At 33.2% G+C, this 111530-nt stretch overlaps 5 protein-coding genes across 7 annotated transcripts; 2 read left to right on the plus strand and 3 right to left on the minus strand.

Moving 5' to 3' along the window:
- Positions 1-20288: 20288 nt before the first annotated feature.
- On the minus strand, positions 20289-34621 carry LOC133172555 (uncharacterized). 2 transcript variants are annotated; one of them, XM_061307469.1, is made up of 8 exons: positions 34586-34621; positions 29463-29589; positions 29211-29339; positions 27050-27124; positions 22220-24069; positions 21925-22100; positions 21077-21255; positions 20289-20820 (listed from the first exon to the last, which is right to left on the minus strand). In XM_061307469.1, the coding sequence occupies exons 2-8, from the start codon at positions 29581-29583 to the stop codon at positions 20573-20575; spliced, it is 2778 nt and encodes a 925-aa protein (XP_061163453.1). In that variant the 5' UTR covers positions 29584-29589; positions 34586-34621; the 3' UTR covers positions 20289-20572. The 2 variants fall into 2 exon arrangements, with proteins under 2 accessions (XP_061163453.1, XP_061163452.1); XM_061307468.1 differs by having other exon boundaries at positions 27050-27127; positions 34586-34620.
- A 255-nt stretch (positions 34622-34876) lies between these two features.
- On the plus strand, positions 34877-55719 carry LOC133172244 (phosphatidylinositol 4,5-bisphosphate 3-kinase catalytic subunit alpha isoform-like). Of its 2 annotated transcripts, none has more exons than XM_061307095.1 (22): positions 34877-34988; positions 44796-44892; positions 45806-46058; positions 46331-46543; positions 46755-47005; positions 47273-47390; positions 48238-48356; positions 48450-48635; positions 48848-48983; positions 49209-49351; positions 49663-49772; positions 49911-49992; positions 50470-50634; positions 50885-50988; positions 51083-51242; positions 51421-51536; positions 51657-51778; positions 51909-51987; positions 52280-52453; positions 52959-53076; positions 53453-53604; positions 53798-55719. In XM_061307095.1, the coding sequence occupies exons 2-22, from the start codon at positions 44800-44802 to the stop codon at positions 54063-54065; spliced, it is 3162 nt and encodes a 1053-aa protein (XP_061163079.1). In that variant the 5' UTR covers positions 34877-34988; positions 44796-44799; the 3' UTR covers positions 54066-55719. The 2 variants fall into 2 exon arrangements, with proteins under 2 accessions (XP_061163079.1, XP_061163078.1); XM_061307094.1 differs by lacking the exon at positions 34877-34988 and adding an exon at positions 42746-42767.
- An 859-nt stretch (positions 55720-56578) lies between these two features.
- On the minus strand, positions 56579-64714 carry LOC133205855 (45 kDa calcium-binding protein-like). Its single transcript, XM_061341740.1, has 6 exons — positions 64358-64714; positions 61621-61757; positions 61370-61483; positions 61098-61256; positions 60002-60177; positions 56579-58872 (listed from the first exon to the last, which is right to left on the minus strand). Exons 1-6 carry the CDS (start codon positions 64630-64632, stop codon positions 58696-58698), a joined length of 1038 nt encoding a protein of 345 aa, XP_061197724.1. The 5' UTR covers positions 64633-64714; the 3' UTR covers positions 56579-58695.
- Positions 64715-64946: 232 nt separating this feature from the next.
- Positions 64947-75519, plus strand: LOC133172176 (cyclin-L1-like). The gene is made up of 11 exons (XM_061307015.1): positions 64947-65150; positions 68333-68407; positions 69378-69487; positions 70328-70448; positions 70683-70747; positions 72279-72378; positions 72550-72654; positions 72999-73119; positions 73225-73309; positions 74506-74547; positions 74654-75519. Exons 1-11 carry the CDS (start codon positions 64947-64949, stop codon positions 75000-75002), a joined length of 1377 nt encoding a protein of 458 aa, XP_061162999.1. The 3' UTR covers positions 75003-75519.
- A 16033-nt stretch (positions 75520-91552) lies between these two features.
- LOC133204888 (serine protease inhibitor dipetalogastin-like) lies at positions 91553-95498 on the minus strand. The gene is made up of 9 exons (XM_061340630.1): positions 95350-95498; positions 95037-95156; positions 94771-94890; positions 94480-94593; positions 94021-94140; positions 93794-93907; positions 93547-93666; positions 93341-93454; positions 91553-91630 (listed from the first exon to the last, which is right to left on the minus strand). Exons 1-9 carry the CDS (start codon positions 95496-95498, stop codon positions 91597-91599), a joined length of 1005 nt encoding a protein of 334 aa, XP_061196614.1. The 3' UTR covers positions 91553-91596.
- Between the last annotated feature and the right edge of the window lie 16032 nt (positions 95499-111530).

Below are 111530 nucleotides of genomic sequence, written 5' to 3' on the forward strand. Positions count from 1 at the left end.
TAAAAATCTTCTCCTCTGCTCCTAGGTATTTATCTGATGAACTAAGTACATAGTTATGATGAGCAAGAGTGCCTTTTCCTAAATTGTGAATTTCATGGTCACTGGGTGAGGGGTTCTGGAGTTAGGGCGGGGCTCTAATGATTATATACAGTGTAAATGCATTAATTCTTTGAAAACCTGGGTATTAAGCCGATGAATTAAGTACATAGTTATGATGAGTAAGAGTGCCTCTTGCTAAATTGTGAATTTCATGGCCACTGGGTGAGGGGTTCTGGTGTTAGGGCGGGGCTCTAATGATTATATGTAGTGTAAATGCACTAATTCTTTGAAAATCTTGGTATTAATTAAACAAACTAAATACATAGTTATGATGAGAAAGGGTGCCTCTTCCAAAATTAAGAATTTCATGGCCCCTGGGTCAGGTGTTCTTGCGCTTGGGTGGGGCTCTATTGATTAATTAGCAAAAAAGCATTAATGGTTTGAAAATCTTCTCCTCTGCCCCTGAGTACTAAGCAAGCAAACTAAATGCAATAATATCAATGTAAATGTATTAAATATGATTATATAAGTAAATGTGCCTATTCTTTGCTTTTGGGTATCTAGGAGGCAAACAGAGTACAGAATTGTGATAAGTGAAGCAAATCAGAGTTACTCACCTTTCCTAAATGTTGTTAATCAAGAAATCCTTGTATATACTTTGATTAACAGGTTATTTGATTGAATGAGAATACAAGAAAAAAAATGTTATATATATTGATTTAAAATAAAAATGAATGTTTAGTTTAAATGAGCAAACATGCTCAAAGTCAGATTCTTGCCTGTAAAGAAGTATAAAAGATAAACATAAAGATTATTTATATATTTAGCAAAAGGTGTAATTGTACATGGTATGTTTACGCTGTGGTGATCTAAGTTACTGTCACTGGGAGAAGATTCATGGTTGACAAGAAACTGGATTTTGTTTTATACTTTATCAAAGTCAACAAAGAATCACAGAGAGCCAGGGTGACTTATTGTAATTAGTGACAAGTGGCAAATAGCCACCTTGTATACCCAAGTCTGTGTGTACTGAATTGTAGCACTTGGCAAGTGACAAAAACATATCTGTATATATTGAATACCTTACAAAATAGGCAAGTGTATATTGTATTGGTATATTTTGCATTCATTATCATATTCTATGGATCCTTTACAGTGTTGTATAATACTCAGGTGACCGTTAAAGTCCTGGGCCTTTTGTTCCTATACATTTCAATAAAAAACATTGACTCCATATTGTGGCCCCACCCTACCCCCAGAGGCCACGATTTAAAAAAATTAGAATCTACACTACCCGAGAAAACTTCCACGTAAGTTTCAGCATTTCTGGCCCAGTGGTTCTTGTGAAAAAGATTTTTTAAAGATTTTTCCTGTAAATTTCGATGTAAAACTTTGATTCCTTTTGTGGCCCCACCCTAACCCGGGGAGGGTTGAGGGGAGGGGGGCATGATTTGAACAATTTAGAATATCTCAGGAGGCCTCCACATAAGTTTCACCCTTTCTGACCTAGTGGGTCTTGAGAAGAAGATTTTTAGGGTGAATTCAAAAATAATGACAATCAAATTATAATGTTTTGAGAAAATTCAGCTACCCATAAAATATTTTTCATTTATATCATTATATTGTACATACATTCTAGTTATATTTCCTGAAGTTGCAATAGAATAGACAATTGCATAAAAAAGTTCCAGGATTTTTATTTGTAAAACTTTATTTGAAAAAAAAGCAAATATCACTACATCCTAAAAGACTTTATAAAATACATAATCAAAAGAAATTATAGTTTTTTTGGCTTCAAAATGTTATCAGGGATATAAATGATTAGATCTAAACCTTGATTGAGTTTCATCTCTTGTATATGTGAAAAAAAAATTTGATTGTTATTTCATATTATTTTTTCAATTCTGGTTTGAAAAGTTTTTATATGAAAGAAATATGTAACAATAAAGTTCCCCCAAATCACTTTTTGGTACATTTAAGTCAATTCTTTAAATCTAAGCCAAAAAGGAATTTTGACATACAAGTATTTTTACAAAAAATATACGATTTTAAAGTGACCCTAAATTGACTGTAAAATGTCTGTAATCAGTTGATAGACATAATGTTATGAACATCAAATAGTATAAAACATTTTTTTCAATTTATTTTTCAGTAAAGATAGCTGAAGATCATCGATAATTATAAAACAGTTTTGTTGCACTCCTGACTGCAGTAAATTATAAATTAAAAACCGTAGAACAAAAAAAAAAAAATCCATAAAGTGTTGACAACATCAAGCGTTAACGATATTGTGCAATATTAATTGTCCAATACTTCATAATTAAGACACATGAAAGTATTTAAACTTGGCTTTATATCTTGAATTATTCCCTATTTATGTCAAAAAACTAGCTAAAATATATATATTTAGAAGATAAAATATATCTTATAGTATATTTTTTTTTATCACAGGACAAACACTGTAAGCAACTGAGGTCAACCAAAAACATTCTAATCATCAGTTTTTTCTTTATATTATTCATATTTGATCAGCAATAATTCTAACATATTTGTTGCACTCCTGACCAAAAGCATGGGAGTCTTTAAAGTAGAATTGTGAAGCGAAAATTACATCATAGCGTGTTATGTTGTTTCAGTGAAATTGAGGGTGAATTACTTGAATTTTATAACAATTTTTCAGTGTGTTTATTTTTACATTCATAAAAACCAAAGAAAAGATAAAAACACACCTGAATTGGTAAAATTGAAAAAGAGAAGGATTTTAATGACAAAAATTTCAACAATTTTGTACTAAATTCTTCATATAGATGATTAAAAATCAAAGAATACATCTTAGCATGAATAGAAGTCTTTTCATCATGTAACTTGAATCTTTGAAAAATTGACCATAGAAATGTAGATCTGAAACACAGACTTTTTAATTGAGAAATATTTTTGAATTGAAAAAAATTTCTTTATGCCTTTATTTTCCAAAATCAGAGAATCATATACTGATAAAAGTTTTTCCATGCTGGGGAGCAAAACATCAAATGTTGCACTCCTGACATTATCGGGTATGCACAGATACTTGACTCTCATTAATGCTGCTTGTGATTTATACAACATTTTTTAAGTTTCAAATTGTATATCAGTTATTGTTTTATACTTTGAAAATTATTTTTGGACTTAATTGTCTTTCAGATTTTTAAAATAGCTGATTTTTTGGCAATACTACACTTTTTCTGTTGCACTCCTGACATGGTATGACATTTTTTTCAACATCAGCCATGACCACAACTTGGTCACACAAAAGTTGCTACAGTTACAACATAAACCATTATTATTTATTTCACAGATCTTCAAAAAATACTGAATTTTCAAAACGTCACAAAAAGGTGTTTCACTCCTGACATTTTTAGCATCTTTTTTGGGCATAACTTTTTTGCGAATTGAGATATCAGTGGGATATTTGGCAGATGTTTAGTCACTATCCAAAGACATATGCTAATACCTAGAAATTTATTCCAATTGCCTGCATTTTTAGTGCAGGTTGATAAATATGAATATGGTCATTTTTTTCATTCACCCTTTCAAGAATTTTCCTATATATTTCAATATAAAACTTCGATTCCCTATTGTGGTCCCACCGTAGCACCGGGGGCCATGATTTGAACAATTTAGGATCTACACTACCTCAGGAGGCCTCGACATAAGTTTAAGCTTTACTGACCCAGTGGTTATTTAGAAGATTGTTAAAGATTTTTCCTATATATTTTAATGTTAAACTGATTCCCCATTAAGGTCCCACCCTACCCTGGGGGCTATGATTTGCACAATTTTGAATCTATACTACCTTCCACGTAGCTTCCACAAGTTTCAGATTTTTAAGAAGATTTTAAAGATTTCTTCTTTTTATTTTAATGTGAAACGTTGATTCCCTATCACCGGGGCCATGATTTGAACAGTTAGAATCTACACTACCTCAGGAGGCCTCCATAGAAGTTTCAGCTTTACTGACCCAGTGGTTATTGAGAAGATTTTTAAAGATTTTTCCTATATATTTTAAAGTTAAACTTTGATTCCCCATTATGGTCCTACCCTACCCAGGGGGCTATGATTTAAACAGTTTAGTATATTCCTTACCTTAGCAAGCTTCCTCTTAAGTTTCAGCTTATCTGGCCTAGTTGTTCTTGAGAAGAAGATTTTTTAATGACTCCACCTTATTTTTGTCTTTTATTGATTATCTCCCCTTGGAATGAGGCTTGGCCCTTCATTTTAACAATTTAAACGCCCCTTGACCCAAGGATGCTTTGTACCAACTTTGGTTAAAATTGGCCCAGTGTTCTTGAAAAGAAGTTAAAAATGTGAAAAGTTTACAGGCGGATGGACAGACGGACGGACAGCGGGTGATCAGAAAAGCTCACTTGAGTTTTCAGCTCAGATGAGCTAAAAATGTTATATTAAAATATACCACATGCCTTCTCGGGTGGCTATACCAAAATGTTTGCCCCTCGGTGACAGGAAAACCCTGAAGTGTTGTGTCACCCTCTGCCTTCGGCATCGGGTGACATTACACTCCAGGACTTTCCTGTCGCCTTGGGGCAAAAATTCTGGTATGTTTCCCTCGAATCCGATATATGTATAATATATATCGTTATTTCCTTTATAATAAGAATGGAAATGTTTGTTCAGGCAGTTGATAGATAATTAATACACGTGTCTGTTTTGGCATCTAGTATCTTAAGAAAAGGACAAGATAGGCTAAGATCCCTTTTTGGTCCCTGGTTTGAGGTGTCTTTTAGAATGATGCAACAGTTATCAATAAAAACCTGTTGTTACCCCTTCCACAGAATGAGTATTGGTTCTAAGTTATGGAAGGTCAGAAAATATGTCAATTTCCGAATTTTCCCATTTTCATGCCAATTTTCATCGATTTTACAGCACAATTTGTTTCAGAAAACATAGATCACAAGCTTGCCTATATATTCTACGAAATTTATATATTTCATACACTAGTATCAGATGCATCTTATGTATAAAAATCTCAGATAGACAAGCTTGTGCTCTATGTTTCCCGAAGTGAAAAGTATCTCAAATTGGACGAAATTCCACCAGAATTGAGGAAATTCGGGAAAATGTTCTACTTCTGCGCCCTCCTGTGGCCTCCGTGTAAGCTTTGAATCAAAATTAGTGCTGGCTTTAAAACAAGCATCATTTTAAGTTCTTAACAACAAACTATCACAATTTTAACTGTATTCTGATTTTTACATCAAATAAGGGGCCAGATTCGGCAGTTACCATACCTTGTCCTTTGTCCATTGACTCAAAAAGGACCGGTACTTTACAGCGTATGTACCTGCCTTTTTATTTTGGTATATTTCTGTTAAAAGAAAAGGTACTAGCTTCTCTCATATATTATATTCAAAATATCTGCATTTGCTAGGTATATATATACTAAACTTCTGTGAGAATTAATTTTACAGAATCAGTCGTAGAGTCTATTCAAACGAAAATAGGACAAGCTAGTCGTTTCCTCTCATTTTATGCGTTTAATTTACCAGAACAGTTTGTGTTCTCAAGGGAGAATCAAGTTCTTTCAAACACGGTAGTGTATGAATATTACTGAATTTCCAGTGCATCTTGTAGTTTGGTAGAGTTAGGGGAGCACAGAAAGGAACCTCATCACGCATACATATAAAGGCAGAAACAATGAAAATGAAAACAACATTAGACGATCGTTTGCTTTTCTGCACTGTGATTCGTGAGTCATTAGACTATGACATTATCAGTCAGTAAACTCTCTGCATAGCCGGATTTATTTTAGCAAATAAACTTTGCAGTATGACTACTTTAAGAAGTCGCAGATTTTATTTGTAAAACAATCAGCTAGAAAGCACATGACAAGATGTACCTATTTCACTTACAAATGAGATTATTTGTTCTTTGTTTGGCTTAGATATATTTGCCATTTGGGTATTAGAGTTCCTTTCTGTAGCTTATATATCCTTGTTTTTTGCAGTCAAACCTTTTGAATCAATCTAGCTCCATTTCACTAAACGTCCATAAACTTTGGCAAATGTGATGTAAAAATGATTGTGTCGGTCTCATCCTTTCTAGAGATTCTGGCAATAAAATCCAATCCCTTGATTAAATGTCCTGTCTCGCGACTAATCAAAACCTTTAGATGAAGATGAAGTTTCCGTGCAATGTGCCAAGAAACTGCCATTAACTAGCTGGGCTTCATGTCCATACTGAATCTAAAGTGTTGTATTGGTATGGTTACGCATGTGCAGTTTTCCTAGATATTGCACGAACCAGTCTGTCATATATGTACCATTTTATATATATATATATATATATATATATATATATATATATATATATATATATATATATATATATATATATATATATATATATATATATATATATATATATATATATGAAAAAATTATAATTTATTTATTAATAGGCGAGTAAATTCTTATTCTTGTTATTCTTACATCGTAAGTCATAAACATAGGGGAAAGGATAATTAATTTAATCAGGGATTTCTTGCTATAGAAGGAATTTAAAAGTAATACTATCTTGCCCAACTGGCTTTTCCAATTCACATTTATGTTTTCCTTAGTAAAATACATGTAACACATAAATGATCAAGTTTGTAATGGAAAAATCATGATTTTATATTTCAATGGTATGAAAATCAATGAATTTAGGAATGTTAAAGTTCGGATTTCTCATCATTCGAAGTATTGTGACATTGCTAACCATTCAAAAAGAGTCTCGTGTCTATATATAATAGACAAGCTTTTGGGAAGTTGAATGTAATATATATCACCCATTGGGAGAAAATGCCAAAACCAATCGGTACAATGTTATAAATGATAATGATATGGATCTTGGATCCGTATCTGTTGGTGTGTGAGTCGTAGAGTTTGTTTAATGTCGTGCATTATATATATGTAAAATATCATTTTTTAATTTTCCTCCAATGAAACATTAAACAGTAATAGCATTGTTATAATTCTTTACATATAAAAGAAATATTTATATTTGGCATACAAATTTTTCCTCCATACCAAAATAATTGATGAGAATGAGCAGAACACCCACCAAAGGCAAGAACAATAATCCCCTTTGATTTATTCCCCTTAACTGCCATCTTTGGGGCCAACCTACATGTAGTCAATTTTCCTCTTTCATTAACAAAATTTACATATATGTGGAAGGAATATATTGGTGGAAAATAGCTTTACAACAGGAAAATTATGAATCAATAGAGGTTTTCATAAACATAATGTACATTCTTCAGAAAAACAGCATTATGTTTTTACACTCAATTTGTTAAAAATGGAAGCCCGCAATTATATGGCGCCAACGGGAAATAAATCTTGCTAAATTCACGTCTATCAAAATATATCGAAACAATTTTAAAAATGGTTTATGCGACAAAAAAAAAGGTGGTTCTCAAGCAAGTTGAAGAGGTGCCATGTGCAATTATTTGCCTGAGGTCTTGTATTGATAAATATTATCAAACATTTGTTTTCTACGAAGCCTGTATGACCCTTCCAAAGATCTTTTGGAGGAAATATTTTTTTTTTCATTTTTTTTTGAGATATGACTGTCACAGAAAAGGTGAAAACTAAATAAATTTATTGGTAGTGTTGAGGATGCTGACTTTAGCATGCTCAGTCATCCTCGTTTATTTCAATTCATATATAACCTTAAATTGGGAAAATACTTGCCATATCAGACCAAAACTGAAAATAAAATGGAATTCAACATCTGTTAAATTAAATTTTCCACCTTAAATGTGTTTATTTTATTTTAATCACTAGTATCGAAAGAATAATTGATTGATTGATTGATTGGTTATTGTTTAATGCTGAGTCGGCAGTACTAGAATATCAGCCATATTTCGGCGGGTGAATTCAGTTTATAAAATCAGTTTGTGAAAAGTTTAAGTTTCTTTGGTGACCCCCTAGTGAGCCTGCTCTTTTTCAAAAAACCAGATATACGATCTGTAATCCTTGACGGGGGAACCATTTCACGTCCAATCCGACGGACTAAAAACTTTAATAGAATTCGTTCATCTATTGGTAAAGATGTTTGGAAGTTGTCATTAAAGCATTTATCAGATAAAGGTTAAAAAGTGTATATATATATATATATATATATATATATATATATATATATATATATATATATATATATATATATATATATATATCCTTTTAAAATAGGGATAGGGATCCCCTATTGTGGCTCCACCCTACACTGGGGTCATAATTTAAACAAACATGGACCAACATTACCTGAAGATGTTTGCACATTAATATCAATCACGACCCTGTTGTTTTTAAAGAGGAGATTTCAAACATTTTCCCTACATATTTCCATGTCAAACTCTGATCCCTTATTATTGGTCCAGCCTACCACTGGGGATCATGATTTGAACAAATCTGCTCTACCTGGGGATGTTTGCATCTTAATATCACTAATCATGACTTTGCTTTTCTTCAGAAGAATTTTTAAAAACATTTTTGCTATATATTCCTATGTCTTTTAACTGGCGACAAAATGTCATACATACTAAGAATTCTGTCGAAGATTATGCCAGGCGATGTGTCAAATATGAAAGAGAAAACCTTGACACATTGTCAGAATGGATTAAAAGTATAAGGTAGACGTTGAAATCTACCTGTGAAATCTTCCTTACAAATCTAGCTATGTTAAACAGCTGAGGGCCAGTATGAAAACTATGTATCCTTCTTTATTCAATAATTCAGAAGCGACTATAAATCATCTAATAGAATTCCATGATCAATATGTACTGGTCCCAGCTGACAAAGCAGTTAGCAACATAGTCTTTGTAAGGCGCATTTTTACAATTGTATTTTAGAACTTGAATTTAATTCTACAAGCAGTTATCCAACTTATAGTTCCCTTTCTAAACATGAAATTTTTCAAAAATATATGCCAGGTTAAATATTCACAACAATCAAATTGAGTTTGGATTACCATACCTATACTGGATTCCAGAACTTCATAAAAATCCTTTTTACAGATACATGTACATAGTGGATTCTAGTAAATCTTCTACAGTGCTCTTTCTTTACTCCTCGCGAAAATATTAACAACATTGAAAGAGAAATTTCAGGAGTACTGTACAAAAAACTTATTCGAAAAGTAGTGTTAATCAGATGTGGATACTTAAAACTCCAAGGAACTTTTAAAAAAAATTGGAATCACAAAATTTTACCGTAATTAATAGCATTAAAAAGTTTTTTTTTCAACACTTTATACAACAAGTCTTCACAATAAATTAAAGATCAACCTTTTTGACATCATAAACATCTGTTTCTGAATAAAAATGGAACATGTAAATTTACATACCTTGCTATGGTCATCTGCAAACTTATTTTGTTAAATAACATGCTATGCTGATTCTACACAAAAATACTCCTATGTTGATATTAAAAAGATACTTGAATTTCTCATTGACAATATTTATGTAACCATTGGAGACCAGGTGTTCCAACAATCTGTTGGAATTCCCATGGGTACTAATTGTGCCCCGTTATAAGCAGACCTGTTTTTTTTAAAAAATTTATTTGCATGTTGCAGTTGTTTATTCAAAACTTACATGAAAAAGAGGAAGTCTCTTGCTATGGCCTTCAATTCGATATTTACATAAATCAACGACGTTTTATCAATCAGCAATATTCATTTTCATTCCTACGTTGATTCAATACATCCCACTGAACTTGAGATAAAAGACATCACGAAGTCTGAAACATATAAGTTTCATATTTGGATGTTTAACTATAAAAAGACGGCGCTTTAACTACTAAACTTTATGAAAAACATGATTACTTAAACTTTTCTGAGGTAAACTTCCCTTATTTATGTAGCAATATACTTATAACCTGCATATGGGGTTTATGACTCCCATTTGATTCGATACACAAGAGCATGTTACACTTACGATCAATTTCTAAAACGATGCGGGCTAATGAGAAATAAGTTGATGATACAAGAATTTCAACAATTTGGTTTAAAGTCAACATTTTGCAAATTCTATGGTCGATACAATGGCATTCTGGGTTCTCCATGAGCTTCTTTACCGTGTACATTCAGCAAAGTAAACTATTTCGCCCCATAGTAAAATATTTAGCGCCAACGGTAAAATTTCTCCGCCCCCAGTTACATCTATGCCAACCAGAAACGTGAATTCTTCTTACCAGGGTGAATGAACTATTTTTCATTTTCTAATGCTGAACACTTATTTATTTATTACTTTTAATTAGGTCACTGCATGTTCTGCTTGCATTATCATTTATCTCCAAAACCCTTGCTGAATGAACAAGGACAAGCCGTTTGTTTTCATATTTCCATACAGCTGTATAATTGCCTTTTTTTTTTTTAAAATACCAATTAATTTTTAACTTTATTTGCACTGTGATTCAAGCATCGTATCGTATTCGTGTTCATTGATTGTATGTTGCAAAAAAAAAAAAAAAAAAAAAAAAAAAAAAAAAAAAATTCAAGGCAAACCCCCCACCTCCAAGAAAGTATTTTATGACTAGCTCTTGGGTGTTTTAAAATTCACTATTTACAGGTGCTTCGATCGACTGACAACAATCATTATAAATGTACAAAAAAACTGATTGTGTGACTAAACAGAAATTCCTCTGCCCTTTTTAAAAAGAAAGGAGGGGGGTATAAGTCTTTGTTTTCACAGTATACAAAGACATATGGGGAACATTTAAATTGTTTTCAATATCCATTGAGTTCGTTTTTTTATTATTGAGGCTTATCATACTAACCGTATTTGCTTATCAAATTACTAGTAGTGAATTAGAAATCTTTGTGTGTGTATGTGTTTCAGAAATTTATATACATGTTGATAGTGATCGCGAATTTCATCTCCAAAACAGCGCCTCGCATAATGTCGGTGCCACAGTAAAATTTCAAATGATGGAGAACTTCGACCTTGTTTGCAAATACAACTCTATTGTTTGGTAAAATGTTGTTTGAAGTCTTTCATACAAATTGTTAGGACATTACTTTCACACTGAATTTGTCTACGGTTTTTTCCGTTTACCCGACCACGAAATGGACACACAACGAATGTGACCGGTCGACAGAGATACTCACTCCTCCACGGCACCTGATCCCATCTCTGTTTTCAGAGGTGTTTGTTTGCTCTGCTCACAGTTTGTATTGTTCAATTGAATTTTTGAGAATATTTACTGTCAATTATTTTCACATTTCATGTCAATCTCTGATCCCCTATTGTGACCCTCTCTACCATTGTGGCCAAATAATATTTAAATGCATGCACTAAATGAGAATGCTCGCATTTTAAAATTACTAATCATGTCCCTGCTTCTTGAAAAGGAAATTTTTAAAGATTTTTTCCTAAATATTCCCATGTTAAACTTTGATCCAAAATTGTGGCCCCATACAAGCCGCGAGGGCCATGGTTTGAACAAACTTTTGTTGTGCACTACCTGATTGATTGATTGATTGTATGCTGATTTACATTTTGCTCAGAAAGAGGCGTCACCATATACCGGTGAAGGGCTTCAACTCGACATTAGGGCCATTGAGCAGTGAGTGAACTTTATCGTACCAACGCTTATCCTGACACGAAGACTCGGTTTTTAAGGTCCCGTCCAAAAGACTCACAACTTTCACTTTGAAATGCCGAGAGTTTAGCAAAGGTACTGTTGCTATGTTTTTTTAATCGACTCAGGTCTTTCGCGACCGAGGTTTGATCCAACGACCTTCCGATCACGGAGCGAGCGCTCTACCGACTGCGCTACCTTGACGGTCGTGCACTACCTGAAGATGCTTGCATATCAATGACACTAAATCATCGCCTTGCTGTTCTTGAAAAGAAGTTTTAAAAACATTATTGAGAATATATTTCCATGTAAAACCTTCACTCCCCATTTGGCCCTACACTACCCCGGTGGACATGATTTTTCACAAAATATATTCAACACTATCAGTCAGAAATTTGTCATATAAGTTTTATTGATTTTTGGCCAAGTGGTTCTTGAGAGGATTTTTAGATGACCATACTAAATTTATTAGAATTTATTCAAAAACATGAGAAGAAAACACTTGCTGTTGCCTTCAACTCGCCATCCGGATACTAGTATATCAATTAAGAATAGTTACTTTCTTTTATGTGTCGACTCTTGATAAGCTCGAAATTAAAGACACCTCAGAGTCTGTCACATCTGTTTAATATTTGAATGTTTTACCGACTGTAGACGATAAGGGCCAACTCGCAACTAAATTGTAAAAGAAACAAGATGACTTCAGCTTTCCTGTCGTCATTTTTCCATATTTATGTAGTAATATTCCGGTATCAGTTCCATATGGTGTTAATATAATGTTCCCCAACTTATTCGATACTCAGGAGCATGCTCTGAATACAGACAATTCTTTAACCAAGGTAGGCTACTGACAGGTAAGTTGTGTTACAGAGATTTCAATAACCTTGTTTAAATTGTTAAGCCTTTGTTTTTACACTGTATTTGACTACGGAATATTCCGTTTACCTAATCAATACATAGGTTTCACGGCGGGTGTGATCAGTTGAATACAGGGGATGCTTACTCCACACTGCAACCTGATCCCATCCCACCTCTGAAATTTCGGTGGCCCGTGTTTTATGCTCTGTTCACAGATTTGTAGTGTTTATAGGTTTTTTGAGATCGATCACTGTTCGATATCTTCACCCCTTTTCAATCTTCATCTTTGTGCTAGGTGAATATTTCTATTAGAAAGAACTTCTGCAGAGTTTAACATAGTTAGAGAATATAGAAAAGCCAGGAACCATTATGCAAATTAACGAGAAAATCAACTGATGACATATTAAAACAAAGCCACTGTCGAAACGTTTTCTCTGAAAATTTTAAACAAAATAAATTAATTAACTAATTAAATTAAAATAAAATAATAATAATAATAAACACACAAAAAAACCCAACCAAAACAAACAAACAATACAAAAAAAAAATTAATAAAAATAAAGAAATAAACAAAAAAATACGCCAATGAAGTTCAAATATTCTTGTTTTTTAAAAATGAGATAACTGCCAAACTACATAATAAGATACAAGATAATAAAGGCTATATGTTTTCTTTAATATAGCTGCAGATAATGACACTCATCAGCAATAACGATGAATTTGAAATCACTGGAAATACCTGTGATACCATGGTATGCATAGATAATTAAACGTCTAAAAAATCAGAAATAATAAAACAATTGAAAAATGTCATTTCCATAACTCTCTAATAAAATGTGTAATTGGTCCTTCTAATAAAATGTGTAATTGTTTTACATTGCATGTGTTCATTTATTTTTGAAATTTATCTGTTCCTTTATCTGATGCAGAGAAGTGCATGGAAATATGTCTATGGAGATGAAGACTGCATTGCAAAAGTAGGAATATTTACAGTGTACCTGAAATATGCTTTGTAATTTTTGTAGTAGATGAAAAAAATTCCCAGTGTCAATGCAGTTACCATCGGCACATGATGTAAGTGTAAATTCAAGCAACTCTCTGAAAACATTCCTATCAGGAATTCTGAATTATAAGAATTCTTATGAATGGAATATTTTGGGTTTTTTTTTTCAGGCTCATCAGAATATATATGCAGAAGAAGCAAGAGACAAATTTGCTGGAGAGTTTAATGTCCCAGTCTGCAAGACTATCATCTTGCTGTTATTCATGCTGGGATAAGCTCGTCTCTTGTAAATGAGCTCCAGCTGCAAATTCCATCAGCAACTGGGATAATCTATAAAGAATACACAACTGACACTGAGGTAGAGCTCATTGATGGGAATCGCACCCATCATGTGATAATGCAGTTGTCTGAGCTCTACCCAGAAAGACAAGAACTAAAATCAAGGTCACAGCAAAATTTAATAATGAAAAAAGAAGAATGGCAGTTGCAAGATTGTTCCATAAAACTGGAAGTGTGGTGGACAGGGTATGGACACCAAAGCACTGGGAGACTACTAGGTGATATGATAGGCAAACCGTTACAGCTCAAATATCATTTGATTTTTGTCTGGGATACTGCTTCTGTTGCAATATCACTGACCACCATTAGTAAACATCACTGACCACCATAAGTAATCACCAACTTCAGTGCAATCATTGCAAAAACGGAGTGCAGTGGACTATGGGAAATTGGTTTTCAGAAATGAAGGTCAATTAAGAAGGGATTCTTGTCTGGTTTCTGACTAGATGAACTGTTCAAAGTATAATTGCTTAATTGCTTATATATGTCTTATATATTTAGATGTAAGGATTTATAAAATCATATTTTTCTTTCCTCATCATAGTTGTACAACTTTAAATAGAAATGGTAAACTGAGTTAAAAATATAGCAGGGACTATATTTTTGGCGGAACGACAGCGTATGAAAATATCTCTTCTGCTTCTCAAAATTACTATAGAACAATGAATTTAGTTAAAAATTTTAAACAATCAAAGACTTAAAAAAATTCAAAAAAATAATAATAATGGACTGACGTTTTCGAATATATCGAATAAATATAATTTTCCAAATAAACTACAATTTTATTAGCTTTTAAAAGCTTCCAATCTAAGTACAGATTTGAGGGGGGAAAACCCTGTAAAAAGTGGGGTTTTTTTCGCTTAGTAAACGGTCAATTTTTTTTTGTTTTCGTATCAATATGTATCTTTATATGACTACTTTATCATATGTGAAAATAAGAAAAATTTAAACATACAAAGCATATAAAAATAACTAAAATATATCCTAAAAATTTAAGGAAAAAAGAGGAAATTTGGATTAGCCAATATGTATTTTAGTTAAATTATTCCTGTCAATTTGGTAGTATCATCTGAAAGGTCTTTTATGATAATATCCTTTTAAGCAAAAAGAAAAATATTCTTACTTTTGAAATAGAAGTAGGCATCGCATGACTGGCAACAGTAATTTTTTATTTTTATTGTAAAGGAAAAGGACAATGACCTTGACCCGACCTTGCTTCTAAAATAAAACGGTCATATCTAATCTAATTGATACCATCACCCAGTGATAATTTCTTCTTAAATCTGTGAAAATTTCATTAATTTTTAAATACAAGAAATATGAGAAGAATCCCTCCTTAAGGGTCTTGTCATGAGACCAAAACATTTGCCATTTCAATAGATTGGGCAAGAAGGCATATTACTAGACCAAGTGGTGCGTTAGCAATTTCGTTTTGTGCCTAGTCCCAGCCTAATACCTGAATCTCTGACTCATGAGCCATGTAATTCGCAATTTTGGAGTATGCACCCCTACTCATCACAACAATGCACTTAGTACCTGTATGTCTCCTTAGTACCCAAGGGCAGAGAAGAGGATTCCAAATAATTAACACACTTTCACTACATGAGTCAATAGAACCCCACCCTAACACCAGAACTCCTGAATCAGGAGACATGTAATTTACAATCTTGGAAGAGGCACCCTTGCTCATCATAACTACGCATTTAGTATGTAAGCTAAATAACCAGGGGTAGAGGAGATTTTCAAAGAAAAAATGCATTTTCACTAAATAATTCAATAGAGATCCAACTTAACACCTGAACCCCTAACCCGAGGGCCATGAAATTTACAATATTTAAAGAGGCATCCTTGTGCATCATAACCTTACACTTAGTTTGTTTACTTATACCCAGGAGCAGAGAAGAAAATTTTCAAAGAAATATGCACTTTCACTAAATGCTCATCATAATAATGCACTTAGTATGTTCACTAAATACCCAGGGGCAGAGAAGGAAATTTTAAAAAAATTATTATGCATTTTTGCAATACTAATATAATCAATGGAGCCCCATCCTAACACAACAGCCCCTGACTCATAGGCCATGTAATTTACAACTTTAAAAGGGACACTCATGCTCACCATAACAATGCACTTAGTATGTTCACACTAATTACCTAGGGGCAGAGAATGAGACTTTCGAAGAATGTTTATTTTTCATTTTCAGTATTTGATCAAGAGATCCACACTCTAATACCTTAACCCCTGACCCAAGGGCCAAGAAATTCACAAATTTTGAAGAGGCATTTTCACTATATAATCAATGGAGCCCTGACCTAACACAGAATCTTGACCCAGGGGCCATGAATTTCACAGGTTTGGAAGAGGCATCCTTGTTCATCATAACCATGCAATTAATTTGTCTGCTATATATATACAGGGTGAGCAAAGAAGCCTTTCAAAGAATTAATGCATTTTCACTATATGATCAAAAGAGTCCAAGCTTACTCTAGAACCTCTGGAGCTGGGGCCATGAATTTCACAATTTTGGTAAAAGAGCCACTGCTTTTTATAGTCATGTCAACAATTTGACTCCTTAGTGTCCAGGAGTGAAGAAAAAAAATTTGAAATAACATTGATTTTGATTGATTTTACCCATCCCCTCAGGCCGCAGGGAGGCAGGGATCATGAAATTCACAAATTTTTGTTCCCCTTCACCCATAGATGCTATATACCAAAATTGGTTGAAATTGGTTAAACAGTTTATGAGAAAAGCTGAAAATGTTCAGAAGTTTGCTACGGATGACAAAAAACAAAAACAGATAGCAATATGTCACCTGAGTGACCCACGTGACCTAACAAGGTCAGTGGGGATTTTTACTAGATGAGTCAACCTGAGAAGAAGACTGAATGCAGGAGCACATGAAGTAAATTAATTAAATCCTCTTGCAAACTGAAAATAAAACATTGCTTTAAAAAGTGAGAATATGGCAAAAAAAATTATTCTGATCAAGATTTGAACCAGACATCTAAACATATCATGCTATACATGTATATCATCAAAACTGTGAACCCCATAAAAGAAGAAAAGACACAATGTCAACTCAAGATTTACTTCGTAAAATCCATGTCTGTGGTAACATCCAAACTTTTAAAGTTATCATCTAATAATGTAATGAAATAAAGTTAATAATAAGCATAACATTTACATGTAAATCTAGCAAACATTACTTATACAGATTATAAGTATTTAATGCCCATCAATTTAAATACTGTAAACCAATTATTATTTGCAACATCTTTTATTTGTGATCTGTCAATTTGAAAAAAAAAAAAAGGTTCGCTGCGGAATTATTATTGAGTAAAAGAACATCACATAACTTGCGGATATTTCTTGCACGCGAATAATAATAATTGGTTCTCAGTACACGTTTATGACACTTAACTCTCAAGTAAATTATAAATCAAGCATGCTTCAACTTTCTTTTCTTCCATTACGTTTAGAACTCCGTAAGTACTTATCTTCTGTGCATTAAATTCTGTTTGTTGCATTTTTGAAAGTTGCAGTGGAAATCACACCAACGCGGGTTCCATCTCAGTGTCTCACAGTGGAGAGACTTAAATCAACCTTCTCTCCACAGAGAGAGAGAGATCATGGATTACAACTTGAGGACAAGGAAATGGAAACAAATGTCTCTAAATCAGAATATCAAAATGTTAACATTATATGAATGGAAAACTCAATGATTTTCAGTATTGCCTTTATGAGAAACAAGAAACATAACTTTTCATTCAATATGTTTAACATTAGATGACATGGATTTACTTTTCTGCATCAATGATATGACTATTTGGACAAAATATTTGACAAAAAAAGGGGAAAAAACAGATCAACACATTATCTTAAAATGAATTGCTACAAACAAATAAGGTATCTGTGTCTATAAATCTCATAGAAAACAACACAAGCATGTACATATACCCACAGTGGATAAACAACTATAAAGTTCACAGCACAGTACGAATGTTGCTTTGGTCAACACTATAAACAAAACCTTCATTGATACAAGTAAAAAATCTCTAAGAGACAAAGTGCATGTAACCCATTTATGCAAGTGTTTTCAAACAAACCTCAATACAAACTGAATCAAGAAATGTCCTAATTGGCTGCTAATGGAGCAACTAGGCAAACTAGGGCATTCTTGGAAATAGCAAAGAACTGCTCTATCTTACAAAGCATACACAGCAAATACCCATGTTGTTAATCTTGTTGAGATGTACTGTAATTGGTTAACAGTTGTTAACTCCTCTAGTTATAAGGAACCTTTGTGTGGAGTATGAACCAAAGTATGACAGTCCATCATCCAAACATTTAAATAAAATTTGAGCCAAAGACCTTATTAACATGACCATGACATAGAAACATGACAAACCTCTTGATTACAAACAACCTTTGAGCCAAGAATGACTTCTGAAGCTATTCTAAGTAAGAGTCTTATTTTTTAAGAGTCCTTCAGAATTTTAGGCTTCTGGGTCATCCGTCATCGACTTGCTTATATGTCCTTGGTCAGGGTCAAGTCATATTATGTTCATCCATTAGGTAAAGTATGATCTTCTGATGTTATTATATAATAAAGTCAAAGTATTGGCAGGAATTTTATGCTTCCAGCTCTGTGATCTTGACTTGTCAAAATGACTATGCTATAAGGTTATTACACATCTACTGGTCCCAATCAGTTTTTTTGTTGTTCTGAAAATAATCTCCTAATACTCTGCTTCAAAGTTATGGCCAAAGCACAAATTTTAAACCTGTGAAATCTGTGACCTTGAAATTAGTCTGTTATCACATACCCATTGGTCTTAGGCAATCTTAAGCTATCTTTGTGCTAAAAATTAACATCCACTTCTCTTCACTATCAACCTTTGTACCAACTTTCTATACCTGTTACAGAATTAAAACACCATGAAAACTTTTTAAAAATCCACAGTTTTTTTTTTTAAATCTATCTAAAAATTCCAGGTTTAAATAGATAAGGCATACCAATAAATATTTTCTAGAAATATTGAAATATGTAAGAGATAATCAAGGGACCAAAAGTCTATAAACACAGACAGACAGACAGACAGAGACAATGATTCCATTATATCATCATATTTTGTTTGCCTAGTAAATAATTATTTATTGCCATTAAGTGTACAAATTATGATCAAATTTTTTTAACAAAATACCAAGAATGACTTCTGAAGCTATTCTAAGTAAGAGTCTTATTTTTTAAGAGTCCTTCAGAATTTTAGGCTTCTGGGTCATCCGTCATCGACTTGCTTATATGTCCTTGGTCAGGGTCAAGTCATATTATGTTCATCCATTAGGTAAAGTATGATCTTCTGATGTTATTATATAATAAAGTCAAAGTATTGGCAGGAATTTTATGCTTCCAGCTCTGTGATCTTGACTTGTCAAAATGACTATGCTATAAGGTTATTACACATCTACTGGTCCCAATCAGTTTTTTTGTTGTTCTGAAAATAATCTCCTAATGCTCTGCTTCAAAGTTATGGCCAAAGCACAAATTTTAAACCTGTGAAATCTGTGACCTTGAAATTAGTCTGTTATCACATACCCATTGGTCTTAGGCAATCTTAAGCTATCTTTGTGCTAAAAATTAACATCCACTTCTCTTCACTATCAACCTTTGTACCAACTTTCTATACCTGTTACAGAATTAAAACACCATGAAAACTTTTTAAAAATCCACAGTTTTTTTTTTAAATCTATCTAAAAATTCCAGGTTTAAATAGATAAGGCATACCAATAAATATTTTCTAGAAATATTGAAATATGTAAGAGATAATCAAGGGACCAAAAGTCTATAAACACAGACAGACAGACAGACAGAGACAATGATTCCATTATATCATCATATTTTGTTTGCCTAGTAAATAATTATTTATTGCCATTAAGTGTACAAATTATGATCAAATTTTTTTAACAAAATACCAATATACAGTACTATTCGACATTAATATCCTTCCATAAAACACTTCAGTTTGCAATGTGCCTCTTATAAATTCCAGCTGGGTCAATGATAATATGCTTCAAACAATTGTTTTGACAAACATTTTACCTTTCAACCATTTTTTTTTGTTTATATCCACTATGGATGTTTACAGTAACTAAACTTATTCATAGAAACCACTCAATGCTTTTCATTTGTTGCTATAAAATAAGAATTGAGTTTTATGTTAATATAAAGGGAAAAATCATGATCATATGTTGGAATTTAATTTTGATAAGATTTTATTTAATGTTATAAAAACACAATTAATACTGTTACATTTCAAGTTATTTTTATAAGCACACTCCTATCCAAACTGCCTTTTAAAAATATTTATGAATGAAAACAACTTCAATACAGCAGTATGCATATATATACATAAACTTTAAACTGGATAAGAAAACAGTTACATGTGACACTAATATTCAAAATTGAATGATGTTTTTTTTTCAATAAATTAAATTTTGTCTATCACAAAAAATACACATTCCTTATAAATTGAAGTTGTTCAAACTTAATATAGCCAACAAATTTTATACATGTACAATCATGAATTAACTGCTGGTTTTTGAGAGAGAGAAAGATGGATAGAGAGAGAGAAAAAAAGAAACATATCTGACATAATATGCCCTTATGATAAAAGGTTTCCATTTGAAAAACTTGTTTACTCCAGTTTACTCTGATTCTAACTGGTCAAATCCTGTTGCTGCTGCTCCTCTTCAGTGATCTTGTGATTAGCATATTTACTCTTGTGTTTGCGACTGTCCATGTGTTGTGCAAACTGATTTTCACCATTAACTGTCACATTACAGATACTACAGTAATACCCTCCACTTGGTGTTCGGAAGTTGGAATAATCTCGCCCTCTCTTCCGTGACTGCTGGGTCTGGATGGTCACAACATTGTGTTCTTCACTGGCCAATCCAGCAAGCACTGAAGAATTTTTGTTATCAACAACTTTTCACAATGAACAGTTTGAATAAATAAAACATTCTACTATTAAAGTTTTGCAATTTCCATATTAAACCTAAAACCAGAGAAATTACAATGCTTAAAGTCTTCATATCAAAATCTAATAATAAAAAAATTTGAATGTTTTATTTCAGAATGGACAACAACTGTTTTAAAAATATATGTCATTCCAGCATCTTTTTAATACAGGTTCTATGGTTTTTAATTCAATATCTACCTCCTCTTCCCCTTCCTCTCCCCCTCCCTCTCCCTCCCCATCGACCTCGATTCGAGTCTGACGCTCTCTCTAGGGATCTCAGTTTGCCTTTGTGTTTGGCTCCATTCAAATGGGACTGTAACTGTTCATTGCAGGTCACCTGAACACAGCACATCTTGCACTCAAACACAGCACCATCTCTGAAATATGCATGAATTTTAAAATTTCAATGATTTTAATTACACAGTCACCCAGTGACCATGGCAGGCATTTTGAGAATAAATATATAGCAAAACTTGCAGGATGTGATGTTGAATCAATACAGTGTTGAAATCATCAAAATGTACTGTTTTTTTTAGCAGAGACAATGTAATTCTCTTTGTCTAATCTGAGATGAAAATCTAATGTTTACATTTATATCCACTAACAACTTTCTCCTTTAGTTCTTATGAAAAGCTGTTAATTAGAGGCAGTATAACTATATTTGACTTCTACACTAATTAGATCCATTTTTTGGCCATATGTAACTCCATCCAAGTATGAATGAAGTGTTTAAAGTCCACTGTTTCTTGGCTCCTCCAACAATCAGATTAATTACACAATATTTTATGTACTTCAAACCATTTTATATGAATAAGACAGATCTAGATGTACATATACACTATAAAATGTCTTTACTGTTTTATTATACAAGGTTTAATTGTTGGAATCATTGCAAAATTTATATATCGACCCACTTATGCAGTTTATGCAATTTACTGCGATGTTGCGACCATTATCTTCAGTATAAAAAACAAAGAAGCATTTTGTCATTAAAATGAACCCAAGTCCTAAATGTGTTGTATATGATAAATATTCCAAATACTTACATTTTGACATGCTGTTTATCTGTCTCTGATATGTGAACTATGCCAGCAGCTTTCATTTTCTTAGCATGATTCTTCCCCTCATAATGTTGGATGGCCTGCTTTGGTGAGTTGAATGCAACTTGACACAACTTGCAGTACACACGGTCATTTTCATCTTTCATCTTCTCAATTACACTCTAAAATATCCATCAAAAATATTCTTGTACTACTTAAGTATCACTTAATAAATTCAGACTGAACTTAACCACTTTTTATCAGCTGATGTAAAAATTTCAATAATTTTTTGATAATTTACCTCACTGAGAGTCTGGTTGTTTTCTTCCTTAGGAGCATCATCAGATTCTGATGCTGGGGTAACTTCAGTAACCAGATTCAACGTGGTCACAATATCTCCCTGTGCTGCTTTCCTAGCAAGAGTGGCCTCAAGTGCTGCCGATTGCTTATACAGCCTTACTTTTTTGGCATGGTGTTTACCATTGTAGTGGGACTGGGCTTGTGAGGGGTGATTGATAGTTAAATTGCACAGCTTACAAAACAAGGGAGTCATCATTTCCTCCAATGCTTTCTGTACCTCTGGATCTTCTATCAGATCATCAGCTGGCTTCTTTTTCTTTGGAGGAGAGGGACCTGTTATGCTATCTTTGGAAGTACTGTCTGGTAGAGTTGGTGCTGTGTCATCTGGAGCAGTAACTTCTGACTTCACTACACTCTGTTTTGGGGTCTGTGATTCAATAACAGTACTCTGTTGATTTTCCACAACAGGTTCTATTTTGACTTCCATTGCCACTGCTGGTTTTGAAGCTGATGCCTTGACTCCTACCTTATGTTCAATTTTACATGGCTTTTTCACTGGAGGCTGCTCCTCAGCTTTCTCTGATTTCATATCAATTTTGTGCTTTTCTGTTTGTTTAATGTCTTTACTGATATTTCTGTTGTTAGGAGTCGATTTATTATCACCATGAACACTCTCTTTGTTCTCCCTTACACTCTGGTCTTTAAATGGCATTGGTTTCTGATTTTTCTCAAATCTGTTGTTGCTTTGTAGGAGACTTTGTCCTCCTCTTCCTCTCCCTCTCTGACTTGGCCCACTATGAATTGGAGATGGTGGCTGGTTCCTGAAGCTTGCACCATCATCCCTATTTCTACCTCTACCTGGAATACCACCCCTATCATAACCACCCCTCCTAGGACCTCTATCTCCTCTGCCTCGGCCCCCACCTCTTTCCCTCCCACGATCCCCTCCTCTGGGATCTCTATAGCCCTCTTGCCATCCTCTGCCCCAGTTCTCTTCCCTATTCCACCCTTTATCTGGATGTTGGTAAGGTTTGTAATGTTCTTCCTCATTTGAATACATCTGATTGTATCCACTTCCTCTGTTATCATTATACCTCCTCCTGTCCTGGGAACTATCATGATTATCATGAATTGGAGGCATTTGAGGGGGTCTTTTTCTGTAATCTTTATCCTCATATTGTCTCCCTGGATCAAAATTATCTCCTCTGTAACTTCCATGATAAGCTCCTCTATTAGGTACATGTCCCCCTCTCCCACCCCTGTCAGGTCTAGTTGCATTGGTCCCTCTTCCTCTTCCTTCACCTGTTGTTTCTGGCTGTTTCTCACTGCTTGGTTGCTGGTGATTGTCTCTCCCTCTCCCAGCTCCCTGCGTCTGTCCCCCTCCTCCCCTCCTTTCCAGTCGAGGATCCCTTTGAGGAGCAAGTTTTTGCTGTCCACTATTACTTTGACTTCCACTACTGCTAGTCCACGTCTTCCCATCCTGTTGACCTGTATAATTCTGACCATAAGTGTTATTCCCATATGATCCATTCTGATCCTGGGAGCTATCTCCGTACCCATAGTAATTCCCATAACCATCATACCCATTGCCATAATAATCACTATAGTTGTAGTTAGCAGTGCTGTAGGAGTCATAATTTGGCTGGTTCCCTGACTGGTACTGGTTCCCTTGCTGGTATTGGTTCCCTGACTGATACTGGTTTCCTGACTGGTAACCAGAATAGTCATAGTTCTGATTAGAACTGTAGTAGCCTGATGTATCTTGGTACTGTGAATAACTCTGTGTGGTGTTTGAAGATGTGTTGTAACTGGCTTGTTGTCCTTGAGAAGAATTCTGACCATCATAATATCCTAGAAATCAACAAAATTCATATACTGTATTTGCCCTGATAAGCACCCATGGTGATTGAAAAATTCAGAATATGGGTAGTTATAAGATCTGCCATTTATAACTTACAAATGAATGTAACCTAAGAGGGGAGACCTTTTAAAACATATTCTCTTATAAGTTGCTAAGTTGAATAAAAGGGCAACTGAAGTGTGACAATTAGTTTTTACCTATGAATAGATATGCAAGCAATGGTTAGTTGACATATTCAACAAATGGCAGCTTAAGATTTGTTAAGTTATGTCTAAATAGAGAATAAATGATTCATTGAAGATAATTAGCAAAAACAAGTTGGTAAGTTGAATAAAAGTGCAACTGAAGTGTGACAATTAGTTTTTACCTATGAATAGATATGCAAGCAATGGTTCAGGTGAGCTAAAAACAAATTATGCAGTTTGAAAAGTCACTGACCGGTGGTGTGTATTTGGAGGGGTACTTGTCATTTTCAGATTGGAAATCACAGTTGGAGAAGTATATAGGGGCATGGAATTGAAATACTCATTGGAATATATGGTACATGTATTGTTATTAATATTGTCAAAGTGCAGTCTGGGAACTTCTAATCCAGTAAATACCACTCAAGTAAAGTACAATCAGGGCTTAACTGACCCTTTTTGGTATAGGGTTCTGTACCCTTTCAATTGGGAATTTTAAATTGAAAAAGTGCCTAAATTTGGCAAACTGATGACCTTTATTATGTTTAACTGTAGATCAAAGAGTTAGATTGTAGGCTTATTCCCTACTTACATCTTTATAAATCACTATAATCTGAAAATTCTTTTTTTTTAATACATAAAAAGCACTAGAAAAATCAATCTGCTTGTCATTTGGGAATTTTTACCTAAGTTTTGTGGGGAAAAGGGTTCTTTTACTGGACCTTGATGCAATGGATATTAGGTCCTAACAATGATCTCGTATATAAAACAGAACAAGAGGCCCATGGGCCACAACGCTCACCTGAGTTACTTTGACCCTGCTGTTCTTCACCAGACCCCCTCCCTTGTAATACTCATTGCTGCCCCGCCCTACCCCCAGGGCCATAATTTGAACAATTTAGAATCTACACTACCTAAGGATGCTTCCACATAAGTTTCAGCTTTTCTGGCCTAGTGGTTCTTGAGAAGAAGATTTTTGAAGATTTTGCCTATATATTTCAATGTAAGACTTGGATTCCCTATTGTGGCCCTGCCCTACCTCCGGGGGTCATGATTTGAACAATTTAAAATCTACACTACCCAAGGATGCTTCCACATAAGTTTCAGCTTTTCTGGCTTAGTGGTTCTTGAGATGAAGATTTTTAAAGATTTTGCCTATATATTTCAATGTAAAACTTTAATTCCCTAAATGGCCCTGTCCTACCCCCCTGGGCCATTATTTGAACAATTTAGAATCTACACTACCCCAAGATGTTTCCACATAAATTTCAGCTTTTCTGGTCTAGTGGTTTTTCAGAGGAAGATTTTCAAAGATTTTGCCTTTATATTTCAATGTAAAACTTGGATTCCCTATTGTGGCCCCGCCCTACCCGGTGGGCCATGATTTGAACAATTTAGAATCTACACTACCCAAGGATGCTTCCACATAAGATTCAGCTTTTGTGGCCCAGTGGTTCTTCATCATCGAATTTCAAAGATTTTGCCCTTAAATTTCAATGTAAAACTTGGATTCCCTATTGTGGCCACGCCCTAACCCCGGGGGGGGGGGGGGGGGGGGGGGGGGGGGGGCGCCATGTTTTGAACAATTTAGAATCTACACTACCCAAGGATGCTTCCACATAAGAATCAGCTTTTGTGGTCCAGTGGCTCTTCATCTTCAGATTTTCAAAGATTTTGCCTATATATTTCAATGTAAAACTTGGATTCCCTATTGTGGCCCTGCCCTACCCCCGGGGGCCATGATTTGAACAATTTAGAATCTACACTACCTAAGGATGCTTCCATATAAGTTTCAGCTTTTGTGGTCCAGTGGTTCTTCAGAAGAAGATTTTCAAAGATTTTGCCTATACATTTCAATGTAAAACTTGGATTCCCTATTGTGGCCCTGCCCTACCCCCAGGGGCCATGATTTGAACAATTTAGAATCTACACTACCCAAGGACGCTTCCACATAAGTTTCAGCTTTTGTGGCCCAGTGGTTCTTGAGAAGTAGAATTTTTAAACATTTTGTCTTTAAATTTCAATGTAAAACTTGGATTCCCTATTATGGCCCTGCCCTACCCCCGGGGTCCATGATTTGAACAATTTAGAATCTACACTACCCAAGGATGCTTCCACATAAGTTTCAGCATTTGTGGCCCAGTGGTTCTTGAGAAGAAGATTTTCAAACATTTTGTCTTTAAATTTCAATGTAAAACTTGGATTCTCTATTGTGGCCCCGCCCTACCCCCAGGGGCCATGATTTGAACAATTTAGAATCTACACTACCCCAGGATGCTTCCATATAAGTTTCAGCTTTTCTGGCCCTGTGGTTCTTGAGAAGAAGATTTTTTAATGACCCCACCCTATTTTTGTCTTTTCTTGATTATCTCCTCTTGAAAGGAGGGTTGACCCTTCATTTTAACAATTTAAACTCCCCTTCACCCAAGGATGCTCTGTACCAACTTTGGTTAAAATTGGCTTAGTGGTTCTTGAGAAGAAGTTGAAAATGTGAAAAGTTTACAGACGGATGGACAGACAGACGGACGGACGCCGGACAACAGGTGATCAGAAAAGCTCACTTGAGCTTTCAGCTCAGGTGAGCTAAAAACAAATACTTGTCGCAGTGGGTCATTTTAGAGACTGGCTGACTAGAAACTGTGTTGTGATAAAATAAATTTTCATCAATTTGTATTGGTGTGACTTTATCCAAAAAAAAAAAAAAAATGCAGGGCAAAGTGTTCCACACATGTCCCTAAAAACCTGAAATCAAAATCTTTGTATTTATACATGCGTGTTTACTACTTGCCTTGATTATTGTACTCGTACTGGGAATTCTGGGTACTCTGTGGTGTAGATTGCTGACTAGCTGTGGAATAGCTTGCTGCTACAAAAATACATCATAATAACATATCTAAGTTTATAGCCTATCACAAAAGATTGCTACATCAAAATATTCTGTGGTAAGTGATTTGTTTAACCCTGACTTGCTTACACAAAACACTTTGTAACATCTTGACTCAAATAATAACAAAGCATGTTTTTCAATAACACAACATAAAGATTTAGTTGAAAATTAAAGATGAATTTTCTGAACAAATAGTAGATTTGAAACTTTTTAAACATTTCTACTCAAAAATCTTTTTTCTTCTAGACCAAAAAAAAAACCCATAGGTAATCAGAGATTACAGAGCTCACCTCAACGAATGTTGTCTTTAAGTAAGGCAAAGTCCCACACTTAACTAATAATCTAGGAGTGTGCATCCCTAGATGCAACATTTATGCAATTTTGGTCTGATAGGGTTTGGGAATAGACTTATCTGAAAACTTAAAACTAGTCACCCATCCAGAAAATGGAAGTCAAAACCAGCATCCGAAGCAAGTTTTGAGATTGTTCGTCCCTTGATGCATCATCCATGCAAGTTTGGTTCAGATAGGCCTTATAGTTACTTGGAAATGAGATCTGCTCCAAAAACTTTAACCTGGTTACTCATCCGCAAAATATAGGTCAGATCCAGCATCCGAAGCAAGTCCAGTAGTGTGAATCCTTAGATGTATCATCCATGCAAGTTTGGTCAATATAGGGTTTATAGTTACTTGGAAATGACATCTGCTCAAAAAACTTTAACCTGGTCACTCATCCGGAAATTTGTCAAATCCACCATCCGAAGCAAGTCCAGTAGTGTGCATCCTTAGATGTATCATCCATGCAAGTTTAGTCAATATAGGGCTTATAGTTACTTGGAAATGACATCAACTCCAAAAACTTTAACCTAGTCACTCATCCCAAAAATTTAGGTCAGATCCAGCATCCGAAGCAAGTCCAGTAGTGTGAATCCTTAGATGTATCATCCATGCAAGTTTAGTCAATATAGGGCTTATAGTTACTTGGAAATGACATCTGCTCCAAAAACTTTAATGTGGTCACTCATCCCAAAAATTTAGGTCAGATCCAGCATCCGAAGCAAGTCCAGTAGTGTGCATCCTTCGATGTATCATCCATGCAAGTTTAGTCAATATAGGGCTTATAGTTACTTGGAAATGAGATCTGCTCAAAAAACTTTAACCTGGTCACTCATCCGGAAAATATAGGTCAGATCCAGCATCCGAAGCAAGTCCAGTAGTGTACATCCTTAGATGTATCATCCATGCAAGTTTCATCAATATAGGGTTTATAGATACTTGGAAATGACATCTGCTCCAAAAATTAAACGTGATCACTCGTCCATAAAATATAGGTCAGATTCAACATCCGAAGCAAGTCCAGTAGTGTGCATCCTTAGATGTATCATCCATGCAAGTTTGGTCAATATAGGGCTTATAGTTACTTGGAAATGACATCTGCTCCAAAAACCTTAACCTGGTCACTCATCCGGAAAATATAGGTCAGATCCAGCATCCGAGGCAAGTCCAGTAGTGTGCATCCTTAGATGTATCATCCATGTAAGTTTGGTCAATATAGAGCTTATAGTTACTTGGAAATGAGATCTACTTCAAAAACTTTAACCTAGTCACTCATCCGGAAAATGTAGGTCAGATCCAGCATCCGAAGCAAGTCCAGTAGTGTGCATCCTTAGATGTATCATCCATGCAAGTTTGGTCAATATAGGGCTTATAGTTACTTGGAAATGAGACCTGCTCCAAAAACTTTAACCTGCTCCAAAAACATTAACCTGGTCATTCTTTAGCTGAAATTGCAGCATCTGAAACCTTGACTGGTACAATAAAACACACTAGAAGTATCCTCCATGCATCTCTAACTAATATAGGCCACAGAAGTACTTGAAAAGAAAACTGCTCCAAAAACCTTAACCTGGGATGCCGACGCCGATACCGACGCCGAGGGTATTACATAAGCTCCCCCAACTTCGTTGAGGTGAGCTAAAAAATCGTTATCCCTTTTAAAATACTGACAGTAGGGAATAATAAAGAGGAGTCAGTTACAAGATAGCTGGTAGTGTGATTAGTACCTTGATATGAGCTAGCACTGCTAGGTTGATACAAATACTGAGAATTTGTTCCACTCATGGCATTGGTTGCTGAAGTACTACCAGATGTTGACATTGGTTGATAATAGGAATTTTCAGTTGTTGAGTAACCTGAGTAAATTGTATACTTATAAAAGGATATAAAGAAGAAATAATCTGAGGAACAAATTCTAATTATTAATTTCATTAAATTAAAGTGAGAAATGCTTTTCACGAAGAAGTTGAAATACTCACTCTGGCCATAGTGGACTGGTTGCTGCTGATACTGATACCCCTTTGATGCCTGGGAGGCATTATCCCCAGGAGGTTTTGGGGGTGGGGGTGGGGGTGGTGGCGATTCTTCACGTGTTGTCATTGTTCACTACAATAAGTATTTTTTTAAACAAATATGTAATGTAATCATTTGTTTATCCTAATAACAATAAAGCTAAAAATTACATTACATCTACTTTCCTGGTTTAAAATTTAACTCCCATTCAACCCAAAAGAAAATAAACAAGAGGCCCATGGGCCTTGAATCGCTCTTCTGATAAACTGTACAACCTATCACTTCTATTTGAAGCCTCGAAGTATCCTGTATATTTACATGAACCCTTGAAATTCCAATTCACACTCTGAGAACCCAAGATGATTCTAAGCCAATTAGTACCTGAGAGTTGGTCATGGTGACCTACTTATCACTTGTCATTCTCTGAGGACCCATCAACTAAGTTTGATGATTCTAAGCCAATTAATACCTAAAGTATTTTTTAAAATTATAATCATAAAATTTTATAAGTAAGTCAAAGTGACCTACTTTTCAATTGTTTTACTCCAAGGACCCAAGATGCATCAACTGACAAAGTTTGAAGATTCTAAGCCAATTAGTACCTGTAATATTTAATTAAAGCCATAAATTTTCAAAAGTAGGTCACCGTGACCTACTTTTCAGTTGCTGTACTCCGAGGACCAAAGATACATCGACTGACAAAGTTTGATGATTCTAGCCAATAAGTACCCAAAATATTTAATTACAGCCATAAATTTTCAAAAGGAGGTCACAATGACCTACTTTTCAGTCAACCTACTCCGGGGACCAAAGATGCATCAACTGACAAATTTTGACGATTCTAAGCCAAATAATTCCTGAAAATATTAAATACAGCCATAAAACTTCAAAAGTAGGTCACCGTGACCTACTTTTCAGTTGTTGTACTCCGAGGACCCAAGACGCTGACAAAGTTTAATGATTCTAAGCCAATTAGTACTCGAAATATTTGATTAAAGCCATAAATTTTCAAAAGTAGGTCACCGTGACCTACTTTTCAGTTGTTGTACTCCGAGGACCCATGACGCATAAACTGACAAAGTTTTATGATTCTAAGCCAATTAGTACCCGAAATATTTTATTAAAGCCATAAATTTTCCAAAAGTAGGTCACGGTGACCTACTTTTTAGTCGACCTACTCCAAAGACCCATGATGCATCAACTGACAAAGTTTGATGATTCTAAGCCAATTAGTACCCGAAATATTTAATTAAAGCCATAAATTTTCAAAAGTAGGTCACGGTGACCTACTTTTTAGTCGATCTACTCTGAAGACCCAAGATGCATCAACTGACAAAGTTTGATGATTCTAAGCCAATTAGTACCCGAAATATTAAATTAACGCCATAAATTACAAAATTAGGTCACTGTGACCTACTTTTTAGTCGACCTACTCCGAAGACCCAAGATGCATCAACTGACAAAGTTTAATGATTCTAAGCCAATTAGTACCTGAAATATTTAATTATAGTCATAGAAATTGAAAAGTAGGTCACGGTGACCTACTTTTCAGTTGACCTTTTTTGAAGACCCAAGATGCATCAACTTACAAAGTTTTATGATCATAGGACTTAAAATGTCCAAATTATGCCTCTAAAACGCTTTGAAATTGAATGCCTGCAAAGTTCAAAAAGTAGGTCACTGTGACCTACTTTTTAATAAATATGTTTTATGGCCCCAAGATGCATCATCTTACAAGATTTAATGATTCTAAGCCTCCCCGTATTCGAATTAATGACCTTAATTGTTTTAAAAATGATTAGCCATAAAATTCAAAAAGTAGGTCAAGGTGACCTACTTTTTAGTCGACGTACTTTGAGGACCCAAGATGCATCAACTGACAAAGTTTGATGATCATAGGCCTTAAATTGCTCAAAATATACCTCTAAATCATTTTGAAAAAGAATGGCCGCAAAATTTAAAAAGTAGGTCACCGTGACCTACTTTTGAGTCAACATGATATGAGGTCCTTAGATGCACCAACTGACAAGATTTGATGATCCTAGTCCTTATAGTAAGCAAAATATCAACATTTTAATAAAATGTAATTTTTGGTCAACTTTGAAGTGACCTTGAGACCACGCCCTTTGCCCCAGGGTAAATCCCCGTGCAAATTTTAATCTACAACATATCCTCATCCTTTTGTGTAAGTTTGGTGATAATCTGCCCAGTGGTTCTTGAGAAGAAGATTTTTTAGCAACCAGTACTTTTGTTTCTATTTTCCTAATTATCTCCCCTTGTTAAAGGGTCACAACCCCAGTTTTAGTATAAAAGGGAGCCCTTGGGCCAAGGATACCCTGTGACAAATTTGACAATAATTGGCCAAGGGGTTCTTGAGTTATGGCCCATATTCTAAAAAGTTTACGCACACCGCACACCGCACAAATGGCCATAGCATTAGCTCTTTGAGCCTTTGGCTCAGAAGAGCTAAAAATAAAAAGACAAAAAGCAAATGGTACTATACATTTGGCCTACATAAGTGTAACTGTTTTAATTGGTCATAAAATGTTTGAAAAACACACTATTTTTTCCTATGTAAATAAATCATACCTTTAAAGGTGATGCATGTATTACATAGAAATGGGTCACGATACTTTTTAAGAGGTAAAAATTATAAAATTTGTCTACGTCCCAAATATTTACATGCACGCAATCATTATTTTTTTTTTTTTTAGTAAAGTGTCATTTGGGCATTAATTTCATGTTTTATTCCATTTCATAACACAACTTTGTGTGAATGTGACCAATGAAGTACAAACATATGATATTTATATTTGGAAATATGCCTGCCTGAGGTCTTTGCATGGTAAAGTGCACCAAGCAAAACCCAGGGCAGGCATATTTCCTGATTTTCAGTCAGTGACTTCTTATCACATATTTTAATGCAAATTTATACTTTTTTCTTAACTCACATGACTAGATTTTCTCTGCAATTCTGGTCATAAACATCCTTACAACTTTAGTAATGGATATTTGTGTTGTCAAATGTACAATCAAGTAATTGTGATGTCATAAAGGATGGAGCAATGGGAAAATACATTGAAACGTCACAATTGCAAACACAGAAGTAGTCCCTGAGCATTACAATGCATGCAGGGGCTGATATGGCTCGATCTATAAAAGACCTGGCTCTCTCTATATTATTTATTGAGAAATATATCAAAGTATGTAATAAGTACAGATGTATTCAGGCCCAGTACAATCTCTTGTTTTAGATATATAGCTTGAATAAGCTATAGAGCTTTAAATATCAAGCTATTCAGAATAACTTTATTTAGCTTCTCACTTTTTTCTTATATATATAATTGTGTTATTTTTTCAGAAATATACAAAGAGTCACACCTAGGTGCAGTGTTCAACCTTAAACTGTTATGAAAACAATGTATGTAAAAATTCCTCATCAAATGCGCTTCCTTGAGAGACTTTGTACTCAAAGTTTATAAGTTTTGGGGTTATATAAAGCAACTGATATGTGATCACACAGTTACTTCTTGAATGAAATTATAAAGGAGTCAATTATGGTCAATAAGTTAATTGATTGGTAATAATTCAGCACAATGTGAAGCAATCATACTTATCCATGTCTCAAAGCACACAAGGTGGTGTACAGTTATCCAAACAATGGAAATACATCTTTTGCTTAAAAGTATTCAAAGGCTGCAATGTTAAAACTCTCTTTGATTTGGGTTGCTTTTTGATAGCTCGATCATAGTACATACATGAATAGTCAAATACTAATCTCTATTGAGATTCTGCTGGGCTAGATATTTGGACTGACGCCCACAGAATCTCTAGACAACCACTCATAATTCATGTCTGGAAATCAAGCCCCAACTTCGGCCGACTATAGCAAGAATTATTCATCTAGACCACACTGCCGTTCGCTTCAATTAAGTCATTTGGTTGTTTATTTGACTCTCTGTCACTTTTATTTCCACATTGCTTACCGTTTAGGCATGTAAATCCCAACATAAAAATATTCACTGAAATCTCCGTTCAAAATATGGCTCCTTTGACGAAATTGTTTACCTCCTCGCATAAAAGAGTTCCTATAGTCCGTTTTCTTTTATGTGATGTTCAATAGCCATAGTAGACATTAGTTCATAATCACATAGGGTAAAAACAAACTATAGGAACTCTTTTATGTGAGGAGGTAAACAATTTCGTCAAAGGAGCCATATTTCGAACGGAGATTTCAGTGAATATTTTTAAGTTGGGATTTACATGCCTAAACGGTAAGCAATTTGGAAATGATAGTGACAGAGAGTCAAATAATCAACCAAATGACTTAATTGAAGCGAACGGCAGTGTGGTCTAGATGAATAATTCTTGCTATAGTCGGCCGAAGTTGGGGCTTGATTTCCAGACATGAATTATGAGTGGTTGTCTAGAGATTCTGTGGGCGTCAGTCCAAATATCTAGCCCAGCAGAATCTCAATAGAGATTAAGTCAAATACTTGCGACTTTTTGTCTATTTCTTACTGTAACAGGAAAGGAAAAAATGTATGGCTGGACCGGGAATCGAACCCGGGACCCCTGCATCACTGGTCAGGTGCTCTACCGACTGAGCTACCCAGGCCGATATCCACGCCCCAAATCACTACACTTTCAAAAACATTTTTGTGAAAAATTGCAAATAAATAGCTTTATCAAGCTATTAAAGCTATATAGCTATTTCTAGCTATATAGCTAAATCAAGATATTGTACTGGACCTGATATTATCAGATTATTACTGTACATATACTCTTTCTTTGAAGATTAAGCAAACACTAAAAAATGTCAGCTCAACAAAACATTTGAGGGTGCTACACGTATCCTTAAGGTCTCACTTTAAAACAAACCTTAATAAAAGCCAATTTTTTAAATGTGTAATAAGTGACCATTATAATATTATGACAGTTTTCAGGAGAGAAAAAAACTGAGTCAATTCGAATTGAGACACATTGTTTTTGTCTCAATCATGTCAACAATTTATCGATCATATAATTCGTATTTTTAAAACATCCTGATTAAAAGGAGGAATGCTAAACGTTCATTGACAATATTTACGTGTTTGTAACTGCAAACAATTTTGGGAAAAGCCTCTCCGCTGCAAATCGGCAAAAGAAATGGTTGTGCTAATATACGAAGCACATTATATCGTACCACTAAATAGACTTTCATCAATTGCAAAGGGAAAAAAAATCAAATGAAATATATGTGTACACTTTTTGTCCAATTATTTATTGCATCAAGTTATGACCCTATATCATATTTTTTTTTAGCTTTTAGAATTTGAATAATTTATTTTAAAATACGTAAGAATTGTTTCCGATTCAGTAGTCCGAGTAGATTCTACATTTAGTGTTCACACTTCCGGTGGGATGAACAGATTTTTAGAGAAGTTAGAAGATAAACAAGTTGTTTTTGTCATTTGTCCCACATGATTTTCTGGGGTATATCAATATAGAGGGTAAGTTTTAGGTTTGTTTGTTATGATTTGTTAAGAATTTTAGTCAAGGAGACCTTCTGTCATAATTCAATTCTTATTTTTTGTTTAAGTTTTCTGATATACAGTGTCTGTATCAGTTATTCTTTTTTACCACATGGTCACAAATTCACACCTACGTAACAGAACACATGATATTTATTCGTAAATTTTCGGACATTGAAAAGTTCAGAGGCACATTTTATAAACAGAATGGTTCTTTTTATATATGGAAAGTTATTCAACAACTAGCATTTGAATATAATTTTACTGTATGGCACTCCCATAGTCCAATAAACACTCTGCAAAAGTTGTGTCCCTTTGCGGAGTCAACCAAAAAGTAAAATGGAAAGAGACAATATTTTTCTTCTTCATGCTACCAAACATTTGGGCCTGCTGTGATAAATCCACTGCGTTTTTTTTCCTGTCCTATGACAAATTTACAAAACAGTAAGCTACAAAGCTACTGTGAGGATTCTCTGGGTTTTCTCCCAAGATGGTGGCCACGGGACACAACTTGAAAATTCATACATGCACATAGTATTAAAATGAAGTGCATATGCCCTAGATCATAATTGATGCAACTCTTCCAGCAATTATTTCTTCCAGGTTGAATAAACTGTTGGGGGCATGTTTGGTTGTGGGTCAGGCATGTATCTTTATGCATCATAAGCTGATCTCGATATTGATAGACCTGCTGTCGAGTTAAGGGACCAGAGTTTAATTTTAGACCAATTTGCAAAAGAATTTTGATCAAAACCAAAAATCTCAGTATTAAGATCATGTCCACTTGAAAACTTCTTGAATAATGCTTTTGTAAAATTTTAGTGATTCAAGATATACGATATTGACTTTAAACAAGTTAAAATAATAGTTTTAAATATATTGTAATAAAGCTAGATTTTGGTCTTAATGGCAAGAACTGTTCCATCACAAGTTTTGTATACTGTGAGCTAGGGCTGTCACGGTTCCTCGAAATAACCTAAAACTGCGGTACAAGTCATTCGGTTTCGGTTCCATTTTTTCAGGATTTCGGTTCGGATCTGGTTTATATATTAGAGTATGTTTTATACAAAAATGGCGTCGAAATCAAAAGAATGATGATGATAACAGTGATAAATAAACATCGCAACTGGATTATACTTCATTCCATGACAAAACACTTGTCACGAAAGGATTAGATATATATCAAAACAAGCAAAAATGGCCATGTTGTAGCCAGTAGTCGGCCTAGTAGTCCTAAAAACCGATGTCAAGATGTTAACATGGATAAGATTTGTTTTCAAGGTGAATGTAACGTAACAAATAAAGATTTTTTTTATGTTAGATTCATGAAATTAAGGTTCTAAATAGAGGTATTAATAACAGAACCGAAAAAACCCGAAACCGAACTGAAAATTTACAGAACTGACCCGACCTGAAAAATTTTGGAACCGTGAAAGCCCTACTGTGAGCTTTGCCATGCACTGAAATTTACAGACAAAAACCTGCCAGGAAGAAACCTGGGTTTTTTTTTTTTTTTTTGAAGATTAGAGACAAGGGTTGTAGTTCTCCAGGTTTGAATCCTGATCTGGTTGTAATTTCTTCCATCTTTGACACTAATAATTGTAGAAGATTTACCAGCATAGTCAGGCATTCTTCAGACACTGAAATATATGCTGTAAAATAAAAAAAAAATTATGTCAGCTCAGGTCATTCTGATTCACCAGATTTCTGACATTTCTTTGCATGCCCTGTCTTCTCTGTTGAAAATGGCACTAAAGGTTTAGACTAAGGCATTAACTCTCAAGTAAGGATATCAAACATTTTACTTAAACATGTTAAAGGAAGACGTATTAATCTTAGGAAATGGATAGTAAAGTTTTTGTTTTCAGATTAAAAAATGAAAGATGTTGGCACTGAATTGAAGCTCATGAGGATAACTGTAGTATTAAACCAACAAAAAATTACTTGTAAAGGCTTGACATATGCAGCATTCCTGTTTCTCTCATTTGTCAATCATCTTATCTCAATTATTAAAGAGGATGATATATGTTTAGTATATTATAGTCAACCCTCATAGGTAAACAAGTGAGAATGACTCCTGCATTATACAATTTGTTTATTAGTTGTTATTAGCTAGATGTTTCTGTTGACAATGTACCAACAAACCAGGTGTTGGTTAGACTGTGGCCTCAAGCTGTCGTACCTTATCACCTTGTAACACTGAATAATACTGCACCTTATGTGAAAGAAACTGATGTAAAATTTATACAATTAACATTATCAATTCAGTTTTTATAGGATACATGTACATGAAGTTTACAAAACAGTGATACAATTTATTAGTATAACTTTCCATAAGGAATTTAAGCTCTCGTACTTCAGATGCCTTAGATGTTGATTAATTTACTTTTGTGAATTAAACTTTGAAAAAAAATGATCTGCATTATGCAGAAAAGTACTGTTGACAGATTGCAATTAACAAAAGGCATTTTGAATGACAGAATGCTGAGAATAGCTTACATAATAAATTTAAATATAATCATTCAAGAGATATTCTGTAATTTATGGAGTTCAAATGGATATACTTCCTCATGTTCCTTCAAAAGTTGAAAAACAAGGATAATGGAAAGGTACCATAAACTCTGGCTTTTCAGACAATTTTTCTCTCAAGTAGTTCTGTAATTATAAATAGTGATGGAGTAGCATGTCTATTCTAAATTTCCTTATCTATTTACATTTCTTTATTTGTACACTTTTGAATTCAGTTTTTAAATAGATAATTATTTTCTTTTGTAATTTGACTTTTTAAAGTACACAATAGATTTCCAGCTATTTTAACAGTGTGTTTTCCCCCACAAATTTCAGGATGTTTTACAACGTCCTGTTTCAAACAATGGTGCATTAGATCAGATATCTCATATTACCAAAAAGTGCTTTAAAGTATAATACATGTAATAATGTTTTTAATGGAATATTGAAGGTATGAAATATAAATGTACCTGCATGACAGAATGACATGTGAAAGGTATGTACTATGCTGTATTGACTAGGTGTGTCTATTTCCTAGCTGCTAAATTCATTTTTTAGGTCACCAGTGACTGAAGTGATCTATTACCTGTTTTCGTCCGTCGTCATGTATTAACGTTTGAACATTTTTAGCATCTTCTCTGAACCAATTTTAACTGTTTTTGGGATATAGCATCTATGGGTGATAGGGAACAAAATTTTTTAATTTCATGGTCCCCGCTCCTTTGGGGCCTGAGGGGATGGGGCTAAAACCGTATAAATTAATTTAATCAATTATCTTTAAAAATCTTCTTTACTCCTGGTCGTCAAGCACTCAAACTGTTGGCATGATTGTAATAAGCATTCAACCCTCTACCAAAATTGTGTAATTCATGGCCTCTGTGTCAGGGATGAGGGGTTCTGGAGCTGAAAGGGGGGCTTGAAAATCTTCTCTCCCCCTGTATATTCAGCAGACAAATTGAGTGCATGGTTAAAATGAGCAAGTATGCCTCTTTCAAAATGGTGAAATTCATGGCCCTGGGCCAGGGGTTCTGTTGTCCAAATGTAGTCCATTTATTATAATAGTAAAAATGTATTAATTCTTTTGAAAATCTTCTCTGCTCCTGTGTAATAAGCAAGTAAAATATGAAGTCCATGGTTTAATATGATGAGCAATGGGGTCTCTTCCAGAATTGTGAAATTCATTGCCCCTGGGTTACGGGTTCTGGTGTTTAGAATTGTATTGATTGTAAAGTGAAAATGCATAAATTCTATCATCTTCTCTCCCCACATATATAAAATTTAGCAGACAAATTAATTGCATAATTATGAGCAAGGATGCCCCTTCAAAATTTGTGAAATTCATGGCATGGGTCAGGGCTTTTTGTGTAAGCGCAGGGCTCTATTCATTATACAAATGTATATTGAAAATGCATTATTTCTTGGAAAATCTTCTTCTCTGCTCCTGCATATTTAGCATAATTATGATGAGCAAGGATGTCTCTACCAAAATTGTGAAATTTCTAGTCCCTTGGTCATGGGTTATGGTGTTAGGGCAGAGCTATTGATTACATAGTGAAACAAGATGTGTTTGTGAAACACTGATGCCCCCGTATGGCAGCTTATGGCGAAGGTTAAAGTTTCTTCAAATGCAAGTCAAAATCCAGGCCAAAAGATAAGAAATGTTGATACCCAAAGAAAGGTCTTGTCTCGAGGAATACACCTATGAAATTTGAAAGACCTAGATACAACTGTTCAGAAGTTATGGCGAAGGTTAAAGTTTTTTGAATAAAAGTCAAACGTCAAGGTCAAGGTCAAAGTGGTTTGTATCCAAAGGAAGATCTTGTCACAAGGATTACATATGTGAAGTATGAAAGCCCTAGCACCAACCATTCAAAAGTTATGGCCAAGGTTAAAGTTTTTCAAAAGTAGGTCAAACTCCTAGGTCAAGGTCAAAGGGTCAAATAGGTTGGTATCCAAAGGAAGGTCTTGTCACAAGGATTACATATGTGAAGTATGAAAGCCCTAGCATCAACCATTCAAAAGTTATGGCCAAGGTTAAAGTTTTTCAAAAGTAGGTCAAACTCCTAGGTCAAGGTCAAAAGGTCAAAGTGGTGGTTGGTATCCAAAGGAAGGTCTTGTCGCAAGGATTACATATGTGAAGTATGAAAGCCCAGCTCCAACCATTCAAAAGTTATGGCCAAGGTTAAAGTTTTTCAAAAGTAGGTCAAACTCCTAGGTCAAGGTCAAATGGTCAAAGTGGTTGATATCCAGAGAAAGGTCTTGTCACAAGGAATACACATGTAAAGTTTGAAACCCTAAGCACCAACTGTTCAAAAGTTATGGCCAAGGTTAAAGTTTTTCAAAAGTAGGTCAAACTCCAAGGTCAAAAGGTCAAAGTTGTTGGTATCCAAAGGAAGGTCTTGTCACAAAGAATACACATGTGAAGTTTGAAACCCCAAGCACCAACTGTTCAGAAGTTATGGCTAAGGTTAAAGTCTCATAAAATTTTGCAAAAGTAGGTCAAACTCCAAGGTCAAGGTCAAAAGGTCAAATATGATGGTACCCAAAGAAAGGTCTTGTCACAATGAATACACATGGGAAATATGAAAGTCATAGCTCCAACCAATCAAAAGTTATGGGCAAGGTTAAAGTTGACAACAGACAGACAGACAAACGGACAAACAGACAAACAGATAGACAGAAAAAAATATATACCCCCGGGATCTTTCGATCTGGGGGCATAAAAATCTTCTGTGCTCAAGGTTGTATTACACTCAGGTCACCGTTAAGGCCCTTAAGCCTCTTGTCTGAAAATGATATTGAAAGAGAAATATTTTTTAGAAATCACATATAATGAAATGAATTATTTATACCTTCAACATCTTTTTTTTTTTGGTTCATATGATTAAATTAAAAAAGGGGGATATTTTTGCATAGTATAATGATTAATAAACTTAAAATTAGTTCAAAGAATTATATATAGTCCAGTCATATAAGTTGTCCGTATGTCCATATCCTACACATGTAAAGTTATTTAATATAAATAAAGCTGTAGCTGCTATGCCAATAAAACTACAATAAAGAGAAAAATTTCCAAAAATTTAATCTAAGTAGACATTTAGTTGAGAGCTTTTCAAGCTCTTGTGTGAATTTCAGCATTCTCTTCTGCATTTTTTGTCTGCTCAAAGTGTAAAATATGTTGAATGATACCTGTATATAACTATATACATGTACTTGTACATTATATACAGACATTTCTTGATGATGGCCTTTCAACTAACTTTGATGTCTAGGAGAATAATGACCCTATATGTTATAACTTTACATTTTCTATTTTCAGTTGAGCTTGTTTTCCTCAAATATACCATGAGGGTATTATTAATGATAATTACACAGAAACACTTTATTTTTAATTGAAACATTGGAGACATCTAGGTGTACACCAGGTGTGTACTGAGAAGACTTTGTGTGTAATATGACCATTAAAAATTATGTATGTATAGAGAAAAAAAAAGACTGATAGGTAGCTACAAAGAATGTACAGGTATGGTGGTACCCATGGAAGGAGGAAGAATCATATTAGAAAAACTTTTTTTTATAAATGTTTTATGAATGGAAATTCCTTTTGTAGCCATATGTCAAAGTGAAGTGCAATAAATCAAAAAGTTTAAAAATAAGGATACATTTATTAAGCTCATCTGTTAGAAACCACATAATACATATATGTATATGCATGAAAATATTGTATTCATAATTCATATATTTATAGAACTTGTAGTCACAGTAATCAAGATGCGGATTTGACTAGTCATTGTTATTTATTATTTTATTTTGGCAGCAGATCTATTTATTTTCATCCAAAAAATAAAAATTTGCCAAATCTCATTTGCATCTACAGCCATTTGAGAAAACAAGTCTTAAAAAATAACACGGATGTTTCAATCATGTTGTTTGTGTACGTGTTTACTGTACCAGACCTGTTTTTTCTCAGGTTGACAAGCTGTGCATGATAAAATCATTATTCCAATAACATGCTTTACCTCCTAAGAAATGGGGTTTAATAGATTAATGGAAATCAAAGTAATGTAATCATTAAATTTATAGATACCTGCATTAATGCAGACATGCTGGCAGTCACATAAAATTTACAATTTTAATTAAAAATTTAAAGTTCTAGTATATATTCGTAAAGTTCTAATAATAAAAGCAGGAAAATCTTTTAATGGTACATTTTGTATAGTAATATGTTTTGTATGGCATTGAAAAATATTTTTTTAGAGTGAGTAATTTAATCATCCCTAGATAAAAAGATTTTATAGATTAATTAAGTGGTAAAACATAATGAAGTGATAAAACATATTTGAGTATTAGAGTTTCCATAGTGTATGGGTGGATACTGTCCCTATTAAACACAAATGGCAGCCCACACCCACGGTGATGCAATTATTCAAACCTCAGGGAGACCGAAGGGATGGTTGATTTCAAATGAGAGCAAAACAATGTTGTTTACAAGTCTTCTTTCCTCAAATATGTCCACAGATATCAGCCTGAATTTGTAAACAGACCAACATTTGGTGAAGCAATGAAGATGTTATCAAAAATTCAATATTTCTCCTTTGTTAATCGAAGGACAGCCACATCTGAGAATAACCTTCTAAGAATTTACCTGCAATTTACCTGTAAGAAGTTCGGTGCTCAAGGTACTGTTTGTTTTGATTGTATATATCTCAGTCACTGTGTAATAATTGGAGTGTAGGTTGAGGTTTTTTGATTATATCAATTATTAGCAGGCCCGTAGAACGCTGGGGGGGGGGGGGGGGGGGGGGAGCACTTTTTTTCTGAGTATAGTTTTTGTTAAAAAAAGATCTACTTTAAGTTTCTAATTTTGTTTTGTCAGAGGGTCATGTATACAGATTACCTTTATTTCAAGTAATCTTAATAAGGAATGGATTATAATGAAAGTGAAAGTTTAAGCATTAAAGGAAAAAAATTGTCTGTTGATTATTGATTGTAATCATTATGCCAACATCATGCCTGCCCCAGACATGTGCCATGTCATAGACATGTTTGTTTCTGTCAAGGATTCTATATACTTCCTGTGTCTAAATGATTGAAATGTTTGTTTTTGACAACTAGTGAAAGATCCATGTGTCATCTATACATATTATGGTACTTTGTAAGTTTCAAACCTCTTAGTATGCATAGCAATCTGCTGAAAATACCGAATGAACTTTGTGGGACTAACCACAAAATGGCTTAGAGTGATGACATGTAAGCAGTCATTTTTTGTTTGTTTGGTTTTCTAAACTTTAAATAACACCTGTAGAGACTGGTGTAAGACGGTTCTTTTTCCGGTGCAGTGAATTGTTCAATGTCCATCAGTTTTTTTGTTTACTGAACAAATAATTGATAGTTTTACCTTAAACTAATCTCTCTGGGAATTTATCTAGCTGCAGTATAAATAAAATATTTATTAATAAAGGATTTGCTTGACACCATTTGGTATGTATGAAAAAGTCTTAAGGAATGTTTAATCTTTAAAAACCAACTAATTCTTTTTCTTCTAGTTGACTTTAGGTTCTATTTTGTAGATTAAGATCAATTATTGTTTTTTCAATGACTCAGGTACACAGTATTTAATGGTGAACATGAATATACAAACAAGTTTCATTTTGCAGATATTTGAAGTCAATTTGCCCTGACACTTTGTAATAGAATACTTTTGTGTGTATTATTTTTTGAATTTTAAACAAAAATTGGAGAGGATATTTTGATCTAGGTTTACAAAGATGAATATTGCATGACATTTTTGCAAGATTCAATACCAGTTTGTCAGGAATGTATGAATTTTCTACACCTGCATATTAGATCAGATCACCTGCGTATAAGATCAGAAAAGTATTACATGTACAATGTATTTTTCTGTTAGATAATTGTTTATGAATTGGATTACTTCAAAGGAAAGAATTTGAAATTGCAAGCTTTTAGTCAATATAGTTATTAAACACTTGAATTAACAATTTTAGTTCGATAAATCTCCTGATGTAGAATTAGGGAGATTCTCCCACTAAGTTTTTTTTTTACCAATTAAGTCATCACAAATGTAAATGACCAAGTTTTTTTTTAAAAAAGTTTTCATCGATTTAATAATACATTAAAGAAACCCTTCACTAAAATTATTGCCATTAATTTATATATATAAGTTTAAAATATTTCTTGATATGTATTTCATTCTGTCAAGCAGATATTAATGGGGAATGATGAGCAGAAGTCATCTCCATTACTTTTCTTTTTCATTTCAGTTTTTAAGTGCCATTCTGAAAACATTTTCCTTTTACCATTTAGGTTATGTCTATATTTTAAGATCATCTGAGTCACTCAGGTGACCTTAATTTCTATATTGTTTTTGTCTGTCATTCCGTATGTGTTTTCCCTTTATTTCAAAGTAAAGGGTTTGAGATCAGTTGTAACAAGCTAGGGGTTGAGGTTCATAAATAAAATCTCTGTGGACCTTATAACAGTTATGTTTTAAATTTTGATATCTAAGCAGCATTATATTATTTGAAGTGGTTCTTTATAGGGGAAACACTGATCATTGTGTGTCAATCATAAATTTTTGATCATGATTGCTCTATTTCTCTTGTTTGTGAGCAACATATCTTCCTCTATCAATTTAGTTCACTTTATTATATCAATTATCAAAATTGTCATTCAGTAGATCAGGTGACCATTAAGGCGATAAGGCATTTTTTTTTTAGCTCTACCAGTCAGATACTAGAAGAGCTTGTGCATTTGTATGCATATACATAGTCTGTCTGTCTGCAAACAAATATTTTTCAAAATGCTATTCCTTCTTAAGTTTTGGTCTGATTTCAATAGAACTTGGTACTCAAGCAGACTACATTAATATAATACTCTATATCATATTTTGATTTTGACAAAAGATATATTGCAATGATTAATAAAGATAAAAAATTCCATAAAATAGTCCTTCAAAATTATATTCCTCCTTGTTCGGTTTAGTTCAGTTTCAATAAAACTTGGTCCACAATTAGACTTTACTAAAATATATGTACAATGTATATAATTCTGTACCGGGTACATTGGGTTTTTATTCTGATGAACAGTGGTAAAATGGTTACTAAAAATAAGAATAACAGTGAATCCTTTCAAATCATTATTGCCAAAGCTTATGTCTGTCAGAGATTTCTAGTATAAAGAAAATTATACTGTACGGAATAATGACATTTACATTTCTTGCTAAAGGATTAAAATCTAAAAAATGCATCATTTTTGCAGAATAATGCCACCTAGTTCAGGGGAGCTATGGGGCCACCACCTGATGCCCTCGCAGGTGAAGGTGGATTGTCTTATGCCAACAGGGGTATTAATACAGGTATATATAACTTGATTCTTTTATTTACCGGTACATCAATATTCAAAATAAATACTCTTTATCCATGTTTTACAGGTATTATTGTCCCTCGATTTTGCGAAAGGGTTGGACATTTTAAATCTCATTTGTTCGTCTTTCAGTCAGTCTGTCACAAAAACTTTAACCTTGGTCATAATTTTCGAATGAGAAAAGACAGGTTTTTCATGTTTCACAAATGCATTACTTGTGACAAAACCTTTCAGAATATTTTAGGGTTTTAGACCTCGATCATGACCTTGATCTTGTAGTTTGACCTACGTTATAAAAATTTTGACTTAATTAGGTAATGATTTTTGAATGAGAAAAGATAAGGTTTTCATATTTCATATGTGTATTACCTGTGACAAGACCTTTTCAAGTACACTATGATTTTTGACCTCATGACCTTGAAGTTTGACTTACCTTTTCATTTTGACTTTTGTTATATCTGTTCTATAAAAGTAGAAAGGGTTTTCCTATCTGTCAGACTGTGACAAGAACTTTTTGAGTGTACTATGATTTTTAACCTCACAACCTTGACTCTGAAGCTTGATTTACTTCAAAAAAAATTTAACTTGTGTAAAACATGTATCTTTTCTATGAAAGAAGATAGGGCTGTAATATTTCACGTGTATTACCTACGACAAGGCCTTTTAAATGTGTTATGATTTTTGACCCCCTGACCTTGATTTTTGACCTACATTCTAAAAATTTTAACCTTGATTGTAACTTTTTCCACCAGAAGTTACAGGAATTTTTTATATTACCTGTGCCAAAACTTTTTGGTACTTAATCCAAGTACACCACTTTGATTAAAAAACATTTACCAGTACAAATTTAGTAAGTAGTATATTGAATGTAAAGTAATAAAACTTGATATTTTGGTTGCTTACAGTTGATGGTGAACCGAGATGAAACATTAGAAAGGATTAAAGCTCAGTTATGGATAGAAGCTAAAAATTACCCCCTCTTTCATAAACTTGGGGACCAGGGGTCATATATTTTTGTGAGCATTACACAAGATGCAGAGAGTGAGGAATTCTATGATGAAACTAGAAGACTGTGTGATCTTAGACTGTTTATGCCTGTACTCAAAGTTGTTGAACCAATTGGGAACAGAGAAGAAAAGATAATTAATTATGAAATAGGTGTGTTTATTAAATCAGATATGTATTTTAATGTGTGGTTTTTCCTTTTGAAGAACTTAAGCTACTCACTATAAGTTTGAATTACTTTTGATATTGATTTATGATTTAAGTTTGATAGATATTAATCCCATTTCATTTTCCAAGTCAACTACAAAAAACTTAAAAATATCCATTATGAAAATCATACCACAAAAGATGTATCAATAATTTGAAAAAAAATTATTGACAACTATTTTACATTTACAATGAATTATTTTTGAAAATCCAATTAGGTATGACAATTGGAATACCGACCAGTGATTTTGATAACATGAAAGATCTTGAAGTGATGACATTTAGACGGACAGCCCTAGATGTTTGTCGCGAGGCTCTAGAACAGAGACAGATTAATAGTAAACAAAGTGCTGCGTTATGTGCATATCCCCCCGACCTTGAATCCTCACCAGAACTACCTCCACATCTCAAAAAGAAATTAAAGAAAAAAGGTAAAAAAAATGTTATAATTTTATGACACACAATTCAAAAGAGATATTTACCTCTTCCAAACGTAAATGAAGGGAAGGAAATTTGATTAAGGAACTAATGCATTTCAAGAGTTAAAAAAAAATATCGTAAAATTTCATAAATTCAGGTTCATTTCAGGTTCATTTTGATGTATGAATTTATATTACTGAGTTTCACAATTTTTTTTTTCAGAAGGGCATGTTGTTTGCTGTATATGGATAGTATCAGACGATGGCAATAGAAATAAATTTAGTGTCAGTGTGGGACACACAGCTCGACCCATTGATGTTATTTCAGAGGTCATACGGCGAAGGGGGCGCCTAATGGACATCACTACATCACAGCTGGATGGACTGATAGAAAGTTATAAGGGCACGTATGCCCTTAAAGTGTGTGGTTGTGATGAGTTTTTATTGGCAGAGAATCCAATAAGTCAATATAGGGTAAGTTGTGGTTACATTTATTTATTAAAATTTTTAAAACTTAAGTACCAGTATATAGACCAACTGATTCTGGTAGATTGTACCAGTGTTGCTCTGAATTAAAAAATACTGAGTTATTAGAATTCAGGTATTAACTACTAGTACATCATGTACACTAGTATTGCAGATAAGCTTTCTGTAGACTAAAGAAAACTGCTTTTCATGTAAGCCCGCATTTAATAAGTCCTTGCTTTAAGACTGGCTTATTCTGGTGTTTTCTTTTCACAGTATGTTAGAGAATGTATTGCTACAGAGAAGATACCACAGTTCATGTTATTGACCAAAGATGGGATTTATGCAACACTTCCAGAGTTTACATATCAAATGCCATCTTATGCACAAAGAGGTAAAAATCTTCATACCCCCATAACACAGTTGTAAAAATGGGGGGGTGGGGGGAGTCCATTTATCTGTCTGCTATGTAGAAAGAAAGTTAAACTTTGCAATTTAGATCACTTCCTGGAATATCTCAGCTGGTATCCAAACCAAACTTGCATATAAGATGCATCTGTGGATACTTGATGAAGTAAATTCTTTGATTTTGCCCTTTGGAAGGCATTAATCTTGTGAAGATAACTCTAACTATTTGATATTTATCACATTTATTCCTTTATTATTTTAATATCACATATTTTTATAAAATTTGCATATCCTTCAGTTGTGAGGTCACAATGACTTTTGTTATGAAGTAAAACAAAGTGAATTCATATATTAAAACTGTAAAATATGTAATAGGTGCATGCATTTCCCATGGTTTATAGTTAGATATCGTTTTTATCCACCTCATTGTTTGTTTCCTATCCCATTGCCAAGGCTGAGGATAGAAAACACACAGCTTTCATTGAATAAAAATCGTATTCAACCACAAACTGTGAAATACATATTTGACAGAATATTAGACATAGACAGTAAAACATGCTTATAGCAAAAATGCTTAAAAAATATAAATGAATTTATGCTTACAATATAGTGATTTTAAAATATGAACTTAACAGATTTAATGAATAACATAATGAACGAAAATTGTCCATCCCTGGCACTTCGTTTTGAGTGTTTTTACTGGATAATTTTTTAAAAATAAATTCCATGCTTTGAAAAACTTTTAAATTTTTTAATTCAGAGTATTATTGTGTAAAGAAAAAATAAAGTTCCTGTCATGTTTGTTATGAGTCTTTATTGTTTGGTTTATGCAGGTCATCAGTTACTGTTAGATATAAATAATCAGCCAACCATATCTCTCTGGGAAATTAATGCTGCAATCAGGATCAAAATAAACTGTGCGACTTATGTCAACGTGAGAGAGGCAGGAAAGGTATTTTATTTTTTTTTTTTTTAATCAGTAACACATTTACCTCGGGAACATTGTAGATGAATTTTGATTTTTACCCAGGTCTTTTTATTGTAGATATACGTCAAGGCAGGCATTTATCATGGTACTGAGGCTCTTTGTGAAGCTCAGGTGACAAAGGAAGTGGAGTCTAACAATCCTCGCTGGAACGAGTGGCTGGAATTCCTCAACATGACTGATATTCCCCGCAGTGCCCGACTCTGTATGTCCATCTGTTCTGTCAACAGAAGGAGGAACAGAAAGGTATATCTCCTCTCTAGTTTTCTTATCTGGTGAATTCTTAGTATTTGTCTATATACATTAATGCAGTCATGAATATTTATTAGCTATTGATGTTAAGACAAGACACATGCATAATTATGTAAATGATTTTTTAAAAAATTGAACTTTTCTTTTTGTTGTTGAAGTAAATTCAAAAGTAAACACTTCTAGTAATAATGGTATTGACATTTTAGGTGACCTTTGCCTTAGCTTGGGGAAATCTACAGCTGTTTGATTTCAATGACAGACTTCTAAATGAAAAAGTTAGTCTAAATCTGTGGCCTATGCCCCAGGGAATGGATGAACTTCTGAATCCCATTGGTATTCCAGGTAACTTTTGATTGAAAAATTATCAAATTCACAAATATGAGCAAGTGTTTTTTAAGTGCATTTCCAAAAGTTTTTTGGATGTCTTTATTCGTTTAATTTAGTTGTGTAAAGCTTGCTTAAAATGTTTTTGTAATGATATTTGATCACTTAGGGTGATGATGATGTACATTCAACAATTTAAGTAGTTCATACATCTTCTAATAAGATTGTGATTTTAAACTTTAGGATCAAACCCTGATGAAAAAGAGACAGCCTGTCTTGAGATAGAATTTGATAGGTTTGCCTTTCCTGTGGTGCACCCTCAAGAATACGAGTTCGAAGAATTGGCTCACTTTCTGACAACTAGTGAACGAAGAACTCATTTACTGGTTTGTATCATAGAGAAAATCAAAAAACAACACCCAGTTCTTATTGGAGATATGTAAATAATGGAATATTGTATATATAACCATCCATATACAGTTCAACTTAGTTTCTCAAACATCAGTATCTCAAATACCTGGGGATATGTCAAAGTGAGTTGGAAGTCTCTACAACTTTTTCCTTTATGTACTTTAACCTTAGAGAGTTAGAGATAATGAGGTTTCACCGTATACGATGAAGAATGGTATGATAAGCTGACATTGTATTCTTTGAATATCTTTGTATGTTTTTATTGTATTATTATTATTGAAAACAGGAGACTCCTATAAGCAGACAGAGGGATGAGGAAACAATTAGAGAAGTTGTGTTACGTGATCCATTGGCTGAAATCTCTTACCAGGAAAAAGAGATACTGTGGAGGCAAAGGTGTGCATGAATCCACTTTTAAAAATCTGCTTTTTAAAACAAGTTGATTCATTTTCAAAATTGTTTATTCATATATGGAATCATCCGTCACTGATACCTATGAAATTATTTTTATTAATTGAGTATCTCACTTTTCAGGGAGTTCTGCTTGACTCTCCCCCATTCTCTGCCAAAACTCCTTCAAGCTATGAGATGGAATGATCGTGAAAATGTGGCTCAAGTAAGATTTTCTGTAAAATACCAACTTCAAAGTCAGCTGTGTCTTCTTGTAAATGTATCAGAAGTTCTTGTCTGAATTAGAAAATTGAAGTTACATACATGTATATTTTAGTTTTACATGAAAAATCCAAATAATGTTTATACTTCTGCATAGAAATTCTGACAGCATCCAGTAAAGATAGAAAAGTCTATTAATGCAATAGTTAATTTGAAACATTGTAGAATATCACATTTTCATTCTGATATAGTGACAAGTCACCATTGTTTTGTTCACAATATACACATACATGTGCTTTCTGCTCTATATACATGTATTAGATATAATCAGCACCATATTTTATCTAGTAAATATGTAGTACAAATACACTGTATGAGTATTTGCTATACTTATTTAAGTTCCTTTCCAACTGTATTATAATTGCTGATTTCTGTCAATATTCTAATTTTTACAGTTAATGTAAACATCTTTCATTTGTAGATGTACATGTTACTGAAGAAATGGCCCATTTTAGAGCCGGAAGTTGTTCTAGAGCTGTTAGACTGCTCATTTCCCGATCCTCATGTTCGTAGCTTTGCTGTTAGATGCATGGAACAGAAACTCACAGATGAAAAACTACAACGATACCTTCTACAGCTTGTACAGGTAGGTCCCACTAACAAACAGTGTACATTTCAATTCATACAGATCAGTCCAGTCAAAGAAATTGTGTACATGTAATTCATTCATTAGACTATATAATCTTGTCATTTCCAGACATCCTTAATACTTCTTCAGGCAGTTTATTTTTTTCAAATTGGTTACAATCTGATGCTTTGGTCTGCATTACTCAAATTTCCTTTGTAAGGAGCTACACTTTGTATGAAAAGATTTTTAAAAAGTATTTTCCTTTCAGGCATTAAAATTCGAGCCATATCTAGATAACCCAATCACCAGATTTTTGCTGAAGAAAGCACTTTTAAATCAAAAGATAGGACAAATCTTCTTCTGGCATCTCAAGTAAGTATTTATCTCAATCATTATTAACAAAAAGATATTTATACAAATGCCCCTTGAAGTGAAACACTTGAAATTTTTATTCTTCTAACTGTAGGTCTGAAATGCACCACCCTGCCATTAGAACTAGGTTTGGACTTGTGCTGGAGGCATTCTGTCGAGGCCTTGGGCCATACTTAAAAGTTTTGACCAGGCAGGTGGAGGCACTAGAAAAACTCACTAAACTTACAGATGCTCTTCGAATGGACGTCAAAAATGTAAGCATTTAGCGTTTAGATGTTCATGTAGTTATTTGCTGTACACACCTTGAAAAGAACCTCTGGAAAGAGTTAATGCGTAATTATCAGTATATGGTATTTCACAGTGAGTATAGATTGGAAGATTTTATTGAATTCTCAAAAACTGAATTTTGTATGATGAATTTTGTGCTTCCAGGACCACATAGAACAAATGAAACACCTCCATTTACAACTACAGCAGCCTGATTACCATGAAGCTCTGCGTAACTTCCTGTCACCGCTGAACAACAGCAACAGACTGGGAGATCTGTGGTAGGTCACTCAATCAGCAAGATTTCCATAGAAAGTAAAGATTTTGAGTGCCCACAGAATGGTATACATGTATTTTTAAAGTAGATCTTAAGATGTATTTATTACATATACTTTTAACAGTGCTGCAGACTGTAAAGTGATGAAGTCTGCCAAGCGACCACTAAAGTTATCATGGCAGAATGCTGATCCAATGGCTGATATTTATTTCCTCTCCTTCAAGTTCTTCTTCAAAAATGGAGATGGTAAGGTGTAGCATGCTTTCTTTCAAGTTATACATGTACCATTAATGAATTTGTTTAATGTCCAAATATAATAATTTATGATACATTGAAATAGAATATATCATGATGGAAGTACTTTATAAACTTACAGATCTAAGGCAGGATATGCTCACGCTGCAGCTGTTAAGGGTAATGGATTCACTGTGGAAAGAGGAGGGGCTAGATTTAAGGTATGTGTTTAACCTATTATGAAATCAAATGAAAAAAAACAGTATAATGGATTCAGAGCAGGTGTACAAAAATGCTTTCATCATACACTGTGTAAAACCAATATATTCAATAAAAATTTCATATTAATATGTTACTCTATTAGTCAAACCTGACTTTTTCATAAGCAAGAATTCTTGTAGCTATGTTGAGTAAAATGTTTTGTGTGTGTACCTGTGTGCTTTTTTCCCCTATCTTATTGGACTAGTGGGGTAAGTTCAAGAGTGATTAGACATCATTCTTTGGCTTTTGCAGATTAATTCCTTATGGCTGTCTATCCACCGGTAAGGAGCTGGGCCTGATAGAATGTGTCCGTGATGCCCTGACTATTATGGACATTCAGAAAAAGACTATAACTGGTGCTTTTCAGATCGATTCTAGTAATGTTCATAGGTGGATCAAAGAAAACAACAAAGAAAGCAAGGAAAAGTAAGTTCTGAGGACTTCATTACATCTGGATTATTGGTGTATACATTTAAACAATAAAATGTTTTCATAGAATTAACAATTGCAACTATTGGAGAAAACAATGTAAATTAAACCATAAACCTTTTGCATTAACACAAAAAGAAGATTTTATCATATATATTTTATTCTGTATATATAATCATTTCAAGTAGGTCAAAGTAATACTATGTAAAATTATATTGTGTTATTGACATCTGTACATCCTGGTATGTTTATTTGATGGAAGAACCCACTTCTTGAAAAATCTTTCATACAGGTGGCTTTGAAAAAACCTGTTTTAACTAGTCTAGAGTTAATGGATTGATTAAGGGAAGTGGTTTTTATAAAAAAATTCAGTGGATGTAAATATAGAGCTATTGAAAGATTGATACTGTAAAAAAGCTTACAGACTTTTTATGTCATTTAAGTGAAAATGCACAAGTGAAAATGCACATATGTAAAAGCATAACATTAAATTTATGTTTAGATATGATCAAGCAATAGAAACATTCACTCGTTCCTGTGCCGGCTATTGTGTTGCCACATTTATCTTGGGTATAGGAGACAGACATTCAGAGAACATCATGTGTACTAGGGATGGTCAGGTATGTACATGTAATATTTTATGGTGGTTTAATGAATTGAATGCTTATTTTTAGTTGGACATCAGTTTGGACAAACTCTTGTTTGTAAATTTTTAAAGAAACACGCTGCACCTGTGCCCATCAGACCTACTGGGGGATAATTAGATTTATAATGATCTTGACCAAAGAATCATGCATCAAAGGTTAAGCAGATCACAGTAAATTTGTTGTTTAGTTGTGTTCTAAATTGTGCTTTCCTTTCTAAAGCTAGGCTCTTTAAGATAGGCACCATTACATTGTCTTCTACATTGTATAAGATTTGAGAAACAAAATATTTGAATTTCATGTACAGTAGCACACTAACCTATTCTGATTCAAATGAACAATTTTGCTGTAGGTATTTCATATTGACTTTGGCCATTTCCTGAACCACAAGAAAAAGAAGTTTGGAATCAACAGAGAGCGAGTGCCCTTTGTTCTGACAGAAGACTTTGTGCGTGTCATTGTCCGTGGCTCAGACAAAAGTACTAAACATGACCTCTTCGCCGAGTAAGTCTTATCTTGCCCAATTGCTCATGTTCAGAATGAATTCTGAAATAAAAGCTTAATTTAGATATAGCTGGTTATGTTCATTAAAGTAAAACTTAAAAAATTAAGAAATATTTCAGTAACTGTTTCACTTATAGGTTTTTGTGAATGAACTTTCTCTTACAATGATTTTTCTTTTACTCTTACCTTACAGGTTTAACACATTGTGTTTGGAGGCCTATATGGTTCTCCGTAGACATGCTCATCTTCTCATTAATCTGTTCACCATGATGTTGTCATGTGGAATCCCAGAGTTACAGTCCCTGGATGATATAAGCTATGTAAGAAAGACATTAGCTGTGGAAGAGACTGAAGAAGAGGCTGCAAAGTATTTTAATTTACAGTTTAAAACTGCCCATGGTGGACAGTGGTCAACTAAAGTAGATTGGGTATTCCACTTCATGAGGGCTTTCAGCAAGTAAAAAGCAATGGAGGTTGTCTTCTCTTCTTTCCTTTCTCAAATGCGAACATGTGTTCAGTGGATTTTTTTTTCTGTTTTTGCACATGGAGGAAGAAATCAAAGGGATGGAGAAAATTATTCTTTTGTTTCGAGAAGAGATAAAAGGATCAGAGAACTCCTGGTTTGTCTTTCAGGTCATCCCAGTTACTGATAGCCGTGGACATGCATTGCGAACAGAAAGTGCTTGGCTCTTACTGGGTCACCTGAGTCTATCATGTGACCAACTGCTGTCTGTTACTGTCTGTCAAGCATAAGTTTTGAAAACCTTCAGCTTCATTTCAAAAGAAAAAAAATGACTGAACCAGTACCAAACACTTCTGGTACATAGCCTGATAGGGAAAAAAATTTGTTTATAGTCCCTGCCTTTGGCCATGCATTTAGAGACTTTCAGAGCAAAAGGTTTTTAAGCCTTGTGCATGAAATAAAGTTTGCTGATGAGTACATGTATGTGGAAATATTCATGCTATTCAAATTACCATCCAATGTCCTTATATGCAGACCTCTTGTACCAGAGTATTGGTCATTTTCAAATTACTTCCCTTGTTGAAACTCCTTAGAAATGAAAAATTTTAGAGTAAAGATTTAAGACATGAGTACATGGGCCATAACTGAAGCTATGCAAATTGCACAGAAATAAATATAAAAAGGCAGATAATATTTAAAATAAAAATACCCTAGAGGTCACAACTTTACACAAAAGATTGAGGTCTAAATTTACATGTAGCTTTGATATAATGAATATTTTCATTATTGGAAGTTTTCTTAATTATGACATTTATGTCCAGTGCACATGCCCATCAAGTTAACCTTGTTTCAAAGTCAATATTTAATGAAGAAAACTTCATTTTTTGATAATTTTTTTTAAAATGATATTTCAGTAACAGTTACAGTTTTGATTTAAGAGTCGGAAATTTTACCTTTAAGGTTGTCCATAAATTAGCTTGAGACTGGGCATTGAAAAAAATTTGAATGTTCTAGACCTCTTGAAGATTTGATGCCTGCTAAATAACTGGAAGAGTTATGGTACTGTGTATAAGAAACATAACAGAATTTACTCAAGTATATGTAGTTTTTTTTTATTTTGTTTTGCTTCTAAAGAAGATAAAATTTTAAGAAGCGCAGACAGGTACCTGCAATATTAGATTCAACATCATGATAAAAAATTATTTATATTGATTCAGAAGTTTATAACACAATATATTTATAGAAGTCCCACAGTTGTCTTTGTGATATGTAGAGGAAATTTGGAGTTTAGATTTTATATTGTTACTGGTATTAGCCTTTGGACTACTGATAATAATAAAGTATGAATCATACTTAGAAACTGGATGTGCTTGACGTTATTTATTTCAGTGCTGTGAGAAAGGTTGTTAATACTTTTTAAAATGTGTTTAGTGCTACACATCATGTTTCACAGTCTTATTTCAATTAATGAACAAATTTTGGGTTTTTTTTCCCTTCAAGAAAGTGCAATCAATGTTTATAATTTGTGTGAAAGGTAGTACATTATGAGTACAATTGTATATGCATTTACATGTTGACATCGAATCATCACAGAAGATCCGTATTTATACTGTGTGTTGTGTGTCTGTCTTTTCATGAAAAACATGTTTTTTCTTGTGATAACAATAAAAATAATTTTTGTGAAATTATTTTGAATACTTTATAATGAATAAACTTGTAAAAAAAATTTAATGTGTGCTTGACTTTAATTGGAAAATTCTTTTCACTTCTTTATCCCCAGGAAATGCAACAATATGTAATGACTACTATAGTCATATGGGCTTTGCAGTGTTAATTTTGACCTTGACCTTTGTTAAAGAGAACCTAAGTTGATTGGTATATTTTCCTTTAAACATCCTCTACTTTAATACTTCATGTATATAAGGTCATTCCATTTAGGAATTGAATCATCACATCACAAACATCTTCGCTAGCCAAGGGCTTCTGATACGCTACTCTCCTCATAAACCTTATGAGGAGAGTAGCGTATCAGAAACCCTTGGCTAGCGAAGATGCATCACAAATAGTACAGAGAAAACTTAATGTATCATTAATGGGGCCATTGAACCTTGATATTTGAGTGAGCCAAAAGTATACTGAAATTTTCCTATAATCATATACAAAGTGAAGAGTTGAACTTCTGACCTTTATGAGTAATTTACATATCTCACACTGTACCCAATCCACAAACTATGTAACATATGAAATTGCTAGTTTAGCCAGGCTAGATTTATTGCATATAGAACATTATATCAATATTTACCCTTTGACCTTTTATAGAGGGACAAAACATACATATTTATCTTTCTTTAACCATACCCTGTCTATTCAATGGAAAAAAAGTTTTATGGTTGAAAAAATATTGCATTACCAAGTCACAAAAAATTGAAGGACATCAGTTATCATTACATTTTGACCTTGACTAGGATTGAGTGAACCACATAAATAAACAACGCAAAAAAAAGAAAGAGATAAAGTAGAATAATTTAATAAATTACAGTCTAATCAAGATAATAAATTAATGGATTTTTGGAAAGGAATAATGATAAACTTAATCAACAAACAGTCTCACAAAGAATATGAACAGTTAAATATGGGTATAGTGGATTTCTATGACTGTGAAGGGATATCAATATGTCTACTAAACTCACATATGTACTATCACTGATATTGTAATTTAGAAATTTCCAAACAATTCAAATGAATTAAATTCAATAAATGGAAGTATAATTAGTAATATTCATATACAGAGGTGAAAGGAAAATTGATATAATGCTATGTACCAAGTTTCTCTATACATTTGGAATATGTATGGTATTGATTTCAGGTACATTTCAAATCCTCCATTACACATATTTCTCTCTAAAAATGAGTCGGTACAAAACTACAAGAAGGCATCACCTACCATTTTACACGGTACAGCTATATCGAAAAAAAAAAAAAAAACAATGTCATAACTATGAAACTGACACTCAAACTGTACATGATATCAATATGGACCTTGACCTTTAAGAAAGAGACCTCATATCTTGCACTCTTTACTAGCATAATGAAAATGATGTTGTTAGCTTAAAATTACCTCAGCTATTGCATACCACCTACATGTATAATTCCTATATCAATAATCATGACTCTTGTTCAAATGACTTAAATATATTTTTTTTCAGTCTACTGCTTAATACATAATAAAAATGTACTGGTAAATATGGTTAAAAACTATGGATATTACTGCATCAGACTTATCATAAGTTGATCTTTGACCAAGTGACCCCAAATCTAGGGCGTCTTCCCTAATCAGTTCTCCACCTTTAAATAAATCTAAAGACTGCAGGTTACAAAATTTTTAAGTTAGGGTACATCAAAATAGAAAAAGGTGAATATATCCCAACAGTAATTGATATAGCCAGTATCAATACATCTACCTCCACCTCTTTGTTTTATGAACCTATAGATGCAAGTACAAAAAGCATTCTTTGGGTATAGCATTTATAAGCAATACTAAGTCCCCTACATGAATGGGCCATAATTCTGTCTAATATTATCAAAGCAGAATGACAACAAAAAACTTGATCCATACCTCATCAAAAGATAAGATAATTATATGCAAGCAACACGGAAAAGCTAAAAACCAAGTGAAACAGACTGACTGAAAGACGGGAACGGACTGAGAGAAAACCTATAGTCCATTCCAATTTCACAGGTAGGAGACTAATAATTATGTTGGAATGTACAAAATAAATAATGAAAAATAATAGCTGTTATAATACATTCATTCTTAAATTCAAGCAATAAATGCTAATACATGATAATAATAATATTACAGTAATTAAACATATGCACACTTTTTCCTATTCTTCTAGCTATTGATTGTGGATTATACATGTATGTAAGCATTAATCCTTACCAAAAATTATAAGCTAATCTCACTTTCAGCCCTTTGTACAATAAAGCATAAACATAGCATATAAAAAATGTGCATATAAAAAATGTGCACATGTAATATTTTTATTTTCAAACTTTTTTTTACTGCTTTCAAATGTTTATGATAAAAAAATGTTTCTACTAATGATCAGAATGTTCACAACCCTACAAACCTCACTTTCTGACAAAACTTGTATTTAAAGTTAGCCCAAAGGTAAACATTAACATAATCATAGAATAAAAACCTGAATCCACATACTTGAATAGATTTTTGCCCAAAAAGATTTATTCTTTCCATCACTGCACATCACATTGTATCAATCAATCACAATCTGTTCATGGGTTTCAACAAAATGTTCCAAACAGAGAAACACTGGGAAAAGACACCCTTTGGAAAAAGTTAATGTGTACTTATTAAAGCTTGTCAAAAATACATTGTCACTATAACACACCAGTACTTGTCATGATCATCTAGGACATTCCTAGCCCACAGAAACTTATATTATGCTCATACATGTATAACTAATCTATTGTACAAAATCATTTGTTCAAAAAAGTAACTGACATATTAACGATATGCTCAACACAACAAACAGGTGTTCTTAACGTGTATCACAGTCCAGATCTTTATCTCTTCAGAGGTAAAACAAAAATTTATCTAGTATAGACTAGAATTCGTCATGTAGCACCTTTTTCACATTAACAATTTTACTACTGATAAAAACATCTTTATGGTTCTTGATTTCTTTTAGGGAAAGTTTTCCATCTTTGTTATCATCCATTAAGGAGACTAGGTTGTTGGCTTCTTGTTTGGATTGTTGGGGATTTCTGGGATTCATATAATCCTGTAAATAGGCATAAAAAAAATAATACTTCTGTACCTATCATTATCCTGGAAGCATGCACCAAAACGCATTATTACATAAATATATCATATCCTGTAAATAGACATCAAAACACATTACTATTTCTCAATTACAATGATAATCCTGTAAACAGTCACCATAACACCAGGAACACATAACTTCTTTATTAACGACAGACCTAATTCATTAATAGATTTTTTATTCAAATTTTAATATGAGGTAAAGTGACTTTTGGTGAGTTAAAATCAATAAAAAAAATCATATGGTCATCGATGTACATTTTTAATAGGGAGCGTTTCAAAAGTTGGCGATGGAAATCGATACCAGTAATTACTATAGGAAGTAATGGGAAATTGCCAGTGTAGGGTATAAGAGTGATCATTGGAAAAAAAAAATCTGCAATAGAATTTTTATTCATATTAAAGGACAATGTTAACAAGACAATTTACCAGCAAATTATGCCAGAAAATAAATGGGTCATCGGCTTTTCAAATTAGGTCTGTCGTCCTTAATCATAATCCTGTAAATAGGCACCAATAATTTTTATTTTTATTTCATTTTTATACCCCTCCTGCAACTCCTTCTATACCACTGAAAAAAAATTTAATGATACTTTCACAGAATATTTATGACATAGTGCCATTGTGAACTCTTAATTATTTTATGTTTTGATCAGACAGATATTTGAAGTTTCCCTAGCAAAACATGAACTTTGCCATTATATTCTATAATAAAGGGGGTGCCAATTTTGTTAACGCAACTCCTCCTGATGTTAATGCAACCCCTGAATGAATATCAATGGAACTTTTACAGAATCTCATTTACATAATGCCAAGAAATGCACTTTGACGTTATACTAATATGGGAACAAGGGGTGACATTTTGTGAGCTCAGTGCTAACAGTACCTCTAGTTTTATTAGTGATATCATGATCACTTGTCCTTCCCTCTTACTGTATCGTATCAGTTTGTGTTTGGAAATATTTTAATGGGAAACACAATCAAAGGTAATATTTTTGCATTATTCTACCAAGTACATGTGTACGTGGCAGGATACTCTATAATATAAATAACTAACTTGTAACAGTCATTAAATCATGATAGCCTACTATTAATTCCTGTTTTGTGGCTATTCCATCACTATTTTTATCGATGGCTGATACAAATTCCCTCTTTCGGACCTCTCTCTCCTCCTCCCTCTCTTTCTCAGACCCCGCATCCTGCATCATTTCATCAGAGTTTGTCATAAACTCCTTCAGTGTTAAATTGCCATCTTTGTCTTCATCTGCATCATAAAGAAAAAAAGATATTTTATATACATTTATTTATTTCCCCTCCCATTGAAATGTTGCATATTCATTGGCCAAGTTTAAATGTGAAACATGACTGCTATTATTTCAGCAGGTGAGAATTACTATTCTGCAATATGGCCGATGCTTGCTTTTATATTTTGATATTATAATCATTATTAAGAAAACATCTTTTTATAATGTTTTCTTTCTGAAATTAGAGTAATAGCCCTTATAGAAATAATGTCGGACTTGTTGTCTCTGCATCACAAGTGATGGTAACATTGAGATTCGCTCAATTGAAAAAAGAAAAATGTTTAAATTAAATCTAAAATTAGACAGAAACAAATTACTAAAAGGTGCTTCAAGGGATGGGGGATCCCCCATTTTAAGAATTGTCTTTTGCCATAGATTCTTTATCATTCACATGGATTGCACTCTGGCCCAATCATCCACTTTTCCCTTTTTTGTAGCAGTACGTTGCAAAATGTTAATTGCCAAATATTTAGAGAAATATCCTACCCCCTCCCAAGTTTTGGCAGTTAATGTTTGTTTTTCTTGCTTAATTAATTGTCAATTTTCTTTGCAACACAATCAAAATTTAGCTTTTTAAAAAAAATTTAATAAATCAGTAAATATAATTAAACTGACAATTAAACAACTTGATTGTTTGTTTAGAAAAAAAAATGTTCTATGAAAGGATCGAACTAAAATCTATTGATTTCTCACTGTCATGGACTTGTAACATATTCCATTGTGCTATAGCCACAACATACTGAATGTGGATTTTAAATGATTTAAAATGATAATGAAGTGCAGCACATTTACACAATGTGATATTTTTGTCCAGTCATTAAAATTAGTCTGTCCAGAACAGAAAAAAAGTCTACTTTGAATGTTACCCTCTTAACCTTACCTAATGAATTAATTATTGACATGATCATGTTTTCCACCAACTGAGGGCTTTGTTCCGGGTGACGGAAGCTAAAAAATTCTTTTTTGTCCAGTTTATTATCAATGGGATCAATGTCTGCATCTGTCCATTTAAATTTGTATCGTACAAGCTGATCCCGTTCTGAAAAAAAAAATAAAATATGATTTCAATCATTTTTAACTCATAAAAATATCAAAATATTTAATGAAGCATACCTCATTATGGCTATTTGTAAGTCATCATTATTTTCTTACCGTCCTCTTTTAGTATATCAGTATCATAGTCTTCCAGGTATTTTTCAGTTTCTTTAAGCCCATGTCCCTTTGCCAGTAAAAAATGTTTGTAATATTCCTTCCATTCTACAAATCCTGAAATGAATCCAGAAAGTTAAGCAAACAAAGTTCCAAATAATTTGTGACTTCTCTAAGTTCTAATAGCACATTCTTAATTTATTTTGAATACTTGTACTAATATTTTAATCTCATTACAAATTTTATTCACAAACCATCTCCATCTGGGTCCAAATGTTTAAAAACAGCATCATTTTCCTCCACGGCTTCATCCATGTGGGCATTAATTTTGTCAAGAATCCATAACTCTAGCTCATTTTCACTTAAATAACCGTCAGCATCCATATCTATCCTAGAACCAACAAATAAGAAACCTGTGTGTCACAAAGCTCATCTGTGTTAGCATCCGTGGATGCATCATCCATGAAAATTCCATTTAGTACATTAAAAATCCATTCACAGTATGACTTAAATTACTTATGATTTACCTATAAATCAGTTTACCTATAAGTTGGTATTATATTTTCAGACATATAATTTAAGTGGCATTTGCCATGGACTGTCTTAATTGGTACAGAGTTTGGCCAGAATCTGTTCCAATTTAAGATTAATATTCTACAGTATTTACCTGAGTTTCAGAGTAAGTTTTTGGGCATGATATTGATATTTAATCTTTTTTAACAATTTAAACAAAAACAAATTCATTAAAATCTGTATAGATTTGTGCATAACGCATATGGTAACCTTAGATTTCCCTTTCCTGTATGTCCCAATATTTGTTGATGATAATCATTGGTGTTATTATCTAAACCTTGTCTTCTGATGTTTCTAGGACTAGCTTATAAATCAGATCTGACAGAGTTTTGACCAAAATTTACCTCCTAAAAATCTTGTAGTTAGGAATGGACCTGCTCCAAAATGTTTAAGCTGTTCATGCAATCATCCAGAAATTGTACTGTACGTCATGTCCAGCAAACTGGGAGCATAATTAACCTTGTAGCATGCATCCCTTGAAGCATCATTCATGCAAGTTTAGTCACTATACTGCTTATAGTTATGGATATGTCCCAAAAGCTTTAACCTGGTTACTCATCCACAAGATGTAGATCAGATGCAGCACCCAAAGCATCATAAGCATGTCTGGTAGTCATGTGCATCCCTCTATGTATCATTCATGCAAGTTTAGTCACCATACTGACCGTAGGCCTTTTAGTTACTTGGAAATGCACTTGCTCAAAAAACTTTAACCTGGTCAATCATTCACAAAATGTAGGTCAAATCCAGCATCTGCAGCAAGTATGGTAGTGTGCATCCCTAGTTGCATCATCCATGCAAGTTTAGTCACCATCAAGATCATTTGACATGAAACACTGTGCCTGCTAAATGTCTAAAAAGATTTTCAAAAGTATAATATATTTTCAATATATGAACAACTAAACCCCATACGTATGCTTTATGGCCTGAACATTGAACTAAGGGGACATGAATTTCCAAATCTTGGTAGAAGGCGAAGCGTTAGCACTTAATTGTTAACACAAATTTTTTCAAAGATGTAATGTATTTTTAATACGTAACCAACTCAACCTTACCCCAGGACCTGGACCAAAGGGCCATAAATGTTTCAAGTTTTGGTAAAGGGATAAGTACTCATTGTAATTGTGCATGTTTGCCTGCATCCTCGCAAGCCAGGGGTCCTGAGTCAACACGTTGCCGTTGGACCCCTGGCATATTTCATTCAATATTCGTGGGCTTGCTTCTCTCATTGAGAAGCACCAATCAAATTAAAGCTTTCATAAATAGTTAGATAAGGATTCAGTTGACACCTCAAATGCATGTGTTACAAGTTGTTTATTATAGAATGGCTTAATGTGATTGGTTGAGAGATAAGAAAAACAATCAAGATTTGTAATTTTTCCGAAAGATGTCGCTACAGTCAGCCCACAAATATTGAATGAAATATGCCAGGGGTCCAATGGCAAAATGTTGACTCAGGACCCCTGGCTTGCGAGGATGGTTTGCCTGGTAAACATGGTTAGCTTTGTCCATTTGACAAAGTTTGTATAGCTGTCTTATACATAACAGCTGTTTTCTAAAATATGTATCAATATGAAACATTTTGATATAGTTTTGAATATTATATATATATATATATATATATATATATATATATATATATATATATATATATATATATATATATATATATATCAGGTCCAGCACAATCACTTGATTTAGCTATATAGCTTTATTAAGCTATACAGAATAGCTTGATTTAGCTATTTTATCACACTTTTTTTTAAATGTGTTATTTTCTCAGCACACCTTGGTGCAGTGATAATATTCAACCTTTAACTCTTCTGAAAATAATGCATGTAAAAATCACTCATCAAATTGCATCTCCTTAAGAGACTTTGAACTCAAGGTTCTAAGAGTTTTGGGGCTATATAAAGCAATTGATACAGTTACTTTTTCATTGAAATTATAAAAGAGGCCAATTATGGTCAACAAGATAATTGATTGGTAATAATTCAGTACAATGAGAAGCAATCACACTTATCCACGCCTCAAAGCACAAAAGGTGGTGTACAGTTACTCAAACAATGGAAATTCATCTTTTGCTTAAAAGTATTCAAATGCTGCAATGTTAGAACTATCTTTAATTTCGGTAGGTCAAATACTTGCGACTTTTTGTATTTTACTTACAAAAAACATTTTTTCTGAAAAACTGCACAAAAATAGCTTTATAAAGCTATTTTGAATAGCTTAATAAACCTATACAGCTTTTTCAAGCTATATAGCTAAATCAAGAGATGCTGGACCTGTATATATATATATATATTGACAATATATATTTTTCACAATTATATATATATATATATATATATATATATATATATATATATATATATATATATATATATATATATATATATATATATATATATAATTTACTTGTGAAAAATATCCACTAGTTTTGCCTCTGCTATTTCTATTGGGTCGTCATCAATTTCTTCGTGGTTGCCGAGGAATATTTCTTTGCGATAATCTTTATTAATGTGGCCATCCTTCTCAAACTTAAGAGCATCGACGTGGTCAGGAGGGAGTAATTTTTCAGCATTGATTTGTTCAGGTGAAATGGATTGTTCAACAACATTAAGGTTTTTTGGTCTGCAGTAAACGGTAACTTGAACTAATGTAAATAAAGTAACTGTCATTAATTTAGACATCTTCTTGATGACTTATGAGTTTTTGAGTAGTGTATCACTATCATCAGAATTTTCCTGCGTACATAGATCGATCAAAACGCCATCTATTTAATGTGAAATACGTCATGAAACTTACCTAGAAATAGATCACGAACTAAATTCGAGAAATATTCATTTTCTATGTATTATATTGATATATCTTGAAATCTCAAAGCCAAAAGGAAGATTATGGTTATATGAATGATATTTTGATTTTTTTTACTTTCACATATATTTTTTTTCACATGACACACCGCGCATGAAGTTCAGAAAGTAGTTCCATTGTTCCAAAAGAAATGGCGGAGGTGAAAGCGAATCCACTTGCAATTCGCGACTTCAGCAAAGTGATTTTGACATTAGAAAATGTACTTATTCCAGATGATAAACTTTCTCCAACCCCTTCCATGCAGGATGGACTTGATCTGGATACAGAAACAGACTTAAGAATCCTTGGTTGTGAACTCATTCAGTCCGCAGGGATTCTTTTAAAACTACCTCAAGTATGTACACCATATGCAGGATTTTTTCAATATTTTCCTAGTATACATGATGTTTACATGACATCTTCTAGGTTTATACGAAAAGAAAAGGTGTCATGTGATATTAGATTTATATTTATGGAGTTCAATGGTAGTGTAAGGCATGGACCTTGTAACGTAGTAAGTTACGATTTGAACAGGTTGGGCACACCCCACCAAATGGTCATTTATCCCCCGTTTGGTGGACAATCTCCCATATCGGAGACGAATTTTACTGACCAAATGGTGGACTTCTTTATTCTATTCCAAATTTTATTAAAATAAAGCAAAAGCGCATTTACTTAGGCATTGGGGAATTTTAGTGAACATATTCGTCGCACAATTAACATAGTTCGGTCGATTTCCCATGTGCAATTTCTCCGTAACTTCCTAAAAACGATACCCATAGTTGTCCGTAACAGCCGAACTTCTTGATCACTCGATCAAAAAAAATTTGATTGTGTCTAGTAGGATAAAAATTCTATTTTATCCAGTGGTTGAACTCTTGATAAGTTTAGTTTCAATCACTTTTTGGATCTTCGTCAATATTTATTTCCATAAAATCCCGTTAAACACGAGCTCCTCATTACTTTACTGGTATGGTGGGCACTTACTGCTAAAAAGTTATATTTTTCTATACTTGAACGTAATATCTGTTGTTATTTTTCTTTTAGGATGAAGTTGCATATTCCATACGACCTTTTTGTGGTATAATATGTATATTACTGATGAATTTAATAACTTGATAAATAATTTTCAATAAAAGATTTACAAAGTGACTTTTGCAATTATTCTTGTATTCGTTCGAAGTACATCGTTTTAAAACAATAATTATATCATAAACTAACTTCATTTACTATTTTTATAGAGAATAAAGCTATTGAATACAAAATAAAATGAAATAAAGGCGAAAACTTATTTTTCTTTTGATTTTCTCATTGAAAATTGACACTAATGTACCTCCGTAGTAAAATCCGACTTTTGACCAGGTTAAAAAAAGATCATCGTTTTTATTGGTTTGCATTATTTGATTGGTTGCCCGGATAATCGAAATAGAAAGTAAAGAACATGATTGACAGGTGCAGCATCGTAGAAGAAGGAGGAAAGTTTCTTTTTAAGTAAAAACGGAGAAACGTTGCACTTGTTTACATACGTGACATTTTTTTTTCAAATTTTTGAACGACTCTGCGCAAAAAATTACACGTTGAATTTCCGATTTTTTTCACTCAAAACACCGATAAATATTTATATTTTATTCCACGTGGTTTAAAATTATGCGCCATTCCACGCCATTCTATGGAATTGAACACAACCATTTTTCTCTCCCAAATGGTCAGTAAAATTCGTCTCCGATATGGGAGATTGTCCACCAAACGGGGGATAAATGACCATTTGGTGGGGTGTGCCCAACCTGTTGAATACGTAATGGCGTAGAGAGCAGTGTAATTACGGCACGTCGATTTACCCAAATGGACCCAAATGGAACCCAAATAGACCCAAATGGACACAAATGGACCCAAATGGAACCCAAATGGAAATGCAAATGGACCCAAATGGAAATCAAATCGACCCAATGGAAAGCAAATGGAATATTAAATATATATTATCGTATTATCAAGTTATTACTTATTTAAAATGATGAAAATAACGAACTTACAAATGGAGAATATTAATTATTCATTTCTAATATTATATTTTAAAATACGAATTAATTTTCTATAGTATTCTATACATCGGTGAAATTACTGGGGGTGGGGGGGGGGTGCGGCGCCTCCCCCGTGCTCCCCCCCGGGTTCCTACGGCCACTAAATAGACTTTAATTTGAAATACTTCAATTTGTATTCAATGATATGCAAAAGTTACAAATAGAAAAAAAATTAATTCGTATTTTAAAATACAATATTAGAAATGAATAATTAATATTCTCCATTTGCAAGTTTATTATGTTCATTAAATAAGTAACAACTTGAAAATACAATAATATATATTTAATATTCCATTTGGGTCCATTTGATTTCCATTTGGGTCCATTTAAGTTTCCATTTGGGTCCATTTGGGTTCCATTTGGGTCCATTTGGTTCCATTTGGGTTCCATTTGGGTCCATTTGGGTAAATCGACGCACCCGTGTAATTAGCCAATGTTTAGTGAAAGACTACTAAATGCAAAGAAGAGAAGCTGAAACAGTTTCTCAAAGAAATTAATGTATACTATTTATACTATTGTTCAGGTTAAGTACAATCTCTTGATTTAGCTATATAGCTTGAAATAGCTATATAGCTTTACTATAGCTTTACTAAGCTATTCAAAATAGATTGATTTAGCTATTTATATGCAGTTTTTCACAAAAATGTTTTTTGTAAGAAATAGACAAAAAGTCACAAGTATTTGATTATTCATATATTTACTATGGGCTATCAAACCAACAACCAAAATCAAAGATAGTTATAACATTGCAGCTTTTGAATACTTTTAGCAAAAGATGAATTTCCATTGTTTGAGTAACTGTACACTACCTTGTTTGCGTTGAGGCGTGGATAAGTATGATTGCCTCTCATTGTACTGAATTACTTACCAATCAATTATCTTGTTGACCATAATTGGCCTTCTTTATAATTTCACTGAAGAAGTAACTGTATGTTTACAAACCAATTGCCCCAAAACTTTAAGAACTTAGAGTACAAAGTCTCTCAAGGAGAAGCAATTTAAAAAGTGATTTTTAATTGTATTATTTTCAGAAGAGTTCAAGGTTGAAAATTATCACTGCACTAAGGTGCGACTTTTTGTACATGCTGAAAAAATAACACATTTAAGAAAAAAGTGTGATAAATAGCTATATCAAGCTATTCTGAATAGCAAAATCAAGCTATATAGCTAAATCAAGAGATTGTACTGGACCTGTTATTTACCTATTTCATGAATGATATTATTCAAAAAGATTAGAAACAGGTGGTACTTTTACAAAAATAGGAGGTACCATGTGGAAATGATTTTAATATAAAAATGTTACCGAATTTTTCTCCAACAAATATTTTGGGTGGTACAGTCATGATTTCAGCTGGGTAAAAGTAATGGGTATTAGTAGATTTTGTTTTTTGAAAGGCTTGCCTGAGGAGTGATCCTACCATGAGAATATTAAGAATATAATTTTTTTCATTTTATATAGGTTGCTATGGCTACAGGGCAGATTCTCTACCAGCGTTTCTATTACTCAAAGTCTTTAGTGAAGCACAATTTTGAGGTAATGCTACAATGAAATAAAAATTTTGATACAAATTAAATATGTCAGACAGTATAACCATTGAGACAGTCTTCAAAATGAATAAACAAAGAAAAACTTAGATATATACATGTATTTGTGGAACATTTCATTTTTCAATTTTGGTGACACTTATCCTAGACAGTGACATTGCATGGCATTATTCAATCCAATAAAAAGTAGCAGAGTTTTATCATGGAATGAAATATGAAGGAAGAATACATACACTAGACAAAACTGCTAACGCACCACTTATTATTATTATTTGTGAATTGATCATTTTCCTGATTGGTACTATTATATAAAATACCCCATCTTTTCCAAAACAGTTGGATTGACAATTGTCTTGATGTCATGTCAAGACACTTAAAGGACCTTCTTGTCTGAAAACCAATGTCCCAACGTGCACTGCGCACCATTTTTGCCAAGATATGAAGTTGGTGATTACCGATGGTAGTCCATGATGGGAGCAGTCTCCCACTTAAAAATCAAATGATATACCCTGATTGACAACCATATCGCTTAGTAGTCATCCAGTGCCTTGGTGTCCCTACCAAATCCACCTAACTTCCGGTTGCCGCAATTTTATGGAACAATCTTGAAGTTATTGTGTGGTGCTTACTTAATGCCGTTGATATCTATTGTAAACATTTTTATGATCGTTAATTCATTTTCAACAATTTTTCACCAGAGAAATGCATTTTTTTTTTTTTTTTTTTGACAATATCTATAACATTTAATGGTTTCTGATGTTGATTTGATCAAGTTATTGAGTACATTTATTGCATACTTCCAGTAGTGTAGTAAATGTAAGTTATAGCTGGAAATCTTTTTTTGTAAGAAAAGGTGGCAACTTCTAATAAGTTGTTTGGCCTCATAGTCATGATTTCACTTAGGTTTTGTTCATTTCATTGTAGCGTGGAAATAACTTTCTTTTATTAAATTTTTTTAGGTTGTTGCAATGGGTTGTATAAATTTAGCCTCAAAAATTGAAGAATGTCCTAGAAGATTAAGAGATGTAATCAATGTTTTCCATCACATCAAACAAGTGAGAAGCCAGAAGTAAGTTTCATTTTCTTTTCATTTCTATGAAATGACCAAAGGTAGACATGCATTTCTTGCAGCTTGTTGAAAGCTTATGCATTTTAATGTGAAATATGTGTCTGTTTTAGGTACTAGTGATAAATTAATGTCAATAAGTTCTGTAAAAATTTAATATATTGATGATTGCAGGGTTTTGTCCTTGTTTTCTCACAATTCCTCCATTAATATTGTCTTTCTCTTTGCTGCATTGAACAGTGTCTGGAGTGAGCTTCCAAGGCATTGAATCATTTCGGGATATTGGTGACCTTTGACCCCAAACATGGTTTTCCTACATGTTGTGGCCATCAAAGTTATCACTGTTTTGTCAGTGAGCATGGTTTGTATATGTGTTTGGGTTTATCAGTTTACTACCAGTGGCCTCAGCATAGCTAAAACTGAGGAAACAACATTGAATTTCTTCAACTTGTAGCAGAGACTATTCATTTATGATTAATTTTGCTGATTATGTAAATTTTATTAAACTGTATTAAGCATATGCTGAGGACTTACAATTTCATCTTGAGCACTGAGCAGATGCTTTTGTTTTTCTTCTTGCATATGTTGTTTAGAGTATGAATATTAATTAAAGGGCCTCTTACCACAGGTATACTTTTAAAATGGAAATAAAACAACTGCATTTTGTTGTGACTGTATTATATGTACAAAATGATGTAACGTGTGTGAGAAAGTAGAATTTCAAAGGCACTGTTCACCATGTGGGAAAATAAAGCAGAAAGAAGATGAAGATGGAGGAATTGTGTGGCAAGCACAGGACTCAGTTTATCATTGTATGCCATGTTTTGCTTTTTTTCATTTTAGGACTATCCATCCATTGATATTAGACCAGAACTACATAACAACCAAAAATCAAGTCATAAAAGCTGAGCGGCGTATACTTAAAGAACTGGGATTTTGTGTACATGTACAACACCCTCACAAGGTATATCAGTATTTGAATTCTAAAAGTAAATTTGACTTTAAAACGCTAATTATATTAATATTTTACAGGTTTAAAATAAATTAAAATGCAGAAAGTTGCAAGAAAAGTCAAATTAATGCTTTTTAAGTTGCAGCAAAAGTTGCCGTGGCATGGAAAGGTTATCATGGTTTTTGCTGTCAGACCATGGTATTAATTAATTTGAAACATTTGTTGTCATGATCCGATGTTTTTCAGGTCATTGTGATGTACTTGCAAGTTCTAGAAGCTGAGAAAAATCAGAGACTTGTGCAGTGTGCATGGTAGGTATTCTTTTATGTACAATATTCTTGCATTATGAACATGAAATATATCCATTTTTTGTTTCTGTAGAGAATGATTATGTTAAAAATGCTGTTTAATTTTATATGTTACACAAAGTTACACATGTATTTTGAATCATTTGTAAGGTTCTCACAGTTTTGTTGGGGAAAAAACATTGCACATTCATTGTTTTGAAAATAATACACGTGTATGTTAAGAGGGGGGAAAACAAACCTGAAATTATGTTTTATATCTACTATAAAAGAAATAAATATGTAAGTTCAGCGGATGGATTACAACAGTGAAATAGTATATATGTAACAAATAAACTGATTGCTGATCTACTAACTTGGAATATAATGTAAGTTGTGTGTACTTGTATCAAAAATTGTAAAAATGCCAGCCTCTTGACATTCTCTCTTTTGTATTAAAGTGTAGTATGATGATTTTAAACACTTCAATCCTGTATTTGTTCATTCTTCTTTTGTAAAAATTGCTATGAAATAAAGTGACAGATTTATTATAGCCAGGGCACTTCATGAAACTAAACATGGAATATGATATGTTCATTCAATACCTTCAGTCACATTTCTTTGTGTTATATGAGAAAACCATATTAATGCTGAACTTTTCCTTTTTACCTACCCCAGAATTAGGTGGGTAGAGATGTCTGTCATTGCAACGTCTGCCTAGCTGCCAGAATTCTCTACAATGTTCTCAAGTCCTCCTCTTCTACATGACCTGGCACACAGGTAACACGTGGACAGAACAGAACCAAGTCACCAGACTGGAACCAGCATCCATAAAGTAACTGAAGTATTCCATCTAAGCATGGAAGAATTCAGTTGTGTTATTGATAAAATATGGAAGAGTTTACTGGTGAACATTTCATGTCTTGCTATAAATGTTATTGTCTTGCTGAAATGAGAGAAAAGCTTAATTCTGTTCACAGAGGAAAAGAAAAAAAAAACATATTTATAAAGTGATTCATGTTTGATAAAACTTTCACATTCTGTGTATGGATAACAAATTAGAAGAGTGAACATTTTTAGGAGTCAACTTTTGTCAACAAGTGTGTACTTGACAAGCAACTTTTGCAGCAGTTAATTGTTCCCTCAACAAACTGGACCTCTATTGAAGGACTTTCCTGTGAAGAATCAGACTGTTCTGGAAGAAACTGGAATGTTGGCAAGCAAGCAGATGGTCAATATCTGTCTTGATAATTTTTATTTTTTCTTTATTTTTTAACAAATTATTAATTACACAGGAACTGAACAACTTGTGGTGCATTCTTGTCAGCAGCAGAAGGAAAATGGTTGGTATTTTTATGGTTTTCTCTGATACACAAACTAGGGATTGATATGCTGGCAAAAGGAAATGTTGATTGAACTTGAAGGTATCAAACAAACCATGTAGGACTCAAACATCAACACACATGCCCACCAAAAACAAAATATGAAAAATTATGTACACTAACTGCAGAATTTGTTAAGTGAGTTAAATACTATAGTTCTTGTTTTCTTTTTTCAGGAACTACATGAATGACAGTTTCAGAACAGATGTATTTGTTAGATTCCAGCCAGAGACGATAGCCTGTGCTTGTATATATTTAGCTGCAAGACAACTACAAGTAAGTAACATACATATTTATAAACATGACTGCAGGATTATTAAGTACTTAAAAATCTGAAATTTTGATGCATATCTACTTTGTTTGGACCAAGTTTGGAAAAAAGGGAATATAATAGCATTTAAAACTGATCATAACTTCGTTCCTGAATTGATTTGTTTCTTCTTGCAGATCCCACTGCCAAATAGTCCATCATGGTTTGCCATATTTAATGTTGATGAACAAAACATTCAGGAAATCTGTCTCACTATCTTGAAGCTTTATGCCAGACCTAGAGTAAGTAGCATGGACATGAACTATCATTTTTTCCATTTAAAGCTCTCAATAAAATTTTTCAAGTTAAATGAAGTAAGAATTTTGATATACTTTACTTTGCGGAGATTGTTAATTTGGTACTGATCTATAAGAAAGAAAGAAAAATGTCGCACTTTTAAAAAAAATGTATAAAGAGAAAACAGAGTTTTCATTAATGTATTCAGTATTAAGTTTTAAAAAAAAGGGGGATGTTTTCATTAATGTATTTAGTGTAAAATACCTTGTTCAGAATTTCCATGATCAATATGAATTAATCACAATGTTCATATCACTGATTGCATGTAATAAAGGCAAGTTTATTTTAGCCAAATCATGAAAAACTGGAAGCAAAAGTGAATGAGTTGAAGAAAGCACAGTTAGAAGCAAAAAATAAAGCTAAAGGCCTCTCGTCAGATTATGGTACACCTAGAGATTCCTCAAGACCCAGTTAGTAAATTGTATTACCATTCATATTATTTCTTTATCAAGTTACATGTCATAGAAATGAAATTAAACATTCAGTAGTGTAACAGTTTTCATTTATGTTTGTAGGTTCTCCAAAAAATGTGAGCCCCAATCCTGCTCTACTGCATGCTCTGAAGCGCATCAAAGAGGAGGATAAACACTCAGAAAATGGGTCAGTTTTGTTGAAGATTGATCAAGCTGTGGGTAAACTCACAGCAAAAGAAATTTAGCATGATTTTATTTAAATTTTGTTAGCATGGCAATATTGCGTTAAATTCAAAGTACAGTGGAGCCTCATTTATCTGGACGCTTTGGTTCCCAGTCAATTTGTCCGGATATGTGAAGCGTCCGGATACCTGAATTGCCTTGATTTTAGTTATATGGCGTTTCATACCATTGGCAATAGAAAAGCTAAGAATGCTGCTTTATATCATTAAGTTTTATTGTTTAAATACTTTAATATACGTTAGTAATAGTTATTCAATACTTGTTTAAATAAAATAAAAAAGTAAATTGTCATTGGATGAAACGTTATTTATATGAAAACATTAATTATTTCTACTTCCCCGTGTCTTATAAATCAACTCCTCCCAGCTAAGAGTCTGTAGAGCTGGTAGAGAAAAAATCTTTTGATATCTCTATTTTTATTTGATATTCATAATCATCCCAAGAAAGATCGTATTAATGACTTTTAATAATGAAAGTGATTTAATAATATAAAAATCCGTGTTGCACACAAAATACTGTGCATAAAGAGTACCCTGGATGTCATGTCTATAAATAGCAATACATAAAACCAATTTTCGACTGTATTCTAACAGTAAAAGAAATATATTTGCCGACTACAAAAAAATCATGGACATAAATAAAGAGCATTTCCCTTAATTAATACGTATCAAATACATGTTTACTTAGAGAAGCGAGAGTCTCGTGCGTACCCATCAGCCTATAATTAACCTTGCCGCAAGCCATTGATAACAGGTCACAGGTGATCATTTTTTAAAACAAACGGCCAGGCCAGTGTTTTTACAACAATTAACACCCAGATCTAGAAATTTGAGTAGAGTTGACAGACCAATTAAAAATTACCCTCCGGATAAATGAACCAAAATATAACGTAAAAATTCATTTTGTGGTGAAAAAAAGACCGTTCGGATACGGAACGCGGAATTCCGGTTAAACGAGACAAAATAACGTTAAAAAATTCCGTTCCCATGAAAAATCGTCCAGAAACTGAAGCGTCCGGATATCTGAGGGTCCACTGTAAATGAAATGAAAATTAGATTTTAAATTCAGATTATTAAGCATAACAACATTGCCTGAATTCAAAATAATTGATAAAGAAAATAAAACTTGGTCTATTTACAGAAGGAACAATGTTAAAAAATCAAGGTCAAGAAGCAGGGGCAGGTAAGCAACTAATGAATAAACATCATATTTTGAAATACATCGAAAACAGATCAAGAGATCATTATACTGAATGTTTGCATGTTACAAAACTTTTCTGATACCATAGGTCCTCATCAAGTAGGAGTAACAGCAAAAGCCCCAGGAGAAGCAGAAGACACAGCAGATCTCGATCTCCTCCATCAAAGAAGCATAAAAAGGACAAATATATCAGCTCATATGACCGTTATGTGTCATCAAAAGATCACAAACATTCCCATAAAAGGAAGAAACATTCACGTTCCAGAAGTGTGAGCCTGTCTCCAAGTAGATCTCCGGACCGGTACAAGTCCTCCAGCAGGAAAAAGTACTACAAAGACAAGGACCATTATTATTCCCCAGAAAGACATTCCACAAAACGCAGGAGAAACGGCCACTCTAGTCCAGGAAGGGAACGCTATGATAAATATAGACGATAGCTTAGAGTACATTCAAATGGGCATTAAATTAAGGAAAACTGTCTTGCAATATTGATTATCCCCTCAAGTGCGTTTTTATCAATGAGTGCATATGTTTGTTGAGTTTTATGGAAGGTACATGTAGGTTATTTTGCATTGTTTTGTACTGAAGGAAATTCTGATTAAAGATGTGTGAGTATGAATGAAATTTGTCTCGTTTTATTGAAGGCAGGTTATATTATGCATTGTTTTGTATTGAAAGAAATTCTGATTTAATATACATTGTATGTGTATGGATGAAAGAGATGTTTGTATGGTATAAATTGTGTTGTTCTCTGACCACAATTTAGGATTACCATATCTAAATCTGTGATACAGTTTGCTTGAAAATGGAAGAGTGTTAATAAGAATGCCTTAATTTTTATAAACTGCAGGGATTTTGCAGAATCATGTATTGTACATAAGATCTGAAATTTTGTATTATTTAAAAAATCAATAGCTGATGCTATTATGGATGAATAAAGAAATATTTTATTGATCATTGTTCCAATTTTATATCATCATAAGTTTAATGACCAAAGGCATAACATCCAAGTACATCTCCAATGACAAAGATTTACTGGGTACCAGGTTCAATACCTAGCTCTGCCAGGATCTTTCTACTAAAAATGTAAGAATGCTGTAAGCACTAGCATGAAAAATATTTTGGACTTAAAGAAAATTATGTAAAGTTAATATTAAGTTAATATTAATGTTCATATTAAGTTTTAACAAGCATTATAAGAGGCCCATTGGCCACAAACCTGAGTCACCTCTTGACCAGAAGTATTTAGGTCACCCAAATCTTTCAGGTAACAATGCTCTCTCATTGGTTCTGGGAAAGGCTTAACCAGTTTTGTTCAAATTGGTATAAATCATGTACGGGTAAAGGGGTACAAAAGTTATTAATTTCATAGTCATGTCTCCCAGGGGCCTGAGTGGTGTGACTAAAACCATACGTGTTAGCCTACTGTGATGAAAAAGGTAAAGATGCAATAAATTGAACACGCCTGATGAAACGTAAACATTAACAATAACAGAGCTTGTGCCCTGTTTACAAAACAGTTCACGTTCCACCGGGTGTGTTCAATTTGTGTAATGAAATATATGGAGATAACGAACAGTATTCGAGCTCAAAAGTCCATTAAACATTACAAAATAGGAGCAGAGCCAACACGGACCTCTAAGACATCAGAGGTGGGATCAGGTGACATGGAGTAGTAAACATCTCCTGCCGACCGGTCACACCCGCCGTGTGCTCCTTGTCATGATCGTCGACAATTCAGTGTGCAAATAATGGCCTAACAATATATAGTATGAAAAAAGTCAGTCAGCATTTGACTTGATGATAGATTGTATTTGCTGACAAGGCCATTTTCGATCATAGAACTTACGAAATGATGACTTTAAACGAGACTGTTGATATTTTTGTTTCATCTACTTGTTTGTCAATAACTTACCTCGTTTTAGAAATTGTTCATACGTAGAGCATGCTCTGGCGTATCGAATCAACTGAGAGATATAAACCCCGTATGTTGGTGATAAGGGTATATTACTGCATAAGTAAGGGAAGTTGACGATTGAAAAGTTAAAGTCATCACGTTTATCATAATGCTTTGTTGTTGGATTACCATTAACGTCTTTTTCTAATAAAATATCCAAATATGAAACAGATAACTCTGCACACATCACTGTGCATGGACTGAAAATACTGGTGAATTGGTTTTGCTTTCTCACATCCCTACTCTGAATTTTCTTGATTATATCTTTAATTTTTTCATTAATGCACAACAAAATTTCTACTTTTCTCAAGTATTAAGTATAAAGTTTACTTTGTGAAAGTGTAAGGATGTGTCAATCAAACGCGTCCCGAAATTCGTAGTTTCAATAATTTCCAGATATAAAAATAAGTTTTTTTTAAAATCATATTTCCGTGTGAAATGCTATAGCAGCATATAAGTCATGATATAATACAGAAAATTTGAGAAAATATCTTCAAATCTGTCTATGCCCCCTTATTTCACGTTTCCTGAATATATATTTGAGATTTGATAATTTTCCTCTATAATATGATTAAATATAATGATGAACTTTGAACAAATAACATGGGTAAATATACATTAATTTGTGAATTCAGAGACATTTTCATAAGTATTTTCAAGACTAAACTGCTGATTTTCAGACCTAGGGATCGGACTACCTTAAATGAAAATACATGTATAAGGGAAACAATCTTTAAAAATCTTAAGAACAGCAGGAACATGATAAGTCATATTTATACTAGTATGCAATCATCCTCTAGTACAGATTCAAATTTGTCCAAACTAACCCCCCCCCTTTTTTGGGGTACGGTGGGGCCACGAAAGGGGATCAAAATTTTTATGTCAGAATACAAAGGAAACTATTTTTACAATAATTCATCTCAGAAACAACAAGACGATGATTATTACGTCATGGTTACATGCAAATATCCCCAGGTAGTGCAGATTTAATTTTGTTCAAGTCATGGCCTTTGGGGGGTAAGGGGTGTAGGTTGGGACAATAATAGGGGATCAAAGTTTTACATGGTAATGTATAGCAAAAAAAGATCCTTAATAACAGCACGATCATGGTTAGTCGTATTCATACACAAGCATCCCGAGCTAGTGCAGATACAAATATGTTCAAATCATGGCTTTGGGGGGAATTAAGGGCTGGTACACAACTGGGGAGGAATGTAAAGGAAACAATCTTTTAACATCTTATGTACTGCAGGCCATGATAATTCACAGTTACGTATATGCAAATATCCAAATTAAGGTACTCAAATTTGTTCAAAGCATGGCCCCGGTGGGTACAGTAGATGCCCAGTTGGTGATAAAAGTTATACATGGAAATATACAAGAAAAGATCTTTCGAATTATCATTCTCAAGAACAGCAGGCCATGTATTGTGGGTTGTACTGGATTCAACTTTGGTTACACAAGTTTGGTCAGATCATGGCCCTTGGGGGTAGGTTTGGGACACAATAGGGGAACAGAGTAATACTTGTAGATAAATAAGGAAAAATCTCCAAACTTCTCAGGAATAGCAGAACCATGCATGTTTAGTCATATTTAAAATGTGTAAGCATCGTCAGATAGTATATATTTATTTAAGTTTGGTCAAACGATGGCTCCAATGGTAATGGAGAAAAAAAAAATGTTTTACATTGGAATATTCAGAAACAAAAACCCTCAAAAATCTTGTCAAGTACAATACGGTTGGGATAAAAATGATTATTATGCAAGCATCCCTAGATAGTGCACATTCTAATTTATTCTAACCATGGCCTGGTGTTTTGGCAATTTAAGGCCATAACAAGGGATCCAATATCCACATTGGAAATGTAGGTATACGTGTTCCTTTTTCATCCTCTTCTCAAAAACAGAAGCGCAACAAGTACACATCTTAATTAATGTACAGGTACATCTTGATAGTGTTGATTCATACATATTAAAATCATGGCCCCTAGCTGGAATTGAGCTGAAGCTTTAATAGGGTTCCAGAATTTAACATGGGAATTATATATGGGGAAATTCAAAAAAGAACATTTCAAGAGTAGCAGATTGAAAGTAAAATGAATATGCAAACATTTGTAGTCATTTAGATTCAATTCTGTTCAAATTATCGACACTAGATTTTGAGAAGAGAACATTTTTTTCGGGTCTCTTTTCTTTTTAAGTTAACGATATACGTACATAAAAGTGAGTATAAAAGACTTGAATATAAAAGTGGTTATCGATTAGGAAGAGAGGAGGGAATGCTTTATATGAAATACATGGAGATAACGAACAGTATTCAAGCTCAAAAGTCCATTCAAACAATACAAATTAGGAGCAGAGCAAACACGGACCTCTAAAACATCAGAGGTGTGATCAGGTGCTATGGAAGATTGAACATCCTCTGCCAACCAATCACACCCGCCTTGTCACTTATCACTCCTTGTCATGATGGGTAAAAAGAAAAATCCATAGAAATTGTAATGTTAAATAATGGCCTAATAATTAGTGTGAAAAACGTCAGTCAGCATAGGAAAACTACAAAGGAAAACAAATTGTTTAGTCTTAGTTTCCTAGATGTGAAGCAAATGCACATACCTATAAATACAGTATATGTATCAAAGACCTATATGCGGTATTTGCATTTTTTTTGCCCCCACAAAAGTCAAATTTTGAAAATTTCTTGAAATGTCCTGAATTGTACAATCTGAAAAAACAAAAAGCAAGCTAATTCAGAGAAGTTGTGTCCCCCGCTTAGGGAAAAAAGAAGAGCATGCGCAGTTCTTGGGCTTGGGGGTCGGACCCCCCCCCCCTTCTGGATTTGTAGAATTATTAAATGTATACATGTATATTGAAGCAAATAAAAATGCCAGTATGGATATAAAGATTTGATTGCTTATTCTTTAATATATGTAAAGAAGATTCTTTTTAGTATATGGAATATTTATCACACTGTAATAATGATTTTATGAGTTTGTACACGCCGCCAGACGACATAACTTTCTCATTTCACATGTTGAATAGTATCATTTAGTAAATGAAAAAAAAAGAAAAAAAGAAAAAAAGAGAGAGAATCATCCGGGGATTGAACCGGGCCTTTCAATTGCTAAGCAAGCATCATACCACTACACCACGGATGCACTTGATTATACAGCAAATTATTTCAAAAGGGTAATCTCAAAAGTCAGTAATGATAATGTTGTAAGAGTTATGCTTCTTTGACTATGTAACAAGAAGTTGATCTACTCATTTCCATAATATGACTGAACTCACATTGAGTTATGTCTGATAAAATGCAAACATTAGGTCACACATAATGTTTATATTCACGTTCGATATTGTCAAAATTTTATACAATACATATTGTCTAATTTAGCCTTTACTAAACAGTTCTAATAGATGTAATTAGAATATAAAGTCGGCCGACAACCTGTATTATACGTAATTACTCTCCACATGCCCCTGTGCTAAAAAATAGTGCCAAGCGACTGTTAATATACACTAAATAAAAAAAACGGGGCGGGACACTTTGAGAGGGACGAGAGATGCCATAGGGAGTTATGGTATAAAATTTCTTTGCAAAAGCTCAAAAGCTTTTTGAGATATCGCCCGGAAACGAAAGTGTTACACACAGACGGAATTTGTGAATTTACGACCTTGAACTTTGACCTTTTGACCTCAAAATCAATAGGGTTCTTCTTTAGTCCATACGGAGTTGCTATGCAAAATTTCATTGCGAAAGCTCAAAGGGTTCTCGAGATATCGCGCGGAAACGAAAGTGTTACAGACAGACAGAAATACAGATGGACGGACGGAAAGACAGACCCAAATTAAAATCTCCCACTTTCAGTGAAAGCGGGGGACAAAAATATTTCTTCGTAGTAGGTTATTGGTAATTTTTGTTCCTATTACGTCACAAACTATATGGATTTTTTTCAGAACGAGGACAAAATGTGTTCAATTTTTACTATATAGTGTATAGAGCGCAAACCTGCTCCATAACGATATTCAAATATTTCATTGATATTATCATTCTACACATTATATCAAAATATTGGGTTGGAGCAGACCTGCTCTCAGTGACTTTTTCTCAAAATATCAACGTAAGATACACCTTTTTCTCTATTAATTACACACATTTCGGATCATAAAAGGTAATTACTTATTAGTTTTCTCATACAGTTGTGTAGTGTGTTTCGATTATTTCATGGTCTTATATCTGGGGTTGAAATTATTGTAGCCAGTTCATACTAAGCCACAGAATATAATAGCTTATACGCCTTGTACTTCATACAACAGTTGTTCAAGGTCATATCCCAAGCTTCAAGGTCACGAAAGAAATGATTCAACTTTTGCTGGCTCATATTTTTGAAGACAACCAAGATAATTCCTTGATATATTTAGAAAATATATTTGTTGACGTGAACGCTAAATTATATATAACTTTTTGTTGTGAATAATACTGAAGTTCCTGGGTATTGCTGCGACCAGTGTCTGTAACATTATTTTTGCAGTTACTAGGGATGTTCTCTGATTCGTTGTTGTGACAATTCCTGGTTAATTTCAAATCATAAGACTTTTATTTTGTTTATTTAAAACAGTGCACGCAATAGGCAATCTTTACTTACTTTGTGATGCATCTGGGTTGTTGATGTTTTATATTTCTTTCTGTAAAATCTCCTACTTCTTGTTATGTTTAAAATGTCAAATGCTTTATTTTATTCATGTATATAAATCTTTAATTTCGCTAATCTAAGGATTGGGACTCAGTTAATCTTCATACCGATATGCAAAACATAAATTTAACACATAAAATGTAAACAGTTTAATGTAAACTACAAAAGCACCAATAAAAAACATAGACAAAACAAATGAATAGTACTAAAATACATATTATGTATCAACACAGTACAATATGACAAAAAGAACATCTGATTAAGCGTCTAAACAGAAAAATTAGCAATGCAACAAAGTAGGGGATCACAATTAAAGAACATATTTGTTGTCTGAGGTATTTTTGTGAAAGTCTTTTTCCCAGAAATACGGACGAACAGACAAACAGACGGACGAAAAAAATGTCCGCCTTATGCTCTGTTGGCAACACACAAAAAATACGTAAAAGAGCAAAATGCAATTTTTCTGAGTGCGATTGCAACAAAAAATATTGCAGAAATACATGTATCTTTTTTTAAAAAAAAAAAAAATTATTTCAGAGCTAAAAGGAGCATCTCATGATAATGATCTTATAGTCTTTAACGAAGTTTTCAGCTCACTTTTTTCTTTAGTCTGTTTTATACAATTATTGCTGTTTTTGAGGTCAATACGATGATTTAGCTACCCGAGGAATACAATATTCACCGAGCCTGAAAGGCAAAGTAAATGTTATAATTCGAGGTTGCAAAATCATCGTATTGACCTCAAAAACAGCATTAGAACTATCTTTACATAGAGTGTAGTGTTAACGCAAGTCGTGTTGCGCAGTTTCTTCAAGGTAAACCCCCCTGATGATAGAATCGGAAAAAGAGCAACAGAAAAATATGCTGCATACTTCTATTCAGACGTTTTTACCTCTGTTAGGTGGAACACAACTGTTCTAGGAGAAGAAGAAAATAAAAACGATTTAATTTTTTTCCTGAGAATTGCAATATTCCAGCAGTAAATGATGGGATTCAAAATGGAATAACTGAGAATTAAAAGTTTCATCAGCCTATCTAAAATGTGTGGCATTTCCGAGATAAATGCTATTACATTAAATGGAACCCTAAAAATGACCAGAGTAACCAGCAGGACGCTTATCAAACGCATAGAATTCAAAATCTTTTTTCTGCGCATAAACATAAAATTTTTATACTGGTCATCAGACTGATTTTCATTCTTAACGATTTTGATTTTCTCAAATATGCAACACAACGAAAGAAAATAAAAGAAAAATATTCCAACGAGAACAACACTATTTATTATGCCCATGGCAAATAGTTTGGGGTAGGAAACTTTGTGTAACTGACATTCAATCGAAGTGAAGGTTGTAAAGTGAATTATTATATGAAGGACTATACCTAAAATCCACGCAAAAATAAGATAGAAGTAGACTTTTTGTCCATGGAATAATTTTGTGTTCCATATGCTTTCTTTTATGTAAAGATATCTGTGAAAGCTGATAATCATTATTTGTGTAAGAGACACATTGATGCTAATTGGAATGCCATACCATGATAAACACGATATATACACATTCATATAAGGTAAGATGTACCGAAAAGATGCAATGAAAGCGCATAATCCGATCATCCCATCGGAAACCGAGAGAAACATAACAAGAGTATTGTACGTGTTTTCATGCAAGGAGTAAACCTTAATCAGATTCACAAATACTGCTCCATTAATAATTAGAACCACCACACTTGTCAGCACAAAGAAAAATACCCCAATCAAGTCAAAACGGGATTCCCATAGTTCAGTAGTATTTGTTGAACTTTCGTTTGAGCCGTGAGTTTCGTTTTCCATTTTTTAAACCTCAGTCTTCTTTGGAAAAGTATGTTCTTTCCCTTTAAATAAGCCTGAAAGTATAAGATCAAAGTAAAGTTTTATCGGGTTTAAATGTTATTGCCATGATAACACCGTTTGTCGAAATCAAAATCCGTTAAAAAGAATTATGTATCTTATTATAGTGTACCTGTTTATCAAGTCTTATTGGAAATGGACCAAAATTGTAGAAGGCGTAGCGTTTGAAAAAATTTCACAGAAATTTCTATTTTCAGTAACCATGGCAACAAGTCGAAATCAAAAACCGTTTAATAAAATTATGTATCTTGTGTACCAATTCTTATTTAAATTGGATCAAAACTGTAGGAGGAGTAGTGCTTTGAAAGAACGTCACAGACATTTCTATTTTTAGCAACACCGTTTTAGAAATCAAAAACCGATATACAGATTTATATATCATAGGTAGTGTACTGATGTAGAAAGACGTATTGAAATTGGACCAAAACTGTAGGAGGAGTAGCGTTTTGAAAAGTTGTTTACAGACAGAAAGATAGACAGCTGGACGGACTATGGACACCTTAATATTGCATAAACTCATCTGATCTCTGACCAGTAGAGCTAAAAATTGATACCCGGATATATATATATATATATATATATATATATATATATATATATATATATATATATATATATATATATATAGTCTTCAAAAAAGTGACACATTATAAACATAAAGATTATTTAGTAAAATGATGTATTAATAATTTTAAAAAATGTGGTAAGCAATAGGTCTAAAGTCCAAATGTCATAATCACTAAAAGAAAATTAGAATCAGAGACAGTTCAAGGTCATTAAAGATCAATATCTGTTATACCCCCACAGACACCAATGATAGCCTAAATTGACAACCTAAAGAATGCAAATAAGTATATTTAAAACTGTATGAGAACGCTAACCAACCCTAAGTATAGAACTTTAGTCAGCTGTTGCAGAGTGTGGGGATGCTAGTGTTTTTGGCGGAGCATGCCTATCTATTTTGTCCAATGCATGCTCAATGGGGTTTAAATCTATCGATTTATATGGTCAAGGCTGAATAGGATGCTATGGCTTTGCAAGAATGCGATTGTCAAACGAGCCGTATGTGGCTGTGTCACCCCCTACTAATGTGTTCGGAACATTTTTTTTTCGCTGCAAATTATAAATCCGAGGAGTTCCCAGTAGCTCTCACAGTAGCTCTTGCGAGATCTAGCGAGACTACAACGAGATATGGTAAATTATTCACGCAAATGTGACTATGAAGTGACTAGCACGTGGAGGCATGGTAAATAGAAAAGTTATCTTGCGTTTCATTTTTCACCACTGAATATTTATCTGTAGAAATATACTTCAATCTTTCTTGTTTTGAACATATTTTATTGAGTACATCAAAAGGATTGGAAACAAGTTCTTTAAAACTTACAAAGTTCCTCTCCTTATATATAACAATTTGTCATGCAAAATAGAAGAAAAATAATACAATTACTACAAGTGAAAAAGCAATTAAATAGCATATCATCTAGAGAATCTACATGTTTCGTCAATAAATTTATGAACAGCAGCAAAAATACTGTTATTTATCTGTAAAGGCAAATTAACATCATCACATAATAATAGATTTATATCAAAAGTAACCAATTCAAGAGTGAACAAGAGATTAAAAAGAGTACTTCTTGCATTAGAATAATTTTTGCATGCAAAAAAGAAATGGTACACATCTTCGTTTTTTCCACATAAACATAAGGGACTATTTATAATGTTTCGTTTATAAAGATCATAATTTAGTATACAGGAATGTCTTAGCTTAGTATGAATGATATTGGTGTATCGCTTACCAAAAGAGAAGTATGATGGTGGATTTTTGATTTTTGTTATCAAGTTTTTTCGGAATGTTTTGATTGAGATGACTTCTCTAACCTCTGTTTTACTTTTTAGTAAATTCCATTGTTTTGCAGCATCAGGTACGAAAGAGTTTCTAAATAATTCTAATCTACACCTTGGAACAATATAATCTTGTTTATTACGGGTATTGTATAGGGATACATGCTCACGCTTACTGGGGACAATATCATGCAAATTACTCAGGTACTCTTCCCGTGTGAATTTTGAACATAGTTGTCATTTTTGCAATATATCGCCTGGTTTTTTAAGTTTCCCAACCAGTTTCAGAATATAGTGCTTCTCTAGACACAAAAATCGGAAGTCCTCTTACAATTCTAGCGGCGGTTAATTGTACTTTTTCAAGCTTTTCAGAATCTTGTTTAGAGCAGCCATCCCAAACAACTGAAGCATATTCAAGCATAGGTCTGATAAACGAAATATACAATTTTGATAAGTTTTTTCTGCTCATTTTGAACTTCAATTTCTTTAAGAGGCCTAGTTTTTATAAGCACTGTTTACAACACCATCAATATATTCTGACCAACTAAGATTTTGTGACAATAGTAAACCCAAATGGCGATGGACTGGAACACACTCCAGTCTATCGCCTTTAAAAAATAGCTTAGGCATAACAGAAATGTTTTTCTTACTGAAATAAACGACCTTTGTTTTGGATGGATTGAATTTAAGAAGCCACTTGTTTGACCATAGTTCCAAATTATGTAAATCATGATTCAGTTTATATTCCATATTTAATATATTACATGTATATGATGATTGTTGAAGGGAATTATCATCCGCAAACAATCTACACATTGAAATCATATTTTCAGCAACATCGTTAATATAAATGAGAAATAATAGTGGTCCTAAAACAGAACCCTGAGGTACACCTGCAAAAATATCTTGTTTTGATGATAACAGATCCTTATACATAACTTTTTGTAACCTTTGACATAGATAAATGGAAAACCATTGGAGAAGATCACCAGATATACCAGTTTTTAATTTTTAAGTTTTTAATTTAAAAATGAGACCTTTGTGCCATACTCTATTAAAAGCCTTTGAAAGATCACAAAAAACCATACAACATGATTTACCATCATCTATGTTTTGAACTATACTATGATTCGTTTCTAGTAATTGATATACAGCTGAATGACCAGGCAGGAATCCTGCTTGGTATCGATAAAATAAATCATTAATATGAAAATAATTGTACACGTGTTTAAATATTATTCTCTCCATAATTTTACTAACACAGGATAATAACGATACAGGTCTGTAATTAGAAACCACAGAGGGATCATCCTTTTTGAAAAGATGAATAACATGTGCTAATTTCCAAAACGATGGAAAAACTTTTTCTGACAATGACCTATTAAATAACATAGTAAGTGGTTTAACAACAGTAGAAAGAGTGGATTTTAACATTTTATGACTAATACAATCAGGACCAATAGCTTTGTTCACGGAAAGTATTGATATTATGTCTAATACTTCTTGTTCATCAATTTTAATATTGCATAGTGTGTCATTACACATATAGTACATTTGTTGCAGTGTTTCTTTAGAATCATCAATAGAAGAAATCGAAGAAAAATACGAATTTAATGCTTCAATCTTGTCTAAATCGGAATAAGCTAATTGTCTTAAACCGTCATTAAATATTTGTATTGGTGGTATTTCGTTAGATAATTTAATATTAAATGAATCTTTCATTAATTTCCAATATAACTTTTTGTTATTTTTACTTGAGTCTTCCAAGTAGGTTTCTATATTATCATAATAATTTGAAATTGCGTGCTTTTTCATATTGTTAACTGAATTTCGGACCAAATCAGTCCTACTTGTACCTAATACTGTTTTCCACGTCATTACACTACCACCACCAAATCTATCAACCTCCCGGAGGCAGTGTTTTGTAAAGCGTAAAGCCTTTGCATTCTGATTCTTCATCAGGCTTTGCAATAAACAATTTGGACTAGTAGCTAAACCAAACTGTTCATCGGTGTTGCTCTGTTGATCTGAGACCTTTGAAGTCGAAATCTGCGGTGTTGTGGGGTCAGAACAATGGTATGAATAAGTCTTCTGGCGATCTTTTCAGCATTCCGTAGTCAATTGCAATCGGTCTTGTTTGATATTCTATGCAGTTCAGGGATAGATAATGCTGTAAAGGATGTCATTGTGAAACGTTGTTGAAAATTACGCAAACCACTGAAGCGATCCTGTGCTGCTGATGTCACTCACGGTCTGCCATATTTTTGGCGATCATTTGTACCATTCTGTTGGTTTTGTTTTATAGGTTAGAGATGGTGCTTTGTGCAACATTAAAACCTCTTGCAATTATAGACTGTGGAACACCCGTTTCCAGTTGCCCAATTTCCTTTTTGCGATATGCAACGTGCAGCATTTTTAAATAGCGTCAATTTTCAGAATCAAAATATCCCTTTTTTGATAGTCCGTTTGCACCCGAAGGATGTGCATTAGAAACCAACAAATGAGAAGTGAAAAAAGAAAAAAATTAGGCATTTTGCAAAATCAGGTCTTTTTGTCCGTCAGTTTTGTAGAATGGCTGACAAATTAACAATAGTGTTAAAAAATAAATGCATTTTACTCGAATGAATCATATCCATCTAAAAAAAATGTATGACAAAACTATCGTGTATTATTTAGGGTATTATTACTATTATGCGTTTTCTTTTTTGAAGAGTACATGTATATTTGAACCTATTTTGGTTGTCAATGACGCAAATATCAAATTTCTAAAATGTTAAGAAATTGTACACTTTCTCTGATGTTCAAAATTCTACATTTTTTGCGGTCACCTTTATAAAGCTAACTTTTTATAGTTAACGAACAGCGGTTACGCAAAAAGTCCATTGGAACAATACAGATTGGTAGCAGAGCAAACACGGGACTCCAAAAACATCGGAGGAGTAAACATCCACTGTCTACCGCTTACACCCGCCGTGTGCTCCTTGTCATGACCGGGCAAACGGAAAAATCCGTAGACAATTCAGTGTAAAAATAATGGCCTAACAATTTGTATGAAAAACGTCAGTCACCATTCGACTTAACGATTGATTGTAGATTTATTTGCTAACAGGGTCATTATATCGACCATAGAATTTGCGAAATGTTGAGTTTAAATGAGACTGTTAATATCCTTTTATCATCAACTAATTTGTTAATAGCTTGCTTCGTTTAAGAAATTGTTCGTACGTAGAACATGCTCACGCGTATCGTATTAGCTGGGAAGCAAAACCTCCATGTACAGGTGAAAATGGTGTATTACTTCTGAAATAGGGAAGTTGACGAAAGAAAAGTTGAAGTCATCAGATGTATCACAAAGTTTTGTTGTTAGTTTGCCATTAATGGCTCTCTCTACTTATATATCCAACTGTGAAACAGATGTGTCAGACTCTGTGGTGTCTTTTATTTCGAGTTTAAAGGGATAATTATATCGAATCAAAGTAGGAATGAATCGTAATAATAATTGTTAAGTATATAGTTCTCGCAATTTTTTTTTAAGTGAGACTCCCCCGCTTTTGCATTCCACATCATCTTGATAAAAATATAATGATCAATGGATTGGGGGACTGATAAAGTGAAGAAATGTACAGTTAAGGAAGAATAATAGTATGATGCTTTCACGGTGAAGGTTCATTGTCTCTATCTCTCACTGTCTCTTCAAACCGAACCGCAAGATTGATCCGACAGATCACTGTCAATCTGTTTCCGAAGAATATTGTATATTTCCTTATGTAAAGTAAAGGTTTAAATAATTTCGGAAAGTAAGCAACAAATATCACATTAAAGATTTATCTTTTGAATAATCTTTAAATCTTCTTTAAATTTTTGGGAAAAAATGCTTTATGAAAATACATATTTTTCTTTTAAAGTAAAATTTAAACGTTTTAAATTAACTTACCTTTTGAGAGGAAGTCAGAACCTATCTCTCATCCAATTAGTTTAGATTTATATCTCTGCGTTTTCTTAATGAAATATGGCTCGCAGATAACAAATTGTGTACTTTCCCTATATTCTTTCTGCCTTTGATATTACTGCTTTTTATACAGAAAAAAGGATGGTCTTGACAATAATAGTAGTATACCGCAAGAAAATCCAATTAACTGTTAAAGTATTTGATTTCTTATGAATAGCTAGTTGTACCATATTTTGTTAATCATTATCATTATCTATCCTCGTCAAGTTTTAGGTTAATGAATGTCCCTGTGTTTACTGCGCGCCAAATCTCTGTATCTTAGATGTACATGAATCGTTCGCTGATTAATTATATTTGAACTTAAAAGATTAGGCTGGTGTTGTTTTATTCTGACAAAAAGCAATATGTTCACACACTCGATTATCAATAAGACTTCTTTTTTTCAGTAATTTATTAAAGCAATAAGACCTGTAATTTCGTTAATTACACAACCAACGTAGTGAAAAACAGACCTGGGTCCAATCACATTCCTTGCTTATGCATTTATAAGATTAATTATTAGAATCATTAGATGGATAATATAATATTCATAACAATTAAATAACTAAACCACAGAAGCTACAACTTTTAATGGACACTCGTCTCTGCCCAACGTCGAGAGTCAAGACCCTCAAGACAAGAAACAACAGATCATTGTATGCCATCAATGTTTGGTTTCAGAGCTCACAGTCTGAGACCGGCAGATGAAGAAGGGGATTTTTCAGCGCTAATGCAATAAGAAGACATCTTTCTGTGTTATAGCAAGCTGTTTTACTACACATTCTTTAACTGCAACTTCTCGGACCTTTCCAACAAGCGGAAAAACAACCTCGAGGTGTTTTTCCGAGCTTAGCGGGGAGACATCCCAAAAGTTGCGATTGATATACATGTATTCTGGAAACAAGATATATATATATATATATATATATATATATATATATATATATATATATATATATATATATATATATATATATATATATATATATATATATATATATATATATCTTTTTAGGTAGTACTTCTTTCTTTTTGGAGATGAGAAATGTCTTAGTATTGAATAAATATTCCTATAATAACTTCTTCCATAAAATTATTGTGTTCAAATCGACGTTTTATTTTTGGTAGATATAAATGATCACTTTGCTCAATGGTTTAAGAGGGCTGGGTGGTTGTGCCATTTTCAGACTATATTGATCTCCTTTAGAAGAAGAGCTCCATATAAAGATATACAAAAATGATCAAATTTTAAAACTAAAATGTATGAAATTTTTGTTTGCCAAATGATAGTTGACAGCTAATAAGATATCATATCTAAAAAATTAAGTTATATCTGATGGTTAATTTGTTGACCCCCCAGCCTCCTTAACTGTTTTAATGGTATGTCTAAGAAACATTTTGCTACACTGCATATAGTAACTATATTTTGGATTGGTTGGAATATTTGTAATTTCAGTTTAAAAACAACGTTAAGTTCCAGTTGTTAGCTTTGTCTAACAGGCTTGTGATTAAATCAAAGAGGGTGTTTTGTTTGGGGGAAAAAATTGGATGGAATGAAGATAAATTAGTTTAGAGAAAATTTCATGTCAATGGGAATAATATACAGATCAATAAACGTCTATATCTAAAATATCTGAAAGTGGACAACAAATGATAATTTTCGCTGACGTTATTTAGTAATCTAAGAAAATTAGAAAATTGCATTCAATTTTTTAGGTCACCTGAGTCACTTTGGCGACCTATCGCCATTCGTTCTCGTCCGTCGTCATGCGTTGTCCGTTAACTTCTTCTCTGGAACCGCTGATCTAATTTAAACCAACTTTGGCATATACATGTAGTATCTATGAGTAAATGGGAACAAACATTTTGAAATCCATGGCCCCTGCTGCCTTGGGGCCTCAATAGTGGGGTTAAAACCATCAAAATTAATGCAATCTTTAAAAATCTTCTTCTTTAATTCTTGGACATCAAGCAGTCAAGCACTTGGCAATATTGAAATAAGAATTGAGACCTGAACCAAACTGATCTAGAAAATCTGGTGCTAGGGCGGGGTTCTGTTGAAAATATAGTGAAAATGCATTATTTACTTTTAAAAAATTCTCCTCTTCTCCTGGGTATTAAGTAAATAAGCTAAGTGAATAGTTATGATGAGCAAGAGTGCCTCTTCCAAAATTGTGAATTTCATGGCCCCATTGTCAAGGTTCAAGGAGTGACTGTCTCGGAAGGGAGGGAGGTGCGAATAGGATAATACTGTATGGTATAAATGTGTGTAAACGATTAAACGTGCTCCAATGTAGTTATCACTCCATAATCTTCAGTAAATCAAACTGATGTACCTATATGTTATATTTTTGCAATTTGGAATTGTAAGGTATTGCTCATTCATTAGAATACTGCAAAACATTTACTGTAAGCAAGTGTGATTGAGATTGAATTTGGCCCAGTCGTTTTGGAGAAGTTGAAAATGTGAAAATTTTACGCACGACGCACAAAAACAGATAGTAATAGGCTGTCTGATTGAATCAAGTGACATCTAAAATAGCTTAGTAAATTTCAGAGAAGAAAACAGTCTGATTGATTGGCAAAAAATTGTTTTATTAATAGATAACCAGACAATAAGTAATTATCACACAGCTGTATTGTTGTCCACGGAATTTTCTGTTCATCAACACTCTCCTGGTCTGACAACAGCCACATCCCTGAAGACATATATATTAAAATATCAGTGTAATATAGTCAACAAAAAATTGATATCGTGAGAGAAAAATCCATAATTACCATTACTTCTTTCATAAATATGATTCGAGAATGGCTATTTTTGCAACGTAAAATTAGTCATGAACTTTGTGTAAACTCATAAGCTATTTATAGACAAGATTTAAGTACAATTATTATTACTGTCATCTCATTCTCTATACTTTAGGGGGGGGGGGGGTTAAGAATTAAATACAAAATACTTGTATCATCTGCCTACGTAGCAAAATTGTAAAATTTTTTGTTAATTTTTTAAATTTAAATAATTATGCTATGAAAAACATATTCAAGGCTATGACTTAGTTTTCAATATTTAGCTTATTTAACATGGTATGAATAACCATAATGAATTTCATTTAATTAAATGCAGGTCATTTAGAGTGCAATAGATTATACCATGGTTTTACCGGTGTTAATGTTGAGTAGGATTTCTCCCATAGCCAGCTTTCCCCAGAAATCTGTACTCTAGAGTACGATTTACTTTAGGGGAAATCTCACTCTAGAGCCAGATTCCCCTTCTTTCTTTCTTTCTCAGAGTAGGATTTCCCTTCTTTTATCAATGCTTAAATCATATCGACAGTATTTTGGCTAAAAGTTTATATGAAAGTCAATTGATGTTTTAATGGAAATATGAGGGTTTTCGACTCAAGAATTGTCGAATTTAGAATGAAATCTTATTATATATAGTTTAAATCATCGAGTCTTAACCCAAAATTTTAACTCATAGGAAACTGTTAAATTAGTCACTCAAAAAATCGTGAGACTCGACGTCTCACCTCCCTCACTCGGCGCAGCGGTACGTGTTTGTTCACGAACTTTAAAAAATGTATATCAGGCCACCTTTAGTGATTTGGAAATTACTTTGCCGTCTAAAGGTCCAGTATTTCATTTATGAATCGGTCATTTTTACAAAGAGTGTGTTAGAAAATTCTAAAATTTATGTTATTGATAGGTTCTTTAGGCCATTTTGTGAGTATTTGAATAGAGTAGTTCTTCCAATTAAGGGGAAAAAAAGCCAAAACCAAAAAACAAAACAAGAAACACTGCTTTTGCAAGTCGAAGAATATGTCACCTCGATCCCAGCGGTGTAATATTGGATTTGAAATACTCTCTTGAATAAGTTTTCCAATATTTCAATTTTTAGAAATAAATAACCCATTTTTAGTTCAATTCAACGTCAGCTATTTTCATACTACATGTTTCAATGGAACTGGTCGCATATTTTGAAAAAGGAACACCTGTAACAATATCTCGCCCCCTTCCCCCTCATACATAAGTACAGCCAAGATATTGGCTCTGGGTGAAATCGCACTTTATAACAATTACACAGAGTATGATTTCCCCCAGAAAATTGAATCCGATATGCGATTTTCGTAGGGAAACCCTACTCTAGAGTCATTTTCAGTGGGGAAAAATCCTACTCTAGAGACTATTTTCCGGGGAAAATCCTACTCTATAGAGCCAGTTTTTCGGGTGGAGGATTTTAGATGAGAAAGCCTATTCTACAAGACCGTTATACAAGAAAAAAATCATTTTTAACCATCAATCAGGAAGGTTTTTTTAATTTAATATGCACTTTAGTGTTTTAAGACCTTGAATATTAAAATCGATAGTGAAAAGTCATTTATGCTGGAAATAGATATATATGTACATACTTGCATTTTGCGTTGCACTCATTAGAGTAAGTTTTCCCATCTTCTCCACACACTGGGTTATAATCTTTAGTACACTTACAGGGGCACTTCCCCTTGGAAACCACTTCAACGCCACTGTTTTAAAATAACAGAAGTAATATGAGTGAAAAAATCATAGTAAGAGTCTAATATTCGTTCATAATTAAGAAAATTATATGAATACTTACTCGCACTTGGCAGTACATTCGTTGGGGTATGTCTTTCCATCGACACCACACACAGGTTTGAAAATAAAAGGACAAGCACAGACTTCGGGACACTCGCCACGTGTAGCAATTGCGACATTCCTAGAGGGTATACAATTAATGTTGTCAGACACTGTTATAAACCATCATCTGTCTAGAGGAATCATACAATATGCTTTTAAGAATATAAGATATGTTCTTTATAGAAACAGTGGTTCGTGATACATACTCGCACTGAGCTTGGCACTCGTTAGAATAAGTTTTGCCATCTTCACCGCAGACTGGTGTGTAATCCATCGTACAAATGCAAGGGCATTTGCCCTCAAAAGCTACTTTGACTCCACTGTTAAAAGATTTCAATTGTTTTTTTTTTAAAAGATTAAGACATTCGATCAGAAAAAAATTGACGATAAGAATTTTTTCAACACTGAAAGTCAACATAACGAGACTACTTACTCGCATTTAGCGGAACATTCGTTAGGGTACGTCTTTCCGTCCACGCCGCACACAGGTTTGAAAATGAAGGGACACGCACATGGTTTTGGACATTCTCCTTGAGTTGCAATTTTCACTTCCCTACACGTAAAAAGTTTTATATGAAACTCGACAATATGCAACCATCGTTATATATGCTATATATATTCCATTTTACAAGTGCCATTAAGAACTTTTCGGAGAAAAGAAGACTATCGTCAATCGTCACTTGCACTAGGTGTAACAATATGCATTTTTTCTAACCCTATTAAAGATTTTTTAATAACAAATATGAAATACTGTAACACAATTGCAACAATATGTTCCCAAACTTCGTTTGGGGAACATAATAACCATCAAGTGTTCTACAAAGGAAACACACATCCTTTTCAAAAGATGCAAATCTGTGAAGCAAAATAGTGTTAAATACCGAATACCTACTCGCATTTAGCACTGCACTCATTAGGGTAGGTTTTTCCATCTTCACCACAGACTGGGTTGTATTCCTTCGTACAAACACAAGGGCACTTCCCATCAGAAGCGACATCAACTCCTCTGTTTAAAAGAATGGTAAAATAAGTAACAAAAATAAAACGAGGATCAATTTTCAAACACTACTGAAATTACTTTATTATAGGGCTACCCAGTCAGCATCAATATGTTGGCCCAACGTTAGGCCAACAAAGCTCATTTTGTTGGCCCAATGATGAATGCCAATGTTGGTATACTCACTCGCACTTAGCAGTACACTCATTAGGGTACGTTTTTCCGTCAACACCACACACAGGTTTCAAAATGAAGGGACAAGCACATGGCTTCGGACATTTTCCTTTTGATGCAATTTCAACATTCCTATTCATGACATAAAATAGTATTTACTAAAAAGTTAACATTTAAATACAGATAGTATTTTTTTTTTAACAAAAAATACCCCGGTATGATATGATATGATGTTTGATAAAAGATTATAAGTCATAATCTGTGAATAATATACTTACGCTGCTTTAGCACCGCAAGCGTTTCCATAAGTTACCCCATCCACACCACATACAGGTCTATAGTCGGCTGTACATACTGTTGGACGCGGGCATTCACCAAAGCTTAATAGCTTGACGCCTCTAGAAGACAACATTTTAGTATTTAATTTCTGAATCATAACTTAATGTAAGTAACGTTTGTCATTAGGTTTTTATTTTCATTATCAATATTCAATAATTTTCGTAGTCATTTTTCTTATCCTAATATATGTTTGGTTAAAAGCTTTCATCAGAAAGAAAAGTAAAATGTTTATTCACGTGTAAAGTTACTTACTCGCATTCCATAAGACAAGCATTGCTGTACGTGAGGCCATTCTCACCACAAACTGGTTTTAAAATCCTAGGACAGGGGCAGGGGGGACTTCTAGCCAAGACAACGGCAAAACCAGATAAACACACCAACAAAATGGAAACAATCTTCATGTTTTGGACTATAAAAATAATTTTTTTAATTATTAATGGTATGAACAAAATTTATTTTTGATATTTACTCTAAAATTCTTAGACTAGAATTACTGAAAGTATCTAGAAATTCAAGTGTTAATCATTATGTTTTTAAAAAATTCCAACATCTCTTTTTTTTCAGGGTTTTCGTCATATATTAGATTGATATGAGTCTGAATTTATGAATATTACAAAAACAAAACAGTGAATGATTTTTTTATCCTTACAGAAGTAAATTTTACACTTACACATATGTTTTGTCCAGTGCAACTTCTATACAATGTGAGGAAACTGGCCCCTTTCGCTATTTATAGCAGCTTAAACTGATGTCAAGATATGTTATCATTAACTACTATAATACAACACATGTTTACTGATCTTAATTATCATTAACTGTTCAACTGCAGTTTGACCTCAACTAGCCAGGGGATATGCAAACAGCTGTGATAGCTAGATTATGAATATTAAAAATACAATATGCATGTAATAAATGATAATAATAAATATTACTTTAGATTATTTCATGATTTAAAAATTGGTTTTGACTGCAAGTATTTATTGCTAAAATGATTATTCAAAAATACTTGATTTTTAAAAAAAATATTTCTAGTTAAATAAATAAATAATTATAAAAGAACTTTACTTTGAAACTCAATCATTATTTATCACAGAAACAGGGGATTAAAACTTGATCATGAATTATGATGTACAAATTTAATTTAATGCCCTGTTCACACGGAGAGTTTAATTCGCAGTAAATTAATTCGAAGTAAACTAATGCGAATTAAACTAATGCGAATTAAATTGCGTTCACACGAGAGCTAATGCGAAGTAAACTAATGCGAATTAAAATTATATTTCTACAGTAAGGCTATTCTGTAAGCCTTATCATGACGTCATTTTCAAATCACGTCACATTGTGCAGAGCAGGTACATTTTACATAATGTCATTGTGTCTGTACACATTTTATTGATTAACAAAATTTTCTTTGGTTTTCCACTCAAAAATAGCACAAGTTACTATATCTGACCACCGACAAGTGGTCTTAGACTTAATTCTGCCCTTACGCATGCGTCAAAATTTAATTCGAATTAGCTTCGCTTAGCGTTCACACGGAGCTAATGCGAAGTAATTTAATGCGCAGTAAATTAATTCGAATTAAACTAATTCGCATTAAATTCTCCGTGTGAACGCGGTTCAAATTTAATTCGCAGTAACTTACGTTTAATTCGAATTAAATTCTCCGTGTGAACAGGGCATAAGATAGATAAATTCAATGCTTTATTCAAGGTAATTGTAAAATATTCATCAAAATAAAAACAGCAAACATATTATATCTACTTATCTCAAGGCCAAAATGCAATGAAAAATTTCTAATAAGTATTTCTAATTCTAAAGAATACGGAAAGTTTTAATTTTTTTTCAGTAAATCTGATTTTTGATACTTTTTTCTTACAAAAAAATATTGTGCGTAGTTTACATTTGTTTGTAATGTTTCGTATCATCTGTTGTACAGCCTGAGGGTGGTCAATTTGAATCAATGACGTCCTAGATTGCATAAGTGTTGGCTGTCATGAAATACCTTCGTGAAATTTACTTCTCTCAGATAAATGGGACTAAATAATAATCATTTTGTTGGAGGAGGATTTCAGACAGATATTAAATTTGATCGGTGGCGGATGTTGCCCCATCGTGGACACTGTTTAGGTCTCAAATACACATTCTGTTTATTGTACATTTTTGCGTACCTCATTGCATAATATTGTGAACTTAAGATTTTATGATGGTTTTTGCTATATGTGTTTGTTTCTATTACCTACTGTGTTTAATTGTGTTTGGTATTGTCAATTCTACCATGTGTTGACATATTATGGTTACTTCGTCATTTATTTATTAATAAATGACCATTCAAATTCCAACCTTGCGTTTTCATTTGTGTCAAACAGACCACCGCCATATCAGGTATCCATAAATTAAATTATAGTCTATCTACAATTGAGCACAGGTTATTTTCATTCGCATCAAAAATGTTTTTCGTACTTTGTATAAAAAGAAAAATTTTGCTGTCGGAAATTTGAAAAAAAAAAACGAGGTTTAAGTCGTGCATAATACGCGCAATGCGTTGTTATTCGATTATTTTGATTATACAACTGTTTTCACAAACAAAATGTTTCTTTAGGATGTCCTTGTATTCCATACATAACAAAAATTGTTTTTCCCCATATTATAATATTAACCTTTGCTTACGTAAAGTTAAATTCTAGGCAAGGTAGCATATTTTGTAATGTTTTTTATCACTTGAAAAAATCACAAAATGGTCTACATAATTCATATATATTCACATACATGTATATGACCGAACTTCAAGAAAAACAGAGTATGTAATCTTTGTGAATAAGCTGATATAGAGGACGAATAGCGTTTGTTTTTTAAAAGGCCACAAAATAAGACATTCAGAAAAAATACATGATGTTATTATTCCTTCAGACCAAGGTCTTCAAATTAGTACAAATACATGTGTTTGGTACACAGAATATTTAGGAATTATGTATTTTAGGTAAAAATTTATGTTAAGTTAATGTATCAGGTAGAGTTTTGTTAAACGCTTCATAAATTAATGAATTACTATGGTACTATTATTCGTCAAATAAAATACATATTTGATGACAATTTTACCATTATATGTACTGGTATTTACATTTTTTTTTTTAAAAAAAATATATATGAATATTGTCATTAAGATGTATGTCCCTTGAACTCTATTTTTGTCACAGCAGATCGTAATGAATAATGAGGGAATGCTTAATCCTCATAGGCACCTGATCCTACCTCTGGTATTTCCAGAACATTTTTGTGAATGTTTTGATTAATTTCCTCAAGAAAGTTGAAAATTTATATGTGCATGTGGTGCGAATAGCAATGACAATGACAGTTACAAAACATTATTCTCATAAAACTGGTAACAGTTGTAGAGAACAATAAATATTATAACAAATACAAATGACAATGCGCATTGTGTGTAAGAGTTAACCAGGAGAATCGACTCTCTCAGTACTCTTTTGGATAAATTTGCAAAGCTTTATTAACTGTTTCTTATTTTTACCTTAAATGTATACATTCGGATTCACAAAACCACTGTTTAATAATCAGGAAGATATATTGACCTTGCTTGCATTAGTACAATTGTATGAAGAATAAAACTCATTACCAATTTCTTTACAATTACAATTATCAATATGCATAATCTTAATTCTCGAGGAATACCGTGTCATCTCTCTATTTCAATAGGGACCATAGTATTACCCGTTCTAAACTTACAAAAACTCCCAAGAAATTTCACTAAAATATCAAAATATTTTTCAAAGGAATATATGTACTCTTTAATAATCTATGATTGAGTGCTTTTGAGGTATTAGTCATTTGACTATGCCATGATTGCTTAAATTAACTACAGGAGTATGATATACTTTGTTTTTTAACCATTTAACATTAACCAATTTACCTTTTCACATATATGCAAACAACATTCATATATAATTTTTTTGTACAAATTTACCCCATGGTGTTTCATATGGTTCACATTTAACGTCAGCAATTTTGAGAATATCTTTGCAGTGTTTGACACAATCAGTTCAGCGCAGAAAGTAATCATTCTTAATGAAAAAGGTGAAGATAATAAAGAATAATCGATCTAATGAATAAACAAATCTACAAACAATACAAATCTGTAAACAAGGCATATAACACGGTCCCCTGGAAGTTCCAGAGGTGGGATCAGGTGCCTAGGTTGTGTAAGCACTCTGTATTGATCAGAAAGACGTATTAATCCGTAGTCAAAATTAGTATAAAGATACAGGCCTAACAATTGGTATGAAATTTGTCAGTCAAAATACAACCCAGTGATAAGTTGTATTTGCTAACAAGGTCATTATAACGATCATAGAATTTATAAATTGCTGACTTTAAACGGGATTATTAAAATCCCTGTAACATTAACTTATCTGTCAGAAGTCTGTTTCGGTTAGAAAAAATGATCATACTCAGAGCATATTCTTGAGTATCGAAAAAATCGGGAGACAAACACATATGCAGGTGATCATGGATTTTTTCTACATAAATAAGGAAATTTGACGATGGAAAAGCTGGTCATCTCGTTTTTCATACAGTGTATAGTTGTTAGTTGGACCTTCTCGTCTATAGTCAGTAAAACATCCAAATATGAAACAGATGTGGCAGAGTCTGTGGTGTCTTTTATTCCAAGTTCACTTGGATATAGGTGTCGACATATGGATGGAAGTAACTATTCTTAATTGATAAAACGTCGTCGATACATCTGAAGGCCAAACCAAGTGTTTTCTTTTTCTCAGGTAGAATTTTTTAAAATAAATTCTAACTTTAATATTAACAACGCATATCTTCCCAAATCACCATTTGCCATTAAATTAAAAGAAGATAACTTCACATTCAAAAAGTATTAACAAAATGTAGGAAGTAGCTTATCAATCAGCGCAGACTTATTAAAACCAAGTATTTCACAACTGTTTAATAAAATCAGTAGGATAACTTTATCGAACAAGTCAACTTTATATTTCAAAGGCAAATTATGTCATCTACTTTTACTAATTACTCTATGCATTGCACTTGTTGCTTTGTCATACAACTCATGAAGATTATGTTCATATTCATTGACGCGTTTTTACAAAATGCGACATCAAGCTACCTGTACATATTGCCTATACTTTGTAGGTATATACAATTTGCTAACTTTGAAAACATCTATATAATGAAGTGGCTTTCAAGTCTTTGCATCGGATATAAAGTAATATTCTACACTAGTTACAATTCAAAATATTAAATGACAATCATGTTTCAGCCTCTCAGGGGTAGAGGAATTTTCTTTTTTTTCGTCTCACATTAATAACCCGATTGAGCATTTTATTACAAGACGTATATTTGTGTTACAGAATGCGTTTTTAAATAATTTATAGAATTAATCAAAGACCCTGAATACCACTTCTCGGAATAGAACAACTAAAAAAAAAATTAAGATTGAAAGGCTGTGAGATAAATCTGAACAAAATCAGGAAACAACTTTGTGTAATTATATATATCTTCTTCATTTTTATCCGAATAATTCATCATATTGTGATTAACAAATGAAAAATGAACAAAAAAATCTTTTAATAAAACATTTTTGCTACTTAACATGCATTCTCTGTAAGCACCAACAAATTTACTATAGGGCTAGGAAACGACATGTCTCGGATTTTGATGAAATTTGCACCACAGGTGTGTCTTGGTACAAAACTAGCAAATATGGTGTCGGAAGTTCCACACGTGCACTTGGTTGCCATGGAGACGGATCCATAGAATTTGGCCATTTTTGACCCTTTTTGACCAAATGAAAAGATGAAAATTGAGGAAATGTAAACGAATATTTATCGGTATCTAATACACTCAAACAAAAATCATTGGATCATATGAAAACGTGAACTTTTAAGGTACACAGAGCATATAATCATTTATTCTAGAAATATTCCCACTCTAAGAAAAAGGTCATACAAACTGACATGGTTTTTGAAAATGTTAAAAACGGAAAATTTAGTATTTTTTGAGATCTTTAAGGCTAAATAAGAAAAATTGTCCGTGGAAAAATTTCAAATCTTATGTGTGTTTTTATCCTTGAGAATTAGTGGTGTCATCTCATGAAAAAATATCAGTGGGCTTTTAATGCTATTTTTAGTAACATGTATCTATAAATAGATATGTTTTAGTAAACTGTAAAAAATCAAATTTTGGCAAAGTTTTAGATGTCATTGCTGGAAAATTAGGAAGTATATTGCAAAATGTAAGATGTTAATGACAGTAGCTGGACACCACTAGCTGGAGTGGACAATGGTTGAGGGGGATTCCCATCTCTATTTATAGTAACAAGCGCCTAAATATAGATATGTCTCTGAAAATTAGGAAAAAATGACAGTTTTATGCTAATTGGAAGCTTAATAGAAAAAAGTATTAACAAATATAAAGCTTTCTACAATATGCCTTCAAAAAGAACAAGTGTTTGTACAACAATTGATATAATATTGAGGATGGATCTTATTTCTCTTTATAACAGCAATGGTCTAAAAATAGATTCCTCGAATTATCGAGAAAATGTAGATTCTTGCAATTTTTCAGGCTATGTTGGATGGAAAAAATGCAGACTAACTGTTATAAACATGGTGTGACTGACAAGTACTGGAAACCTTTTTCTGAAATACACACTATCTGAAGGGGGTTCCCTTTTCTATTTATAGCACCAAACACCCAAAAATAGAAACATCTCAGCATATGAGGAAAAATGACAGTTTTCCACCAGTTGTAAGCTTCATTGAAAAAGTATTTACAAAATATACTGCTGTCTACAATATGTCATGAACAAGAACATTTGGGCAATTAATAATTGACACAATATTGAAGATGAACTTTCTTTTCTGTTTATAGCAACAGTTGTCTAAAAATAGATGCAGTGAGTTATTTAGAAAATATAAATTCTTGCACTATTTCATACAATTATGGGTTGAAAATTTAAATACTCTCTATTATAAACATAATGTAACTGACAAGTACTAGCTATCTAGAAACCAATGATTGAAACACAATGTTTCAGTGGGATTCCTATTTCTATTTTTAGCACAAAAAATAAAAACTTCGATGAGAGTAAAATAACAATTTTCCCCATACTGGAAGCTTCATAAAGAGTATTTATAAACAAAATGCTATCTACAACGGAACAATTGTTTAGACAACATTTTACATATTATTTATGGTAGGCTCACAATTCTTTTTTTTTTTTTTTTAGCAACAATTGTCTAAAAATAGATGCTGTATTATGTAAATTCGCACTATTTCAGATATCATGGATGTAAAATTTGCAGACTAACTGAATGGTGAAAACATAATGTTACTGACAAGTACATGTACTAGTTATCATTTACTGACAAGCACAAAAACAATGAGGATTTCCAGTTCTATTTATAACTGAAATACCCCAAATCAATGAGGATTTCCATTTCTATTAATAGCAACAAAATTATACAAGAGGCCAGAGGGCTTTAACAGTCTTCTGAGAATAACCCTGTAACTGATCAATGAAATGGCAATTTAACAAGAGACTCAAGGGCCTAGAATCGCTCTTCTGATAAATTGTACAACCGTATTACTTCTATTCTAAGCTTCTTAGTATCTTATACATTTAGATAAAGCCTTGAAATCCCAAAGGTAGCTCTGTGACCTACTCTTTGGATAACAACTCTGTGAATTTAATGATTGTAAGCCTCTTATATTTGAAATATTTAGATAATGCCTTAAAAACTCCAAAGCTGGGTTACCGTGACCTATTTTTTGTTCACACTTTTCGAAAACCCAAGCTGCTTGTACTGACAAAGTTTGATGACTCTGAGCGTCTTGTTATCAGAAATATTTAGATATAGCTGTGAAATTCCAAAATTAAGTGACTGTGACCTACTATTACGTTAACATAGTCTGTGATCCCAAAATGAGAAAGTTTGATGATTATTAGCTTCTTATTATTTCAAGTATTTAGATATTCCCTTAAAAATCCAAGTAAATTACTTTTTGTTGACACATTCTGAGGACCCAAGATGCATCACCTGACAAAGGACAAGATAGGCTAAGACCCCTTTTTGGCCCCTGGTTTGGGGTGTCTTTTAGAATGATGCAAAAGTTTATCAATTAAAACCTGTTGTCACCCCTGTCACAAGATGAGTTTTGGTTCTAATTGATGAGATACACAGAGGTCACAGAAAGGTCAGAAAATATGTCGATTTCCGAATTTTCTCATTTTTATGCAATTTTTCATCTATTTTACAGCACATTTTGTATCAGAAAACATAGAGCACAAGCTTGCCTATCTACCAAATTTATATATTTCATACACTAGTATCAGATGCATCTTATGTATAAAAATCTCAGACAGGCAAGCTTGTGCTCTATGATTCCCGAAGTGAAAAGTATCTTAAATTTGACGAAATTCCACCAAAATTGAGGAAATTCGGGAAAATGACCTACTTCTGCACCCTCTTGTGGCCTCCGTGTAAGCTTTGAATCAAAATTAGTGCTGGTTTTAAAACAAGCATCATTTTAAGTTTTTAACTACAGACTATCACAATTTTAACCGTGTTCTTATTTTTACATCAAATAAGGGGCCAAATTCGGCCGTTACCATACCTTGTCCTTTGATGAATATAAACCAATTAGAATCTGAAATATTTTAATATTGTCATGAAATTCTACAAGTAGGTCACAATGATCTACCATTTAGTTGATACAATCTTAGGACTTAAAATGCATCAACTGAGAAGGTTTGATGATTCTAGGTTTCACAGTGTCCAAAATATGCCTCTAAAATGATTTGAAAATAAATACCTGCAAAATTCAAATGCATTAACTTACAAGGCTTGATGAGTCTAAACCTCTCAGTATCTAAAATCATGACAGTAATTTTTTTTGGTGAAAATGATTTGCCATAAAATTCAGAAAGGAGGTCACAGTGACTTACTTTTCTACTTTTTTATTGACACATTTTAAAGTCCCATGATGCATCGACTGATAAGTTTTGATGATAAGAGGCTTCAAATTGTCCGAGATATACATCAAATTCAAATGAAAGATGAATACCAGCAAAATTCAAAAAAGGTCATCGTGACCTACTTTTGAGTCAAGATGCATCAATTGAAATAATCTTAATTCCAGTCATTATATTGGGCAGTATAACAATTCCCCCAGGGTGATGCCTTGAACATTTTTTAATCTACATCATATTCTAATCCATATTAGCATATAATTAAAGTTTGGTGATAATCTGCCTAGTGGTTCTTAAGAGGAGGATTCTTTTTAGCAACCACTACTTTTATTTTTTATTAGCTCAGCTACGCTGATCACCTATTGTCCGTCGTCCGTCCGTCCGTTCATCCGTCTGTCTGTCTGACTCTGTCCATCCGTCTGTAAACTTTCCACATTTTCAACTTCTTCTCAAGAACCACTGGGCCAATTTTATCCAAACTCGGTACAAGGCATTCTTGGGTAAAGGGAAGTTAAAATTGTTAAAATGAAAGGGCAAGGCCCATTACAAGGGGAGAATATCAAGAAAAAACAAAAATAAAAACATATTCTCAAGAACTTGTGGGCCAGAAAAGCTGAAACTTATATTGAAGCATCCTGGTCTAGTGTAGATTCTAAATTGTTCAAATCATGACCCCCAGGCGTAGGGTAGGGCACAATAGGGAATCAAAGTTTTACATTGAAATATAAAGGAAACTTTTTAAAAATCTTCTTCTCAAGAACCACTTGGCCAGAAAATCTGAAACTTATATGTTGAAGCTTCCTGAGGTAGTGTAAATTCTAAATTGTTCAAATAATGACCCCCAGGGGTGGGGTGGGGCAACAAAAAGTATGACAAGGGGGGAATCTGGTGAGGAACAGGAGGGACAAAGTTACTCAGCTGAGCTTTGTTGCCCATGGGCCTCTTGTTTCCCTAATTATCTCCCCTTGTTTAAGGGCACATCCCCATGTTTGGTATTAATAAGAGCCCTTAGGCCAAGGATACTCTGTGAAAAATTTGACAAATATTGGCGAAAAGGTTCTGGAGATATGGTCCATATTCCAAAAAATTGATGCACACCACACAAACTGCCATTGAATAAGCTCTTTGAGTCTTTGGCTAAAAGAATTAACAAGAGGCCCATGGGCCACAACCCTCACCTGAGTCAATATGACCCTGTTTTTCTTCATCGGCAGATTTTCCCTATATATTCCTATGTAAAACTTTGATCCCCTATTGTGACCCAACCCTACCCCCCGTGGGGGGGGGCATGATTTGAACAAAGTTTAATCTACACTGCCTGAGGATGCTTCCAAATCAATATGACTAATCATGGCTTTGCTGTTCTTGAGAAGAAGATTTTTCAATTAAGATTTTTTCCTATATATTCCTATGTAAAACTTTGATCCACCAATGTGGCCCCACCCACCCCGGGGGTCATGATTTGAACAAACTTGAATCTACACTACCTGAGGATGCTTGCATATCGAAATGACTAATCATGGCTTTGCTGATTTTTTTGCAGATTTTTTCAAGATTTCTTCCTATATATTCCTATGTTAAAAATTTGATCCCCCAATGTGACCCCGGGGGTCATGATTTAAACAAATTTGAATGTACACTATGTAATGAAGGTTTCACATAAGTTTCAACTTTTTTGGCCCAATGGTTCTTGAGAAGAAGATTTTTAAAAGATACCACCAAATTTTCTTTAATTCCTTATTATCTCCCCTTAAAAGAGGGCCTGGCCCTTCATTTGAACAAACTTCCCTTTACCCAAAATTACTCTGTGCTAAGTTTGGTTGAAATTGGCCAAATGGTTCTGGAGAAGAAGTCGAAAATGTGAAAAGTTTACAGATAGACGGGCTTTCAGCTCAGGTGAGCTAAAAACTATATAGACAAAATAAAATTGTAGATGAAGATACATTTCTCAAAGACAAGCGTTAGGACAATCAGGAATCAGCAAAATAATTAGTCTAGTAATGAGCAACAACACAGAAAGTAGATTCATGTGGTCCATATTGTCTAAAAGAAAATTCCAATGATATTTGATGTCTTCTGCAAGTTTTAATGAAAATACAGGAAAATGCACAGGTTCATGACTCCACAGTTTGTAATAAGGAGCTCATATATGAACTAGAAGTCTCTGATGAGACTGTAGCTCTACCGGTTTGTACTTATAACAAAGGAGGAGGAAAGAAATGCTTCCAGAGTCTTGAGACACTGGAACAGCATTAAGTAGAATAATGATCCTTGGTTTAGTCTCTTTTTGTGGCAAGAATTATTGCAATCAGACTATAAATCTGTAGGAGGAGTAGCCTTTAGGAAAACAAATTACAGAAATTTCTATATTTAGTAACCATGGCAGTACTGTTCATCGAAGTCAAAAACTAATTTATAGAATTATATATCTTAGTGTAATCTACTTGTGTGCCATGTTATATTGAAATCAGACCAAAACAGTAAGAGTAGTAGCGTTTTGAAAGTAAGAAATTTCTATTTTTAGTTACCATGGCAACATCGTTCATCGAAATCAAAAACTGATAAATAGAATTATGTAACTTAAAGTAGTCTACTTGTGATCAAAGTTACATTGAAATCAGACCAAAACTGTAAGAGGAGTAGCGTTTTGAACATTGTTTACAGAGAGACAGACAGATAGATGGACAGACGACGGACACCTTACTATCGCATAGGCTCTTCTGGTCTCTGACCAATTGAAATAAAAACTGTATAATCTTTCTGCATGTGAATTTAAAAGCATTAGTTTCTGACCACAATTTCATATTTAAAAAAAAATACAGGGCCAAATTTGTATTTAAACCGTACCTTCTTCTTTGCCCTTAATAATATCTGAAATAGTGTAAGAATCTACATTTTCTCTATAAATCACAGCATCTTTTTCCAGACAATTATAGCTACATGTATAAAAAGAATTGAGAACCTACCTTCAATAATATACAAAGTGTTATCTAACCACATGTTCTTGATGTTGACAGATTGTAGAGGGCAGTTTATTTGTAAATACGTTTTCTATGAAGTTTCTAATTGGTGGAAAATTATCTTCAATGTCTAAAACAGTGCAAGAATCTACATTTTCTTGATAATTCAGGGCTTCTATTTCTAGAAAATTGTTGCTATAAAAACAAATGAAAGTAAATGTATTTGTTCATGATATATTGTGGACAGTTGTAATATTTTGTAAATATTTTTTTAGATGAAGGTTATTATTTGTGGATCTTTGTCACTATTTTCTCATATGATAAGACAGAAAATTTTTTTGGTGTTTCGTGCTATAAATAGAAAAAGAAACCTCACTCAAATAGTGTGTAATTTAGTAAATGGTCACTAATGCTTGTCAGTCACATAATGGTTATAACAGTAACTGTTAGGATGCACAATTTTCATCCGTTATGTGTGAAATAATGCAAGAATTTACATATTCTGGATAGCTCACAGCATTTTGATTTTGTTGACAATTTATTAAAAATAAGAGTTCACCCCAAAAATAGTGTCAATTTTTAGTTGACTAACTTTTCTAGTTAATGATATATTGTAGATAGCAGTTTATTTTTTCAATATATTTTTTCTGTGAAGCTTCTCACTGGAAAATTGTTATTTATACTAATATATTAAGACATGGAAATTTTAAGGTGTTTGATTCTATAAATAGAGATGTGAACCCCCTTCAAATACAGGACATTACAGTAAATGGTAACTAGTACTTGTCAGTTCCTGTTGTTGAAATATTGTAGATAGCAAATTGTTTGTAAATACTCTTTATGAAGCTTCCAGTATGGGGAAAATTTTCATTTTACCTCATATACTAAGATGTTTCTAAGTTTTTATTTTTTGTGCTTAAAATAGAAATAGGAATCCCCTTGAAACATTTTGCATTTCAGTCATTGGTTTCTAGTACTTATCATTCACATTATGTTTATAGTAGAAAGTATTCAAATTTCAACCCATAATTGTATGAAATAGTGCAAGAATTTATATTTTCTAAATAACTCACTGCATCTATTTTTAGACAACTGTTGCTATAAACAGAAAAGAAAGTTCATCTTCAATATTGTGTCAATTATTAATTGCCCAAATGTTCTTGTTCATGACATATTGTAGACAGCAGTATATTTTGTAAATACTTTTTCAATGAAGCTTACAACTGGTGGAAAACTGTCATTTTTCCTCATATGCTGAGATGTTTCTATTTTTGGGTGTTTGGTGCTATAAATAGAAAAGGGAACCCCCTTCAGATAGTGTGTATTTCAGAAAAAGGTTTCCAGTACTTGTCAGTCACACCATGTTTATAACAGTTAGTCTGCATTTTTTCCATCCAACATAGCCTGAAAAATTGCAAGAATCTACATTTTCTCGATAATTCGAGGAATCTATTTTTAGACCATTGCTGTTATAAAGAGAAATAAGATCCATCCTCAATATTATATCAATTGTTGTACAAACACTTGTTCTTTTTGAAAGCATATTGTAGAAAGCTTTATATTTGTTAATACTTTTTTCTATTAAGCTTCCAATTAGCATAAAACTCATTTTTCCTAATTTTCAGAGACATATCTATATTTAGGCGCTTGTTACTATAAATAGAGATGGGAATCCCCCTCAACCATTGTCCACTCCAGCTAGTGGTGTCCAGCTACTGTTATTAACATCTTACATTTTGCAATATACCTCCTAATTTTCCAGCAATGACATCTAAAACTTTGCCAAAATTTGATTTTTTACAGTTTACTAAAACATATCTATTTATAGATACATGTTACTAAAAATAGCATTAAAAGCCCACTGATATTTTTCATGAGATGACACTACTAATTCTCAAGGATAAAAACACACATAAGATTTGAAAATTTTCCACGGACAATTTTTCTTATTTAGCCTTAAAGATCTCAAAAAATACTAAATTTTCCATTTTTCACATTTTCAGGAACCATGTCAGTTTGTATGACCTTTTTCTTAGAGTGGGAATATTTCTAGAATAAATGATTATATGCCTGTACCTTAAAAGTTCACGTTTTCATATGATCCAATGATTTTTGTTTGAGTGTATTAGATACCGATAAGTATTCGTTTACATTTCCTCAATTTTCATCTTTTCATTTGGTCAAAAAGGGTCAAAAATGGCCAAATTCTATGGATCCGTCTCCATGGCAACCAAGTGCACGTGTGAAACTTCCGACACCATATTTTCTAGTTTTGTACCAAGACACACCTGTGGTGCAAGTTTCATCAAAATCCGAGACATGTCGTTTCCAAGATTTTTTGGTGCTTACAGAGAATGCGTGTTAAGAAGTAACACAAATATACAAATAAAATACCCGATATAGGAAAAAATAGCAAATCTAACCAAAATATGGTTTGTTGTAATCACGAAAAATTGAAATACTAAGCTGAATATGACGACGATTAAAAGTGAACTGCCTTATGAAAGATGTTTGGGATTTGGTTGTCTTTCTTCGTGCATTTCGAAAGGTTGGGTGTAGGGTTGATTAGGGTTTTTTTTTCTTGTTGTTAGTTTTTTTTTTTTAAATTTTATTTTTGTCAGGGGATTTTTGTTACCATATAATTACCCTGATAAATGACACGCATAAAGCTGTTTTGACATAAAGTTTTATTGCGCTGTATGTGATGATTTGAGATATGACATATAGCACATTGAATTTTAACATTATTGTTTCCGTATATTTTGCATTTTGGTATAATAAATAATTTGCTAAAAAAATAACTATAAAATGTACTTTTATTTTGCTGATAAAAGTATAAGTATTTCGAGCGACTTTGTTAAAGCGACATAGTAAGTAAAATTTATATATATTTTTCATGATATTTTTATCATCTTTAAACGAAAGATTTATCAAAAATATAAGCATTGCAAAGTTTTGATAAACTCGACTGCACTGTAACGCAGTGTTTTTGCGCACGCGTAGAATAAGGAGGAAATGGAAAGCAATATTTTCGTCTTGAGCCAGACAATAATGTTTTCTTCATCAAAGTTGAAATTTTGGGCTCTGAAACCTGTAATATTATGAAACATGATACTTTCAAGAATTAAACAAAATTTGCATGTACCATGCAAAGAATTCTATATTTAATCAGCAAAACCCACCATCGCCGTAAGAATAAGTACTTCACAAAAAAAAAAAAAAAGAACAACATAATCACAGTTTTTTTTAATGGAACGCTTTATTAGCAATTTCTGAATACTTTCGTGTGCTTAAACAATCAGAAGGCTTAAGAACCAAACTGAGATCGTAGTCATTTTATCAGTTTTCTTCGCTTCTGTCAGACATAAAGGATGAGAAACTTCAGAATATGTTCAATTTTGTCCATAAAAAAAACCAAAAGGCCAATGAGCCACATCGCTCACCTGAGCCATTGGCTATGAAAAAGCAGAAACCAAGGGGAGGTCATAATTTGAACAAACATGATTCTACAATGTATACCTGAGGTTGCTTCTGTATAAATATGACTAATAATGGCTTAGTTGTTCTTAAGAAGAATATTTTAAAAGACATTTAATATGTAATGTGTATGATCAGGCTCTAACAAGGGATATATGGCTAGGTTTTCCTTTTACTCTGTCTGAGTTAATGATTAAAATGATTATTAAGATATCTCTGTCTGAGGGTAAATCACACAGTACTAAAATTTTTCTCTTATCTAGAGACGGGGACTAGGAAAGGTACTACTTGTTCCTTGTTTCTCCGACCCCTAGGTTTCTATTGATAAATAAGAACCGGGTATCTCAATCTTCTTCAGATTTACTACATCCAGAACTTAACTTCAATGCATTCCCTAGGATACTTGCTACTGGTGCTTATAACTTTTATACTTTTATTTTGCTTTTACTTTTAACTTCTTTATTGCTTATTCAGCGGCCAACTTTTTCAGCTAGCTTCTGAATGCCTGACTTTTCCAAAGCTTTGCCTTATATACTCTTTGGCTAGTCCATTCCAAGGGTTATCAAGTCATTCTACTATATTCCTATGTAAAACTTTGACCCACTGTTGTGGCCCCGCCCTACTCTCGGGGTCATGTTTCGAACAAACTTTAATTTACACTATCTGAGAATACTTCTATAATACCTGAGGATACTTCTAAAAAAATATGACTTATCATGGCTTTGCTGTTTTCGGGAAGAAGATTTTTAAAGACATGTCATGTATATTCCTATGTAAAACCTTTTTGTGGCCCCGCCCTACCCCCGGGGTTATGATATAAACAAACTTGAATCTACAGTATGTAATGAAGATTTCGCATAAGTTTCATTTTTTTCTTATTATAGAAGTATCCTCAGGTATTACAGTTCTTGAGAAGATTTAAAAGATGCCGCCAAATTTTCACGAACGCTTAATTATCTCCCCTTGAAAGAGGGCATGGCATTTCC

Source organism: Saccostrea echinata, unplaced genomic scaffold, assembly GCF_033153115.1.
Source record: "Saccostrea echinata isolate AGI-Se365-2 ecotype Australia unplaced genomic scaffold, CSIRO_AGI_Sech_v1 ptg000054l, whole genome shotgun sequence".
Taxonomy (NCBI): Eukaryota; Metazoa; Mollusca; class Bivalvia; order Ostreida; family Ostreidae; genus Saccostrea; species Saccostrea echinata.

Coding starts and splice junctions, on each gene's coding strand:
- LOC133172244 (XM_061307095.1), top strand. CDS start 44,800: ATGCCACCTAGTTCAGGGGAGCTATGGGGCCACCACCTGATGCCCTCG. Junction 47,006..47,272: donor ATCCAATAAGTCAATATAGG/GTAAGTTGTGGT, acceptor TTCTTTTCACAG/TATGTTAGAGAATGTATTGC. Junction 53,077..53,452: donor TGTGTACTAGGGATGGTCAG/GTATGTACATGT, acceptor ATTTTGCTGTAG/GTATTTCATATTGACTTTGG.
- LOC133172555 (XM_061307468.1), bottom strand. CDS start 29,583: ATGACAACACGTGAAGAATCGCCACCACCCCCACCCCCACCCCCAAAA. Junction 29,340..29,462: donor ACCAGTCCACTATGGCCAGA/GTGAGTATTTCA, acceptor CAATTTACTCAG/GTTACTCAACAACTGAAAAT. Junction 27,128..29,210: donor CAGTGCTAGCTCATATCAAG/GTACTAATCACA, acceptor GTATTTTTGTAG/CAGCAAGCTATTCCACAGCT.
- LOC133172176 (XM_061307015.1), top strand. CDS start 64,947: ATGGCGGAGGTGAAAGCGAATCCACTTGCAATTCGCGACTTCAGCAAA. Junction 70,748..72,278: donor AGACTTGTGCAGTGTGCATG/GTAGGTATTCTT, acceptor TTCTTTTTTCAG/GAACTACATGAATGACAGTT. Junction 73,120..73,224: donor TAGAGATTCCTCAAGACCCA/GTTAGTAAATTG, acceptor TTATGTTTGTAG/GTTCTCCAAAAAATGTGAGC.
- LOC133205855 (XM_061341740.1), bottom strand. CDS start 64,632: ATGTCTAAATTAATGACAGTTACTTTATTTACATTAGTTCAAGTTACC. Junction 61,484..61,620: donor TTTGGACCCAGATGGAGATG/GTTTGTGAATAA, acceptor GATTCATTTCAG/GATTTGTAGAATGGAAGGAA. Junction 58,873..60,001: donor CCACAAAACAGGAATTAATA/GTAGGCTATCAT, acceptor GCCTATTTACAG/GATTATATGAATCCCAGAAA.
- LOC133204888 (XM_061340630.1), bottom strand. CDS start 95,498: ATGAAGATTGTTTCCATTTTGTTGGTGTGTTTATCTGGTTTTGCCGTT. Junction 95,157..95,349: donor GCTTGTCTTATGGAATGCGA/GTAAGTAACTTT, acceptor GTTGTCTTCTAG/AGGCGTCAAGCTATTAAGCT. Junction 93,667..93,793: donor GAGTGCCAAGCTCAGTGCGA/GTATGTATCACG, acceptor TATACCCTCTAG/GAATGTCGCAATTGCTACAC.